The 144,179-nt window shown below is 38.5% G+C and overlaps 7 protein-coding genes across 14 annotated transcripts in view; 4 read left to right on the top strand and 3 right to left on the bottom strand.

Moving 5' to 3' along the window:
• The window catches only part of adamtsl5 (ADAMTS like 5), an 82,470-nt gene extending 80,223 nt beyond the window's left edge, over positions 1-2,247 (top strand). For both annotated transcript variants that reach the window (XM_057836721.1, XM_057836713.1), the window contains exon 13: positions 1-2,247. This exon is cut by the window's left edge and continues 969 nt beyond it. The gene's annotated coding sequence lies outside the window, so the exon portion shown is untranslated.
• Positions 2,248-5,643: 3,396 nt separating this feature from the next.
• serinc4 (serine incorporator 4) lies at positions 5,644-60,476 on the bottom strand. Of its 3 annotated transcripts, none has more exons than XM_057836742.1 (11): positions 60,325-60,476; positions 33,803-33,970; positions 31,394-31,572; positions 23,570-23,649; positions 23,320-23,413; positions 16,670-16,881; positions 16,256-16,351; positions 12,886-13,012; positions 12,669-12,781; positions 12,292-12,445; positions 5,644-8,758 (listed from the first exon to the last, which is right to left on the bottom strand). In XM_057836742.1, the coding sequence occupies exons 1-11, from the start codon at positions 60,349-60,351 to the stop codon at positions 8,551-8,553; spliced, it is 1,458 nt and encodes a 485-aa protein (XP_057692725.1). In that variant the 5' UTR covers positions 60,352-60,476; the 3' UTR covers positions 5,644-8,550. The 3 variants fall into 3 exon arrangements, with proteins under 3 accessions (XP_057692725.1, XP_057692733.1, XP_057692717.1); XM_057836750.1 differs by lacking the exon at positions 60,325-60,476 and adding an exon at positions 41,397-41,507; XM_057836734.1 differs by lacking the exon at positions 60,325-60,476 and adding an exon at positions 41,024-41,501.
• Positions 60,477-66,362: 5,886 nt separating this feature from the next.
• hypk (huntingtin interacting protein K) lies at positions 66,363-73,128 on the top strand. Its single transcript, XM_057851342.1, has 4 exons — positions 66,363-66,551; positions 67,219-67,274; positions 72,105-72,156; positions 72,913-73,128. Exons 1-4 carry the CDS (start codon positions 66,390-66,392, stop codon positions 73,006-73,008), a joined length of 366 nt encoding a protein of 121 aa, XP_057707325.1. The 5' UTR covers positions 66,363-66,389; the 3' UTR covers positions 73,009-73,128.
• Positions 72,460-87,327, bottom strand: mfap1 (microfibril associated protein 1). The gene is made up of 8 exons (XM_057851341.1): positions 87,097-87,327; positions 80,407-80,623; positions 80,176-80,314; positions 77,849-78,036; positions 77,369-77,638; positions 77,100-77,259; positions 73,759-73,848; positions 72,460-73,655 (listed from the first exon to the last, which is right to left on the bottom strand). Exons 1-8 carry the CDS (start codon positions 87,176-87,178, stop codon positions 73,476-73,478), a joined length of 1,326 nt encoding a protein of 441 aa, XP_057707324.1. The 5' UTR covers positions 87,179-87,327; the 3' UTR covers positions 72,460-73,475.
• A 6,359-nt stretch (positions 87,328-93,686) lies between these two features.
• On the bottom strand, positions 93,687-100,606 carry hddc3 (HD domain containing 3). Its single transcript, XM_057846160.1, has 4 exons — positions 100,340-100,606; positions 96,209-96,264; positions 95,859-96,099; positions 93,687-93,886 (listed from the first exon to the last, which is right to left on the bottom strand). Exons 1-4 carry the CDS (start codon positions 100,449-100,451, stop codon positions 93,756-93,758), a joined length of 540 nt encoding a protein of 179 aa, XP_057702143.1. The 5' UTR covers positions 100,452-100,606; the 3' UTR covers positions 93,687-93,755.
• A 694-nt stretch (positions 100,607-101,300) lies between these two features.
• On the top strand, positions 101,301-114,462 carry vps33b (VPS33B late endosome and lysosome associated). Of its 3 annotated transcripts, XM_057839784.1 has the most exons (24): positions 101,301-101,546; positions 101,637-101,747; positions 103,752-103,832; positions 103,898-103,959; positions 104,040-104,089; positions 104,311-104,378; positions 104,456-104,501; positions 104,607-104,701; positions 107,138-107,242; positions 107,358-107,448; positions 107,518-107,595; positions 108,333-108,406; positions 108,477-108,563; positions 108,634-108,724; positions 108,818-108,892; positions 110,494-110,558; positions 110,633-110,687; positions 110,789-110,835; positions 112,836-112,968; positions 113,075-113,148; positions 113,242-113,343; positions 113,415-113,490; positions 113,638-113,745; positions 114,318-114,462. In XM_057839784.1, exons 2-24 carry the CDS (start codon positions 101,652-101,654, stop codon positions 114,395-114,397), a joined length of 1,839 nt encoding a protein of 612 aa, XP_057695767.1. In that variant the 5' UTR covers positions 101,301-101,546; positions 101,637-101,651; the 3' UTR covers positions 114,398-114,462. The 3 variants fall into 3 exon arrangements, with proteins under 3 accessions (XP_057695767.1, XP_057695776.1, XP_057695762.1); XM_057839793.1 differs by lacking the exon at positions 101,637-101,747; XM_057839779.1 differs by having other exon boundaries at positions 101,301-101,747.
• A 9,878-nt stretch (positions 114,463-124,340) lies between these two features.
• Positions 124,341-143,080, top strand: LOC130927548 (protein regulator of cytokinesis 1-like). Of its 3 annotated transcripts, none has more exons than XM_057853472.1 (16): positions 124,341-124,545; positions 125,152-125,284; positions 129,016-129,138; positions 130,088-130,321; positions 130,610-130,780; positions 131,164-131,244; positions 133,014-133,163; positions 133,265-133,412; positions 133,492-133,628; positions 138,417-138,512; positions 138,577-138,723; positions 138,792-138,899; positions 139,003-140,795; positions 141,103-141,332; positions 141,435-141,587; positions 141,786-143,080. In XM_057853472.1, the coding sequence occupies exons 1-13, from the start codon at positions 124,511-124,513 to the stop codon at positions 139,141-139,143; spliced, it is 1,704 nt and encodes a 567-aa protein (XP_057709455.1). In that variant the 5' UTR covers positions 124,341-124,510; the 3' UTR covers positions 139,144-140,795; positions 141,103-141,332; positions 141,435-141,587; positions 141,786-143,080. The 3 variants fall into 3 exon arrangements, with proteins under 3 accessions (XP_057709455.1, XP_057709472.1, XP_057709463.1); XM_057853480.1 differs by lacking the exon at positions 124,341-124,545 and adding an exon at positions 124,556-124,879 and having other exon boundaries at positions 141,786-143,078; XM_057853489.1 differs by lacking the exon at positions 131,164-131,244 and having other exon boundaries at positions 124,342-124,545; positions 141,786-143,072.
• Positions 143,081-144,179: the final 1,099 nt, after the last annotated feature.

Raw genomic sequence — 144,179 nt, 5'->3', positions numbered from 1 at the left:
AATCAATCTGATGTTTGGTGTCTCAAGTACAGTGCAGCTATATAGTAAATGTTCATCTAAACTTGACATATTTATATGAACTGCAATTACAGAAACCAAGTAAAGTATGTTGCAACAGATATCGGCGTGTTAAACAGACTACTCCATTTATGACATTCAAGCAGAACCAATTCGACAAGGTGGGTAGAGTAGCCAAAATTTTTCTTCAAGTAAGAGTAGCGTTACCTCTAATTAATATTACAAGGGTAAAAGTTGTTATCCAAAAATTTACTTAAGCACAAGTAAAAAAGTATTCGTTAAATAAAAATACTCAATGAGTAACATTGTGAGTAAGTGCTTACAATGTTGTTTTTTGTTGTTGTCTTTTTTAAATAATGGCATATTTTTTCTCAGGACAACTTCATGTATATGAACTGTTATTACTATGCTGTATTATAGCAAGCCTATTACATGACCGTATTATGCCAGAAAGATGACACACAAAAATCATCATATTCAGGGCAGAACCCCATGACCCGTTACTGGTCCAAAGTGCATGATTGCATTCTAGTGGAGAAAAAACATTGTTACCGCTGAATGATATGTCTTGTGTTTATTGTAGCGACCTCTACTCGGTTAAACTGGTAGAGCTACTGTCGGCATCTCTGGCAAAAATAAAGTCAATATGCAAAGGTGAGTAGTAACACGTTACATTTATATTTACTTTTTGAGAAAAATTTACTTCTAAGAGTAGTTATACAAAGCCATATTTTTTACTTGAGTAGATTTGTGGAAAAAAAAAAACAACAACAACAACGCTACTCTTACTCTGCTACTTTGGGCTACACAAGAGTTGTTACATTTTCTTCTTTATTCCACATATTGTATATATATATTTATCTGCCAGTGATGCCAAGAGTAGCGCTTCTAATTTCACCAATGAGAAATGGCAACAATAATCACTAGAGTGTATTATACCAATCAGACGCAAGCTTATCGTTCTATGATCACGCCAGCCTGTTCAATCACGTAGCGTCTTTAAAGCGCCGTAAAATATGAAGTATTTGACATAGAGCGCTGCCCTCAACATGAATCAAAAGCACGGATTTAAACCTCTCTCCCAGTTTCTATTTGGCACCAATTGACCACGGAAAGCCGGAGATATGATATTTTTAGTTTCACAGTAGTAACTATTAAGGAACTATTCACTATTCAAACAAGGAACAAGTTTCTCCACTTGAGGGCAAGGGTGGTCTTTGGACGAATAATGCTTTATTTCCGTCTTTTTTTTTCTCTCTCGCCGGAATTCAATGATTTTTTTTTTTTTTCTCCTTGGCTTAATGTGGTTATGTAATGGGATATTGTACAGTATCATCATCATAACAACAGTTACAAGTTTGTGCTGAGAGAAAAATTGTTTAAAAAAAAAAAAATCACACAAAAATATGCAGTAATGAGTATTCTTTTCACTGGATACTTTTTGACTTGTACTTGAGTAAATTTTTTGGATTACTACTTTTACTTTGACTTGTGTAATATTATTTTGATGGAATGCCACTCTTACATGGGAAAAAAAGTTTCTCAAGTAAATGAAACGGAGTAAATTACTACCCACCTCTGAAGAAATGTACATTTGCAGCTATGATTACAACATGACAATTGGAGGTTTGTGAGGTGGATTTTTCTTTGAAACGTTGCACAATATTTTGTGACATCGTTCCATAATGCCTGTATTTATCTATGGTTATAAGCATCAACCAAAATACGCTTTGTGGTGCCTTGTGTGCAGTTCATCAGTGTCATGGCTGTTCGCCTGCTATGTGGTAAATTAAATTGGTGTTATTATGCCAAAAAATTTGCTGTATTTTATTGTGTGGCAGTGACATGCAGCACATGCTTCAAAAGACCAATATTGTATATGTATCAGTGAACTACACTTACAATTTTAAAATGAACTGTATGCTCCATGCATTTCAAATAGCTTGTTTTTTTCAGTCTCATATTTATGTGCCAAAACAATGCATACAGTATTTTAAATTTAAGTGTATTTCAAATAGCCTAAGAGTGATACTGATGCTCAAGCAGATTGAATGGGAATCCAATATTGTTGGTCATTTGTGAGCTTTTAGACTGTATGCCACATTATTTAAAACAATTTTTACATGACCTGCTTCATTTCAATCCTTAACTGATTTAAAAACCTGCTTTAAAACGAACACACAAAATTAAACATTGTAGTCAATCGTTTTGTGTCCCCTCACATCATTGAGTACATTATTTTCTTTCTTTCTTTCTTTCTTCTAATAATAAAATTACGATGGTTACACCTGTGTGACATGACAGAATTGATCTAATTGATCTCCACGAAGCTGAGGGGAGGGTTGCCAAAAAGATGATAGGAGAATTGTGTAAAGTATAATGAAGATTGAATACTGTATCAACATGTATGGTAAGCAATATATTATTATTTTCCTATTTTATTTTATAACAATGAATGAATGAACAACTTTACAATTTACTTTTTTCAAAATATCTTCTGCTTGTATTTTTATTAGCTCTAATACAAAATATTTAAAATATCGAATATGGCTTTCTTTCAAACGACTGGACGACGTGGCTTTTTTTTTTTTCCCAATGAAACCGCTCTTTCTGAGAATGTCAAGTTCCCTGATACTCATTAATGACACAGTGTAACAAATCAGACAGAACACCATCATTATAAACAAGACAACATTGTATTAAAAAAAGAAAAAATAGCATCAAATATACAAATGTGAATACCTGCTACAGAACTACAGATAACTGGACCACTGCTTACCAACTGTAAGCAAGTCATCACAGATGGGCTTGGAGCTCCCCTCAGTAGCACTGTGACATATGTCACACCAATCCACTTCAACAGGAATGTTTGTTCAGGGTAATCCTTATTTCGATTCGCAACACACTTAAGTACTTAACTGGCAATTTGTTCCCACTAGACTTCAATAGCATATCACTGAAAAAGAAGCGCATTGCTACATTCAAACTTGACTACTAATGTGTGTTGTACTGTAGTACTGCATTGCCCAAACATACAGCTATTAACTGTGCTTCTGACAACATTTTCACAAATGGAATGACAAACTTTTGCTGTTTTTCACAGATATCACTAAATTCTGAACAGACTGCTTTTGAAGGCAAGAGGCAGAAAGCTTCTATCCTTTCTGAGACATAATTTCATTCAATAATGGCTTGTGATTTGTGTAATGATGGTAGCAAATGCACAATTACCAATATGTAAACAGAAAACACAATTTAATCTGTTTGAGAAATATTCATCTTCTGTCATTTATGCTGTTCTGCGTCTAAAAGATGAGTAGCTAATACACATTCTCAACTGATCAGCAGTCATTCACAGGATGTTGGAAATATCCTATTTGCAGGAAATACTAGTACAAACAAATTCTTCTTGATTGCATTTAATCATTTTTTCCAACGTGCATTCCTTTTGCTGTCTTGTGATTCAGTAAGACTTCAGTAAGAGAGATCTATACCGTAGTTTAGAATCCTATCCAGAAATATTTCTTTGGCTTTTAGCCAGACAAAAAGTAATTAAGTAATTTTTGCTCCAAAATTAATTTCTACAATAATTGAAATATTTCTTAATATTATTTTAGACTCATTTGCTATAATAATGCACATTTTCTGTGCTATAGACAAGTTTCCTGGGCGAAAAATGGGCGGCGCCATCTTGGAAAATTTCTGCTTCGAACTTCCGGTTTAGAAAAAACTTCATGAGTTGCGGTTGAAGTTAGCAGTGTGTTGACAAAGTCAAAATCATATCAAAGGAACCCACTGACTCTCCAAAAATGGATCGTATACAAGGGTCCGGGACTTACTGCGCTGTGCATGGCTGTGCGAACTCCTGGAAGCGCCTAAAGAAATTGTTTGAAGGGGAATGTTTATATCACCGACCAGCTACAAAGCACCACTGTGGATGTACCCTGCCATTCGCCTTACATTGGAAACCAGTAGCAGACAATATTTCAAGAATGTGGATAGCTGCTCTAAAATTAAAGTCTCCACTTAAAAGATTATGTTTGTTCTTATTTTTAAGAAGGTAGTTTTACTTGCCTAGTAGTTAGCGTGTGTTGTTGTTGTAGCTACAGCAGCAGCAGTAGTTCTAGTAAAAATTATTACATTTCATAATTACAATAATCATCTTAATATCAATAGCAAAGGCAACAAGTCGTTTCATGCGCCAGATTTTAGGTTTCGTATTTTTGGTGCACAGACCTTCCATAACACATCTGCAGCATGACCACACGAACTCCCGGGACCTGCGCTACAGCTGTAGCCTGCAGTTTCGATGTCTCCCTCCTTTGTTACAAGCACCCATGCTCTGTGGTACGGAGCATTGAGGCACTGGGTTGGTGCTGCATCCGCTTTCATGAAGAAAAAAATCCCATGTTCGTGTATGAGGACACATCCAACTTTGTGGCTATGCAGGTACTGGAATGCCTTGGAGCTTTTCAAGTGCCTGATCAATGTCCCCTCTAAACTGCGCGCGTGCGCAATCCCGCATTTCTTGAACATACCTTGCGCACAAAAAAATCTATGCAGCACACAAAATAAAAATCACCATAAACGTATTTTAGCGTCGCTACGCCTGTCAGCTCAGCAGTAGCGTGTCAGTGGGACACTCCTATTGGCGTGTTCGATACAGCAATGCGACGCTCCTATTGGTGCGTTCGATACGGCAACGCAACTTGGACAACTGTCGGCGCCACTGTAATGTGTCAGCGCAACACTCCTATAGACCCTACTCAGATGACGTCACAACCACGCCCCCGCGCCATATGGTCAATCAACTCGTTGTGTTGACGCATTACCGCTACGTAAATTCCTCCTATTATGGCGTGTTTTTCTGCTCGTTAACATTAATAATCAAAATGGTGAAGGCGTGTGTGGCGGTCGGTTGCAATAACAGAGAAGACAGACGGAGAGACTTGAAGTTCTACCGGATTCCGAGAGACCCGGAGAGGAGAGCGAGATGGACTGCTGCAATTCGACGAGAAAACTGGGCTCCAAACGATTACCACAGATTATGTAGTAGTCATTTTATATCTGGTAAGATGCATTTAATATATATTTAGAGGGTTTTGGGCTGACAACCACAATTAAGATCATTGCTAGGCTAATCGCCGACAACATACACTCAGACGTTGTGAAGCAACTACCTGAAAATATATAATTATAAGGGGATAATAAGACAGTTGTCATACAATTAATTTACAATTTCACTATTGAAGTCAAAAGCCAAAAAATAAATTCAACTAGGGACAATCTGGAGTAGTGCTATCGCACTTCATATTTATTACATATTATATATGTATGTAGTGAGAGTGCTATCGCTAAACCATATAAACATTAAAAGCCCTAGCTTCATTGACAAATGACATGAAATACATTAGACTTGACAGTGGATGTTAGCAAGAACAAAAGATTTTGAATTGAAAATTTCGTAACTCACCTTCCCGAGCACAAGATAGATTCCTGATGAATTTTCGTGGACGAGGACCTGTTTCACCCAACCAGCAACGAAGTATTTATAAGCCTCCAAGCTCTTAAAGTTTTTCAAACTTTCGTGAGAATAGGCTGATTTTGTGTGGACAAGATAGGGTAGCAGATGTCAGGCAGAGACGGCGAAGACAGCGGGTCGAAAAACATCGATTTAGGCATCAAATATGGATCTGGTGAATGGATAAACTGAAGCTTTTCCACATAACGCCTTTTATGCAACGCATCCAATGAGTTTACAGCGTCAGATAACACCGGGGCTTCCATGAATTGCTCTATAAATTGCACGACTAATTGAAACCATTGAGAATAGGGCTTAAAAATGACGGACAATATGGCGGATACAGCGACACGTCATTTTGTGACGTAGGTGAGTAGGGTCTATTGGTGCGTGCCCATTGGTGTTGAAAAGAAAGCTAGACTCCTGTGCTGATTTACTGAAGCAACATTCCGCAAGCGCTACAGTATTAATTAATATCTAATTTTAGAACTCATATAATCTAGTTAATTAGACCAACAAAATTGTTTTCTGTACCATTCTGCAACGTAAAACAATGAGCAACAGGTGTTTAGGCAATGATAAGATTCCAGTCAATTCACGTATGCTACACAGCCAATCATTGCATTGACAGTGTTGTGCATACAGTATGTGTCCTGTGCATACGCACCGTGCAGGTTAGTTAGTTAACAACAGTGCAGCTGAGACGCAAATGCATACCCTTTATCGTAGCAAAAGGAACAGGCAGCATTACTGCACTCATCAAGCCAATGTAAAAAAGAAATACAGTTCTTCTAAGATGTAAAGGCTGTCTGAATTTGTGTAATCAGAAGAACAAGCGGTGAAACTGAGAGATTTTTTTCTGTTTTTTGTTTATTATTATTATTATTATTATTTTTAAACCTGCCCTGTATTCCACTTACTTAAATATTACTATTTGTTCTTATTAAGCTCATACATCTAAAAGTTAGTAATATTTCACATAAATCAAGAAAAATATGCTTTCAAATAATGTTTAAAGTAAAAATTGTAAAGTAAAATAGTATGATTTGGCTGATAATTTAATGTATTTCTAATAGATTTACACTGAAAACAAGGGAATTGAACTAGTTTTAAGGAGATGTGTTTTTGCAGTGTAGCTGCTCAAACACTGAGAATATGAATTTTGATTGTCCTTATTGTCTGAACAGCTTTAATGTGTGAGTTTGTTATTCTGTACTCCCATTGTGGTTGTTCATTATGCTTTATTTATTAACTCATCTATGCCAGAACTGGACCTTCCCCAGGCCAAAGCAGCATTCTTCCTATGGTTAAAGCAGGATTCTCAAATATAACATAGTACAAATCTCATGAACAATGAGATTTTTATCTTTTTCTTTTTATGTGGGCCAAATCAATGATATTAAAAGTAAAGTACCGGTAATAAAAATTGCTGCTGTCGTTTCATTCTTTTAATAAGCCACGTAATTGCTATGACCCAGGGTTTTGAACAGGCGTGATACTGATGTGTGGCCCAAGGTCTGATGTTGCTCACCGTGGTCCGCAGTGTGCTCAGGGAGCTTTTGTGTCTGCTCAGACACATGAAAAATTAGAGGGAACATTGTTCCTGATGGCATTTCCATCCATTGCCTTCGTCAATAAAATATGATAATATTTTACTTGTGGTCACCCTCGGCTATTTCTTAATGTTGTATTCCCATGTCGAGGTGGCAGAAGGATGTGGTATCTCCAAATCCTGTTTTTTCAGGGTTTTTAATGAGTGATGCCACTCCAGCGCTATTGAAATCAATGATAAAAAATTTGAAAACGGAAGTCGCTTGCAGAAATGCGGAAGTACTTCGGAAACTTGTCTATAGTCTAATTTAGGTTTTTGTTTTTTGGGATGATAACATTATCTTGACAGAATACTAATGACAAAATCTGAGAAAACAAGCAAAGGATGCTACCTGTTATATGAACTGACTTGGCATCTAGAGCCTTTGACCTAAGTAAACAGGTTTTGTTGACTGCAACTTTCAGGGGAGCCACGATGGGGCATGCATTTCCCCCACGTTTTCTTTAAAAAGCTTTCACCACTTCATTTTGAACTTAACATGTTAGTCTGTAGAAAGGCAGATATTTACACATAAAAGCTCAACTGATTATACTGAGTGATCTCATTAGAAGGTTTTCAATGACGGTGGCTAAAGTGAAGAGTCAGCCATGAGCTGAGAGAGAGCTAATGTGTGGATGAACATTATGACAGTTGTTGGTGACCCCACAGATAGCTTTTAACACGTACAAGCATAGGAAATGTTACTCCCAGCAAGACAGACTTACATTTGATTATAAGCATAAATACTTGTGAAGAAACTTAATTAACATTTGTGTATTATTCTTTTTTTCTACTTAGATTGTTAGTTTAAACTATTAACTCTTATTAACTGTTTTAAAAATAAAAATTGATTGGAATCTTTCTTGATTTGCAGCAGTGTATATAATTGAGCGGATTTAGAGTGTCATTTGACAATGTTAAAAATAAAAATGTAAAAGTGTATAAAACCTTTGACCTCAAATAGTCTTAAAAGATAAAAGCAATCGTAAACAGCTGTACATTCCATGCGGTATGTGACAGCAAGTTATCACCAATATCATCCAAGGCCAGACCTAAAATGGCAAGTTTCTGGCTTGAAATAAAAATGCAATAAAACTGTCTCCTAAAAAAATACAAAAGACTGGTAATTCCATCGCGGTCAAGTTTAGAATGTTTTTCAGTCATTGAAAAATTCTCTTGAAGTGACCAAATTCCCTGTATTTTCCATTCAGAGACGTCTTCTGTTCACTTTGGCAATTCACAGTCAAGTCTTCCTCAACTTCATGACATTGAATTCTCCACGATTCATATGGCCCTCCGTCTCACAGCAATGTGTGTCTTAGACCTTTGAACCATATAACCTCCATCCTTGACACCCCTCGATAAGGTGTCCCTGAAGAGGAATGAACTCAGGTGACCTCCCGGGCCTTCATGCTGTACGTCAAACGCTTACAGTGACGTGACGGGAGGACGGCGAGCGTCGTTTGATGCGGGAGCGGCGGGGTCTGGAATCATTTTGACAGCTACACAAGGGGGCCAGCAGCAGCCAAAGGTAGAGGATCACACAGGCCCAGCATGATGACATCTTCACCCAGAATGTCGACCAGCTTCCGTGAGTGAAGGTGGTCTCCAGCACTGCCGACTCATAACTGCAGAAGGGAGCAGACAGTAAAAATTTACTGCAAAACAAACTCATAAGCCATAAAACAAGCCAAAATGGAAACAAGCGTTCACCCTCTTAATAAGAGCTATCCAATAAGTCCATTGTAATCGACTGGTAGATCTTAAAGAGTGTCAGTAGATCACAGCCTTGTTTGGAAAAAAAAAAAAAAAAAAAGGATGAACCATCTGCCCTCACCTTTTTTTGCTATTGGATTTGTCTTATGACTGACATCAAGGTAAAACTGTCCTTTTTTTTAGCAGAGGAACCAATGCCCCTTTAGTCTACTGTATAACCAACCTGGCATTTGGCCTTGGATTGACATACATTACAGCAAATCAAAATATCGTTTTCGCACGACTCACATTCAGCGTTTGGCCTTGGATTGACATACATTACAGCAAATCAGAATCTCGTTTTTTTTGCACGACTCACAACCAGTGTTGGAATGTAACAAAAAAAAAGTACTTCAAAGTAAAAGTACTTCGTTACTGCATTTAAGTACATTTTTGTGTATCTGTTGTTTACTTGAGTACAAATATGGAGTGGTACTCTTTACTTTTACTTCACGACATTTTACAGCAGGTAGCTATACTTTTCATGCCACTGCTTTTCAAGTTGTCACCTGCATTACGCATTATTTTTGTTTGTTTTCTATTTTTCTCATTGTGAATTACCGGTAATTGTTTTTTTTTTCATGCCTCCGGCGTAATCGATAAGCCCAGTGCAACAATACTGTAACTGAGCACTAGAGGCAGCAACATGAGTTCAAGCAAGATTAGGCAGGGGAACAGGATATTGTCCAATAAAAAAAGCACCACTGTCTTGTACAGTAGGTGATGGTATGCACCTGATAGTTGCTGGCAATCTGCCATTAAGCTAAGTTTTTGAGTTTGTTAATGAAGCTTCTGTTTACAGTACAGTCAATTTTATTGCTTGAGTTGTCCATTTAGCAGGTTTTTTAAAATAAAACGGAACATTCAATGAATTTTCTGGTTCTTTCTTTAAATATTGACTCAGAAATAGAAATATATATATATTTATATAAAATAAAAACAAAACAACAACAACAACAACTAAAAAACAAACAGGACGGAGGGTAAATACAACAGTCCAACATTGCCAAATGCTTCATTTCACTTTGCCAAACGAAAAGGTGGCAGCATGCAGGTTGGAGACAGGCGTTCAAGTCTACAAAAGCCTCGTCACATTTTCTGCCCAAATGTTTCATGTTTCATGATTAAAACACTGCCAGCTGAAAAACGAGAGCAAAGAAAGGCAACAGGGGGGATAAGTCGCCCATTTCGATAATGAAATGGTTCCAATTTGCCCAAGCCAAAATCTGAAACTGTCTGTCTGTAGAAGAAGAAAAGCAACCCCAGAACACTTATGGTAACTTTGAGTGTACAGTCATGTGAAAAAATTTGGATATCCCATTAAATATTCAGTTCTTTATTAAGAAATGTTCTCATATCAATGTCTGATCTTGTTTTTCTTTACAAAAATTAATATTGGTTTAATCATTAAACCAAATATATTAACAAAAATGTATATTCTAACCACGGAAAAAATTAGGGCACCCTACCACCTAATAGCTAGTGTTACCCGCTTTGGCTGAATTGACTTCAGTAAGACGCTTTTGGTAGCCATCTACCAGTCTTTGACATCGGTCTGAAGAAAGCTGCCCCACTCCTCAACACAGAATACTTTCAGCTGTGAGATTGAGTGGTTTCTTGCATGTACAGCCCATTTCAAGTCACCCCACATCATCTTAGTGGGACTAAGATCTAGGCTTTGACTCGGCCATTCCAGGACTCTATGTCAGCCAGTCCTTGGTGGATTTACTGGTATGTTTTTGGTCATTGTCATGTTGCAGGGTCCAGTTTCGCTTCAGCTTTAATTTTTTCACAAATGATCTTACATGATCCTCAAGCACCCTCTGATACACGATAGAATTCATGGCGGAATCTATGATGGTGAGCTGGCCAGGTCCTGCTGCAGCAAAGCATCCCCAAACCATGATACTTCCACCTCCATGCTTAACAGTTGGTATGTGGTTCTTTTCCTGGAATGCTGTATTGGGTTTACGCCAAACATGTCCTCTGTTCTGGTGTCCAAATAATTCAATATTAGATTCATCTGTTCAAAGATCATTATTCCAGAGGTCCTGGTCTTTGTCTATATTCACTCAGGCAAACTTTAGTCTGGCGTTCGTGTTCTTCTTGGAGAGCAAAGGTTTCCTTCTTGCACACCTCCCATGAAGGTTAAACTTGTGAAGTCTCTATCTGATTGTAGAGGCATGCACTTTCACATCAACAGCACCAAGAGCCTCCTGTAGGTCCTGTGATGATATTTTAGGGTTTTTAAAGACTTCTTATAGCATCTTGCGGTCTGCTCTTGGAGTGAACTTGCTTGGACGGCCTGACCTGGCCATGTGTTGCCAGTTGTTTTGAATATCCTGCATTTGTAGACTATTTTCCGGACATTGGAATGGCGGATTTTATATTCTTTTGAGATCTTTTGAAATTCCTTACCAGACTCATAAACGTCTACAATCTTCTTCCTCAAGGCCTATGACAGCTCCTTTGATCTCACCATGGTGTTTTCTCTCACTTCAACAGTCAGTCACTGTTTAAAGTATTTTGCGTTGAGGAGTGGGGCAAAGTTTCTTCAGACGGATGTCAAAGACTGTTAGATGGCTACAAAAAGTGTCTCACTGAAGTTATTTCAGCCAAAGGGGGTAACACTTTTTCCTAAGTTAGAAAATGCATTTTTTATGATATATTTGGTTTAATGAATAAAACAATGTTAATTTGTGTTGTTTACATGAAATTAAATCACTTTCTTTTCCAGAGATAAAGAAAAACAAGATCAGACATTGATTGATATGTGAACATTTTTTAATAAAGAACTGAATATTTAATGGGGTGTCTTATTTTTTTCAGATGACTGTGCGGCTATATTATCTTTGCTTCTTTATAACTGTTTTTGACATTTATCAGTGTTTATGTGGTGTGCACTAACAGCGCCTGCTGATATTTTTCATTGATGTAACGTGTAATATAAGCACGTAGGTAATAAGTTACCTCCAGCACAAAGGAGTGTGGGTATAACTGATGTCACATTCATCCCAAAAGGGCAGCTCCTACTTTCGGTGTTTAAGCATTTTCTCCCTTATCATAATTTTGGGAATTTTGTGATTTTCATATTTAGATTTTTGGTGTCAATTTGGGCACTGTTGGACTTTTCATAACATTATGACATTAGGTATCCATAAAAATAATGCTGAGACAGAAGAAGATGAATGAGTGATATCTCTCATATACAGACAGTAAACTTTAAAAGCATAGACTTAATTCCAAGTGTGATCCTATAGAGGGCAAATCATCAGAGGAAGGTAATGATTAAAAATTAAAGGGTCCAGTGTGCCAAAATACAGTGTATTTTTGTGCATATAAGAAAATCTGTTGTATCTGTATTTTGTTGTATCCATACTCTGCTGTATTGTATCTTTAAACGAACCTGAACCAGTTGGTGAGGGTCATCATAACATAAAGTGAGGCCAAGAAGAAGACAAAATGGAAGAAAAAGTAGCTATATGCCACTCTCTGCGTCTCATTATGGATGACCTTCTGACAGCCCTTGTTGTCATCATCGATCACAAACTCTTCCTCGACTGAAAAAGAACCAAAAGAAGTCAATGGGTAAATGGCCCAAGTCACAGAGCAGGAAACAGTAAAATAGAAAGGTTTGATCAATATTTTGTCATGGAACGTAGGACTGATTCCACTGGCTGCACAACATCACCTTCCCTAAATGTACTTGACATGATTGTGCTGTAATGATGCAGGAAGTGTAAGCTAATGAATGTAAAGCATGATTACTGCCCTAGTACAAACCTTCCTCCTCCTCGGGGCAGCAGAAACAGCATGTGGCTTTCTGGAACTCATAGCGGTAAACTTTGATCATCCAAAATGGACCAAATACCTCTGCAAGGTAGGAAGCTTCATTGCTGTGGAAACATAGAACACATTCATTCCACAATGTGCATTCTTAAATAATTGTTCTCAATGGTAAGAGTTTTTGAATGTGTCACCAGCAACTTGAGAATCTTACCATGCAAAAAGAACACAGCAGTACATGATTGCAGCTCCAATGATGGCCACAGCATTGCCCTCATTTTGGATCCCATCTTGCCCCACGCTGGGGTAACATACTGTCATGTTCATGCCCTGATAAACAACTAACAGATAAGAACACAGAAGGTATAAATGTTCCAGATTTGTCGTTCGGTTACTTTTTCAGACTCTCTTGCCTGTGACCTTTTCGCATTTAACAGAAGGATCTCCTGAGGTCCTTTACGCCATCATTGTTGGTCAAAATTTCTAAACTATACTGTATAATGGGTTTGTACAATTTGATAGGAACCTACTTTGTCATGTATACTCTTCTGTTGACAAAGTTATACCTTTACATGTACTGTATTGCAGAAAATTTGCGTCTTACTTTTTAAATTGGCTTTTACATTGCACTTTTAGATGCCTTCATAGAAATGTTTATCTGTTTCAGTGGCAGGGGCGGGGTGGTCTATGTGCATTCGTGTGTGTCAGTGCTGAGTGTATGTGTGTGTCAGGTATCCACATGGCAACATAAATATTTGGTACATTGTGGTTACTCCTTTCTTTTGAGGGGACAAATAACAAGTCCATATAAGGTCATTGCAGAATGGTTAGGGTTTGGTGTGTGTCTGTGTGTGTATCCAGATGCAGACAGGCAAATACTTGAGGCCCTCACACTAATGGACCACTTTTGTTCATGTATACTGTGCAACACACACTTGCAAACACGCACACACTTGAAAGCCAGTAAATATCAGGAAGTTATTGAACATTAAGGATGAAGCTAAATATGATTACTAAAAAAGTCAGATACAATTTTACCCTAAACTCGTGTTGAGAAGCTTTCCTCACCTGTATGAAGCCAACTAATTACAGTTTTTAAACAGCATGTAATGAGTTTTATGCCTCTGTTATTATGTTGTCAATGGAGTCAAGTGGAATGCGAAACAAATATCCGTCAGTCTTGTCTCGCCACAGGCCACTGGCCCAGCATGCATGTCAGAGCACATCTCATCTCAGATGATCTGCATGTGTGTAAAGATGTGTGTCGTGTGTGGGCGTGTGGGTGTGTGTGAACACTGAGGTGAATGCCACCTTGAAAAGTAGGTCTCTGACAAGAAGTCTCACATATATGGAAAGAATGAGAACCACAAGCCAAGTCATTCTATAAACCAGTGTTTTTCAACCGGTGTGCCGCAGCACAATAGTGTGCCGCAAGAGATTATCAGGTATGCCACGAGAAATTATTCAATATCACATTTTTGTTTTTTCGTCGTCGGGCGGAAGAAGTAGGAACAAAAGAGTAGATAGAAGGTTTCGGTCATGTGCAGATGAGCGAGGTATTGCTCGTGTTGCGTTCAAGGACTGCTCGGATTTTGCGATGTGGAACACAGCACGTCTACTGTACATCATTTGATTAGACTCGTCAAGTGTCGATATACACGAAAGTGTCCTTTCCATATTATCCATATTTGACAAACGTCAATCCTCCCCTTGTGTTTTATTCTAACACAATGTCGAGGACAATAAGGTGTTCTCAAAGCCAGTTACCTTGTTGCTGAACTTGTTGCTTAATGCAGTCCCACATTGTGGCAGAGACATTAATACTACCTGCCTGCAAAGCCATTGTCAGCAAGATGCTCCGCCCTGATGCGGTTAAAGACATAGCTAAAGTCCCCCTGTCTGATAATTCTGAGCTTTTTAAGCCCAACTGCTATAAAACAATAAAACCTGAGAGCTGTAGAAGAAGAGCTTTGTGTGTATCTTGAATTCCTGCCAGGATATCGGCTTTGTGTTCATTTGAACCGGTTTAATTTTTCAAACTGAGTAAGTATAAATATTGAGAAAATATTTTATAATTGAATATACTGTACAGAAAGTAATTTTGGAACATTTTTGAGTCGGGGTGTGTCGCGAGATTTTTTTCCAATGTAAAAACGTGCGGTGACTCAGAAAAGGTTGAAAAACACTGCTATAAATCACAAATTGTGAAAATATGCAATCGAAATATAATGTAAAAATTAATGTATAAAATATACTATAGTGTTGAATATATTAAATAAATACATAAAAAGTTACATTCACAGTAAAATACATTCACTGTTAGAAAAAAAAACTGAAAAAATGCCAAATACACATAAAAATTGTATAGTGCTTCGGTCATCGTATATTTTTGTAGATTGTTTTTTTTGTTTTGTTTTGTTTTTTTCTGAAAATCATGGGAGCTAAATTTTGTTATGCTTTATATTTTATTATTATTATTATGTTATGTTATGTTTTATTCAATTATGTTCTTGAGTGTGGTGACATGTCACAGTTTTTACAGTGCCCTTACTTTTGAGTGCAGATTTGAATCAACGCCGCCATCTTGGCAGTCTACGCGCGAACTACTGCGCTACTTTAAACTAGTTTCAAGTTGCTTCAATTTCTCGCTACGCATCTTCCCTGTAATCTTGTCGTTCATGTCAGCGTGTCTTGTTTGGTAAAATCGCCATACATTGAACTCTTTAAAAACAGCGACTGTCTCTTTGCAAATGAGGCAGACACAGTTGTTGCGTATTTTAGTGAAGAAATAGTCCAATTTCCACCTATTCTTGAAGCATCGGCCGTCACAGTCAACTTTCTTTTTTTTGTTGATTGTCGCCATTTTAGAAAATTAGGAGTAAAAGGTCACACGGGGTAATGTTGCTTAGAGTAATGTAGCTTTTTAGTGGGTAAATGAGGAGCAGCATTTAGTGTGTAAGCTACCTCATATGCTGGTAGCAGTACTGCTGACCAATTTATTAAGTCTGTGTGCGGGCCAGATGTTATTGATTTTATGACAGATGCTGGGGGCCGGATGAAATTTGACCATGGGCCGCATTTGGCCCCCGGGCCAGACTTTGAACATGTCTGTGCTAAACTGTAGAATGTAGACTGTAGAATGTAACTGCATTTGTTTGAACTCAAGGTGGAAAAAAAGAAAGGGAGCACTGGGATGTCACAACCATTAGATTACACATACGTACATTTTAGTTTTTTGATGTAAAACAACATTTATATAAGAGCATATAAAAAGTATAAATTAAACACAAACATAATAGTCATAAAATAGTTCTTTTTATGGTAGTTTGTTGTTAATGTGACAATGAACGATGCACTGTTTTCCAGGTTTTTTGACAGTATAATTAAGGCAACCACAGCTGCCAGCATTTTTTTTAATCCGTTTTTTTTTTTTTCTTTTTTTTTTTTTTGTTGCATGGTACCTACAGTCAATATATATTGCAATACTGTTTTTGTTGCATTTAATCCTATCATTTTGATGAAGATTTTGTGACCATAAAAAGGTTGTTTAAATTCTTATCTCTTTTTAATTCATTTGAGCTCACCTTTTTCAGGAGGGCGACTAGACAATGCAGAAAAGGTGAGATACATGACATAACAGCTGATGATGGAGGCCTGAAGAAGCCCTGATCGAGGTTGCTCTGTGAAGACAATCATCCAGTCAGAACAGAGACATTTCAAAGGAAAACAAAACCCAAAAAAAAAGAATTATGAAATGTAATAAGATGATGCCCCCAAAATGAGAGAAGTTAGAATATTGTAGGCAGATGTTAAAATCAGGCACAACAGACCAGTCAGACCTGCTGTGTTTTTCACCAGAGAACACTACATTTAATTATTATTATCTACAGCGGCAGTAGTTTCAGTGGGGGGTATGTTCACATTGCTGGAGATGGCTTAAGTGTTATTTAGCAACTGTGAGTTGATGACAGGCATACGAGCGTGTTTGATTAACTCACTCTGCTTGACACATGGCGTGATTGCAATGAAAGACATGAGGCAGCAGAGTCCCAAGTTGATCCACAGCAGGGCCTTATTGAATTGGCAGGCAATGGGGTGCGTGTAATATTTGTACATGAAAGTGAAGGCCATGGTGGCAATGGTGTAAAAGAAAAGCGTGGCGCACATCACCGCCAAGTACCAACGTTTATTTTCTGCTGCTCCTGTAAGCCTAAAAGCAGGACAGAGTAAAGGAAAGGACAAATTAATGCTTTACGATACATCCCTGTGTTCACTTAACATAGCTAAGTATCCATAATTCTGAGATTTTGTCACAAATCTTTGCACATACGACTACTACAACCCCTAGCAAAAAGTATGGAATCACTAGCCTCAGACGAGCACTCACTCAGACATTTTATCATGTAGAACAAACTCAGATAAAAAGCTTGAAAAAATAATGAATTAGTTCAAAATTGCAACTCTTTAGCATTCAGAAACATTAAAAAAATTAATAAAAAAACATTATGATGGTCAGTAAATGTTACTTTTATAGAGCAAGTCCAAGAAAATACATATGGAATCACTTCATTCTGAGGGGGAAAAAATGTAATCATGAGAAACAAACAAAGAAATAACATTCAGAACACATCTCTAGTATTGAGTAGCACCACCTCTGGCTTTTATGACAGCTTGCAGTCTCTGAGGCATGGACTTAATGAGTATTCTTTATTAATTTAGTGCCAATTTAGTGCTTTTTGATTGCAGTTGCCAGATCATCCTTGCAGGTCGGAGCCTTGCTGTGGACCTTTTTTTTTTTTTTTTTTTTAAATTTCCAACACAGGTTTTCAATAGGGTTGAGATCTTGGCTATTTGCAGGCCATGACATTGACTGGATGAGTCTTTCTCCAAGGAATGCTTTAACAGTTTTAGCTCTGTGGCATGATGCATTGTCATTTTGGAAAATGACAAACATATTTTCAATTGAAGGGATAGGAAAGCTGTCTAAAATTTCAATGTAAACTTGCGCACTTATTGAAGATTTAACCACAGCCATCTTCCCTTTGCCTTTGCCTGACATCCGGCCCCATATCATCAAGGACTGAGGGAATTTTGATGTTTTCTTCAGGCAGTCATCTTTGTAAATCTCACTGGAACAGCACCAAACAAAAGTTCCAGCATCATCACCTTGTCAAGAGTCAAGAGACATAAAAGCCAGAGGTGGTGCTACTCAATACTAGAGATGTGTTCTGATTGTTATTTCTTGGTTTGTTTCTCATGATTCCATATTTTTCCCTCCATTCCATATATACAGTATACAATCCTGCACTTGCTCTATAAAAGTAACATTTATTGACCACCACAATGTTTTTTATTCATTTCTTTTAGTGTTTCTGAATGCTAAAGATTTGCACTTTTGAACTAATTCATTATTTTTTAAGCTTTTTATCTGAGTTTGTTCTACATGATAAAATGTCTGAGTGAATACTCGTCCGAGACTGGTGATTCCTTACTTGTTGCTAGGGGTTGTAGATGTGATAATTTTCCTCCACAATAGATTCACAGAACCCTCACTTTGAATGAAAATAACATTTGAGTTGTTGTTTTCATCAGCGCAGATTGGCAGAACTAATAAGTAAGTACAGTATTTGAGGATTTGCCGTGGGAAAAGTGAATGAATTCTCTAAGCTGTTGTAGATACATCGCCATGTCAGAGCAGATGTGTCTCAGGTGAAGGGCAGCAAAAGAGCTTGTGTGTGCTACAATAAATAACATCAGGGACAATGGCTTTCATCTGAATGAAGAACAAAAAGGACACAGCCTTCCAGAGAAAAGATTAGCTAACTATTTTGTTGTTGCTTATTTAATGGCCATTAAATGTTGCCATATTTGTGAGCAATGTGCAGCTAAGTAGGCTTGTTGAAACTATTGCTTAGATATTAAATAGAATATTCTGCTGTTTTCATTGATGAGCATTGTCATCTTTGAGAAGAGAATTTTGTCCCAAGCTGAATGTGGATGTTGCCAAATCCGTCCCAATTGAGAATGGACTCTAGTGATGAGATAGGTAGGTAGGGGTGTGACAATATATCAATATGGTGATGTATCGCGATACTTTGTATCTCAATAGGTTATCGATATGCTCCCGCCAAGAATGGATAAATATCATTTTTAAAAGGTGTAACCAACAGGTCCAAGCAGTTTTCTCACAGCAAATGTCAAAAACTGTCCATGTTAACTTATTGACGTCATTGACAGCGATAGACATCCAGTCCTTTCTCTGCCACCCTCATTGTTCGAATGAATTGGACATCTACTAGTGATCTTCTTCTTTTCCCTTAAGGGGTCGCCATAGCGAATCACTTGTCTCCATCTAACCCTGTCATCTGCATCCTCTGCTCTCACATCAACTACCTTCATGTCCAAAATAGCTGTTTTTCTATTTATTAGTTGTATCATAGGATATCATAGATTGAGCTCGTGACCCATGTGTCGATAATTGTTGTATCGCCATATCACGATATAATAGTTATTGTGTGTCTTGAATTGCAAATCGTATTGTATCGTGAGGTACGCAGTGATTACCGCCCCTAATTATCAGTGCTGTGATCAGAAGAGTGGCAGGATCTGAACTTAACACAAGTCCATAAATTCAGGTTCCAGCACATCTGCAACAAGACGCAATGGCATCTATTAATTCAAACATTTGGCAATTTTCCACACCCAGCAATGTTTCTGGGCCCACAAACATGTTTCTTACAATTGTGGCACTATTTACAAGAAAAACAACAGGCTTTCTAAATGTGTCTAGAAGTAATGTTACTATAGATCACGAGTGCTCTTTACATTGATTGTGTGGGTAGATCGTGGCATTAAAATATTATTTTACTATCATTATTTTTTTTAATTGTACATAGTTAATTATGTTGTCGCTGTTAAGGTAGATCGTGGGAGATTGTCTATTAGAAGAGTAGATCTCGGAACAAAAACAATTACCGTAGCACCCCTTCTATAGATAATCAACCAAATACAAATGTAAAATTTTCCTGATTTAATTTTCAATTGATAGGTGATCATATTCAAAATTCCATGTCACAGTTTCATGGAAACATCACTGCCTGCTACATTCAATCATTTGTCCCAAATAAAGTTGGTTTTGAGGTCAACACAATGTAGTAGTGGTTAGTGTGGCTCACTAGGAGAATGCTAGTGGCGCTAGCCAATCAGGCGGCTGGGAGTGGTGGATGCAGGTCTTTTTTGTTTCACAGTTTTTCTCAATTGCTTTCTTACCTTTCTCAGATCAGAATTGAAATTCTTAAAATTACTTGTCCAATCCTCACAACATGTCATGCAAGGAGCAAAACAACATGGATTACCTGCAAAAGCCAGTTTTCTGTGCAAAATACTTCGTCTATCACTCAAAATTTAATTTCTGTGTCAGTGAACATGCCGATGCTGTCAGAATGACAAGTCCTTGTTTTATTGTGTACAGACAAGAGAGTCAAATTGCAAAGTAATGCTCTCAATTAAACAGTTACTCTGGTGGAAGGCTCTGATGCTGAAGATGGTGTACCAGTATACTGGACTGTCTCAGAAAATTAGAATACACAATATTCTAATTTTCTGAGACAGTCCTGTATATTGTTCTATGTAAAGGACGTCAGCAAAGGTCGGCCCCCCACATTTTTACCACGCCAAATCTGGTCCCCTTTGCAAAAAGTTTGGACACCCCTGCTTTAAATGGTGGATTAATGTACAGGACTGTCTCAGAAAATTAGAATATTGTGTATTCTAATTTTCTGAGACAGTCCAGTATATGTTTTGATGAAAATTGCAAGTTACACCTTTGTGTGTGGGAGATTGTTTGCCAGAGAATGGACAAGATTCAGTTTACACTTTCACTGTTTTCACAATGTCTTTTCACAATGTCAGACCATGTCATTGCAATACAGAAAGCAAAAAACAGCACTGAGTATCACAAAGAAATATAACATAGAAGCAAAATTATAAATGTAAATATAAGACAATCGACACAACTAAACTTCAGATTCAGTCAGGATTATTCACCCATTCTTTCTACACATCTTGACGTTCTTCTCTGTTTGGCAACAAATTTTCATCCACATCAGAAGGGATGTTCTCTCTACAGCGTGGAGAGAATCTTCTGGAATGCCTTACCCAGCATCTGCAGACATCTGCTGTGATGTCACAGCATGCTGCATTCATGGCATCCAGGAGAGTCGTCTGAATGTGAGGCTGGCGATCATACACTTGCCATCTCCATGTGGAAAAAAAATGGGATTGAGGAATGGGGAGTATAGTGGTGGGAACTTCATTACCATTCTGTTGTCGGTTGCAAACCATTCCCTGATTATGTTGGCGTGGTGGAAACTCACATTGTCCAAAACTATTACAAATTTTGGCAGGTTAAAATAAGTAAATACGTAAAATAAGTAAAGAAAATGCTCAGAAACTATAACACACGTCGACATATACTGACAACATATTCATCCCTTTTGCGTGTAAAGGCTTATGCAATGACGTAATGACTAGATGTTGTGGGTGGTGAGACTATTCAATTGAGACCCATGATAATCCATTTTGACCATCATGGTGATGCAACTGATAATGTATGAAAGAGCAGAGAATTGTAAAAAATCATTTGCATGGATGCACAAAAACATCTGCAACTTGCTCAAAGCAATGAAAAACTGCTTTCTAGTTGTGCACTAGTGATGCGATGTTGTGAGGATTGAGCAAGTAGTTTTGAGGACTGCAAGTCTGATCTGAGAAACATACCAAAGCAATTGAGAAAAACTGTAAACTACCTATTACAGGGGTCTCCAAACTTTTTCTTACTGGGTCCGTTTTCAGAAACATCGAAGGATCCAAGTGCCAAACAACTTTTTGATAAATTGGTAATGATAAAAAAAAAAAAAAAATAGGAATAGGTTAAAACAAAAGTTACATGTGTAACTACGGTTCTATGAATCCCGAATGACCGCCAAAGCATTTTGTCACTCAGAATCCAGGTGCTCACGCAACAAGGTTCTGTCGGGACTGGAACTCGGTTATCACCAGAACTTACTTTTGCTGGGGGTCAACCTGGTGACTTGTTTGGTATTATTACTTACGCAGCACATTCATGAAGGGATCATTCTGTGCTTACAGCATCGCCTCTGGCGGTCATTCGGGATTCATAGTACTCCTTTTCAACACAAAAGGTCACCTTAAATATCAAGCCTTATTTGTATCTTTGTATTTACTGACAATGATGATGATAGATGATGTGGCTCTTAAAAACTAAATTAAAACCATTTAAATGAATTGATCACTGATTGATGTCCAATTCTTTTGAACTGGGAGTGTCCCATTCCTCCCACTTCAAAATGAATTGGACATCTAAAAGGATGGGCAGAAAAAGGTGCATTTTCATCCGTTTTAAACTCCTTAATCTATATGGTGGAAAACACAGACAACACTGAAAAAGCAGTCTCTGCTCTTGCACCACTCTTTAAAATAAACTGCTGTATTCTGAGCCAAAAGAACTGTTGTGTTTGATAGAACAATATGTCTATATGTTGCCATAGCAGATTCATGGTGCACTAAGCCCCCAAACTATTTTTAATTTTCCTGTTTTACCCTGGAAACCCCCGTTTACAGATGTCGCGCAACGGCTTTTGTTTGAACCCACCCATAAAAAGAAGTTAAGTAATTATATTTATTCTCCAAAATGTCTGTCATTTTTAGCTTTGAATCATTAATTGGTGTCTAATATTTAGTTGTAAAAAAAAAACTACTTTAAAAAATTCTTCACTCGCATATTTTAAACTTTTAAACAAATTTTGTCACAATGAAAAATATGGTGTCTGTAAAATCACAGATATCTACCTCATAACTACCCAATATGATAAATTAATGATCCAAACAAAGAAAAAAAAAACACATTTAAAAGGGTAAATATATGAAAAAGAAAATCTCAACCACTCCTTGATGTCTGTGATTTCTGCATCGCGACCCTTGTTATATTACCATGTTTCACCCATAGAATCCCCCCAAAATCCGGCTGTGGCCATTCACAGCTGTGTCTTGACACTCCGTGAGGAAGTTTTTGGATCGAAAAGAGGTAAGTACGCGATAATATCTCGTTAAAATTGTGGCGTCTTTAATTATGCTCTCTCATGCTCTCGCCTCCTGTTAGGGTTTTGCTGTTTTAAAATGTTTTTTTCAAAATGCCCTCCTGTTAAAATTTTTTCTTCCCCCAGAAAATTGAGATTTTAAGCTTTCCAATGATGTATCACACATGCATATCGGACAATTTTGAAAATTGGCCAAATTGGGGTCTCAGAGCTGAAGTTCAAGTCACTTGAGTGTCTTCTGCCATATATATATGTATATAATTCCACATCCCAAAAACAGGCATGTTAGTCTGATTGAATGATTGATTGATTCAATCAGATTGTATTGAGAGTAGTTGTTTGTCCATGTGGGCCCTGCAATTGGCTGGCAACCTCTTCAGTTTATACCATGCCTCCTGCCCATTGTTAGCTGGGATAGGCTCCAACAGCCCCGCAACCCTCGTGAGGATAAGCGGTAGAAAATATTAATTAAATGAATTAAGTGGTTTATTCATTCACAGCTAATACTTTCACAATCTATCCGCACTCACCAGTTTTTGTTCCAGGTGTGTGCAAAAGCAGTGATGAGGATAAGCTGAATGAGGATGAAGGCAAATCCTCCCACCACACCAACGTAATGCCAAGCTGTGTAACAGGGAAACAGAGCGAGCCATCCATGAGTGACTTTCTAGTTGAAATAATAGAGGTTACACTTCAAAGTACATGCACTTGTAAAAACTACTAAAGCTATCCTTTGCTGTCCCCTAGCAGGATTAAAAAAGAAGTACATTGAGTTCTCACCATGGAGGAATGACTCCGTTGGAATGAAGAAGGCAGCAGCACACATCCCGAGCAAGGTTATAAGTTTCAGGAACCAGAAACTGGGTAGAAATGTTGAGAAGATTGAGTTACAGCATTACAAGGGCGTAGGTTTGGTCTCAACATTTGTAGGGACGATATAACAGCATAACCTGCATGTACACTTTCTGCTGGGGACCGGACAGTAATAGGACCGAACAGCAGAGGTGGGTAGAGTATGCAAAAATTTACTCAAGTCAGAGAAACGTTACTTCAAAATAATATTACTCAAGTAAAAGTAGTCGTCCAAAAAATGTACTCGAGTATAAGTTAAAAAAAGTATTTGGTGAAAAGAATACTCACGTAATGAATAACATTGTGAGTAACTGCTTATTTTTTTGCTGGATTTTTTTTCAAACAATTGTATTTTTTATGGATTATTGTTAAAATGATATTGTACAATAACCCATTGCATAACCACATTAAGCCAAACAAATGCAAAAAAAAAAAAAAAAAAAAAAAAAAATCATTGAATTCCGACAAGAGGGAAAAAATTTACTCAAATGAAGCATTATTCATCCAAAGAGCATGACTGCCCTCTAGTTTGAATAGTGTTTAGTTTAGTTTTTATAACTTTAGTTTGAATAGTGAAGAGTTCCTTCATAATTACTTCCTTCATAATTACTATTTTGAAATTAAAAGGATCATACTGTATTAAAGATGTCGTGATGACGTGATCGGACCCGATCGATCGGCATCCGATCACGTCATTTTCAAAGTATCGGAATCGGCAAAAAAAATATCGGACATGCCTTTTTTTACATATATATTTTAATTAAATCGTTTTCTAGTTGTATTTAACGTTACAGACAAAATCTCTTACACTCATCCAGAGTCTTTAGTTTTGGCTTAAAGTAGGGCTATCAAATTTATCGCGTTAATGGCGGTAATTAACTTTTTTAAAATTAATCACGTTAAAATATTTAACGCATGCGCTGCACGACCCACTCACACATTGTCGCGTTCAATCTATAATGGCGCCGTTTTACCTATATATAGAGCTAAAAGGCAGCGTAAAATGAGTGGAGCGAATTACGGCAGTATTTGGAGCCTTTTTTCTGTTGGTTAAAGCCTTTAAATCCCTCTCTCAACAAATAAAAATATCGTGGGAAAGCATTGTGTGGAAGCAAGATAGTAGTTGTTCTTTTTCTTAACACCCTATGTTATTTCCCAACGCAGAGAACATATATCAATTGGTACCACTACGCACAGTCATAGTTGCACTTCCCATCATGCATTTGGGCAGAACAGTTAAATGGCTACAGTATCATTTACTGAAAGCTCAACAAATACACTAGATGGCAATATTTAGTCACAATATACAAAGTCACATTTATCCTTTAATAATTACAAGTCTTTCTATCCGTGGATCCCTCTTACAGAAAGAATGTTAATAATGTAAATGCCATCTTGAGGATTTATTGTCATAATAAACAAATACAGTACTTATGTACTGTATGTTGAATGTATATATTCGTCCGAGTTTTATTCATTTTTTTCTTAATGCATTGCCAAAATGTATATCATCGGGAAAAATTATCGGGAATGATTGGAATTGAATTAGGAGCAAAAAAAAAACAATCGGATCGGGAAATATCGGGATCGGCAGATACTCAAACTAAAATGATCGGGAACAAAAAAACATGATCGGAACAACCCTATACTGTATCTCCTGCTTTCTGTGGTCAATCAGTGCTAAATAAAAACTCTGAGCGAGTTTAAAATCCACGGCTTCGAGCCACGTTGAGGGCAGCGTTCTATATTAAATACTTACTACCCCGGTAATGCACAAGGCACGTCTCTACTTTTGGCATCGCTGGCAAAAAAAAAAAAAATAAAACTAATATGTAGAATAAAGAGGAAAAATGTAACGACTCTTGTGTAGCCCAAAGCAGTGGAGTAAGAGTAGCGTTTTTTCTTCACAAATCTACTCAAGTAAAATTAAAAAGTATAGCTTAGTAAAACTAGTACATTTTTCTCAAAAAGTTACTCAAAATGTAACGGAGTACATGTAACGTTTACTACCCACCTCTGCCAAACAGATTGGGTAAACGGGGGTCAGGGCTACATTTCTCACAAATATGAATCTAATTAATTGATAGGCTAAATGCGGCATGGAAAATGAATGAATGAATGAATAAATCGGTATTGACTTATACTAACTTTCACACTGCAAATTTAAAACGTCGTAATCTGATAATTAAAACATTTGTCTTAAGAAGGGGGTAAACCTCGATTCACTACATTTCTCATAGTTTAACTAATGTTAACTGTAGAAAACACATACAGGAGGATATATCTCTCAAAGCAGCTTCCTACTCGAGTTCGGGAAATTCACACAGATTAATGTTATGCTAATTCTGATGGAGGTCGGACTTTCAGTCGCAAAATTTGTGGTGTGTTTCCCCCACCTCCACAACATTGACGTCTTATTACAGTACGTACAAGGGCTGCTGCTGGCAGGAAGCAAAACTTCTAATAATCCTTGTCTTCGATGGGTGCGGAGGAGGCGGCATGTTGTACTTGTGTCGGGGCTGTAATGGCGTATGTGTGTGGGGGAGGGGGGCAGGGGGGTTTCAAGTCATTAGCCAATCAAATGTGCGTTTTAGGAAAAAAATGGACTGGCACATTCAGCAAGTGAAAAGGGGTCAGTGTAAGTCTGAGCATGATGAAATTCACTTAATAATGGTAGGTTCAATTATATCCTTACATTATATGGGAAGACAATATATATGACCTATATAACTGAAGTCATTAAGTAATGCAAATAAGGTTGCTTAAAAGTTGGTGGGGAAAATTTGAGCTTCCTGAAAAGTTGGTAGTGTTATATCCCCACAACCCCTATGCAGACCTACAGTATGTCCTTGCAGCAGTAAAATTATTAGCAAAAAAGAAACCTATGCTTTACTTTGACGAGGTTAGGCTCAATAAAGCCTTTATTGTTTTTCTAATGATGTTGTTGTAAAAATTCTGATTGGTGAATAATGAGTCATGTCGTGCCGTCACGGGCACATTTTTCAACTCTGTTAAGTTCTTAACAAAACAAAACTATTGCCAAGCCTGTTAGTACCAAATTACAAGCATTTTTTAAAAATATGCAATTTAAACTCTTTGCAAACTGTAAATGTGTGAAAATCAGATGTAGTTTTTTAATACATTTATTCATTCATTCATTCATTCATTCATTTTCCATGCCGCTTTTCCTCACGAGGGTCACGGAAATACATTTAATGTAACAGATATTATAAAGTGAATCACTCATAACCCAATTGTGAGTCAGAATAGGCTTTATGGAGAATGCACTCTGTTGAACACCTGCTATTGCTGTTAAAAAGTTACCGTCAGGGCACTAGGTCATTACCCCCCCGTAGACCACTAAGGCCTCCATAACCTTTGCCAAAGAACCTGAAATCTTTCATCACGGCCCAGATAAGACTACTACTCTGAGCAGATTAACGCCAGAGACGGCCTGCAATCCAGCATGTCAAAACCTAATCCGAAGCACGTCACAGCTCTAATCGACCAGGCCGGCGCAGAAAGTGTGGCAACAAAGAGCTTAAAATAGACCAGTTGGAGGTCAGGTGAGCAGCAGGGACAAACACTTTCCCCTTATAGTAGTGAAGCATACCTTTTAAGGCTGACGAGCTAATGTGCTGACATGCAGCATGTAGTAACTGCAGAGTAACTGCATTCTACTGTTGCTATCTATCAAAATATTAGAATTTTAAGAGCATTTACTCTGTAACATTACATATTGTTTTGTTTTATTAATAAAGATTGGCATGCCGAGCCAAAAGTCGGCTTTTTAAAACAAAAGAAAGCCGTCGTATCATCCATTTTGATATGATAAATATTGTTATCAACTTGTACCGTACACTACACATGAAGTTAGAGTTAACTTGCTTTAATTTTTGGTTCTTCTGGACATTTAATCTAAAAGCTAAATATCCCGAATGTTTGTGATAATAGCAAGGGCATAGGTTTGCTAGGGACCGAAGGGGCATAACACTACCAACTTTTCAGGATGCTCACACTGTCCCCACCAACTTTTAAGCAACCTTATTTGCATTATATAATGACTTCAGTTATATAAGTCATTTAGCTCATCTTCCTATATGTTGTAAGGATAGAATTCACCCTGCTATCATGAAGTGAATTACAGTACTTTCATTATGTTCTTACATTGACCCCTTTTCACTTGCTGAATGTGCTAGTGTAACCGATGTGTAAAATAGTTAAAAGTAATTTCCACCAAAGTTCGTTTTTTTTTGTTTTTTTTTTCCAATTCATAGTAATCCAATGTGTTCACATTTTTGAGTGTATTTATGGGAAGTATTTTTATTTACTTCATCTTATGGCTGTCAAAATTATCGCGTTAAAGGGCGGTAATTAATTTTTAAAATTAATCACGTTAAAATATTTGGCGCAATTAACGCACATGCCCCGCTCAAACAGATTAAAATGACAGCACAGTGTAATGTCCGCTTGTTACTTGTTTTTTGGTGTTTGGCGCCCTCTGCTGGCGCTTGGGTCCAATGGATTTTATGGGTTTCAGCACAATGAGTGAGCATGGCGTAATTATTGACGTCAACAATGGTTGACAAGTTTTAATAAAACAAAAACATTAAGAGGGGTTTTAATATAAAATTTGTGTAACTTGTACTAACATTTATCTTTTAAGAACTACAAGCCTTTCTATCCATGGATCGCTTTAAGAGAATGTTAATAATGTTAATGCCATCTTGTTGATTTATTGTTATAATAAACAAATACAGTACTTATGTACCATATGTTGAATGTATACTGTATATCCGTCTTGTGTCTTATCTTTCCATTTCAACAATAATTTACAGATAATTATGGCATGTTTTATAGTTTGAATTGCGATTAATTACAATTAATTAATTTTTAAGCTGTAATTAACTCGATTAAAAATTTTAACCGTTTGACAGCCCTACTTTATCTACATGACCTTTGACTTCGTCCGGATGTCACTTCCTCGCGTTCTCGCGCTCTCTTCAGTTGTTACCGAGACTGCTGAGAGACAGGTGTGCATGAGGGCTTCAGCCAGAGAGGTTGCTGTACTCATTTACTGTATATTTTTTCATCAGATGGCTGTGAGTAAATTAAACTCCTTCCGACTGGGAACAGAGCAGCCTCCTCGTGTCATCATTTGTCCACACAAGGAAACACAGCACGGTAGTCTTATATAGCCAGAGGTCAGCATGAGACCGGCTACTCCAGTCCATTTTTTCACTCAAATGCACGTTTGATTGGCTGATGACTTGAGTTCCCCCCCACACACACACACACACATTCACAGCCCGACAGAAATACAACATGCCGCTTCCTCTGCCGCCTTTGAAGATGAGGGATATTAGAAGTTTTTTTTCCACCAGCAGCAGCCACAGTAAGTAATGTAAAGAGACATCAATGTTGTGGAGGTGGGGAACACACCACTTATTTTTCTACTGAAAGTCCGACCTGCATGAGAGTTAGCATAACATTAATCTGTGAGAATTTCTCGAACTCGAGGAGGAAGCTTTTTTGAAAGAAATATCCTCCTGTATGTTTTCTACTGTTAAAAAAACTTAAATTCCCTTGTTTTCAGTGTAAATCTACAAGAAATAAGTGAAATTATCTGCCTGTGCTTCAAGTAAATTTTACTCAGATTTCTTGAAATAGGAATAACGGCTAGCTGAAAATAAGGTTAACTGACTTAATCTATGCAAAAAGTTTGTATATTTAATTATTCTAAAAACTTGTTTGTCAGAAATGTTCTTTAATTCAAGGATTAGGGATGGGAATTGATAAGATGTTTATGATTCTGATTCCATTATCGCTATTGCTTAACAATTCGATTCTTTATCGATTCTGTTATCGATTCTAATTTGGACTAATGGACTGTATGAGGTTCTGGGTTCAATATGTTTTTATGGTTCATTCGCTTCGGGGTGTCGTTTAAAACAGAAGGAGCGGAGAGTGGAGTTGGTCTTTGGCACTTTTAATCCAATTTGGCAACAGGCACAAGTATATACAGGCAATGGCACTTGGTATGAAAATCACTCAATGAGCAGATGAGAGCATGCGTGGAAACATGTTGATGTATTTGTATGTGTGTGGAAGAAGACTGGAATGTGTGGGTATACGTGTGGTTCTTAAAGGAAAGAAAATTACATCATATACTGAAAGTGCTGATGCAATAAACAATGCAAATTGACTGTAAAGCAGTCAATAACACACATACATGACTCGCACAGTATAATGAACACATAAAGTGGGGTGGTGCGAGTGCGCGCGCACAACCCGGAAGCACGCTGCGTGCACATACGGTCATCTTGGCCATAAAAATGGCGAAAACTAAGCACTTTACACTCATATGGATGTACAACATCATCTTAAGATGCTAAACTAACACATTCCCTCTTAACACAAATGTGCAACGCAAATATAATGTAAACAACGCTCTCCTCGACGCAGCGAGGATGAGCAGGAGACGCAGCGAGGACGGGCAGGAGCAACCAGCAAACGTAACAGTAAGAACACGAAACACTCGCGTTGATAACGGCTCGAACCTATCATAAGAACATTATGAGATGAAGAGGAAATACTTACAATTATTCATGGACGCACACAGATTAACACTTCTTCGCACACATCTTAACAGGTGGCCACACTCTGCTTAAAATGCGCACTTTACGCCTATTCTCGGTCCCAGAATAGGCAGTGTGTGTGTCGTAGGACAAGTAAGTAACTGACTGGTTGCTATGGGAACGAACGCATACCCAAGGAACCTTTCTAACAGGAATATTAAAATTGCTACTAAAATTATTTAGGATTATTTTAGATGCATATACAGTATGTTGTATTTTTCTTATAGAGTATTCGACGAGGAATACGATAGACCCATTAATAGACTTTTTGGGAAAAATCACCATTTCTTGAAGTAGTCTCATGAATAATGACGTGGCCTGTGAAAATCAATGCAAAATTGCTCGTCGACGACTCTTCAGATTATACTTGGTGAGTGGTCCCTCTTTGTTTAATCATGTAGTCTTACTTGCTGAATCGGATGTGTATGTGAGTAACATGAGTGAGTTACGTGACGTAAATCGTGCTGGTTGGAATCTATAAGAGAATCGTTAGATAAACTGCCAAACAATTCTATGGAATTGAAACACACGGAACCGGTTCTCGATTCCCATCCCTATCAAGGATACATATTGTTCATAACATTATTTGAAAGCATTTTTTCTTTATTTAGGTGAAAAATGACCAACTTTTAGATATATGGTCGTAACAAGAACAAATAATAATATTTAAGTGGAAGAATCTGACACATTTGTCTGTTTACTTTCCTTTAACACTCAAAACAAGATGGAGAAAATTATTTGACTAGATTTAAGAAAAAAAACAGATTAAGACCTTATAATTTTGGTGTGTGAAAGTTAGAACAAGTAAATACAGATTGATTTTTGCATTAATCATTTAGCCTATCTATTAATTGGGTTCATATTGGTGAGAAATGTAGCCCTGACCCCCATTCACCCAATCTGTTTGGTCTTATTAATGTCCAGTCCCCAGCAAAAAGTGTACATGCAGATTATGCTGTTGTATCGTCTCCACCAATAATGAGACCAAACCTAGGCCCTTGGATTATAATATAATTAAATATATGTGGAGACAACTTGTCTATTGTGATTTTACATTTTACCTGCAATACATCATATTTATAGAAAAAAAGATTAGATGAACAGCAGCACTGACCCATTGTGTATGAGTGCTCTAAAGTCCTGACTAGACTTGACGTCCACGAGGAAGATTGCCATCATTAGGTAGAAACAGGAAGTGCCAAAGCAGACTCTGTAGACTGCTGAGTAGCCTACAAGCATCTCACAGTGACCACCGCCATGTGCCTGATCGCACATTACGTTGAAGAAAGGCACCTGAAACAAACACAAACAGTGCCCTCTACGTAAGTATTTCTCTACAGTCTTGCATGATGTGGATGCTAATTCAAATAAAAGCCAGTCCTTTTCCTTTTTTTTACTTGCAGTTCTGTTGCTCAAAGGCTCAACTGCAATTAACATTCTGTACCACCTTCTGTTTCTTGCCCTCCTTTCTCTTTAGGCTGACGTCAATCAGACAACAAACACACAAGTAAGGATTTCCCAAAACACTGTCTTTTAAACATGTTTCACAAACACATCATTCCAAATGTCCTTACCAGAAAAGACTTGATCAGTGGTTATTTATAATATCAAACTCATTATGTGACCTATTAATTTAATTCTATACACTGTTAATCTAGTTTCTGTAGTTGCTTTATATGGAGATTTGAAGCCAATCCCTGACCACCATTGAAGTTATAGTCATGGGAAATTGCAGTGTTTAAGTACTTCCGCCCAATTGTTGCTCTTAACAAGCATTACACAGCTATTTAAAAATGCACTGGCTAAAAAAATGGTCATCAAAATATTTGCTCGCAAATTAGAAACACATTAAATAATATCTCTCCACCTATAAAGTCCGAGTTACGGCAATAAAATTTTACAAATTCGATTCACATTTTCTTCAAATCAAGCTTCTGGGCAAAATAACGAATAAGCTATGATTAATAGGTTTATTGTGTGTAAAAATTATTTCAACCAAATCATGTTTGAACATTTACCTAAATGTAACTGTTTATTGTACACAAATCATATGCAAATATATCTGTAGATTGTATTGGGTGGTCACTAATTGCTTCAGTCTGAGGGATGAGCGACAAAATGGAATGTATCTATTGTGATGCTCTAAATTCAGTATTTTTTCTGAATGTGTTATTAAAATGTTAAATGTCAATATTTACTTTTCTATTGGGAGGAATTAGCAAATTTTTTAATTATCTCAACAGATCCTGGGTCACTCAAAAAAATATGGCCATGGCGAAGTTTTTGATGTCTAGTCACATTTTCGCTGTAAATTGAAAAAGCAATTTCTGGAGAAATTACTTGGGGATGCTTTGATCTTTCTCCCATAGGTCACTTCCAGTAGATTTTTGGTCACTTCCAGTTAATTGTGAAACATTTTCGGGTCACTTCCTTGTTAATTTATTTTTTTGCCATCGAAGGCGAGAGACATCCAATCCATTTTGATTGAGAAAGGCAAATGAATGTTCATTGTAAAGCATCCTCACAAATAGATTACCGTAATTTTTGCACCAAAAGACGCACCTGACTATAAGCCACCACCAGAAAAATTTGACACGAAAACGACATTTGTTCATAGTTAAGCCGCACTGGACTATAAGCCGCAGCTGTCCTCACTGTATTAAGGGATGTTTACATCAAAAGATATTAACCAGTAACACCTTATTTGACAGTGGCATTATATGACTGTCAGAAGACCAAATGAACCACCATGAAGCTTTGAACCAATTGGCTGCAAAGCTTCATTGCTTCAAAAAGCTTCATTTGACAATCACTGCTCACTTGGGGGAGACAGTCAACCTCTGTTGCCACCTGCTGTCAACACTGTTGTTGTCCAACATGCCTCCGAGCATGCATTGCAGCGTTACAGATGTAAATAACAATCAACATTCATGTTCTGTGCTAATTATTTCTTCAGTTACTGTTCCAGTTGTTTCATTAATTGCTAGTTTTAGTATTTGGTAACACTTTATTTGACAGTGATGCCATAGGACTGTCATTAAACAATCATAATTATGGCATGACACTGTCATGGGAGGAAAAAAAAATAACTAAAATATTACATATTAACCCAAATGAATAAGCAAATAAGCCGCACTGGACAATAAGGCTCCGGGGAATTCTGAATGAAGGAAAAAAGTAGCGGTTTATAGTCCAAAAATTACGATGATACTCTCAGCATTGGTTTTTTTCCCCCCTAAGAGGTTTTTTTTTATAGCAACTCTTGCATCTGAACTTTGATCAGTGTTTATACAATTTCAAAACTGCACTTTCTATGGCCTCTATATAATTTTCTGATAGTTTTAAGTGATCACTCGTAGTGAAAATTATGTTTTTATTTTTATTTCATTTTTTTTTTTTTTTTTATCACTGGAAATTGAACCTCATCAGTTTTGTCTGGGCATCACTCATGTGTGGTTGAACGTAGTAAGAGGACACATTGATTTGAAAGACATACACATACAAAGGAAAGTACTCTACTCACATTTTCTCTGACAAGCTCAGAGACGGTGCGCGACAGCATGAGGCAGGAGACAGCGCAGCTCATAATGTGAAAGAGGGTATACATGACTCGAGTGCTAGTGGATGATTTGACTGGAGGACAGAAGGCACAGCATAGCGAGCAAGGAGCAGGCCCACAGCAGCAGCATATCTGCCGAGGAGAGAATAAGTACAAATACTCAATTAATCTAAAACTCACCAAAATATGAACTTCAATAAATCTAAAATAAAAATGTGATTCGAAAAACAAATGTATTTTAATTACTTCCGGGTAGATATGCACCATTCCGCATATTTTTACCCCAATCAGATCCCGATTCTGAATCAGAATATCTGTGTCGATACCGACACAAGACTGCCTTCTATTGGCAAATTCGGAACCTAAAGAAGGCTGCCCTCCAGACCCATCGACAATTGTCCTGAATATGTTAAGTAGAGCAATTCACTTTTCTAAATTTGGCAAATACCGTGCCATACTCATCTGTATGATAATAATGTACACCGGATTCAGTATTAGCAAATAATTTCGTTTGCCAAAAATCAGTAATTTCGGATTATCTGATAATCTGTATTCCATAGAAGAAACTGGTCAGAAAAATTCTTATAGATTTGTGGCCTTTTTTCTTGTTAATGCTCTAAAAATACTGTAACAATGCAAACTTGTTTTTTGTTGTACTGTATTTAAAATGAATAAATAAATAAAAAATGAATAATAATGAATCATTTCTCAGTCTTGTTTAGATATTTGTTAAAATTTGTGGTTGTGCGCAATATTCGCTCATATCCTGCGGCTCACCCAGGTGCTATGCCCCCTTGTTCTTAGTGATGCCCCTGAGCAGTTGTCCCTAAGCATGATTCAAAAGCAGAAAAATGGGGCACTTTTAGGTAGCTCAACGGGCATTTGGTCATTTGGTGCGACCCATGAGAATCATTTGTTGTCATTTTTGGAAGAAAGATCCAGGGCCAAATTCAGCCTTGCTCCATGACAAATCCTGGTTCTTTGCCAAAACTTATTTTTGAGCCAGAAATGCCTACAATGGTTCCCTTCAAGGCAGATTGACTGGTGCCAGCCCTCCGTGCTGTGACCTTTTGCAGTGTTTATGGGCATTTTTGGAAATTTCGAGATTTCCACCAATATCACTTGCTTGTGGTTGACAAAGTCGCCCTACTTTGGACTTAGCTCACGCGAAGTGTCAGTGTAATTTAGCCAAAAAGCCGCAAAATGGATTGACTGCTGCTTGCCCCGATGGCAGGTGACTGTGTATCAGATCCGGCATCAGCTTGCCAGGTTCACATAGCAATCACGTCTGCTGAAAACCTCAGTGCGCCAGATGCGGCCAGGATAATCAATTTGACAGTCCAAATGATAGGTTACGCACTGGTCCGGGGCGGACCGTGCAGACCAGACGCGCTAAAAATCTGAAATTTAACGGTCGACGTGTGACGTCACAACAGCGCACACCGTGAATTCGCGCTGCGACACTGAACAGGAGAACACACAGGATTCAGGACACGTCATCTCGGCGTACGGAAATGTTTATGGTAAGTGTTTTATTCATCGTCATAGTCATAATTTCATTTTGAAGTCACGTCTTGACTATTAAACAAGTTATTCATTCAAGCGTTAATAAAATGGCCGGTGTATTCAAGTGATCTGCCACGTCTGAAAGTTAAGTAATTCAAAATTTGTTGCATGACAACATATTGAGGGAGAAAGCATTTACTCTGTGTTGCTGTAAATGTTTCAATGTTTGAATACTATTATACAAATTGAGCCCGTCCTCCTTGTGTTTGTTTATTATGTTTGTGTCACTGCCTTGATTGCACAGATGGGTGAGCCTGGGACCAGGTGCCGCTGATCATCATCATCAGCTTACTTAAACCGGTCCTTAGCCTCACATCATCGCTAGATCAACAATTCACCTACGTGACCTTCAGCTAACAAAGAATCTTGTAATCCTGATACTGAGTTCATTTTTGTCCCACTCTCCCCCCCTCCTATACTGCTTTCTTGCCAGAATGCCTGTCGCCCGTTCACTTGTTCTATCACCAAACTGCCCACCGGATTCTTCGGACACTATCTGCCATACCCTTTCCTCATCAATGAACTCTTGTTACCACTGCCAGTTTGCCTTTGTTTCTCCGCTTAGGTGCCCCGTTACCCCAGAACCTAAACAAATACAATATTTGTTAATAGTATAGAAATGGGTCATCTTTAATGTGGAGTTGCCTGTTCCAGTTATGATATTTTGTGAAAAAACAATGTTGTATTGTTATGGTGCATTAATATGTTAGCATTGATACTGGAATGAAAAAGAATTGCTGTAATTATTACTTTTAATAGACAAATTTAATTTGCAATATAAATGCATTACAGTATGATAAATTGAACAAAATGGACCCCAAATTTAATACTGAAAAAAGTTTTGAAAAAAATCAAATAAGGCCCAGATTGGGTAACGTGTGCCACACCCAGGTCATACGTTATTGTATTGTCTGCTGCAGTGGACCAGTTCTGGCCAAAGACTGGTTGCTGATCCGCCAAGTGACTCCGTACTGTGTTTGCGCTATTGTTCAAAAAGACACTGAGGCGGATCCATTTTACGAAATTGGGCCAAAATTTGTAGTACATCTTGCCCATGTCTTCTAGTTATATTTTGCTATCTGGTAAATGTTCAATTCTTTAACACTATAGCATGTATGTTGAACGGACCTGTGCTGCTCACAAAAGTGACCCGAAATCAAACATTAGCATTTCGTATCTGTGGACGAAATGAAATAAAACTGGAGTACTGTAAAGGTGCTCCCCAAATGACATTTTGTCCACATTAAATGACAAAACCTGAGATATGGCTCATGGATTGGAAAAAAAAAATCACAGGTTTGGTCAATTCCATACGATCTGTGAACGAAACATTTATTGGGATCCGATACTGATACTGGATGGGATCGGCCCCATCTCTACTTCCGAGTAATTCAATTCCTGTTTGTTTGCCTTTTGGTTCCTTTTACTTTTCATGTGTGAGATGATCTCACATGCATGCATTTGGTTCTGAAAGTTTTCAACTGGCCGTCAAGTGTTATAATAATAATTGTCATTCGTAATAAATAATCATATATGGAATGTATATTGTTTAATTAAAGCCATTTTTACTTAAAATTTGACAAATGCTTCTATTATATTTACAAAGTACAATAACCATATATATTTTAAAATAATATTTCACTTTGCAGTATGAAGGGTTTAAATGAAAATCATACAAACAAAAACCTCAGACAAGGGCATAGCTGCACAACAGTGTATGATCAATAAAGGGATGTTAGTGCAGTAGGTCCAAACACACACATCACGTGTCAGTTATAATCTAATGGATAAGGCAGAGAAGATTATCCTCTATCTTATCACGGAGAGGAAAATTGGTTAAGAAAGAGTTCTGATTGAGTTCGGAAGTGTAAAATTATTTGCTATTACTACTAATTGTGGTAGGTGTGAATAATTTAGGGGATATGTTGTATTACACCAGACAGTGTTTGCTTGTATCTTGCCAAGCAAAGATGAACCCATTTATCTTTGATGCACCATTTTGTCTCTATTTAACAAATCAACAATTCACCAAATTCAAATGCAGTATTTCTGATACTGTAATAACTGTACCATTAACGAACAGTATTCTGTGTTTTCAATCCTCAACATTGTTATTTTGGCAGTTTTAAATATCAAAGAATTTAAAAATATTACAATGCTGGTAATCATAAATAATTTTTTGTTTATCGTGTCTTGTGATTGGACAGCTACCAGTTGAGGTTCCTAAGTCGTTTGAAACTAATCTCCAGCACACATTGTATAGGTATTTGCCAGTAGGCCTGTCATTATAACAATTTTTAGGGCAATAAACTTTTCCCAGACACAATTGTGATAAATGATCGTATTGTTAACCCTTAGATGCACAAGTTAATGGACCCTACACTCTTCCATAAGTGGGTCATAAATGACCCATGTTACAACCAATGTGTTTTAATGCCATTTTGGTGAAGAACAATCACTTGTATATTAATTACTATGATATTTAGGGCCACACAAGAATGATTTCATGCTTGAAATATCTTTATGATTCAATTAACATTTTGAAGAGCTCCCATGCATCTTTTTGGTGAGACAGCGGTGCTCAGCCCTTGTGATGGCACTGACCGATTTCTAAGGATATTGTGGCTCTGTGTTCTGCCCTGGGTGAGTGGTAATTCCCCTAAAAGCCCCTATGGTAAAAGCCCTACCAACTCATTCTGTTGGCCATGATTTGGAAACTTTCTTCTTCAAAGGACACATAAGTGGAATCTTATGAGTCAGATTGATCCTGTTCAGTTGGATTTCCAGGTGGACAACTGCCCCTGCCACCTGGACAATAGTCTGGGTCCTCATCATCAGAAATTTCGGACACTTGAGTCCAACCCTGTCATTGCCTCTCCATCATCCAACATCTGTAGGACCATTTCACCTGTAAATCTAGCACAAATCCGATTTTTTCGTGTTTTTCCGACTCGACTGAACGGAAGAAGTCGCACAAAAGTGGACCATTTTCAAATTCGATCCAGATCACTTTCGTATGTGGTTAAAATCCCATCCGTGCCACATTTTTTCCAGAATGTGGCTGCGGTCCGAACTGTCATGTCCCCCGAATTGGAATTCATGCGACAATTAACATCAGCAAAGGGCGAGAGAGACAGGGTGCTACGGTAGCGGTGCAGCTGTGCATTAGCATTAGCGCTTAGCTTGAACGGGGCTTTTGGGGAAGGAGCAGGCTTGACAACAGTCATAAAAAAATAATATGGGTTGAGAATAAGCCTGACAACGCTCGGTTTTCTCCAGCCAGTTTGCTCAGCGCATCTCGGACTGCGAATTAGAGCGCATGTGTGATACTTGAACAGGCTCAAAGGACAAAGGCAGTCTGAACGGGTACGCCAATAAAACAGACATGACAAAAAAATCGTAGTTGTGGTAAATGGTAAATGGTGTTATACTTGTATAGTGCTTTTCCACCTTTCAAGGTGGTCAAAGCGCTTTATACTACATTGCCATCAACCTACTGGTGACGCAGCACCAGGAATTGTGCATTAGGACCTGCGGTATGAACCTAGACTTAGTTAGCTAGCTGGTTATGAAGTAGGTTAATTTGTTCATAAAGAATAATAAAGAGTCATGAAAGACACACACACAAAATACTATATGGACATAACACTTACACTACACGTATCAGATCTTGCTGTGTAAAATAATCTTCTTATAGGTTGTCACTTTTTACATACCTAGTCTGTGTGGTCCACAGTAAATTTATTCCTGGCAGCCAAAGTTCATAAGAATGAAAGATTCCCATTGGATTCCATAGAAAATGCATGTGGGTCATTTTTGACCCACTTGCAGAAGCTTAGGGTAGTAATACAAAAATGACAATTTCTTCAAATGTATAAAAAGTTCATCAAAAATTTGAATGGCATCATATCAAAAAACATGTTTTTTGAGGAATACCTGGAATATGAATTGATAACAATTTTTCATTCCGAAGATATTTCAAGAAAACAACCTCACCGGGTAATTTTTTACCCACGTATGCATCTATGGGTTCATTCTTATCCCTTGCTGGCATGATATTACAACATATAAATCATAAAGGTATAAATCCCCAATGTCAACGATATCGATTCTTTGGATGATACGTTGCCACTATTTGATTTGGCGATTCATGGACCTTGAATCGATTTAATATGATATTTATACATTTTTACACAATCAGTCACATATTACCAAACGTAAAAAAATACAAAGCAATTTGAATTATTTTGACCATTTTGTGGCTGATTTTTTTTTTAACTATAGTATCCTTTTAATCCAAATTGCATATCTAAAAACAGCACATTGATAGAGTGGTTAGCATCTCTGCCTCACAGTTCTGGGATCAATGGTTCAATTCTGGTCTCCGGCCTTCCTTTTTAGAGTTTTATGTTCGCCTTGTTCCTGTGTGGGTTTTCTCCAAATACTTTGGCTTCCTCCCACATCCCAGAAACACAAATGTTTGGCTGACTGAACAGTCTGAATTAACCATAGGTGTCATTGTGCGTGTGAAAGCTTGTTTTCTATATGTGCCCTGCCCCGTGCTGGCAACCAATTCAAGGTTTGCCTCGCCTCCATATATAGCTGGGAGAGACTGTAGCACCCCCGCGACCCTCACGAAGATAAGTGGTACAGAAGATGAATGAATGGAGAAACACTTAAAGGTCGTAAAAAATTAAATGAGCCATCTTCCTTCAATATTGAATGATATCTATATCGCATCTGTATGGGCAATACTGGCCGCATATTGACCTAATATATACTAATAATAGAGATGGTTCGCAGTCCATCTTTTGCTTTCAAAGCAGCTGGAGGTCAAGAGGCTTAATATGTGGGTGCCACTAACCTCTGCAATTCTACAAAAAGTTAATTGTGAACGTCAAAACATATTTAACAGCCCTTTCATGATCCCCGATTATATCTGACCAACTGAACATATCTGGTGCCTACACCTGTAAGCTACGGTACAAGAAAATTTTGGTTTCAAATCAAATGCGCAAAGTGATTGTTTTCCTCCCAACCATAAACATTCACTGCCTCATGAAGTGTTTTGGCCAACATTGTAAATACAAACAGAACATTGCACCAACAGAAGATGAAGGTCTCAAACTCGCAAACAAAATTCCACAAACGAGCACAAATAAATAGCCAGCATTTCAAAAAATGATGCAAAAAATGTATCTAAGTCACAATTTTTTCAAACCAAATATTAAACAGTACTTTACGAATCAGTATTTCAAATATAGGTTGAATGTTGATTGGTATGTTGATAACGGGCTAATAAAAATACTTTTTTTTCTTTGACACAAGACACATTAATCAATGACTGATACAATACAAATGTTTAGAATGGTACTTCAAACGAAATACTATCACAAACAGACTGGCTCTAGCAGTTTACATTGAATAACAAAGAAAATAACTTTTAAAATGATGTGTTACTAACAGTATTGGTTTCATCTATTGACTTTAGGAAAGGTTTTTCCTTAATAAAATTCAAATTCAAATTATTTAAAAATTTTAGCTGCATCTGACCTAAATCAAATTTATAAAAAAAAAATATAATAATACATCCGGTGCTTGCTTCTCGCCAGTGCTCACCTGATAGGCCACCATGTTGAGGAAATAATTGTAGACACTGCGACGGCTCATGCCCTGGTTGGCAGACATTGTGCCTCCTAAATGTTTTTGGTAAGCCACTACGACTCTGCATTTGGCCATGAATTTCCACCAAATTTTCTCTGACTCCCTCCAAAATTTGCACTTTCACATCCTTAAAAAGGCCAGAAGTTATACCAGGCCTCAAACTGTTAATAGGAAAACATCCAAATAAAATTTGACCAAAAAAAGAACATGCAGCTCAGTCCTGCAGCAGGTTGTGCCTGCGCTCTCCTTATGATGGATTAGCAATAAATCTAGTTGGGCTGCAATCTCTACAATTGAAAACCTCAGCATGAGTGCCACTTCAGCTCACGTCAGCTCCGTTGGGCAATCCTCACTGGGGAAGAAGTCCCCTTTTTTTCCCGGCATCCTGCGTGCTTTGGCTCTGCTGCTCTGCTGGGTGCTGCCAAAAAAGAGAGAGAGCTGGTGGCGAATGCCCAGTGCCCTCCCTCATCCTCTCACCCGATTCTACCCGCTCAGATTAGACAGTCTGTGAGGGGAGGGGGGACAGAATATGAGGCTGACAGTGACCATGTGTCACTCCCATCTGTCCCTTTCCTCCCTTCCCCCAGTGTCCACCTCCTTTAAATGATGCGCAAATGCAACAAAGGGAACCGGAATACGTCACCTTTTGTCACAGTGAAATGACCTAGCCTCATTTTAAGATGATAATGAGTGGCAGCCTACAGACACTACCAACCCACCCCATATGACAGAATGTCACTCAGATAAAGAGGACACACCCATAATCCTAAAAATGATCCGCTGCATTACAATGCAGACAGCATGCAGGGTTCTGCGTAATGGAATGAAGAGTGAGTGAAGGCATGCATTCGTCAAAGTGCTTGCAAAATAGTCCAATGATAAAGATCTGGGATTATTTTATTGGTTAATAACTTGTTTATTGCCATCCTTTGGTAGGATAATTAATATGATGGAACTCAAATTTTTGTCAGAACATTTTTATATCATTCAAATTAAACATGATTGGCCATTATGAGCTCTATTCCCATAGGCAGCCCTTGTACACTCAAGCATAAAAAATAGCATACCTGCATTTTTATCTCAGTGCCAAACTCACTGTATGTGTTTTGGAATTTGGTAGACCGCTCATTGTGTCTTTGCATACACACATGGCAGATTGTCAGTTTGGTCTAAACCATTGGTCGGGAACCTTTTTTGGCTGAAAGAGCCATGAACACCACTTTTTTTTTTTAATGTAATTCCGTGAGAGCCATACAATATGTTTACAACTAAAATTACAAATAATGTGTGCATTTTATGTAATTTCAACACTTTTAAAGTACAAGGGGTTTGGGTTAGTCTCTGAATTCTTTTTCATAACATTGTTATGCTGTTGCTAATCAGTGATGAGTATTTCTTACCATTAATGCGACTTCTGGTGCTGCATGGTTTTCCTGATAGTTTTGTAGTCTGGTTGATACTTGGTGGGGTTAAGCTTCATGCAGGTGTTGAGAAACTTAAGATGCGTCTCTTTCCTTGTTCACGAAGCGCTACGAATCCTGTTTTTCCCCACCACGCACGGAGCACCATCAGTGCACACCGAAACAAGTTTATCCATCGATAGATTTTTTTCATAAGTGAACTCAGTGAAAGACTTGAATAAACCCTCCGCTCTTGTTGTCCCTTTCATAGTCCAAACCTTGCAATCACGCTGAATTGGGATAAATTGCTTACGTCTGTTGACTCATCCAAAGCGAGAGAAAAAACGATGCCGCATTTATGTCCTTCACTTGCTTTGCCTCAATTTGATTTGACATCATGACGGTCTTTATCCGAAAAGTCGTCAAAAACGATCCACAAAGGCAAATTCCTCTGTCCATTCCTGCTGGAAAGTACGATACACCTTGTCTGTTTTTGTTTTTGCCATCTTCTCAAAAGGGTTCCTAATATTATCTGACAAACACGGAAAACGAAACGAAAAAACGAGGGAAGTTTACTTCACACAAATGTGCACAGCGGCCGCTATTTTCGACAGCAAAATACGGTGACCCCACTTGAACAGTGTCTCTGCCTCATCTGCGTTGCCAATGCGATTGATAGACAAATAAAAATATTGACACGGCATGTATGTTTGCCACTTTCCCACTAAAATTACTACAAACCGGCTTTCTAGTCATCGGTTGTAGTATACGGACTATGTGTTCAATGATCACTAGTGTTGTATCGGTCGCGAACGATTCGTTCTTTTTGAACGAATTGTTTGGGTGAACGAGACCGAACTAATCACCATCTGCACTGATTCGTTCTATGAAGTTGGTGCTTGTTCACTGCGTTGAGCAAGCGGCAGCGTCTTCTGACATCGCACACGACCAATCAGACGCCAGCCTCATCGCGGGCAGGGGAGGGACCGGAAACAGAATCAGGGCGTATGTCATTCACTTCCACGTGTGGCCAATGAGCAGCCAGCGTGCAGGCAGGGGGGCAAGACTGAGTTTTGTCACTTCCCGTTCAGTGACTCGGTCCTCCGGTTCCTGACCTAGCTTGCTGCTAACTTGACTTTCCAGAAATGAATATGCGGTGAACGAATCAAAAAATGAAAGGAAAGGACTTTGTCACATATTTGTTAACGTGGAGCCTATCAAATGCAGCTCAAAAAGACAAAAACACCACACAAATCTAGCGAGCATGGTTTAGTGTACTACTTTTCTCAACAGACTCGCGACTACCTATTACCACATACTATCAAATTTACAGTAATTTAAAACACGGGTAGCTACGAGGCAAGCAAAAGCTGAGCTGCGGTCGCGTGACGGCAATGAAGGGGGCAAAGAACTGTCACTATAAGGAGGCTTCATGGCAGCGATATTTACCTCATATGTGCACAGAAAAAAATATTTAGTATGATTACCATAATACTGATTTGCAATGAAACGGTATATACATGTCCATTTTTTCCAAGTGTTTTATTTTTTTTCCTGTCAGGTGTTGGTTGGTTTGACAAATCATGTCAATCCGTCCATCATGTGCTACTCAAGCGCCCCAAAACAACGCACATGGACACGGGAGATGTCGCAATATGTCTACATTTTTCTCAACAGACTAATGAGAGTAGAAAGGCGATATCGTAAAGAGCAAACAATTATTTCTTGTCAGCATTTGACGATCTGAGATGCGGGGACGACAGGGGAGCTGACCTGATTATTTTATTCATTAATACCAGTGCAAAAATTCAATACGATCACCATAATACTGATTTGCAATGAAACTGTATATACATGTCAATTTTTTCCGAGTGTTTTTTTTTTTTTTTTTTCGTGTCAGAGCGTGTCGGTTGATTTGACAAATTATGTCAATCCGTCCATCATGCGCTACTCAAGCGCCCCAAAACAACGCACGCAGACACAGGAGATGTCGCAATATGTCTACATTTTTCTTAACAGACTAATGAAGGTAGAAAGGCGACATCGTAAAGAGCAAGCAATCATTTCTCGTCAGCATTTGACAATCTGAGATGCGGGGACGACAGGGGAGTTGACCGGATTATTTTATTTATTAATACCACTGCAAAAATTCAATACGATCATCTTAATACTGATTTGCAATTAAACTGTCAAATATCAAAATGTAGTATTGTCTTTATTTCAGAGCAGCACATTCGACAACTAGCTATTTACATTTATAGTTTTAACAATAGTAACTAAAAGTAATAGTGATTGGCATAAAAACAAAAATACAACAGAGCGAGAGGTAAATATGATGTGTTGGTCGTTCCATATTTTGAAATTAAACTTTCGATTTATTTTTATTTTCGTGACAGCAAGCATTGTAAATGTGATCAAGAACATGCTAAAGAAAGTCCGTGCGCCCCCGACCCCAACCCCAACCCCCCGCTCCCCCCACAAAAGGAAAATGTTTAACCGTGTCCTCAATCGAAATGCAAGCACGAGCCATGACTTTGAGCCCATAGAACTAGGACAGACGACGCGGAAGTTCTCCCTCGCTTTTGCAGCAGCGGGAGGGAGACGAGGCTGTCTGTGAAAGGAGAATGATATTGCCTGTCACTCATTACTGAAACTACGACGAGCGGTCAATGAGGAGCCTGTGTGCAAGAGAGAGGGAGGGACCAAGGATGTCACTTCCCGTTCAGTTATACTGCGAAGCGGTCTTTGGTGATTCGTTCGGCAACGTCACTTCCCGTTCACTAACCGAACGATTCATTTGGGCGGGGAGGGAGATGAGGGGGGCGAACGATTCGTTGAACGATTCGTTTGAACGAATCTTTCTACTGAACGATCCGGAATGGATTCGTTTACTCAAGTGAACGACAGATCCCGTCACTAATGATCACCCTGGACTCACGCAGCCAATGGCATGGGACTTGGGGGGATCAAACATAGCACATCTAGGTTGCTATTTGATGATATCTAGTCTAGTGCAAATTGCGCTAGTGTTGTCGGAGCATTAAAAAAGTTAACATACGCTGCAAAAGTCACGTCTGCTCATTACTGCAACACACCAACATATGACTGGTGACCGTCGCCGTTTCGCGCAATGTGCAAAAGAGTATAATGAAACGTATTTTTTTCTTTTTAAATAATTAAAGATTTGTCTGCGAGCCAGATGCAGCCATCAAAAGAGCCAGATCTGGCTCAAGAGCCATAAGTTTCTGCGCCTGGTCTAAACAGTATGTTCAGACCAATTTACAGTGCAGGGTCTGTTGACCCCCCATAGGGACATTAGTGGGCAGTGGAAGAAGTACTCTGAGGACCTTCTCAATCTGATCATCACATCTTCTAATGGAGGAAGCAGACACTGGGGTCTCTGAGCTGGCCCCTGTTGATGTCACCGAGGAGGTTCACAAGCTCCTCGGTATTGCTCCTGGGGTGGAATACACCCGTACATCAAGTCTACGGATATTGTAGGACTGTTTTGGTTTTTACATCTTTACAACATTGCATTGCGGTCAGGTACTGTGCCTCTGGAATGGGAGACTAGGGTGGTAGTCCCTCTTTAAATGGCAAATGGTGTACTTGTGTAGTACTTTTCCACCTTTCAAGGCCCTCAAAGCGCTTTACACTACATCGCCATCCACCTACTGGTGAGAAGGGGTATCGGGGGGTGCATTCCAACTACCGTATTTTTCGGACTATAAGTCGCAGTTTTTTTCATAGTTTGGCTGGGGGTGCTATTTATACTCTGGAGCGACTTATGTGTGAAATTAACACATTCTATCATTTCACATGTCATTTTGGTGTTTCTTTCTTTCTTTCTTCTTTCTTTATTCATTTATTTTCCCTTCAGGCATGACAAATCCAAACAAACATATAGTATTTATATGTGTTTACAATTAATTCAACCAGAAAAGAAAAGGGCAGACGGGAGAAGCCGAAGCTTCTACTCCGGTGCGACTTATATACTGTATGTTTTTTTCCTCTTCGTTGTGCATTTTATGGCTGGTGCGACTTATACTCAGGTGCGACTTATAGCCTGAAAAATACGGTATACAAAAAGGGTATCACACTCCTTAGCCTGTAAGGTCTAAGGTCTATTTCAGGGTACTGGAGAGTACGACCGGTAGTCAAACTGTTCTTGTTCCAATCATGGCACACTGGACCAGCGGCGCACTGTCCATTGGGTGTTTTAGGGTTCATTAGCAGTTTACCAAGCTAGGTCACATGTCTTTGTAGACGTACAGAAGGCTTTTGACCGTGTCCCATATATAGCGTCCTTGGGGGGTGCTGTAGGAGTATTGGGTCAGGGGACATTTGTTGATGGCTGTCCGTTTCCTGTATTACTGCAGCAGGAGCATAGTTCGAATTGACAGTAGTAAGTCGGACATATTCCCCCTGTGCACAATGACCTCTGCCAAGGCTGCCATTTCTTACCAGTTCTGTTCATTAGTTTTATGGACAGAATTTCTAGGCGCAGCCATTGTTGGGAGGGCATCTGGTTTGGGGACCATCGTAAATCATTTCTGCTTTTTGCAGTCTTTCAACTCGAACTTTCAGTGTGCACTGGGACAGTCGAGTGTGACGAGAGTGGGATAAAGATCAGCACCTCTAAATCTTCTCGATCAGCAAAATGTGCCTTGCTCTCTTCAGGTCGGCAGAATGTCCTTGCCTAAAGCGGAGGAATTTAGCTATAGTTTCTCGGAATCTTGTTCACGAGTTATGCAAGGAAAATGAGATTGACAGACATATTAGTGCAGTGTTTGCTGTGATGTGGTCACTGTATTAGACTGTTGTGGTGAAGAAGGAATTGAGTCAAAAGGCAAATCTCATGATTTAGTGTTTTTTTCTTTTTTTTAATTCACTATGTTACCACCCTCACCTATGAACGAAACGACAAGGTCCTGCATACAAGCCGACGCAGGGTGTATGGGCACTCCCTTAGAGATAGCTGCTCCTCCCCATTGATAGAACTTCACTGAGGTGGCTGGGGCATCTGGTTTGGATGTCTCCTGGATTCCTCGTTGGTGTGGTGTTCTGGACATATCCCACTGGCCCCAAGGAAGAGCTTGGACACGCTGTAATGTTCGAGTCAATCAACAATAGCTTTCAGGATTCAGCACGACCCGAGTAAATAGTCTATCATTACCAGACTTCATCGTATGTCTAAAAGTGGCAAACACAAACAGCAAACTCCTCTGCCACTTTTACCGCGTCTGCTTATGAGGTCACGTTGCAGTTCGCTATACCAAGTGTGCAACAATCTTCCTGACTTGAGCAAACCATTTTTTTCTTCTCCTGTTAAAGACAAGCAGTGTGCCATAAACGAAAATCTAACTTTTTACTGAAGGTTCTTCACCATCCCACACCACCCAAAACAGCCAATAACTCTCCTTTGAGTGGGTACCGCTCCCTCACCACATAAACAATGAAAGGATTTGTCGGTGGCACATTATGCATTGCTTGCGTTCGTGTTGACGAGGCCATAAGTCTTACCACTGTAAGCTTTAATACACGCAAACCATGCTGATTGCAATATTTACTGTACAAACATTCATCCGAGCATTTGATTGGCTTTTTAAAAATATTTTAAAAGTAGAAATACAGGTGTCACTTTGATTTCTGTGTTGATGATGACATGTAAATAAAAAACAGTGTGTCTGCTAGCTATTATGAAGCACTCAGTGCAAGAAGAGAGAGTCAGATTAGATTTGGGTTAGTGTGTAGTGCCGAGCGCCTGGATAATCCTGTCGCTATTCAGTCCAGTGAGGATAACCTTCACCATCGCAGACAGGACTATTGGTACACTGTTACACTTTTTGAAGCCTCAAATCACCAGATTATTTTTTATAGCCACATACATTAGGTCAAAGAGTTGAATGTACTGCATACATACACTAACATGCTATAACAATACAATATTGGCACTTGCATACAATGGTATGAAAAAGTATCTGAACCTTTTGGAATTTCTCACATTTCTGCATAAAATCACCATCAAATGTGATTGATCTTTGTCAAAATCACACAGATGAAAATGCAGTGTCTGCTTGAACTAAAACCACCCAAAGATTTATAGGCTTTCATATTTTATTGAGGATAGCATGCAAACAATGACAGAAGGGGAAAAAATAAGTAAGTTTAAGGAGGCTTAAAGAGCAATTGAAACCAATTTTTACCAAACATTTTAAGTCAGGTGTGTGCCCAATCACTCATGAGTGGTTTAAAGCTGCCCTGCCCATTATAAAACACACACCTGGTAAGAAATATCTTGATGAGAAGCATTGTCGGATGTGCATCATGGCTCGGTCAAAAGAGCTGTCTGAAGACCTGTGATCAAGGATTGTTTATTTGTATAAAGTTGGGAAAGCATACAAAACCATCTCTAAAAGTCTGGATGTTCATCAATCGACAGTGAGAGAAGCTGTCTACAAATGGAGACATTTTGGCACTGTTGCTCCTCTCCCAAGGAGTGGCAATCCATCAAAGATGACGCCAAGAGTTCAATGCAGTATACTCAGAGAGCTAAAAAAGCTATAGCTATTGATGTGCGGTGGAGTTGTAAAAAAGGTAAATCACGAGATCGTGAAAAGTTTGAGGAAAAAATTATTTGAATTCTTCTTGAAGGAAAGTTACTTGTTAGCCTAGGCGTTTGATTGTGTCATGCATCTACAGAATCTCGCGAGGGTAACGACGTCACAGCATGCTCGCCTCCCTCCTCGGTGACAATCCTGACTACAAATGGAGAGAGTTTGGCACTGTTGCTTCTCTCCAAAGGAGTGGCCATCCACCAAAGATGACGCCAAGAGTTTAGCGCAGAATACCCAGAGAGGTAAAAAAGAACCCTTGAGTATCTGCTCAAGACGTACACAAATCACTGGCACAGTCCAATATTTCTGTGCACACATCAACTATATGTAAAACTATGGCCAAGAATCGTGTTCATGGGAGGACTCCATGGAGGAAGCCACTGGGGTCTAAAAAAAACCCATTGTTGCTCGTTAAATGTTCACAAAAAGGACATTGAACACTCCAAAGAAGCTTTGGCAAAATATTTTGTGGACTGATGAAACCAAAGTTGAATTGTGGTCATGTGTGGAGGAAAAATGGAACAGTTCACCAACATCAACACCGTGAAGCATGGTGGAGGGAGCATCATGATTTTGGACTGTTTTGCTGCCTGAGGGTCTGGACAACTTGCAGTCATTAATGGAAGAATGAATTCAAAAGTTCATCAAGATGTTTTGCAGGAAAACCTGAGGCTGTCTGTCAGAGATTTGAAGCAAAAAAGAGAATGGATGCTGCAACAAGACAATGATCCAAATCACAGAAGTTTAAATCAACTTCAGGATGGTTTCAGAAGAACAAAATACACGTTCTGGAGTGGCCAAGCCACAGTCCAGATTTGAACTCCATTGAGATGCTGTGGCATGACCTAAAAACAGCGATTCATTCCAGACATCCCAAGAATCTGACTGAACTACAGCAGTACTGTCTAGAAGAATGGGCCAAAATTAGTCCTGATCGATGTGCCAGACTGATCTGATCTACATCTGGTTGAAGTTATTGCTGCCAAATGGGGGGGCACAAAATATTAAATGTGATGGTTCACGTACTTATTTTCCCCCTTCTGTCATTGTTTGCATTTTATCCTCATTAAAATATGAAAACCTATAAATGTTTGTATGGTAATGTTTAGGTAAAGCAGACAGTTTTTTCATCTGTGTTATTTTGACAAAGATCAGATCACATTTGATGGGGATTTTATGCAGAAATGTGAGAAATTCCAAAAGGTTCAGATACTTTTTCAAATCACTGTAATATTGTATAATACAGTGTGTAAAACATTATTGTTTATAAACATAAAAACACTAACTTTTCATTGACACAAAAAGCTGTGAGGTTTGCAGTTTTGAGCCTTACTCCACCAAATGGTGTGAAAAGTCATTTATACGCAAACTAGTTCAGAGATCATTTCAAAAGTTTCAAAATAAACTACTTCAGTTCATACCGATTCATGCTGTTCCAAAAATGAACTAGTTAAGTGATTTATTTCTTTAATCCCTGATGTGTTTTTGCACAATCCATTACACTACAATTTGCTGTCAATTTTATTATTTCCTGACCAAAAGTATCACAAAACATTTAGGACTTGGGTCATGACAGTGCAATATTTGTATGTAAAACTAAGTGTAATAGTAATTAAAAACATAAATAAACAACAACTTGATATAACTCAGAGTCTAAGGCAATTGACATAATGGTACAACTTTATCTGAAGTAAGTAAGATGTCCAAACGTGTGCTTGAAATTGATGAATATAATCATAAAATGGGGCCTTTCTCATTTCATGAGAAAGTTGGAATGACATTAAGGAAATGTTTGTTTAAATACAAATAAAGGTAAATTGGTTGATAAAGTTCATGGTTAATGAATGACTGAGAAAAGAATCCTGAATGACTTAACTCATTCACTGCCAGCAGTTCCAGTTAAAAAATATTTGACATCCATCCCCGTCAATGGCATCGAATCAGTTATGCAGGTGGGTGCTTTGCAAGTGTTTGCGATATTTATATATTTGGCATTTCATTTATTTATTTTAATGTTTATTTTGAGATTGATCTATGTCTATTCACTTCAAATGTTAGATAATTATTCTCGTATTTAGTGATTTTTTAAAAATATATTTATTGATTTATTTCAGTATTTATTATTTCATTTTGACATTCCTGTTCCACGGCTTCTATTACCAATCACTGATCCTCAAAATCCAAACGGCTCATGTAAACCAATACATTTATAAAACAACAAAATAATCTAGCACGGTATGGCTGTTGAATAACCATCATTATTAGCATGGTACCTTTTTAAGCATTTCAAAAGGGTACAGAATCAGTGTTCAGTGTCTGCCAACATTCACTTTCTAGGAATTGTGGAACAGAGGAGAAGTTAAACTCAGCTAAGAAGATTAGGCTATCACACCCGCAAGGTAAAAACAACTGCTCTTTTCACTGAATTGGCAGCAGTATCAGTCTGAAAATAAAGTTTTGGAGGGAATCAATCCAGGAAAAAGAAAATCCACTTTTGTCAAAGTACAAATCAATTGGCAAATACATTGTTTGATGGAGAGACAGGGATCCGTTATTTTCTGACTATGGAGTTGCATAATATTATAGTTTTATTTGTCTGCAAGTGCCATTTTAAAAAATCCTGGACTCCCATTTTTTTAAAAAAGGAATTAAACCTTTCATGCAATAATTATGTTGTTTTTTTTCTCTCTCTCTCTTCCACAAATCCTTACAGGGCACTCATTTAACTCATAGGCTGCCATTGACGGCGCTAGATGTCCAATCCATTTTGACTGGGAGGTGCAAATGACATACGGAATATAAAGGTAAATACAGTATATATTCAGCTGAAGCAGATACTATTACTACTACTATCTGCCAAATATTTTTGGGGTATGTTATAAACCAATTCAGCAATTTTAGCAATTTTTTAGGGATATGAATAAATTATCTTTGACAATAAATATCAGAGCCGTGCACTGTCACTTTGGCTGCCACACAATATATCACCCAATATCTAGCAGGGTGGTTGTAAATGGTAAACTATTTTGTCCAAGTGACTAACACATGTTGCTCAGAAAGATCCAATCACCCGCTCATGGTCCAGCATTCCTGGGGGCCCTGTTCACTGTCAGATAATTACTGCTGCCTTGTGGGAGAGGGGAAAGTGCCAGAGAGAACAAACAAAAGCAAATTAGAGGCAGCAAATTGTGCCTTCAATGTTCGATCTATAGTTTCAATAGAATTGGGTGATAACAATTGGCTCAAATCCAAACTTTGGCCAGAGAAACAAACCATTCATTCACCATCTGTCATCAGAGTACAACTATAACCTTTATATATTTACTACTGTCATAGTCCTTTCTGCACTTCCCGTTTCATTTGAGATGAGAGGAGAAAACAGGTGGATTGGCATAGAATCCAAATGTACCCGGCGTCATGTTTTAATGTAAAGGATTTACATTGATATCAGATTATTTAGTAGTTATTATTTAAGGGTATGGACAATAGTGGTGTGCGATACTACATTTTTTGGGGCATTCATGTGGTCCAAGTAACAAACAGGGCCTGTATTGCCAATACAGGCAAAATGCAGATACTATTTAATGTACTGTATATATATATATGTATACTGTATTTAAGATGGCTCATCAAATTACTAAATCATTTTTTTCATGACCCTCAAGTGTTTTTGTAAAGATACATTTATGAGTTGTAATGTAATATCATACCAGCAGTATAATAATAATAGTTTTTAAATATCAACAATACTTTTGTTTACACAATCATTTCTAAGGAAATTATATCGTCCCAAAAACACTGTTATCACGACAGGCCAAAACTGGCCCATACCAGAACAACACATTTTACAACAACAAAAAGAACAACAATCTTGGAGCATAAGCACCACTCCAACTTTTTGAACATCAGTGACATATTCTAGCCTTCTGGTATGCAAATCACATTCACATTCGCATCGCATTCACATTAATTGGGGTAGCACGGTTTCTTCTCGTTTAAAAGTAAGTAATTGTGTGAGACAGGGAGGAATACTCTCACCATATAGGTTCAATAGATGTACAATAGATGTACAATAGATGTAATACTGGCTGTGTTGTAGGAAGCACTATCATTAACCATCTTATGTACACGGATGATGTGGTGGTGCTCTCTCAATACTGTGCTGGCTTACAGGAGTTACTCTCATTATGTTCTCACTTTGGTGACCAATTTGACATCAAGTACAATGCAGAAAAAAGTAACATTATGATTATACGATCTAAAGGAGATAGGGGGGCTGTATTCCCTCGCTTCTTTGTGCTTAAAAAAGCGCTCAATGTCTGCAATGAGGCTCAATATCTCGGCCACTTTATAACTGCTTATTTGTAAGATGACAGGCACATTCACCGTCAATGCAGTAAGCTTTATGCAGAGGCAAACATGCATAAGAGAACATTTTTTATGTGTTCCTTCCACGTGAAAACATCACTGTTCAGGTCATATTGCACACCCTTTTACACCGCTCACCTGTGGACCAGGTACTTAGCTAAGTCCATGCAGAGGCTAAATGCAGCCTATAATAATGCCTTGAGGCTGTTATTGCGTGTGCCTGGATGTTACAATGCCAGCAAATTATTTGTCAGTTCTGGGCTACCCACCTTTAAAGCGCTATTAAGAAATCTGATTATTGTGTGTCAATCAAATGAGTCTGAAGATAGTATTTTCATGAAAATAATAGGCCCTACAAATAGTTATAGATGTAAGTCAAGCATGTGGCACCATTGGCGTAAAAGCCTGTCTGTTGTGCACAGATAGTTTGTGCCTTTTTAATGTTCTTTCTTTTCTAATGTCTGTTTCTGTGTTTTCTTATGTCATTATTTTTCTGTTGTTTTGTGTGCTATGGACACCCTGGGTGACTCCTGAATAAATATATATACAGTGGGGCAAATAAGTATTTAGTCAACCACTAATTGTGCAAGTTCTCCCACTTGAAAATATTAGAGAGGCCTGGAATTGTCAACATGGGTAAACCTCAACCATGAGAGACAGAATGTGGGAAAAAAAACAGAAAATCACATTGTTTGATTTTTAAAGAATTTATTTGCATATCATGGTGGAAAATAAGTATTTGGTCAATACCAAAAGTTCATCTCAATACTTTGTTATGTACCCGTTGTTGGAAATAACGCAGGCCAAACGGTTTCCGTAACTCTTCACAAGCTTTTCACACACTGTTGCTGGTATTTTGGCCCATTCCCCCATGCAGATCTCCTCTAGAGCAGTGATGTTTTGGGGCTGTCGTTGGGCAACACGGACTTTCAACTCCCTCCACAGATTTTCTATGGGGTTGAGATCTGGACACTGGCTCAGCCACTCCAGGACCTTGAAATGCTTCTTACGAAGCCACTCCTTTGTTGCCCTGGCTGTGTGTTTGGGATCATTGTCATGCTGCAAGACCCAGCCATGTCTCATCTTCAATGCCCTTGCTGATCGAAGGAGATTTTCACTCAAAATCTCTCGATACATGGCCCCATTCATTCTTTCCTTTACACCAGGGGTCCCCAAACTTTTTCCTGTGAGGGCCACATAACCCTTCTCTTCTCTGATGAGGGGCCGGGGTCAGTTTGTAACAGAAAAAGTGTGACGATTGCAGGAGTGCCTAAATGTAAAAATGTATTGTTTTTCAGAAAGCCACAATCAAATAACCCTTTCTGGATTCTTCACGGAACCAAAGTAAATAAAATAAAAATGATATAATATAATATAGTATAATATAATATAATTAGGGCTGTCAAACGATTAAAATTTTTAAGCGAGTTAATCACAGCTTAAAAATTAATCGTAATTAATCGCAATTCAAACATCTCTAAAATATGCCTTATTTTTCTGTAAATTATTGTTGGAATGGAAAGATAAGACACAAGACGGATATATACATTCAACATACTGTACATAAGTACTGTATTTGTTTATTATAACAATAAATCAACAAGATGGCATTAACATTAATATTCTGTCAAAGCAATCCCTGGATAGAACGACTTGTAGTTCTTAAAAGATAGATTTTAGTACAAATTATAGAAATTTTATGTTAAAACCCCTCTTAATGTTTTCGTTTTAATAAAATTGGTAAAATTTTCAATCAAAAAAATTAACTAGTAGCTCACCATTGTTGATGTCAAGAATTACACAATGCTCATGGTGCATAAAATCAGTCGCACCCAAGCGCCAGCAGAGGGAGACAAAAAACACAAGTAACAAGTGGACATGACACTGCTGTCATTTTAATCTGTTTGAGCGGGGCATATGCGTTAATTGCGTCAAATATTTTAACGTGATTAATGAAAAAAATTAATTACCGCCCGTTAACGCGATAACTTTGACAGCCCTTAATATAATATAATATAATATAATATAATATAATATAATATAATATAATATAATATAATATAATATAATATAATATAATATAATATAATATAATCAGGGGTGCACATAATTTTTTTGCCCAGGTTCTCAGAGGAGGACCTGGAGATGTGACTTGGTCCTCATTGAGCTTGAGAGCCGACCCACCTGACGCGATAAATTTATGACAAGCTTTACTTAGAGCCAATTAACTTTGATTAATTATATTAACAGTTAATCCTTGATTAACATCAACTGGCACAACAAAATTGCCATTACTTTGAAGTGAAATGTAAAGAAATAAACATAAAAGCACCAATTCAAAATAAAGGGCATTATGCGGCTCCCACATTAACTCCAAGCCTTTTTAAAAGTGGGATGTCCTCCTCATAAGACCTCATTGAACGTGTATGTTTAGCTTTGTAAAATGCGAGCAAAAACACGTTTGTCAGTGCATGTCGCTGTTCATTACCTTTATTCCGCCCTATTCCGCCACATGTCCATAGGGCGAGTGGGGTCCTGTTTGACATCGATAGTTTGCTTAATTGCCACATGCTCTCTGTTTTTTTCGTGCTTTTCAAAGTTTGGATGGCTGAAATTCTTTGACCCTACATAAAATGCGTTGCTCTAATCGGCGACATTGGGATTCTCACGGCACATTTTGTACCGCATTTCCGTGCGAGCATCATTCACTTCTAGCCATGGTACCTCCTGTAGCCACTTTTCAGCAAAAGTCCTTTTTTTCGGTAGCTCCAGTGACGTCTCTGTCGTCTGTCTCTCTTTTGACGGGGGTGGGGGAACACGGAAGTAATTACTCAGTGTGGCCTGCCTCATCGACATTTTGAGAAGTTATTTTCTCGTGTCCGCCGCAAATAGTGGTCAGCCATCGGTACGCAAAAGCGTATGGAAGCCGTTGATGGCCAGCGCGTTTGTCTACGTCCAGTACGCATGTGCGGACCACTTATGTGCACCCCTGAATATAATATAATATAATATAATATCATGTAATGTAATATAATATAATAATAATGTATTAATTAAATAGATAATAACCAAATAATCATTGCTCAGTTCTTCACAGAAAAAAGCCAGGACATGAATAACTCTATTGGGGAAAAAAAAAAAAAATTTTTTTTTTTTTTTTTTTTTTACAATTTTTTTTTTTTTTTTTTTTTTTGTTCAGGGGGCCGGACCAAATGTGGCTGCGGGCCGTATCCGGCCCGCGGGCCGTAGTTTGGGGACCCCTGCTTTACACAGATCAGTCGTCCTGCTCCCTTTGCAGAAAAAGTCCCAAAGCATGATGTTTCCACCCCCATCCTTCATAGTGGGTATGGTGTTCTTCGGATGCAATTCAGTATTCTTTCTCCTCCAAACACGAGAACCTGTGTTTCAACCAAAAAGTTTTATTTTGGTTTCATCTGACCATAACACATTCTGCCAGTCCTCTTCTGGATCATTCAAATGCTCTCTAGCGAACCGCAGACGGGCCTGGACATGTACTGGCTTCAGCAGGGGGACACGTCTGGCAGTGCAGGATTTGAGTCCCTGGCGGCGCATTGTGTTACTGAAAGTAGCCTTTGTTACTGTGATCCCAGCTCTCTGTAGGTCATTCATTATGTCCCCCAGTGTGGTTCTGGGATTTTTGCTCACCGTTCTTGTTATCATTTTGACGCCACGGAGTAAGATCTTGCATGGAGCCCCAGGTCGAGGGAGATTATCAGTGGTCTTCCATTTTCTAATAATTGCTCCCAATTGATTTCTTTACACCAAGCATTTTACCTATTGCAGATTCAGTCTTCTCAGCCTGGTGCGGGTCTACAATTTTGTCTCTGGTGTCCTTCGACAGCTCTTTGGTCTTGGCCATAGCGGAGTTTGGAGTATGACTGACTGAGGTTGTGGACAGGTGTCTTTTATACCGATAATGAGGTAAAACAGGTGCCATTAATACATGTAACAAGTGGAGCCTCGTTAGACCTTGTTGGACCTCGTTAGAAGAAGGTAGACCTCTTTGACAGCCAGAAATCTTGCTTGTTTGTAGGTGACCAAATACTTATTTTCCACTCTAATTTGGAAATAAATTCTTTAAAAATCAAACAATGTGATTTTCAGTTTTTTTTGCCACATTCTGTCTCTCATGGTTGAGGTTTACCCATGTTGACAATTACAGGCCTTTCTAATCTTTTCAAGTAGGAGAACTTGCACAATTCACAATTCATATAACGGATTACACAACATTATAGTGATGTACTATATGCTTCCTAATTTTTTTTCCCGTACCACACAATTTAGCTCTAAAATATTAAGCCTAGTTCAATTAAAGTGGCATGAATATTAACAGAGCTTGAAATTTTACAGTTCAATCAACTACATAACGACATTTGACTGTCAAAAACCTTCATCGTTCTGAGCTATTTCAACTGCTTGGGATTACAGTGTACAAAGCAGTACACAGTAGAGTATACGCATCACGCAGATGATCACTGACTTGGGTTGTTTGTATTCAAGGTGCGTTACAACTACCCATGTGCTACAACCCACTATTTGTTAAGTTTAACATATTTAATTATTTTAAATTCAAAATTCAAATTTATTTATGTAGCCCTTTTACAAACCCTGAGACGTCCTCAAAGCGCTTTACAAAAAAAGTAAAATATAGTACATAATAAATAAAAGGCAGGAGAGTACTTTACAATAAAATCGACGAGGGAAAAAAAAAACACTGCATCATTCTAAAACTCATTAGAGCAAATCAAACAAAATCAAACAGGTATTCCAAATCCAATCCAAACACATTAAAACCCTAAATACCAGGCTACCCTAGTTCGGAGGAAAAGCTGTTCTAAGAAAGTAGATCTTTAATCTAGATTTTAAAAGGCTTAAATCAGTGATGGTGTGGATGTCAGGGGAGGGACTATTTTACAACCTGGGGGCAGAAAACGTGAAAGACTGATCACCCCACAGATCAAGGGCGTAGGCGTATTAAATGGACCATTTTCATTATGTTCAGACTTACATGTACCTCTTTTCACTTGCGGGATGTGCCAGTCCATTTTTTTTCTCCTAAGCGCTCATTTGATTGGCTATTGACTTGGAACACCCCCCCACACACACACACCCACACAAACACACACAGACACCCACACATTAGATATTAAAGCTATTAGAGATATTCGAAGTTTTTATTCAGCCAGCAGCAGCCACTGTAAGAAATGTAAAAATATGTCAATTTTGTGGAACTGGGGAACACACCACTAATTTAGCTACTGAACATCTGACCTGCATCAGATTAGCATAACATTAAACTGTGTCAATTTTCTAACCTGCAAAACTCGAGCAGGAAGCTGCTTAAAGAGTCCTCCTTTATGTTTTTTCTACTGTTAACATTAATTAAACTGTGAGAAATGTAGTGAACTGAGTTTTACTCCTTTCTTCCCAATTTTGCGTTTAATTTTATTCATGCGATCTTAAAGCAGTCCACTGGAGCTTTCTTTTTTTTTTCTTTGAGTTTGGTAGTGCTTGTGGAAAAAAGCAGTAGTTGACCTGAAAAACGGCTCAATTTTTATTTATTTGTTTTTTTATTTCCTGACAAAGATTTTCAGTTGTAATTAATTTCTTTATTTAGACAATGTTGAGTGGTACTAAGACAAATGTTTTTTTTGTTTGGGTTTTTTTTTTTTTTTTTTTGCATTCCTGGATAGTAAAGAGATGATTAACAAGTTTGTATTTATTGTGAATGTTAATATAATTTATGTTCAAGTAATGCAAGTTAAATTTCCGAAAAATCCGGAAAAAAATTCTGGAAGATTTCAAAATACTTCTTAAGTAATTTTTTAAAAACAAAGCTTTGAATTGAACGGTGTAGGCTAAATCAATACACATAAAAGTTAGAATGAGTCAATACAAATTTATTTTGCATTGATCATTGAGAATGTCCCGTCCCCAGCAAAAAGTGTACATGCAGGTTATTTATGCCATATCGTCCCTACCAATGTTGAGACCAAACCTACGCCCTTGCCACAGATTAAGCCTTGATCTAGGAACTTGAAAGAGAAGCTGGCTGGAAGAACGAAGAGCTCTGCCAGGATTGACAAGGGAAGGAGCCCTGCCATTAATAGAATTAAAAACAAACAGTAAACGATTAAAATCAATCCTGAAGTGAACTGGAAACCAGTGGAGTGACGATGACATATGTGATATCATATCTGGATGTTAAAAATCGAGCAGCAACATTCTGGACAAGTTGCAGACACAAAATAGAGGCCTTGGAAAGACCAACATAAAGTGCACTGTAGAAATCGAGCCATGAATTGCTTTTTCAAGATCATGGCGGCTAAGAAAAAGGTTCACTTTGGCCAAGAGGCGGAGCTGGGAAAGAAATTTGAATCAATTTCTTTTTCAAAGTTGAGCCTGTCATCAAATATTCCTTACAAGTTTTTTTTTACTTGTGACTAACAAAATGGAGCCAGAGTAACAAAATTGGGTGCAAGAGCATTCATCATGAATGGCGTACCAAAAGTTATACATTCAGTTTTGTAAACTTTAAGGAGCAAAAAGTTACATTTTAAGTTGTGTGTCTACTAAATACATAGTGATATTGCATATAACAGGGGTATGATACTGTATATAAAAGGTCAGGTCTCATTCGTTCACGGCTTTTGGAATGCAAACACATTAGAAATGTTGCTTTGTTTTCACAATTACTGGTGGAAACCACAAACAAAACCAACCAATAACTTTTTACGTCCCATAATTTTGTGTTTAGTCCCACTGAGCTATATTGTATGTTTAGGTTATTGTGAATAAGGCTCCACGTTTTGCCCTAGGTTTAACAGAAGGACCACAAAACAAGTCTTACCTGTGCCCTGGCGATGTGACCTGACATTGCGTCCCTGACAACTGATGTGAGAGGCCCCTAAAATCCAGTTTTGACTCAGTCATATAGAAGTATAAAAGGGTTGTTGTGATCGAGCCATCGTTTTACTGGCAACAGTTCCATTCCGACAACATTCCTTCAAGGATGAAGCATTGAATCCCGAGAGAAGCGACGTGACTTTTAGCCTTCCTCGGAAGCCGTTTTATTCTTTCTTAATCTGATTTAGATGGGTACACTGAAAAGTGTGCACTCACAAATGGGCAGGAAATGTCTGGAGATAGCTTATGTGCCACAGCAGTTTAAGGGTCATTTCTATACAAAGTCTAGTAAACCTCTTATAATGGACAGAAAAAGAACAGCCATGAAGTGAATGGATAATCCGGACTATTGAAAATCTACATAATCCAATTGTTGCTTAACACGAAACAACTTTTAGTCTATAACAATTTATATTTTGCTGCTGCAGAGCTGAAGCAATACAAAAATGAAACTATTTCTATATAGCACAGTGGCAGTGGTTCTTTACCCAGGTTAGATTGAAGCACAGGCTAAATATAACGGGTTCGGCGAAGGTTAATGACACAGTGTGTAATGCAAGGGCATGACAATGGAATGAAAATGGTAGACAAAGACAAAGGAAATGAAGAGTCTTGAGTGTGAAAATGTTAGGAGTGGAACTTAACAAGGTAACACTGGGAAAACCACAACCTTTTACAGTAAATATTGTATTCATATTTCATGTTGTTTTCATCGTTTGTGTGTGAATTCATGTTTTGTTAGGGTTCTCCTTTGAACTCAGTAATTTTATGTGCAAATGGCCCGTACAGTAGTTTTTGTGCATTTATGAGATAATACATACCTGTTATGAATGTGAAAATAAAGCATTATTTAAGTAGATTAAGTTACAGTATGTACCACTGTCTTGAGAATAGATGGACTTACAGAAAGATATTAAGTTATTAATTATTATATTAATTGTCCTGTCACTGCACGGTGATAAATAGTTAGCACGTTCGCCTCACAGTTTTGATATCAAGGGTTCAAGGCTCCGGCCGTCCAGTGTGGAGTTTGCATGTTCTTCCCGTACCTTCGTGGGTTTTCATCAGGTGCTCCGGTGTCCTCCCACATCCCCCATAACATGCATGGTAGGCTAAATGAAAACTCAATATTGTCTCTGGGTATAAATATGTCCGCGAATGGTTGTTTGTCTCCTCCTGCCTTGCGATTGGGTGACAACCAATTCAGGGTGTATGTACCTTGCCCACTGCCCATAGTTACACAATATACATACATATAAAATAATGATTACTGTAATTTTCAGACTATAAGCCGCTGCTTTTTTCCTTCATTTTGAATCCTGCAGTTTATAATCCAGTGCGGCTTATTTGTTGATTTATTGGGGTTAATAGGTAACGCTTTATTTGACAGTGGCATCATAAGACCGTTATAAGGCCGTCATAATTATGTCATGACACTATCCTGAGCATTACTGAAATGATGTCACTAACGAATGTCCAGCTTGGATACAGCTCGGTTTCATTCAAAAGTGAGATAATTAGCCTTATGACACTAAATGACATCTGTTATAAGCATTCATTAATTCTCATGACAGTGTCATGTCATAATTATGACTGTCTTATGACAGTCCTATGGCGCCACTGTCAAATAAAGTGTTACCAAATACCATAACAAGCAATTAATGAAACAACTAGAACAGTAACTGAAGAAATTAATAGCACAAAACATGAATTTTTGATTGTTATTTACATCTGTAGTTCTGCAATACATGGTAGGAGGTATGTTGGATGACAACAGTGTTGACAGCAGATGGTAGCAGAGGTTGACTGTGTCCTCCAAGGAAGCAGTGATGGCCAAATGAAGCTTGAAACAATGAAGCTTTGCAGCCAATTGGTTCAAAGATTCATGGTGGGTCATTTGGTCGTGTGACAGTCTTATAATGCCGCTGTCAAATAAAATGTTACCAGTTAATATATTTCGGTGTAAATATCCCATAATACAGTGAAGACAGCTGCGGCTTATATACCAGTGCGGCTTATTTGTGAACAAATGTCGGTTTTGTGTCAAATTTTGTGGGTGGCGCCTTATAGTCAAGCGCACCTTATAGTCCGAAAACTACGGTGATTATTTTTTACAATATTAATTGCTAGTGTGTAAGGTTATTTTTTATGACCAAAAATGGTAACTTCCTCTTTGAAGAGTTAAGACGTTTAAGTGTCAACTTTTGAATAGTTGTCCGCTGTTGTGTCCACTCTGCCTCCCTAAAATGGTTAAATTGTTTTAATCAGTTGAGTAATTTTATTTCAATGGATTTTTTTGTCATTGTATGAACTAAAGGTGGATTGTGAGCTTCCCCAGAATATGTGCATGGCACAGTTGCCGTACAATTTGTTAAATAATAATGGTTTTAATAATTTGTACGTGATAGTGACGGTATTAACTCATCAGTTGCAAATGACGCGATGAAGTGAAAGGGCTGGCGGTGAATGAGCGAGTTTCAGTGCCATAGACTGCGATTCACAACCAATCAGTTTTGACTGTGAGGCCTAACAGTCTCTCCCAGTTCAAATAAGTCTGTCAATGACAGCAAATGAATTAAGACTGGGGGTGGCAACCCAAAATGTTGAAAAAACATATTGGGGAAAAAAAAAAATGTCTGGAGCTGCAAAAAATTAAAAGCCTTACATAAGCCTTATAATGAAGGCAACACATGCTGTATGTATCTGCATTAGCTATAATAGCCTACAGTCAAAATGACTAAGTTAGCTACAAATACATAACCTTCATGATGAAATGTTTTTTCCCCTGCAGTGCATCCTGTAGAGAATGACGCACCACGTGACTATACTGTTGTACGATGCTGCCTCAAGTTTAAAGCTGTAATGTGAAGTAATTTCATAACATGCCAAATAGGGTCACAATTAAAGTAATTAAACATTGTCCAACAAATAAAGCATGAAAAAATAATTTATATGTTCTATATTTGACAAAATAATCACGTTTCCGAAGTTCGAGCCTGAAAGGGGACGAACCCGGAAGTGATACGTCACACCGAGAACAGCGATGGCAGCGCTCCATACGGCCGCCATACAAAGCCCTTCAAACAAGGATTCAAACAGCGATATAAGCGATAGATCGAGCGCAAGGGAGGAGATCCAAGTTTTTGAAGAGTTGGAGGAAGAAGAGGAGGTTGGAATTTTATGTTGGACCTAACATGTATTAGCCAGACGCTAATCAGGATGCAAACAATGTGCCTAGACTACCTGACATGGAATGGAGACAAGACCCATCGAGATTACAAGATTGGTAAGATATAGGCTGTTATTATTTTCATGATTTGAAGATGCAGGCATTTGCACATAAATTTATGTTTTTGTCTATCTGATGACATTGTTTAAAAAAATAATAATCAGACTGCATGTTCATTTTGGCAGATCCGGCAGCGCTCATGCATATAAAATAATAATATAAAAACGTTGGGGGGGGGGGGGGGTGGTAGGAGATGAGTCGTTGATGGCTTTCTCCACTTTATTGTGGCAACAATAAGAAAACAAAATAATAGCGGACTGCCGCCACATTCGACCGCGAAGTTTTGCTTCTCGCTCATCTCCGCCTCGCCTCGTACTACCAGCTACTACTACTTCCAGTCCCAGCGTCTCTTAAACGGATCATGCATAGTGTCTCTTTATGAGCGTTTTGTTGACAAAGGTATCGAACACACAACGTGCTTACAACTTTGTTTCTTTAGTAACACATGGAGCTAACAGTAGCTGGGGCTGTCGGCAGTAAGTGGCATCTAATGGCCTGAGGAAATGTAGTTTTTTCACACAAGCGAACGGATTAAAAAGCACCACTTCAGTGTTGTCCCGAGACTACATTTCCCATGATTCACTGTGTGACTTGAGCCGCTCGCTGATTCGCTGCGAGATTGACTAAATGCCAACACGCTCGCTGTCACCTGTCAGCGGCTCTCGCGAAACAAAAACTAAAAGGCTATCAAGCGATCACCGTGAAAGAAACACAGCTACAAATGCAATGCAATGCTTGAAGCATGAAGGTGGAAATACATAATACAAATACAAATAAATGTGCACAAACTCACCGGCGGTGTAAACCTGCCGCTGTCAACGCTCTGGGAGGTCGCATTTCACAGCATTCTGCCGCGCTCCTCCTCGCCAGCTGTTTGTTCGCCATTCATGCTCGTTTGCATTTGATCACTAGTCTAATACACTCCTGCTTTTTCGGTGAGGTTTTTTGTGTTTATTCGTTATTGGATCGTTTTTGTTCACCACTGTAAATAATAGCACTGAAGCAAGAAGGGGTAAGTCGCCATTTCTGTTCAACCCGTTTTCTCCTGTTTTGTTTAGCGTAAGAAGCTAGGTTAGTGGCTGTCTTTTCTTTGTTCTTTTTCATGATCAGGGTTAAGTTAGCGGGTGGGGTTCAAGTGTAGATTCCTTTTGTTTGTTGTTTTGGCCTGGGCTTACCCTGAAGCCGCGCTTCATCCACATTTTGTACATACTCATTGCGAGTTTGATTGTTGTGTAAATAAATTTGTGCCACTTGTGAAATTATGTGGCTCATTTTATGTTACGCCCTTCGCGAGCCGTCCTTGGGACGTAACACTAGCGAACACAACAACAACTATGGCACGACTATTGCCACGAGTTGGTTTTCGGCTAACGTCGCTAGCTTCTACTGTACATTCCACAACAGTTTGCAGCTCTGCTTTGACAAAGTCATCAGTCATCTATTCAAAAATCACACTTACTTTTTGGCAAATACTTGATCATAAGCAGACCGGTTAAGGAAGCAGGCATCTTCGAAGTGTTTGCAGCAGAGAACACTACTCGATGATGGCGTGAAATTCATTCGCTTCGTGCGAACGAAAGATGTCCATTTACGTGCCCTGTTATCCTTTGGCCACTCATTCAACTTTTCGTTTGAGTGAGAACAAAACATCGCCACACACCGCCGTGGCATCTTACCGAGAAGCAATGCAACAAACAATACTGTTCTATGGCGGACTTCCCTCACACTTCCCGGTGTGACGTAATTTCCGAAGATTTCCGAAGATTACAGAAGAAAAGCATTTTCGTTGTCAAGGGCGTTGCTATGGGTTAAACAAAGAATCTGGAAGGGTTGCGTTTAAAAAAATAATGAAAATATGCTTATAATTGTTTAGCCATTGATATTATTCAAAAACGTGGTTGGCCAACCTTAGTTCACATTTCCCCTTTAACTTCTTTACAATATTAATGAATTGGAAGAATGTTTGTGTAATGTTTGTCCTCCTACAGAAGCCATTTTAAAACCAAAAACATATTTCCCTGCCTCATCTTTTTCAATTTTCAAACATTTTTGAAAAATAGCGCTAAAGAGCCGCATGTTGCTAACCCCCGAGTTAGAGCCTAGAGGTGGATACACTCAGGATGGATGTAAGTAGTGACATGAAAGGATGTCACGACGCAGAATGACTGATAGAGGGCAGTAATGCTCCAAATAGCAGTGTACTTCTCTACTACTTTGCCAGAAAAGAAGAGCTTCCCCAAACCCTGATTCCCCGCCAGTGTTGCCAGATTGAGGGGAGCTCCCGTCCATTTGAGCTATTTTCAATCGTTTGGATTATTTTAAAATTAAACTTGTATGTCTACATCTTGAAGTTTAGCAACATTCCTTTAGAGTTGTATTTTCTTTGCTCTAATTATAGCTGGCATTTAAACGTTTTTCAACCGTTTCTTGGTAGAACTACATCTCCCATGATGCTTATCGGAGAAACAGCAATGTTTCCGCTACAATGTGTCCAAAACTGTACTTTTTTAAGTAATAATAATAATAATACGAAAATATATATACGGTTGTCTTATATTGAATGAGAGGTTGTAATTTGGGCTGTTTTTTTTAATTATTATTATTATTATTATTATTATTATTATTGAACTGGGGGGTTGTACTGTGTGATTGAACTGAATAGTGTCTTTCCCATCTGGCAACCCTGCCGGCGGCCGTCGTATCGTATCACACTTACAAACATGGCGACGGAGGGTGATGTCGATTTGGACCTGGAAGCTGACGAAAACTGTACTGGGAAGCCAGCAGAGAAGCCTCGTAAACATGACAGTGGTGCCGCCGACTTGGAGAGGGTCACCGACTATGCCGAGGAGAAAGAAATATCCAGTTCGGACTTACAAACGGTAAGAGAATCCGCTTCTCTTCAGAAGCGCATGCGGCCAATGCTGATTTTTGTCGTGGTGCGGAAAACAAAATGCACAATTGCATAACATTTTACTTTAGTATCGTGTACTGGTTTGCTAGTAGTATTGTTATTGTTGACTCTGAGTTAAACGCGCCACGACTGTGAACAAGATAACGTTGTAGCTTTTAGGTAGTGCAGTTTTTCCCCTACGACATCTCATCCATAAACCTGAACTGCACGTTGAAATTTGTTCAAAATAAAATTGTCTCCATAGAAATATGCTGTGTTTATAGTGGTGTCGACATAGTTGTTCAATAATTCACTCCCAACGCGAAGAGATCAACCCAATCTCTTGCACACACACACACACTGCTGGATCTGTATTTGTTTTGTCATAGCGCCTACATTCACTTCACGTTAGACTCCACTTTTACTTATTTTAGTTGTATATTCCTTTTAATTAGTTTTTTATTTTTTTTATTTTTTTTTAGTGTCTATATTTTATACTTTTGATTGTTTATTGCTGCTGCAATATCTTAACTTCCCCTATCAAGGATCAATGAAGTATTATCTTATATTATTATCTTTCTAAGAGTCGTGCTCCCCCCAATTTTTTTTTTTCTCTCCCGAAAAAATATTATACTATTCCTTTTTCCTCCCCACAGGCCATGTCAGTAATTGGAGATCGAAGATCGCGAGAACAGAAAGCCAAACAAGAGAGGTGAGTTTAATATCAGGGCCATGCACAGACCGGTGGAGGGGCAGGTCCTCATAGATCAAAACAGGCACATGAACAAGTATTAAATACACCTTACAACAACATAACTTCCATTTTAACCAGCTTTACAGTATAATTGGCTGTGACTGTGACATACTTTAATTGGGAGGGGGAATAGTGAATAGAAATCAACACTGTCATTAGAGCTAAAACGAATACTCGAGTAACTCGTGTTTAAAAACTGATCCGAGTAATTTTATTCACCTCGAAGAATCGTTTAATTTTGCCAGCTCAAAGCATCACGTTTTGCCCGGACTACTTTTAATGCGGGACAACGCGCTGACGTCACGTGCGTAGAGGAAGAAGCAATAAAAAAATACCTTACTGCAGCCGACAGCCGTTACAAACTGCGTCGACGTTGCTTAAAACTATGCCCGCATGTTGCTACGGTGGTAGCAGTCTAGCAGGTAGCGTCTGATGCGTGTCATAGATATCACATGTACGTAGAACTAGATGCAAAATGACCAACTCGGCGGCGTTAATGAAACAGCCGCCACACTTCTGAGCGCTCATAAATAAGAATAACGTTACTGTCACTCGCTCACTAACGTTATCCCTGCGGAGGGCTAGGTTTTTTATTCATTATGACCACTGTCGATGCGTGACTAACTCTTACACACAGGCTTTATTTAATCTGTGAAAACAGCGCTGTAGAGTGGTTAGGGTGTAAAATAAAAACATAATAATGCTAACTGTCAATTTTAGCTCAGTAGTCATTGCTGGATAAAACAGCAAGTAGCACTGGTGCCTAATGTGCTACAATACAGCACAGCATTTATTTTGAACACTGTAAAAACTCAAATCCTATAAAGACTAACAGTTTAGACTAACTTAAAACTTAACTAAGACTTAGAGCTTGACACAAGTGGAAATTCAATTGAAACACGTAGGAAAAACACCTAACTTTTAAGTTGTGTGTTATCAAGCGTCATGACATTTTTAGGTAAGAAATATATATATTTTTTTATATGATCTAAAAGTATTTGGAGTGAAAGCAGTGAACTAATCTTTTTTTAGTCACATTTGAAATGCAATTGTTGGCTGTTTTCAACAATTTACATTGAAAATAAAGACATTGATTGACTGAAAATGGTTCAATATTACATGAAATGTCTTGTTTTCTCATCTATATGTATAATTGCTCTTTACCTTAAAAAAAATGTTTTATCCGATTACTCGATTAATCGATAGAATTTTCAGTCGATTATTCGATTACTAAAATATTCGATAGCTACAGCCCTGTCATCAACACTTTCTGGCTGTGACTCAGTCAGTCTTTGCCTCTTTTGTTCCTTCAACCTCGACATCCAAACTTCCTTCCTCAACTTGTTGTTCATCTGAGAACAAACCACATCAGATGGTCACTAAGGATGCAACAATACTTGGTTTTATATTGAACCGTTCGATACACCCTCTTTGATTCAATATGCAAAAACATTCAATCCAAATGAAAAGCTCCCAAAATGTATTTTCCGAATTTATTTATGTCGTTGCTCTCGCTAAAATGTCCGGCGCAGCTTTGGCTTGAAAAAACAAACTCTGCCGCTAGCAGCCCCTCTCCCAAACTGCCTGAAAGGTGAGAGGTGTGGCACACGAGGATCATTGCTAATGAAAAAAGACAGAAACTTCAACTTTCAATGTCGTACAGATCCGTTGTTTGGCAGCATTTTGGGTGAGCTGAGATGATATCCCCACTTGTACATATTTAACAAAGACTGTCTTTACAGATACGTACGACAAAGTCCGCCAATATATTGTTGCCGACTGGCTGCTACGAACAACCTCGCTGAGAGCTATCTCACGGTTACATGATGAACAATGAGTGGCAAATTAAGAGCACTGTACTTCAAACTCGTCCTGTTTATTAAAGTCGATTGTCAAATGCTGGTGTTGTGCAGTAATGAGCAGACGTGACTTCTGTGGCGTTTGTTAACTTTTTTAATGCCAGACAACACTCTCGCGCACACACTTGATATTAGAGGTAGGAAACTTTGGGCACCTAATGGTTCAATTACGATTGTGATTTAGAGGCTCCGATTCGATTATAAATCAATTATTGATGCAATTTTAGTATCAAGTTAACAGTTAAGAACAGTAAATAAAATACTCAAGTCCCCATTCTGTATCAGGAGCTTTAAACTACGTTCAATTAATTTAATTTTGTGAATCAACCGTTAAAGTTGTTAAAATTGCTCCCGTTTCCCTTTTGTCTACTTTAGACATGTGAAAGTTTTAAAATTGTTTCATTATTTAAAGATAGATTCAAGTCAAGATTTTGCCGATTTAGGCATGTAGGTGATGTATTTTAGATAAAAAGTAAGTAGGTTCCATACAACAGAGCCTTCTAGAGCAGGGGTCCCCAACCTTTTTTGCACCACGGACCGGTGTTATTTGGGTCTTTTTTTCACAGACCGGTGTTCTGACAAATTTTGCAACCCATCAAAAATTGCAACGATGCGGTTCTGCGTATGCGCATAACGTTAACCATAGCCGCAAAATGCGCAAATGCAGCCATTTCAATGTAAACACAACAAACTTTCTTGAAAGAAAAGAATATTAACTTACGTTTGATCATGGAAGGACTTGTTGAAAAGTTCTCCTCAGATACATCCTGCCATGTAAGCTGCACCCCACCCCTCCCAAGTCCCATACCATTGGCTGCGTGAGCCCAGAGTGATCATGGGACGCGTAGTCCATTACAACATCGATGGATTAAAATCTGCCATGACTGAATGGAAATTAAGCAGGCCAAATCAATCCATACCAGTGACTATAGATAATGCTGCAACTATTGTTAATTCAATATGTAACACAGATGGACTCGGACCACTAATAGGATGTTTTGCTCATGTGGTAAACGTTAGAGGTGTGCAATTGAAATATGCCAAGTAAAGCGGAAGTACAACACACTTAGCGCGCCGCGCGGTCTTCGGGACGCAATGAGGAACGGAGCAAGAGTAGCTAAACATCATGCATCTCATTACCCGGCCCCTCGGGTAATGCCAATGCTCAACTCACGGCTCTAGCTCAACTCATGACACGAGATAAAAAAAACACAACAACATACCTGACTGCTGCCGAAAAGCTGCTACAAAGTACATCCACATAAAGTTACGGTAGATATCATTTATATATGACTAGATGCAGTATAGATTCGGTAGCGTTAGCAGCACATCTACAAAAAGCTAGATGCGGGCGTTAGTAAACGGCCGCCATCTTAAAGCAGTACACACGAACCTTCCAAACGAACCTAATTAACTATTTATCTAAAATACTCCAAAATCGGTAAAATATTGACTTGAATCCATCTTTAAAGTAGTTTTAAAACTTTCACATGTCGAAAGTAGACAAAGGGGAAATTATGGAATAACGGGAGCAATTATAACAACTTTAAAGGTTGATTCGCAAAACTGAATGAATTGAATGTAGTTTAAAGCTGCTGATGAAGAATGGGGACTTGAGTATTTGATTTACTGTTATTTTTGTATATTTGTTTACTGTTATATGTTAACTTCATACTGAAATAGTAGTTTGGTTTAGCCTGAGAGTAATTTTGAACACTTTTGGAACTAATCTACAAAACATTTAAAAAAAAAAAAAAAAAAAAAAAAAAAGGGGGGGGGGGGGGGGTGCATCAATAATCGTTTTATAATCGAATCGGAGCCTCTGAATCGTAATCGAATCGTTAGGTGTCCAAAGATTCCCAGCTCTAGTAAACATACCTGCTAAGAGAGCAGTAGCATTCAACAGTGTTCCCCGCCTTACTTTATAAACAGTAAATATTGTTCTCAGCACTTTAATACAAAATTTCTTTAGATCAGTATGAAGTAAGCACATAAATATTATGCATTATAATGCATGTTTATATGATGGCATTGCTATTTTTGTTTGTTAGCAAAATAAAGAAAAAACACATGTATTTTTGTTTTAGAGCATTAAATATATTGAATTGAATCATAAATCGTGTCCCTCATATCGAAAATCCTACCAAACCGTGACTTAACTGTATTGTTGCATCCCTAATTGTCACTGAGCCACCGTCACCAGTTTTTTCAAAACGATTAAATAATTGTTATCCATATTTGACAACTCTAGCACCTAATACTGACATTTGCCGGGCCAGCAAGCAAGTGAGCGTGCAAGGGGAAGGTGCGGGCAGGGGTTATGCGCCGGCTTAGCGGCATACAAACGGCTTTATTCTTTTTTTTTTTTTTTTTACAAGGTGTTTTCGGTGTTCAAGTAAGGTACTCAATGGCGTACACACTCACCAAAAAAAAAAAAGCACAGTCAAAAGGGGCACTTCAGGCATGTAGGGACAGGTGCTCAAGCACCCTCTGCCCCTCCTCTGCATGTGCCTTCTTTATAGTCATATTGCTTTAAACATAATAATTTTTAGGTGCACAAAAAAAAAAAATGGGATGAAACTATGTACGTGTTTAGATTGCTATATAAAATTACTTGCTCCCTTTGGCAGTGATAGGTGACAGTGATATCCCAGTTCAAATGGATTAGACGTCTATTGCTGTCAATGACATTGAAACATAATTATTCCCTTTTTTTGTACAAAAAAAAAATATGATCATTCATTGCCAGCCCTCAACTTTCAAATGGATTTGAAATCGATCGGCGTTAATGGCAAAAAAATAAAATCTCTGGCAATAATTACGTAATGCATGTTGATTATCCATTTACACCAATAGAAATGTTGCAGTGTTTTTTTTTGTTTTGTTTTTTTGAGTAGACCTGACGCTTGCTTCTTGTTTGATCTTTCAGAGAAAAAGAGTTGGCCAAAGTAACCATCAAGAAAGAGGACGTAGAGTTAATCGTAAGTTTGTCAATATTTCTGGTATCTTAAAAATCTTTGACGTTTCAATGCCTTATTTAATGTACACAGTGCCATGTATTTCGGAAAGGCCGTGATTTGTCAGGATTTAACGCTCTTGTCCCCCAAACTAAACTTCAAGACCTTTTTTTCTGTCTGTACTCATGTATTACACCCCATTTTGATGGTGTCAATCCTTAAAAATTTATGTAGGGCAGCATAGTCATTTGTATTTTTTTTTTCTTTTAAGTATTAATTTTATTTTTTTACTCATTTTTCATGCTGCTATGTTTCTAAATGCGTCATTTTGTTCAGTCATTTCAGAAGCAAAAGTTTAGTACGTTCACAAAATCCCAAATTTTAAGGCAATCATTTAGATATGTTCGGGGTTGAAGTTGGCATGTCCCCAAAAATTGGATTGTTTACATTTTAGGGCATTAAATTACAAGCTGGTATACTTGGGGAAATAATGGCAACCAAGTTTAAGAATAGGATTCAATCCGATATAAGCAGTTGACTGAGATTTTAAGATTGGCAGCATGTTCTCTTTTTAGGTAGAAAGTCCTTCTAAGCTATGTTAAGAATATACAGTATACACTTCCAATCAAATATAAGGCATTGACACAAAAGAGCATTTTATTGCTGTAAAATTATCTGGTTAACTTGTAATTGTTAACCCCCTATGTACGGTATGTAACATCTCAAATTTCAGCATTTCAAAAAAATGTTTGGTGATCAGATGGTCATTTTGTGCTTCAGATGTCCGAGATGGAGATTTCCAGGTTTGCAGCAGAGCGCAGTCTGAGAGAACACATGGGCAATGTGGTGGAAGCTCTGGTGGCTCTGACTAGCTGAACAAACACAGGACTCAGTCACCAGTTTTGTCCAACTTCATTAACATTGAACTATTCAAATTAGATATGCTGTGTTGTTTTTCATTTTGGGGGGTAGGGGTTTCACAATAAAGATAAATAAAAATACATCGTCTTTGTGTGTTTGGTTACATTAAGCTCACACCTTAAAACTATGAAAATACATTTTATTTTATGTTTTTATAAAAAAAAAAAAAACTTTTCACAAATATGCATGAGCAATGAAAAAAAGAACAATTATTTAATTCAAACTCATTACTTGGTGACTATGTACAAAATTAATGTACATCTTGACCCATCAACTTCCCTTTGGACAATGAACAATGGTTATTGGTCAAACAGTGAAAACTAAACACACCAGTTTTCAGTTTTTTAAGATGGATCAAAAGAATCCAAACAATCTGTGTTCTATACAAAACTAAGTCCTGGCAAAGGCAGGGAGCACAAATTTTAAGTCTTCTTCCTCTTCACAGTAGGTCTGTCAAACACGTCTCTTACTCCCGCTGCCTTCTGCTTAAAGAACTTGTTGTTCTGAGCACTTTCCTGAGCCCACGCAGACTCAAACGATGTGGTATCCTGATCCACCAAGTGGGTATACTTGGTACGTCCTGACCGCCCAAAGTTTTTAACCTTAGAGGGATCAAAGATGAAAACAGAATTTGAGAATGCATTGGAACACAGGTTCCAAAATCTGAACAATATAGTTGTTACATATAATATAGTTGTTGTATACCTGCATGACTTTGGGCAAAATGGTTTTGTTGAAGTGATCCTCCAGAGTGGGTGCGCTGAAGTCTCTCTTGTAAACTTCGTCCTCCTCATCCTGCGACACAAATCACATTTGTAGAAAAAAAAAAAAAACTTGCACAATTCACCGTAAGGGCATGACAATATAGCAATAGGGTTGTTATATATTGCAATACTTAGTCTCCCAATAGGTTATTGATATGCTCTCACTAAGAATCGATATATCGGTTTGAAAAGATGTCATTGTTTAATAGAGGAGCCAACACTAGATCAAAAGTTTCCACTTGACTAGTGTCTAAGTTAACTCTTTCATTCGCCCCTCAAAGTCAAAATTGGACGTCTATCCTTGTCAATGGCAGGCAATAAGCTGCGAAAGACACTCAACTAAATTGTTTACAAGAATTGCAATAACATAGTCTCTGCATTTACAGAAATGTTGCACTGAAACGAGTGCGCAAACCAGTCCTCGAGGGCCGCAGTGGGTCCTGGTCTTTGTTCCAACTGATTCAAAACAGTTTAACCAATGAGGTTTCAGTGGAAACAAGAAGCACCTGACTGCAATCAACTTATTGCACTTGTAAGAAACCAGATTGGTGAAAGGCTGTCCTCATGATGGGTATGAACAAATACCTGCACCCACTGCGGCCCTTTGTGGAATAGTTTGCCCACCCCTGCACTGAAATATTTGCCTTGTCTATGAGGAAGACAAGGCATGTTCCACAATGCACCTCAGTATCAACTCTAGACGTCGGCCGAAATGGGATTAAAAAGCTAATGGCAATTTAAAAGAAAAAATTGAGCTGATTGCCGATGTCTAAAGCCAATTTTGTAAGCCAATACGTATTTTTAAAAGCATGTTGATTATGATAAGAAATTGAAAACATTAAATAAATGTATATATTAGAAGTTACTTTTTTTTCTGCTACTTTCTTTTGTAACACAGATCACTAGACGGTGAAAAATAACAATTATCATCACTCAGAAAGAAAAACAACATTCTTATCCTATTATATCGACCATATATTGGCGGATATCGGCAAACCTGAAAAAGTCCATACATCAGCATGATACAGGCATGAAAATGGGTCAGGGGTTAAAAAGGTGAGAAAGGTGTGGAGGAAATATGTTCCGGCGTTCTGCCAAAATGTCCGCCGTCGGCAAAACGTCCTACATGTGGCGAGTTTGACCATTTTAAGTTTTCACATAAGGCTTAATATTCGAGTTAACGGGGGTTTAATTAGTTGAAGGAGTTGATTTCAACCACCATTGACTCGCGCTAGCTTAGCCACTCCGGGGCCCTGAAACTAACAAATAACTGTCAAACTGCACAGAATTTGTTCAAATCATTTCCAACGACTAATTAAACCCCGGCTAACTCAAAGATTAAGCCCAATGTAAAAAATTCTGAACTTCCCCTTTAAAATAAAGACCATTGAATATGGCCCTTAAAATGTTGTCTATAAAAGTTTTAGAGCAATAAAACAAACAACACAAATGAATAAAATGAACAGGAATCCTTCAAAGTATTTCATAATGGGTCCAAATTATTTTTCGAACAGATCATGTGACTATTGAACCTTAGAGACAGCCGTTTGCATTGCTTAGCCAAAACTACAGCTGAGGAGGCAAGATGGATATTTAGAATTTCTTTAAACCTAAGCTTTCAAAACCCTCAACAACAACTGAGCTTGAACCGAGGATTGAGCACGAGCAGTGTCAAAAAGTCCTGGCTGTCGTGTTACCTGTTGTGCTGTAATTCCAAGTGGTGCTTGAATTGGATGCTTATAGCGGTGGACAGTATTTTTGAGCCAGCGCAAAGTTTGCAGCGCACGGAGATATTTTTGTTATCTTTACTGGACAAAAATGTGAAGTAATGGCTGTGTTTCCAGTGTGCAAATGCAGCCGTTTGTAGTATATCTCCTGCCTATTTCATTGCATCCTGGTGAGGTAGCAAGGCTATGTTGTTTTGGCCGCAAACTCCCAGCGCTCACGCATCATGGTAATACACGTGACCCTTTTTGTTCCATCCCCGATTAAAAAATGTGACATGTGATGTCACTCCCATGACTACAGTATTCTTCATTCTACACACATTATGGGGCAATAACAAAATAGTAACGCACAGGCATCAAGGAAAGTAATTTTACTCAGATTACTGATTTAGAAAAATGAACGCGTTAGATTGTTCTTTACTGAAAGAAAGTAATCAGATTAGTTACGCATTACGATACCGCGTTATTGACAACACTGCTTTTATATTACCGTTAAATACACAAGCTTGACGCTACCTTAACGGGAGCTATTTTTTCACCGGACGCTCCGGCAGTGTTCAACGCAAGCTGCAACGAACGGCAGTAACTTTGTCATACCACAAAATATGAAAACGAAAACCATTACTCACTAAATTCAATATGCTGGCAAATGCATTCATCTAAAAACAATTGGGAGTGATACTTTACCTCCTCCAGCGAATGTGAATTTGTGCTTAGTACAAGACCATCTGTCGCAATTAGCGATCTTTGACGCTCTTTTTTTTTTTCCTCCCCGCATACAAACTTGTTTCTCTCTCAGCGGCTGTGATTAACCTCAATGAAGTTGCTGTCCTAGCTAAGCCTTGCCTATCATTCGTCTTTGTAAGTTTTTAGTAACTTTGTGTATTGAATTTGAAAGGAAAATGTGTGTTTTGTTTTTGACGAACTTTTTCATGAAGCTAAACTGTTGAAGCTACTCACATGTGGAAAAATACGAGTGTACAACGTTTTAAATGTATTCATTTGGTATATTTCAGTTACCACGATTTGAGAGATCAATAAATTGAAGAATTTACGCCTTGCGATTGGAGTGCCTGTTTTGGGGTTTGCTGGAATAGCGTCACTGACACACGCAGCATCAAACAGGGGAAGGGGTAAGCGCTGCCGCGCCAAGCTAATTCTGGCTGCATTTTCGACACATGAAAAATAACGAATACGTACTACTGTATGACGGAAAATTTTAGTGGTTTTGTAACCGCGACGTTTTCATAGCATGGTAATCCGTGAAGGTAACTGGCACATGCCTACAAACGACCCCCCCCCCCCTTAAAAAATTTTTCTCCTCGGATCTACACGATTCACGTAGGTCATCCTTTTTGACTTCAAAACGGCGAATTTCGCCGAAAGGTGAGAGATTTTCATGCCTGATGATATGTTGGCCGACCTTCATAAGAAAGCTCATCACCCAAACAGTAAACATAACAGCGATATTGATTATATGTCAGCCGATGGGCAATTTTGTAAAATGTCCGTATATCGGCTAGCCAATATATCAGTTAACCTTTAATCAACTCACCAAAAAGAAGGCTCCTCTGTGGTAGTACTTCTGAAGGAACTTGTATTTGCCTTTGGACGCTTTGTTGGTGATGACTTTACCGTTGTTGCGGAGCTCAGCCCTGCGCTCCTCGTCTTTCATATTACGGAATCGCTCAATTTCTGCCTTTTCTTTCTCCATCCTGCCAACACAAACAAATCATAAACCAAATTGATTAAATTTTGTGTGATTGTTAAATAGGCAGTATTTCAAAATGGAATCATTTTACGAATACGTCAGTTTCTACTCACGCTTCTCTAGCTTCTCGGTCTTTCTTAATTCGTTTCAGTTCACGAATTTTCCAGGCTTCGTACTCCTCTTCCTCGTTCTCACCATCCGTGTCGAGAGCATCCAGAGCGGCCAGACTGCGCCTATTCTCCTCAAATTCTTTCTTTGCCTCCTCTTCTACTATCTTCAGTGTGTAGCGTCGCCGCTCTTCCTGTTGCCTCTTGGCCTCTGCCTCCAGCTCTCGTTGCTTTTGCTGCTCTGCTTCCCGCTCTGCTACCGTCACTCTGTCCTTTCTAGGAAGCAAAAACACTGAATTAATTTTGTGAAGTAAACCTTGAACTCACTGTTTAGATGACACAGGACTAGACCTATAAACTATCAATGTTAAAAACAATATATTAAAAAATACATTTCTCGCTTGGTAATAAGCTGGGAATGCATTTTAAATAACAATATAATGAACATGGCACAGAGCTGTCCCACATTATAAAAGCAGCTCTCACTTGCGGATGAAGACTGGTTTAAGTCTGGGCTCCGCTTCATCTTCACTATCTGTATATTCTTCATATTCAGACTCTGATTCAGATTCCTCCGCGGATTTGCCTTCCTCCTCCACCTCCATGACTTCCATCTCTTCTGTCTTGCGTTCCAAAGCTCGTTGCCGCATCATTGCTCGACGCCTCTCAATTTCCTGCAAAAAGATTGTTTTTTTATTTTGACCCAGTTTTCCCTCTAGGCTAGTATTGTAATTTTTGTACTGTAAGGTGCACCTGACTATAAGTTGCAACCATCAAAATTGACAAGAAAAACCGTATTAATTTCTAAGCTCCAGGGATATTCACACCTAAAAACTACAGTTGTCATGATACGGAAATCTTCAACTCTATCTCGATTAAACAAATACTCGATACCATTTTCGAAACGACATATACTTATAATATAGTCATATATATGTATTAAGGGAGTGCCATAAAATCAATTATTAGATGCATCGCGATACAACATGTGACGATTCGATTACGATTCATAAATGTTCAAAAACGATGATTTTCCCTAATAACTTTATGACAGCCGCTCGTAGCGGAATGAAATTTAAGACACGTCTGCTGCCCGGACACCTTTAACAGACGCACACACAATGTTATGATAGATGCTGCCGGTTACTGAGATTTACTTTATTTTGATTTTGATTTACTACCTTTCAAAAGACTGGAAAATAAATTTTGTGTATGAGACAGGCAGGGACTCGGCCGTGGCGCTTCTATGCGCAAGTTATTTTTTAGAGAGAGAGGGGAAGAGAGATAATTCGTTGCTCTTTGTCTTTCAGTTGTCCGGCAGTAGGTTCAAGTCGTGTTGACTGGAAAAAGTCCCTAGTGTTTTGCTAAGTCCCGTGTCCATCTATCAGAGGTGAGTACACGAACCCTCTTGTACTGTTTAGCCATTATTGTTTTTGAGCTGTAACTAGTAAGCGCCGAGCACTATGCTAATTAGCGACTTGGCTTGGTCGTGCGTTGTTAGGTAGTGTACATAAGTTACTCCAGATGCAGAACATTTAAAACCAGGATTAAGTAGAGCAGTAACATTACAGATATGCGAAATAGTACACAAATCTGAAAACAAGGTATATTGGTTAAAAGAAGTCTTATTTCCAAAGAAACTTTGTTTCCAGAAAATGTGGAATTCATTCCACCAGTGTAAATTTTATTGGCTTGTTGAGAGAAATAAATACTGCCTTTGAAACCGATAATGTTTTTGCACCGTCTTGTAAAAAAACGAGTATCTCAAGGTCAGCTGTGTGTTGTATGGGCATGTTGAGAAATAAGTACTGCACTTAAAATGGTTAATGTTTTTGCACTTTCGTGTATTAAAAAAAAAAAGAAAAAAAAAAGCAGTTTAAGGGCAGCTTTTTGTTGTATGGGCATGTTTCCATTGTCCCTGTTGAATCATTAGGATATTTCAAATAAATAATGGACATAAATTTGTTTGGCTACTTTATTACTTAGTAATGTACGATGCATCGATAATCGTGATAACTGTGATCATCGTCAATACCTTCATAATAGTTCGATAATCGAATCGTAGCACCCTGAATCGTAATCTAATCGAATCGTGGGATGCCTAAGATGGCACACCCATAATATGTATATATTTTTATGTACTCTTTCAGTGCCCATTGACAATAATAGATGCCCAATGATGTGACTCTTAAAAACTAAATTTAAAAAGTCTTCAAATGCCAAATCTCCCACTTCAAATTGATTGGACGTCAAGTACTATAAATGGCAGCCAATGAGTTAACAAGAAAATGCAAAAATATCTTTTATAACTATGAAGACTAGCACAAAATCCAATTTATCCAAATGACACCAAATTTATAGACCTTTGCAATCCAATATTGTATCTGGACATATTTTAGTATTGATACTTAGATATTTTTTGAGAACCTTACTAAAGACATACAGCTCATTTGCCTGTAAAAATCCATATACATAAGCTGCAGGATTCAAATCAGAGGAAAAAAGCAGCATACAGTCCGAAAATTACGGTAATTTTTTCCTGCTTCTGTCACTAAATGCTTTTTCATGTGGCTTTAAGGTTGTTTCCCCTCTATTTTTTCTGACTTGCTCATATTGTGAATTGGCACTGTAGAAATCGAGATATCTGTATAAAACATGCCTATGGGTTGTAAATTAAAAGCTATCAAATAAAAAATAGTACGCATTTTTACCCGGTGTGGAAGGGATATTACCAACCAATGCTGAGTAATGAATGCGTAATTATAGCAAAAATGGATAAAAACAAACACTTCAAGGCCATAATTGAAAGGAACCTCATCGTCAACTTCTTCCTCTTCCTCTTCTTCATCCTCGCTGCTCTCCTCCCGTTGTGGATGCCACGTGCCTTCATCAGAGTCTTCGCTGCTCTCTGCGACGACTTCAGGCTCCACTATCTGTCGATGTCTCGCAAGCCTGAGCAAAGATGCGGATGAAAGTTATGAAAGTCATGTGCAAACTTCATTTAGAAAAGCTTATGACTTCAAGATTCAGAAGATGTGCAAGACCTCTCCTCCACGTCCTCAGAGACACGGTTGAGCAAACGCTTTAGACGGGGGTCTGATACATCCTCTTCCTCCTGTTCCAACTCGGGCTCCATTTCCTTTCCCTTTTTGACAAACTGGAAATCCTCCTCTTCCTCATCTGATGACTCCATCGGTGCGTAGTCTGGACGCTTGCCCGACACGTATCTCTTTACCTTCACCTTCTCCATTGAGATCTCGCCTATGAAACAACAAACACGTATTACAAACAATGTCGACAATTTTTAAGCTCTTCATCTCAGTAATACATACTAAGTGTTGAAGGTTTGAGATGTGGATAAATTCTCCTTTGGACCTAAACCTCATTTACATTTTTGGATTGATTCACAATTGAAACACATTTTATAGTCAGTCCTTCACAATTGCAGCTTTTCAGGATTAGGGATATGTGCAAGATGTATTTTAACACATTTTAACTGTCTGATATTGAAAATATGCCAGCACAATGATGATAAGCTTTTAGAAATTAACGTATATAAAAAAAAGTAAATAAACTTCTATAAATATAAATGCAGGGTCCACAACTCTCATGCAATGAGCATGTCTCTCACACCCTGTGAAAATGAACACTGCCTTGAATATTAAACATTTGTGACATGACTAATAACAAGCACTAATGTGCTAATACAGGCTGAAGGCCGTGACAGAAAAGCACACGTCCTCTACTAGCCATCACCGAAGCGACATGCGATAATAAGTCCACAATTAATCAATCAGCCCTGAAGACACACACAAAAAAAATTAATAGGGCTATTAGGATCGATGCGTATCCATCAGAGAATATTATAGGGCTGCAGCTATCGAATATTTAATCGAGTAATCGACTGAAAATTCTATCGATTAATCGAGTAATCGGATAAAACATTTTTTTCCCCGGTAAAGAGCAATTATAAATATAAATGAGAAAAAAAAGACATTTAATCCAATATTGAACCATTTTCAGTCACTCAATGTCTTTATTTTTGATGTACATTGTTGAAAACAGCCAATAGTTGCATCTCAGATGTGACTAGAAAACAAATTCACTGCTTTCACTCAAAAAACTTCTAGATCTTATTAAAAAAAAAACCATATTTCTTACCTAAAAATGTAATTACGCTTGATAACACACATCACTTGAAAGCTACGTGTTTTTCCAACGTGTTTCAATCGAATTTCCATTTGTGTCAAGCTATTTTTAAATTCTAGTTAAGTTTTAAGTTAGTCTAAACTGTAAGTGCTGATAGGATTTTGAGTTTTTGCAGTGTTTAAAATAAATGTATGATACCTGCTGTATTGGAGCACATTAGGGACCAGTGCTACTTGGGGTTTTATTCAGCAATGACTACTGAGCTAAAACTGACAGTTAGCTTTATTATTAGGGCTGTCAAAATTATCGCGTTAACGCGCTGTAATTAATTTTTTAAATTAATCACGTTAAAATATTTGACGCAATTAACGCACATGTCCCGCTCAGACAGTATTCTGCCTTTGGTAAGTTTTACAGCAAGGCTTTTTGTGCTGCAGCACAACAGCGAACTCTTGTGGTCGCTTTGCGACATGGTTTAGTTTTTTCTTGCCAGTTCATATGGCTGCACGTCTCGGGCTGACGCCTACGTTGTAATGTTGTGCTTGTATGATCCTTGGACAAGATTTGTCCGTAAGTATGGTTGTTGTAAAGAATGTACATATTATGTTAATAAGCGAAATGTTCTATTTTTTGTATGAGACGCTTTTTGTTTATGTTTAGTGAACCTGTATAGTGTGCTAAGCTAACGTTGTTGCTAATGCAATGCTTGTGTACTTTTTTTTTGTAGTTTCACTACGGTCTAAAGAGGACAGTGGTTTGAGGCCATTTTATTAATAAATCAGATGAAAAAGGAAGAAGTCTGATTATTAAGGCGTTGTTCACTAGCTGTCTAGCTTTGGAAAAAGTAGACGCTTCGGAGTGAGGACAGCATAGACAGATTTAAATGACAGTAGAGTGAAATGCCCACTACAGTCCTTATGTACCGTATGTTGAATGTACAGTGGGGAGAACAAGTATTTGATACACTGCCAATGGATTTTCCCATTGGCAGTGTATCAAATACTTGTTCTCACTGTATATATCCATCTTGTCTTATCTTTCCATTCCAACAATTTATTTTACAGAATATATATAATTTACAGAAAAATATGGCATATTTTATGGTGGTTTGAATTGCGATTAATTGCGATTAATTACGATTAATTAATTTTTAAGCTGTAATTAACTCGATTAAAAATTTTAATCGTTTGACAGCCCTAGTTATTATGTTTTAAATTTACACCCTCATCGCGCTACAGCGCTGTGTTTTTACGGATCAAATAAAGCCTGTATGTAAGACACGTTAGCCATGCATCTACAGTGGTCATAATCAATAGAAACCTAGCCCTCCGAATGGCTAACGTTACGTGAGCGAGTGACAGTAACCTTACATTTATTAGCGCTGAGAAGTCTACAGCTTAAAGATGGCGGCTGTTTACTAACCCTGCCCAGACGCGGCCGAGTCTGTCATTTCACATCTAGTCCTAAATGCATGCGATATCTATGAGACGCATTGGACACTACCTGCTACCACACTAGCAGCATGCGGGCGTAGTTTTTAGCAACGTAGGCGTAGTTTGTAGCGGTTGTCGGCTGCAGTAAGTTTTTTTTTTTTTTTTTAATAGCTTCTTCCTCTACGCATGTGACGTCAGCGCGTTGTCCCGTATTAAAAGTAGTCCGGGCAAAACGTGATGCTTAGAGCTGGCAAAATTAAACGATTCCTTGAGGTGAATAAAATTACTCTGATCAGTTTTTAAACTCGAGTTACTCGAGTTGCTCGAGTATTCGTTTCAGCTCTAGAATATTCCTATAAAAGTTAATTGTGATCCCTCCACGAATGAGAGGAATAGATCAAAATAATAGTGTACACACATCCAAAAAAGATACAGTGTGATCTATGGATCTACTTACTAAAAACTACTTTAAATCGTTTATAACAAAAGAGGGGAAAAGAGACGTATTGCAAAATACAGGTGCAAGCGTTAAATATGTTCATTTAATCAATGCAGTGAAGGATTGTATCTGGAAATGTGTACGCATATTATATACCAGTACACTGGTCCTTCTCAAAAAATTAGCATATTGTGTAGAGGTGTGAATCGGCACTTCCCTCACGATTCGATTCGATTACGATTCGGAGGGCCACGATTCGATTCGATTACGATTCGGAGGGCCACGATTCGATTCGATTCAGAGGGTCACGATTCGATTCGGTTCGATTTGGCAATGCATCACGATGCATTAAAGCCTGGGATGCATTAAAATTCTAAAGCAAAGCATATTTTGCGTGAATCATGAGGCAACACAAGCGGTCAGACATTAAACAACTTTTTATTGGCTCTTGTGTCACTCCTGGTTGAAGTAAAATGAAAATACTTTCAGATATATATATATATGTTTTTTAAAAAAAAAAACAGATCACAGCATTTAATTAGTGCTTTGAATGAGACCAGGGCTATCTCTTTTACACACAGTAGCAGCCTTTCACACAGTGCAACATCTGAACTCCTGTGCAAAATCAGTAATAACAGTCACTGTATTTTAGTCACAACGACCCATCAATAAAAATATTCAAGTAAATATTTAAGAAAACTACAAAGAAAATATTGTAGTGCAGCAGCATCTTTATCGCAATATCAATCCAGGGATCAGTTCAGTTGCAAACAAAACATCAACTAAATTGCAATGTAGAACAAAAGTAAAATGTAGTCCTAGCCCACTATATATGTGCAATAGAGGTTAGATCGGGCCTAAAAAAATCCAGCCCGACCAGACACGGCCCGCTGGTATTGAAGCCCGACCCTGCCCGAGCCCAATCAATTAACTAGATTTGCAGGCCCCGCCCGAAAAACCCGATTTTTTTTTTTTTTTTTTTTGAGTGACACGAAGAAAAAAAAACGCAGCAGCAGCAATTTATTTTCATTTCTTCAAGTTGGCAGAAAAAACGCAAGTTTTCTAAATGTTTAAATAGTCTACATATTTTTATGATCATTATAAAAGCATTTACACAACGAAATAACGCTGGGAAAGTTTAATATGAAAAAAAAAAACTTGGGTTTTGCAGACACACAGAGGAGAAGATTCAAAAGGATCACATTTCTGTTGCCTTTGTGTGCATAAGTAACAGTGTCCTTCGTAACGAATTCTAAGTTGGCAGAAAAAAAAACCCCGCAAGTTTTCTTAATGTTTAAATAGTCTACATATTTTCATGATTATTATAAAAGCATTTACACAACGAAATAACGCTGGGAAAGTTTAATATAAAAAAAAAACATGCGGGCCACGGCGTTCATGTGCGTGCACAAGCAAATGCACAATACAGAGAGCCTGCGCTCGGTTTTATCCCCCCCCCCCCCCTTTTTTTTTTTTTTTTTTAAATAATTTATTTGTCCGACGCGGCGGACCGACCCGACCCGAACGTGAATGCTTAACATTTTGGGCCCGACCCGACCCGACCTGAATTTCCCAAAATGTTAATTGGATTCGGGCAAAAGATCTAACCTCTAAGAGATAGGACATAACATAACAATGGCTGAAGCGGCGAAAGAGGGAGCGAGAAAGATTATTGATGCACCCAAGACATTGAAAGCAGACATCTGGAGACATTTTGGCTTCTACGAGGTTGGTGGAAAACTTGGCCAGAGTTATGCGGTGTTTAAAAAATGAAACACGAGAATAATAATACAAATGGGGAAACCAAATCCGTTGCATCACTGGAATTTCGCAGGGAAGATTTTTTAACGTACTTATATATTTTAAAATGTGCTGAATCGATTCGGCTTGTTGCCCGCATCGAATCGAATCGTCCATGCCCCGCATCGGGATGCATCGCCGCATCGATTATTGTTGACACCAGTAATATTGTGATAAAGTTAATTATTTTCTGTAATGTACTGATAAACATGACACTTTCATATATTTTAGATTCATTACACAACTGAAGTAGTTCAAGCCTTTTATTGTTTACATATTGATGATTTTGGCAAAAAAGTCAAGAAAAACCAAAAATCCCTAGCTCAAAAAATTAGCATATCATGAAAAGGTACTCTAAAGAAGCTACTAACCTAATCATCTGAATCAGCGAATTAACTCAAAACCCCTGCGAAAGATTCCTGAAGCTTTTAAAAACTCCCAGACTGGTTCATTACTCAAAACCGCAATCATGGGCAAGACTGCCGACCTGACTGCTGTCCAGAAGGCCATCATTGACACCCTCAAGCAAGAGGCTAAGACACAGAAAGAAATTTCTGAACAAATAGGCTATTCCCAGAGTGCTGTATCAAGGCACCTCAGTGGGGAAGTCTGTGGGAAGGCAAACGTGTGGCAGGAAACGCTGCACAACTACAAGAGGTGACCGCACCCTGAGAAAGATTGTGGAGAAGGGCCGATTCCAGACCTTAGGGGACCTGCAGAAACAGTGGACTGAGTCTGAAGTAGAAACATCCAGAGCCACCGTGCACAGGAGTGTGCTGGGTTAATGGGCTACAGGTGCCGCATTCCCCAGGTCAAGCCACTTTTGAACCTGAAACAGCGGCAGAAGCGCCTGACCTGGGCTACAGAGAAGCAGCACTGGACTGTTGCTCAGTGGTCCAAAGTACTTTTTTCAGATGAAGGCAAATTTTGCATATCATTTGGAAATCAAGGTGCCAGAGTTTGCAGGAAGACTGGGGAGAAGGAAATGCCAAAAAGCCTGAAGTCCAGTGTCAAGTACCCACAGTAAGTGATGGTCTGGGGTGCCATGTCAGCTGCTGGTGTTGGTCTACTGTTTTTGTTTTTTTTTTTTTAAATCAAGGGCAGGGTCAATGCAGCTCACTATCAGTAGATTTTGGAGCACTTCATGCTTTATGAAGATGAAGATTTCATTTTTCAGCACGACCTGGCACCTGCTCACAGTGCCAAAACCACTGGTTAACTGACCATGGCATTACTGTGCTCAATTGGCCTGCCAACTCTCCTGACCTGAACCCTATAGAGAATCTGTGGGATATTGTGAAGAGGAAGTTGAGAGACACCAGACCCAACACTGTGGATGAGCTTAAGGCCGCTATCGAAGCATCCTGGGCCTCCATAACACCTCAGCAATGCCACAGGCTGATTGCCTCCATGCCACACCACAGTGAATCAGTCATTTCTGCAAAAGGATTTTCGACCAAGTATTGAGTGCATATCTGATATACTTAATTGAAGGTTGACTTTTTTTGTATTACAAAAACACTTTTTTGTATTGGTCGGATGAAAATGCTAATTTTTTTAGATAGGGATTTTTTGTTTTTCTTGACTTTTTTTTTGCCAAAATCATCAATATAAAAACAATAAAAGGCTTGAACTACTTCGGATGTGTGTAATGAATCTAAAATATATGAAGGTCTAATATTTATCAGTACATTACAGAAAATATTGAACTTTGTCACAATATACTAATTTTTTTAGGACTAGTGTATGACAATGCATATGATACCCTTATACTACCGACCACCTGGACAATATAGTTTTACCTAAATCGACAAGAAGTAGAAACTGCGTTATCATCGCGAACGAGACTGATGTTTAGGGTTAGCGTTAGCCTGGTATGCTAGTAGGCTTTTAGCTAACCGTGTGCGTCTCACCTTTCTCATTCCGGACGGGCACGGCTCCAGCCGTGGATTGTATAGCTGGAAGCTTCATGTTGACGGAGTCGTGGTTAGACATGGCTGCGTGCTGGAAAAACCAAATTTAGTAGTATTTTACTGGCAAAAGAACGAGCCAGTGTTTCAAATAATGAAAAGCTATGCGTGTACTACCACTACACTACAGTGTACACAGTGGGCGGAACCATGGTCTTCTTCGGATGTTCATTGCTCTTCTTCTCCACCAACTGGTCTGGAGTCTGGATTTAATTCATTCAAATATTAAAACACATCTTTAAGGGATTCATTTTATTTCTAGACTTTCATAAGGCATTTGATTCTGTTGAACACCCCTTTATTTTGAGGACATTAAGGTATTTTGGATTTGGAGATAAATTTAATGATTTTATTGGTATACTATACAAGGATATTAATAGTAGTGATGGGATCTGTCGTTCACTTGAGTAAACGAATCCATTCCGGTTCGTTCAGTAAAAAGATTCGTTCAAACAAATCGTTCAACGAATCGTTCGCCCCCCTCATCTCCCTCCCCGCCCAAACAAATCGTTTGGTTACTGAACGGGAAGTGACGTTGCCGAACGAATCACCAAAGACCGCTTGGCAGTATAACTGAACGGGAAGTGACATTGCTTGGTCCCTCCCTCTCTTGCACACAGGCTCCTCATTGACCGCTCGTCGTAGTTTCAGAAATGAGTGACAGGCGGTATTATTCAGCTTTCACAGACAGCCTCGTCTCCCTCCCGCGTCGTCTGTCCTAGTTCTATGGGCTCAAAGTCATGGCTCGTGCTTGCATTTCGATTTAGGACACGGTTAAACATTTTCCTTTTGTGGGGGGAGTGGCGGTTTGGGGTCGGGGGCGCACGGACTTTCTTTAGCATGTTCTTGATCACTTATACAATGCCGCTGCTACCAGCCAACGCAGCATGCTTGCTGTGACGAAAATAAAAATAAATCGAAAGTTTAATTTCTAAATATGGAACGACCAACACATCATATTTACCTCTCGCTCTGTTGTATTTTTGTTTTTATGCTCATCACTATTATTTTAGTTCACTATTGTTAAAACTGAAGTGTAAATAGCTAGTTGTCAAATGTGCTGCTCTGAAATAAAAACAATACTACATTTTTATATTCGACAGTTTAATTGCAAATCAGTATTAAGATGATCGTATTGAATTTTTGCACTGGTATTAACAAATAAAATAATCCAGTCAGCTCCCGTCGCCCCCTCATCTCAGCTCGTCAAATGCTGACGAGAAATAATTGTTTGCTCTTTACGATGTTGCCTTTCTACTCTCATTAGTCTGTTAAGAAAAATGTAGACATATTGCGACATCTCCCGTGTCCGCGTGCGTTGGTTTTGAGTAGCACATGATGGACGGATAGACATAATTTGTCAAATCAACCAACACCCGACACGCTCTGACACGAAAAAAAATAAAATAAAACAGTCGGAAAAAATTGACATGTATATACAGTTTCATTGCAAATCAGTATTATGGTGATAATACTAAATATTTTTTCTGTGCGCATATGAGGTAAATATCGCTGCCACGAAGCCTCCATATAGTGACAGTCCTCTGCCCCCTTCACTGCCGTGAGTGCCGTCACGCGACCGCAGCTCACTTTTGCTTGCCTCGTAGCTACCCGTGTTTTTTTTTTTTTTTTTTTTTTTTTTTTTTTTTTAGCTACCAGTGTTTTAACTACTGTAAATTTGATAGTATGTTGTCAGTCATAGGTAGTCCCGAGTCTGTTGAGAAAAGTAGTACACTAAACCATGCTCGCTAGATTTGTGTGGTGTTTTGTCTGTTTGAGCAGCATTTGATAGGCTCCACATTAACAAATATGTGACAAAGTCATTTCCTTCCATTTTTTGACTCGTTCACCGCATTACTGGAAAGTCAGGTTAGCAGCAAGCTAGGTCAGGAACCGGAGGACCGAGTCACTGAACGGGAAGTGACATAACTCAGTCTTGCCCCCTTGCATGCACGCTGGCTGCTTATTGGCTACACGTGGAAGTGAGTGACAGACGCCCTGATTCTGTTTCCGCTCCCTCCCCTGCCCGCGATGAGGCTGGCGTCTGATTGGTCGTGTGTGATGTCAGAAGACGCTGCCGCTTGCTCAACGCCCTCCCACGCAGCGAACAAGCCCTAACTTCATAGAACGAATCAGTGCAGATGGTGATTAGTTCGGTCTCGTTCACCCAAACAATTCGTTCAAAAAGACCGAATCGTTCGCGACCGATACAACACTAATTAATAGTTCTGTAGCGCTGGGTAAAGGCACCTCAGCTAGATTTGAGGTCAAAAGAGGATTACGACAAGGTTGCAGTTGCTCACCTTTTTTATTTATAACGGCAGCTGAGATGTTGGCTATTTTGCTCAAATCTAGTCTGGTTAAAGGATTGGAAGTTGGGGATAAACAAACAGTGATCAGTCAGTTGGCGGATGATACAACGCTGTTTTTGAAAAATGAAAGTCAAATTCTATTCGCGTTACAGGTTATTAAATTGTTCTCAATGGCTTTGGGATTAAAATTAAATATGAACAAATGTGGATTACTGACTTTACATGATTGCCCTCTACTAACGATTAATAAAATTGCTGTCAAAACTGAGGTTACATACTCGGGTCTAGTTGTCACGAAGGATAAAAAGATAATGGATAGCCAAAATATGTTTAATAACATTGATAAATGAAAACTTTTGTTTAATAGATAGCTTCAGAGAGAGATTTCAATTTTTGGTCGAGTGCTTTTGTAAAAAAACGAAGGTCTGTCTAGGCTGATTTATCCAGCTTTTTCCTTGTCCATTTCACCCAAACTGATTAAACAAATTAATAGTGTTAATTTTAAATTCATATGCCGCAATAGGTGCCAGTATATTCGGAAAGCAGACATGGTGAAAAATGTTGAAGAGGGAGGGGTGAATGCTATTGATTTTGAGGTAATGTAAGGTAATTAAGGTCGTGAAATTAAAATGGTTGATCAACTTTATCAAATATGGACAGTCCTTTTGGTATATGATTCCTAATACGATTTTTCAGAAATTGGGGGGAATACATTTTTTTTGTCACGCTGTTTGCCGATAGAATTGTCAAATTTTCATCAACAGGTGCTCCTCTATTGTAAGATTATTTTGAAACATAATTTTTCTCCACATAACACGGCTATATGGAATAACTGATATATTCAGTGGAAGAGGAAATCAATTTATTTAGAAGAGTGGAAATCAAAAGGTGTCTGGGCAATTGTTTATTTTTTGGACAAAGATGTGAGTATACTACGGTATGAGGAGTTTTGCGCAAAATTTAAGGTTGAATGTTCAATTAGTCAATTTAATAGGATGATAAAAGCCATTCCTTCATCTTTGATTTCAATGATCAGAGAAAGTATTTTGCACTGTCTCCCCTGGATTAAGACAGCTCCTCATACAAGGTGTTGATTTAAGTGATGTTAAATGCAATACGTTTATAAGGAGGCTCTTGAGTCAGGAAATGTTTCCCGGTCCACCAAAGACTATTTTCTGAGGGACTTTAACAAGGTGTAGATTAAGGACTTCAGGACAAAATATCTTTCACTTTCGATACCGCCCAAATGTAAGGAAGTACACGATTTGAGATCGTAAATGCAATCTATCCTACTAACGACTTTTTGAGACTCAAATCTAATTTTCAGACAAATTGTTGTGTTTTGTGAAAATGACATTAAGGATATTGATCATTTGTTTTTTCAATGTGACCCAGTGCAATTGTTCTTGAAGGATATGCGGAGCTGGCTACAGTCCAAACAAATTGATCTTTCAACATTTACAGTAGTCTATTTAGGTTGGTGTGTCAGGCAAAAATAAAGATTTGGTTTATGTTATTAATATGATTGCACTACTTGGAAAATTCTTCATTCTCAAATGCAGGTACTTTAAAACAAAACCTTGTTTTAAACATTGGATGAGTTTCTTCTGTAGTATAGATCTCTGAAGTTGATCAGTCAGCAAAAAGCTCTCAATTTGGTATCATTGTTTGAGAAAGTTAATATTTTTTTTATAAAGCCCCGTAATAGAGTGTGTGTGTATGTTGCGTGGTGTCGTGTGGGTGTATGAATACAAACATGTAGGAATTTGTTTATTATGATGTAAAGTGTTATTTGTGGTTTTCTTGTTAGAATGTTGCAAATGTGCAAGCCCGTTTTTGTTTGTAAAATTGTATAAAAGTTTTGATTTTTTTTTTAAAATGGCGTTAGGAGCTATCATGGATGGACAAGTCCCTGCATGGTGTGTACCACTGACAAATTGAGGAGGTAGCTGACATGGGAAAAACATACCAGTGGCTGGAAAAGGCCGGACTGAAAGACAACACGGAGGCACTGATCATGGCAGCACAAGAACAGGCCCTTAACACAAGAGCAATAGAGGCTGGGGTCTATCACACCAGACAGGACCCCAGGTGCAGGCTATGCAAAGAGGCCCCTGAGACAGTCCAGCACATCACAGCAGGGTGTAAGATGCTAGCAGGCAAGGCATACATGGAACGACATAACCAGGTAGCAGGCATAGTGTACAGGAACATCTGTGCCGAGTACAGACTGGAGACCCCAGAGTCAAGGTGGGCGACACCTCCGAAGGTGGTTGAGAACAACCGAGCCAAGATCCTGTGGGACTTCCAGATCCAGACAAACTGGTGATGGCCAACCAGCCTGACATAGTGGTGGTGGATAAACATCAAAAGACAGCAGTAGTGATAGATGTAGCAATCCCGAGCGATAGCAACATCAGGAAAAAAGAACATGAAAAGCTGGAAAAATATCAAGGGTTGAAGGAAGAGTTACAATAAATCATAATCATTTTACACAAAATTCCAAAAATGGGCCGAACAAAAGTATTGGCACCCTCAGCCTAGTACTTGGTAGCACAACCTTTAGACAAAATAACTGCGAACAACCGCTTCCGGTATCCATCAATAAGTTTCTTACAATGCTCTGCTGGAATTTTAGACCATTTTTCTTTGGCCAACTGCTCCAGGTCTCTGAGATTTGAAGGGTGCCTTTTCAAACTGCCATTTTAAGATGTGGTTTATGGGATTCAGGTCTGGACTTCTTGCTGGCCACTTTAGAGGTCTACAGTGCTTTCTCTCAAACCATTTTCTTGTGCTTTTTGAAGTGTGTTTTGGGTCATTTTCCGGCTGAAAGACCCATGACCTCTGAGGGAGGCCCAGCTTTCTCACACTGGGCCCTATATTATGCTGCAAAATTTGTTGGTAGTCTTCAGACTTCATAATGCCATGCACACGGTCAAGCCGTCCAGTGCCAGAGGCAGCAAGCAACCCCAAAACATCAGGGAACCGCCGCCATGTTTGACTGTCGGGACCATGTTCTTTTCTTTGAAGGTCTCGTTTTTTTCCCTCTAAACTCTATGTTGATGCATTTGACCAAAAAGCTCTATTTTTGTCTCATCTGACGAGTGAACATTCTTCCAAAACATTTTTGGCTTTCTCAGGTAAGTTTTGGCAAACTCGAGCCTGGCTTTTTTATGTCTCTGGGTCGGTAGTGGGGTCATCCTGGGTGTCCTACCATGGTCCCTTTTCATTCAGACGCCGACGGATAGTACGGGTTGACACTGTTGTACCTTCGAACTGCAGGACAGCTTGAACTTGTCTGGATGTTAGTCGAGGTTCTTCATCCACCATCCGCACAACCTTTCATTGAAATCTCTCGTCAATTTTTCTTTTCTGTCCACATTTGGGGAGGTTAGCCACAGTGCCATGGGATTTACACTTATTGATGACACTGCGCACGGTAGACACAGGAACATTGAGGTCTTGAGATGGACTTGTAGCCTTGAGATTGTCAATGCTTCCTCACACTTTTGCTTCTCAAGTCCTAAGACAGTTCTTTGGTCTTCTTTCTTTTTTCCATGCTCAATGTGGTACGCACAAGGACACAGGGCAGAGGTTGAGTCAAATTTAATCCATTTTAACTGGCTGCAAGTGTGATTGTTACTGCCACCACCTGTTATGTGCCACCGGTAAGTAACAAGTACTGTTCATTACACAAATTAAAGAATAATGCCAATACTTGTGTCCGGCCCAGTTTTGGAGTTTTGTGTAAAATGATATTTTTGTTTCCATTCTTTTGTGTTTTTTCATTGCAAGCAGAATAAATGAAGATATCACTAAACAAAGCATTTGCAATTGAAATCATTTTCTGTGAGAAATTGAGCATTATCTGACTGAATTGCAGGGGTGCCAATACCTTTGGCCAGCAGTGTATATGTGATTAAAACAGAGGGAAATGGCCTCAAATGAATTAAAATCAGTAAAAATATGACGCCTTAGCAGGTAAAATCAACAGAATAAATATGTAGTGCATTAAAGCAACCCTTTCAGCGCAAATCGTGTCATTTCTTTTCAGACATGCACACCAGGCTCATGTTCTAATTCACATGTATCTGGGCTGTAAACATTATTTGACTGTGTCGTGGGTAGGTGTGCTAGTTTGAGTATTATTCAGTTGATCGATGCATGACAGAATATACTTGCGCACAAAATGTAAGATATTTAGAAATTAAAATACAAACAAAGTGTACAAAAAAATTTATTGGGAAATCTACAATTGGAAATTATGATTTCCTTTGGATCTCTACCATGTTACAGCTGTACTCCTCTCTGTCTGAACAACTCTTCCAGTTTCTTTTCCAGAGCTGAGTTGGTACCTTTCAAGCCTTTTACAACATTAGAGGCCCACACAAAATATTGCTGGACTCGCTCAGCCTCCCAGCCTGAAAAAAAATACACAAAAGTGGATCAACTTTATAAAATATTAATTGAATCTGTCATTTCTGTGATAAATACATTTTAATGTGCGTAAAAGCAAGCAAACCCTCATTACTTTGTGGTTTCGTTTTTAAAGTCCAGGAATTTGTTTGTATTTTTTTTCAAGTGTTAGGACAGTTGTCACTTCTTTATACAAAGTCTTTTCATATTACCGTATTTTTCGGAGTATAAATTGCAGTTTTTGTTTGTTTTTTTTGGTTTTCCCCCTCATAGTTTGGCTGGGGGTGCGACTCATACTCTGGAGCGATTTACACTCTGGAGCGACTTATGTGTGAAATTATTAACACATTATCATATCATTTCACATGTTATTTTGGTGTTTTGGAGTGACACTGATGGTTAGGTAAACTTGTTAGCATGTTCTTTATGCTATAGTTATCTGAATAACTCTTAATAGCTATGTTACGTTAACATAACGGCCACGTTCACATTTCGTTGTTCATGCATCATATAACATTATCATACTGTAGCCTACACTTATTCAGCATGTTGTTCTCTATTGTATTTTTTTATGTAAAACGTCCCTTTAAGATGACATCTGTTCTATTGGTTGGATTTTATCAAGTAAATTTCCCCCCAAAATGCGACTTATACTCCAATGCGATTTATAGTCCGAAAAATACGGTATTTGTACAAAATTTATCCACATGAGAGTTGCAGGGGTGCTGGAGCCTGTTCCAGCAAACTACTGACAGGAGGAAGGGTACACCCTGAACTCGTTGCCAGTCAATCGCAGAGCACACACAGGCAAATAACCTCGTACACTCACAATCACACCTATGGAGAATTTGAAGTTTTCAGTCAACCTAGCATGCATGTTTTTGGGGTGTGGGAGGAAACCAGAGTACCTGGAGAAAACCAACGCAGGCATGGGAAGACCATGAAAACTCCACACAGCGAGCTGAACCCAGGATTTAAAATTTGATCTCAGAAATGTTATCTGTCGTGCTAACCAGTCAAATGGTTACACCGCTACTGTGACAATAAAACTTACATAAATAAAACATACCTTCCATGTATTTAAATAGGATTTTTTAAAATTTTGCAGATTTTTTCTAATCTCGTGGGTGTCTGCAACACAACACCCGTGATGCAGGGCGGTTTACGGTACAGTGCAACTTTTTCTACCCAGGTCAGGAATTACCATGAGTGACTACTAAATTTCATTCAGTGTAAAGAAACTAGAAAATCTATTAAAAATAAAAAAATATATATTTTGTAGCTGATTTTTGTTGTTGTTGCTGTTGTGTTCCTACCATTATGAAGCACAACAATCTGCCAAACGTGTTAATGAGGGGAAACCACTAATTGCCATTTGCCTGGTATACCAGACTCACCGCTGTTCCAGTGATTGAGTCTGGCGACCGTCCGGCAGATCAAATTCCGAGGGCGGAGCAAGCCACAGCACACAGACAGCGGAGAGGACCAATCAGCGACGGGCAGACGTGACTTTGTTAAAGCGACAAGTAATTAGCGTGAGCAGAGAATGGAGAAGTTTATTCAACATGGCTAGCGCGAGCCATGTTCACTGTTGTCAATGACTTTCGATGTGTTTTTGGTAATTTAAAACTGGTTTAACCGCGGATTGGAACATATTCTCGGCTCTCCGTTCGCCATCTGTGTTGTTGTAGAGACGAATTTCGGCGCGCAAGAGTGACGTTACTCGTTAAGAATACGTCACGCAAATAAACGAATCTGATTGGACGACTGATTTTGTACTTTGCTCGAGAGGCCGTTAATGGGCTGGGTCCCAGACTATTTCTCACAGTGTTTGAAAAATACAGGGAGAATAGTCTGGCTGTGCCAGGCAAAATTGCCATAGCTATTTAAAGGATATTCACTTCTGAAATCAGTTTTTAATTTAAATTTATGCGATAATACATTTTTAGATAAACAGACAGACAGTAGGATAATTACCGACAGGCGTGCACCGGTTCAAATCCCTGAGGTTGTAGAGTTTGTCCGCCAGTTTGACCAGTTTGGCCTGGTGGCTGCAGTGAGGCGCGTGTTCCACCTGTAAGCGCTTCCTCTCCTGTTTGGGCAGACTCTTATCATCTGTCACCTCCTGAACAATGCGAGCAACAACCTGTCCAAACTTTGTTTCCAACTCTTTGGCCTTTGTGTCTGTGTCCTCTAAAGTATCATGAAGAAGAGCGGCCTGCCAGGAAAAGAGCATACAAGCAAACACGCACACACACAGAATAAAGTGATTAGTGGATGCAACAGAGGACTAATGACATTAAAATATGGACATAAAATATACATACTTGCAATACCACGATATCAGTGATGCCGGCTTCATGGCTGAGAATCCTTGCTACTCCTTTGCAAGAGAGACACAGCACATAGCATTAGAAGAGCCAAGTTTCATGCTGAAATATTTTATTAACATCTTGCATGACACTTAAAACCAGTTCTTAGTTATAATACACTAATGGCTGTTTACATTATTCATCAGTGAGATCGAGGAAAATAAGTGTCACTTAATACCTAGTGAGCCAGTAAATCTTCTCCTGCACCCATAAAACTTCAGGTTAGAGGCCCCTATACTTTTGTGTGTGTGTGTGTAGTGGGGGGGGTTTGGGATACAGTGGTCCCTTTACATACAGAATTTCCTGGTTAAGACACGCCTCAACTGGAAAATATTGCCTCTTGTTATGAAAGTAATTTCAGGATACGAAAGGCAAAAATACAGTATGGCTGGTACTCGCAGCTCCCAGAGTTTACTGAATGTAACATACTATATAGCTTAGGAGTGGGAACCTCTTGGTACCTCACGATACGATACAAAGCTCACGATAATGATGATCTGACGATACGGCGATACAACGATTATCGCTACATTGGTCGAAAAATCATTCAAGGATATTCTAAAACCAACTATTAAACAGAAGAAACAAGCTTCTGCTGTGAATTGGAATGATTTTATCACTGGTAGACGTCCAATCCATTTGAACTGGGAAGGTGGCAGCGAATAAACGAATTTGCTGCCATCCCTCTCACTTCAAACTGATTCAACGTCTATGGCCGGTAGTGGCAGCCAATGCCAGGCAATGAGGTAGCTTTGGGCCATTTAAGGACATTTACCTGTTGATTTGCAGCTACTTCCTGTTGATTTTGGGGTATTTTATGGGTCACGTCCTGTTTATTTTGAGTTACAGAACAGGAAGTGATCTGGGAATCACCCAAATGAATACGCAGTGACTCAAACTCAACAGGAAATGACCTGTAAATGCCCTAAAATGAACAACAAGTGACCTGTGAATGCCCTGAAAATCGGACAGAATGACTGTGAATGCTCTGGTTTCGAAAGAACGAACGTTCCCAGTCTAAATGGATTGGGCGTCGAGCTCCGTCAATGCAGCCCTAGTGTTAACTGAGACACTATTATCGTGGAAGATTTTGGTAGCAACTTGTTGGTTAAATTTTATTTATTTTTTTAGACATTGACATCTTTTTAAAACAATATCTCGATTCTTGGCAGGAGCATATCAATAACCTTTTGGGATACAAAGTGTCACGCAGGGGTCGCGTTAACTGAATATTTTCCGTCGTTGACCGGTTTTTTAAAACGGCGACGGAAAAAACTGAAGTCCATCTGTCATTTTGACAGGTTGCAATTCACACCCCAGACCACAGGGTGGCGAGTGAGCATATTAATTAGCTATTGTCTCTCTTGATGCATCACGTCGTTGGCCTTACTCGGAAAAATGTCAAGGCAACTGACTGTCCGAAGTTTCTTCAAAAAGCCCCAAAACGACGATGGTGTTGATAAAAGAGGTGAAAAAAAAAGAGTGTGGCCGCAGAGCGCGGATTCAGCCTCCAGAACTACATCAAAACGGCCATGAGAAGTCGTTTGTCCGAGGCAAAAGTCCAAAACCTCATGACAATAGCCTCTGCAGCAATCCCACTTGAGACATTTGATTTGCACAAGCGGGCGCGCAATTCAAGTCCATGCGCACCAGGAGGAAGGTGTGAGACAAAGTTTAGGCAACAGCAGGTGAACTGTTAATTTCATTATTCCTTATGTAGCCTACCTACTGGGGCCAAAGTCAGCTGTTTTTGTCACTGCGGAGAAAAAGTTACATATTCATCTGCTTGATGTGTGATGGCACGGTGTGGATTCTCTGTTAAGCTTGTTCGGACAGAATATTAATTAAAAATGAATGAAAATGAAATACTATTGAATATGTCATTGTTATCATTTTAAAAATTTAAGTGACGGGTAAAAATAGATTAGGACCGGATTTTTATGACCCTGTCAGTCAAAATGACAGACAACGAAAAAGTCTAGCGCAACCTCTGGTGTCACGATATATGACCTTTTCGATATTTTGTCACACCCCTAATAGCTGCTCTGCTATAGACCCTACCCACCGACGTCATAAAACCACGTGCTCGCTGTATGGTTCCGCCCACTTGTCTGTCATTTTGTCTCTGTATTAGCATTGGTTTCAATTGATCGAGGAATTTAAAATGCATTTCATGGAAGACCCGGTGCTTTCTGATGCCGTAAACTCACTGGATGTGTTGCATAAAAGGCGTTATGTGGAAAAGCTTCGTTCTATACAGTCGCCAGATCCATATTTGATGCCTAAATCGATGATTTTTGACCGGCTGCCTTCGCCGTCTCTGCCTGACCCTGATATTTACAACTATCTTGTCCACACAAAATCAGCCTATTCTCACGAAAGTTTGAAAAACTTTAAGAGCTTGGAGGCTTATAAATGCTACGTTGCTGGTTGGGTGAAACAGGTCCTCGTACACGAAAATTCGGCAGGAATCTTGTGCTCGGAAGGTGAGTTACGAAATTTTCAATTCAAAATCTTTTGTTCTTGCTAACATCCACTGTCAAGTCTAATGTATTTCATGTCATTTGTCAATGGAGCTAGGGCTTTTAATGTTTATATGGTTTAGCGATAGCACTCTCACGACATACATACGTGTATGTTGTCGGCGATTAGCCTAGCAATGATCTTAATTGTGGTTGTCAGCCCAAAACCCTCTAAATATATATTAAATGCATCTTACCAGATATAAAATGACTACTACATAATCTGTGGTAATCGTTTGGAGCCCAGTTTTCTCGTCGAATTGCAGCAGCCCATCTCGCTCTCTCCTCTCCGTGTCTCTCGGAATCCGGTAGAACTTCAAGTCTCTCCGTCTATCTTCTCTGTTATTGCAACCGACCACCACACACGCCTTCACCATTTTGATTATTAATGTTAACGAGCAGAAAAACACGCCGTAAATAGGAGGAATGTACGTAGCCGTAACAGGTCAATACGATGTGTTGACGGACAAGTGGGCGGCACCAGTCAGGAGAGCGGAGTTGTGACGTCACGTGGGTAGGGTCTATTGGCTATTGCCTTACGTTCCTGGTATCCAATTGGCTAAGAGGGACCTCTACTGTATGTGCATGTATGTATCCCAGCGTCCTCTTCATTCGCCCCTCACATTCGGACAGCTTTACATGAGTATATTAACCTTTATTCTGTATACTTATTTTTTAACATTATGCACAACTGATTGTTTTGTTTGTTGTGCAATAATCTAATTGTTACATGTTTTGATGCATTTTAATGCATTATAAAAGATTTATGTCTGAATTTTGGGGGGCTTGGAATGGATTAGGGCATTTACAAGTAAAACTAGTCTCTACTCATAGAATTTTCAGGTTACGAAAATACTTTCAGAACCAATTATATCGTAAGTAGACGTACCACTGTACTGTAAAAATTAATTTTGAGACCTGTCAGTTCGTGTCAACTACTTTTATTGCAATTTAACGTTAGATGTAGAGTATGAAGAAACAGATGTTAATTACAGTGTATTTTCTCATGAAATGTGGAATTCTCCTTACTCGTTTACAGGACACATATTCTTTATTTTTAAATACATATTTCCAATGGTGTTTTTGAGTGAATGTTTAGTTTCACATGCACAATTTTGAATCAGAACACATTATAACAAATGTCATTTTTTTCTCAACATTATATACGTGCAGTTGGCCTCTCCTTTTTAAATATTTATTCACAAACCGCATTCAAAAATGTACTGACACTATACAAATTGTGACTAAACCGAATGCAATGCAGTCTAGGTGCCAAATTACATTATTTTATTCAAAAAAGAAACAGATGACAGCTGAAAAACTAAACATATTTCCCTTATAAAATAAGACATTTTTTTCCAGTGTAAACTTTTTATCTCAACTTTTGAGGAATCCGGTTTGTATTTATTTATTTAACATTTTTTCTTAGGCTACAAAATGCACAAACATTTTATATGCTTACTGCTAAACACTACGCTCTTCTATTTGAGATTTTACATGAAGGTACGATCACATTAAAATGCTATTATATATCATTAAATATAATACTTAAAATGCAACTCACCGATCGGGTGGTTGATATATGGCGTTTTCTCTGGATCTTTTCGACGCTGGTTTCGATGCTTTTCAGCGGCGAAATTCGCCGTCTCTAACAACAACACGGCGTCTGTATTCATAATTCAGATGTAACAACTGAACTGACGGCTCTCCAAAGCTAGCGAACAACTCGATGTGTCACGAATAGTATGTTCAAATAGTTTGAGCATTACAAAACTCAGCTGAGCTGTTCATATGCAGTGGTATCCGGTAAGAAACACCCGGTGTTGAGATTTGTTCCTTCAGGTTGGTACTTGTCATCCTTATAACAACAACATTGCATACCTTTGGACTGGGGTGGGGGGGGATTAAAAATTCAGTTAAAAAAGGCTACAAAATATTCCTTCCGACAGTCCCAAAGGTGTATTATTATTATTATCATTATTATTATTATTATTAATATTATTATCATTATCATTGATTAATATTTTATCGATGATAATAATAATAATAATAATAATAATTATCAGCTGGTCAACATGCATGACATCGACACTCTCACCTGTGTACAATTTATAATCTTCAATTAAACAACCACTATAAATATGTTTTGAAACTTGGAGGGAGGGTCAAACCGGAGGAGAACGAGTAAATTCCGCAAAAATGGCCAAGGTTGAGATTCCATAAACTCAGAACTGCGAGAAACATTGCATAGTTGTTCACTGTCCAAAAAAAAAAAAAAAAAAGTATTTTACAGGCGTGTCCCATGCAGAGAAATGCAATTACCTTATTCTTTCTTACATAGTTCAGGCAGGAGTCACTGCAATCTGCAAGCACTGATACTTGTCCTGTGCTACTGCTGAGTTGCTATCAACTAGTTTTTTCTCTTTAAAATTAGAAGTTGAAAATAAATAAATAAAAATATTGTTGGAGAATTTAAATACTTTAGTCCTGTAGATGGCGGTATACACCGCCTTTGCTATCAGCAACAAACTGGGAAGAGGAACTGAGGAAGAGGCTCTTCTTGGCGGTGTCAATGCTGTCAATATTCCACAATTGATCAATTTTATCATCACCGATACACGCGGATTGAGTGTTTTAAAAATAATCACAAGTAATGGAATAGATCCGCGTTGGTATAACTATACCATGATCTTACTGTCTCGTCAGTTTGTTTTTAGCATAAAACGGATTTAGCTAGCAAGAGGTGGGGAAGGAAAGCCTCTGTTCTAAAGGTGAGCCCACTCCGGGTCTTTATTCATATCAAAGCACGTGAATGATTTGAACAATTACAATAACTTGGTAATTGGTGGATCCGGGTGGAGATTTGGACCGTCAGTATGGCTTCTAGTGCCAGGAAAGACTCCCCGGAACTCCCTGACTTCTCTATGCTTAAGAGACTGGCAAGGGACCAGCTCATCTACCTTCTCGAACAGGTCAGAATGGTCAAATTGGTTAGACGCAAGGGCGTAGGTTTGCATAGGGACGGTAGGGACATGACACTAGCAACTTTTCAGGATGCTCAAATTGTCCCCACCAACTTTTAAACAACCTTATATGCATTATATAATGGGTTTAGTTATATTAGGGTGACCAAACGTCCTCTTTTGCCCGGACAAGTCCTACTTTCACGTTGTATCCTCGTCGTCCGGGCGGGTTTTATAAATTCATAAAAATGTCCGGCCGCTGGGTGGCAGCAGTTGACATGGCTCCTAATAGAAGGGAGGGAAGGAGTAGTTGTTCTTGTTTTTGTTGGCAGTTTACCCCTATCTTGAGGCATTACCGCCATCTAATGGGTTGACGATTTGGCCACAACGCCTGCCCAGTTGCTAAGTTTTTTTTATGATAAATATGTATATAATGGCAACTGTTGACTTCTGTCGGAGCTTTGACTGTAAATTCCGGTTTGATGTCGCATCATTGCGCTGCCGATGATTGTAAACTTTTGTAGCAAAGTTTGATTTTTGCCTCAGCTAACTATCAGTAAGCTAAACCACGCTAGGCCTTATGGGAAACATAATTCTGAACTGCTACGTTTGGAAACATGCTGGTTGAATAGTTTGTCAGTTTTTTCGGTTATTGTTTGTGTGCAATCTAGAGCATTGAATGAGAATATCAGTTGAATGGGAATAATAATTTGTCAAGGACAATTGTCGCTATAGTAATTTCTAAAATGTTTAGTTGGCACATAACCTACTGTGTATATGTTTATTGACTGGACTACATTTCCATGGGTCTGCATTTATATATATATATATATATATATATATTAGTCATTATTATTATTTATTTTTTTTTTTTCCAAAATGCATTTTTCCATCCAGAGTGAGGGGGCACACTTTAAATATATTAAAGTGATATAGGCATCTTTGAGTGAACTTCGAGTAAAATTCAAGTATCTTGAGGCCGGGCTGAGTGTCCTCTTTTTTTGGAAATCAAAATATGGTCACCCTAAGTTATATAGGTCGTTTAGAATGTCTTCCCATATGCTGTAAGGATAGAATTGACCCTACCATTATTAAGTGAATTATTTTTATTATGTTCAAACTTACATTTACCCCATTTCACTTGCTGAATGTGCCGGTCCATTTTTTCCCCCCTCAAACGCACATTTGATAGCCTGATGACTTGGCCCACTCCCGACACACACACATCACAGCCTCAACAGAAATACATGTCGACAACATTCTGCCGCCTTCACCTCTTTCGAAGACAGGGATGTGAGAAGTTTTCTTCGGCCAGCAGCAGCCACTGTTAGTAATATACAAATACGTCAATGTTGTAGAGGTGAGAAAAACACCACTAATTTTGCTACTGAAAGGTCTACTTGCATTTGTTAGCATAACATTAAACTGTGCGAACTTGCTAACCTGCAAAAGCCGAGTAGGAAGCTGCTTAGAGAGCAGTGTCCTTCTGTTTGTGTTTTCTACTGTTAACATGAATTAAACTGTGAGAAATGTAGCAAACTCTTTTGGAAACTATAGAACTAGAAAAACGTGAGCAAAAGCTGTTTAGAGAGAGAGGGGGTGCTGCATAACCTCATATGTTGCTCACACAACACAATCATTATTAACTATGTACATTTTTTTTTTTTAAATTTCGGGGAGGGGGGGTGCCGCAAGCTACCCACACTAGCGTTGTGATCGACTGGTCGATCGTGATCGATGTAAGGAGCACCTTTGATTCATCGTATCAATTAATTAGGTTCATGTTTGTGAGAAATGTAGCCCTGACCCTCGTTCACCCAATCTGTTGGGTCTTATTAATATCCCATCCCCAGCAAAAAGTGTACATGCAGGTTATTCTGTTACCGTATATTGTCCCTACCAATGTTGAGACCAAACCTACGCCCCTTGGTTAGACGTCTAGCGCCGTCACTGGCAGCCATTGAGTTAAAAGCTACTTTTCATCACTAATTAATCCGATTTTTTTCCATGTAGCTTCCAGGAAAAAAGGACCTTTTTATTGAAGCAGACTTGATGAGCCCTTTGGATCGTATTGCCAATGTTTCCATTCTAAAGGTGAGACCTCAGTTTTACATCCCTGCAGTGAATAGTATTTAAAACATTCTCTGTTCTTTCAACAGCAACATGATGTAGACAAATTATACAAAGTAGAATATAAACCCATAATCAGCACATCAGATCAGTGAGTACTCATGCACACGCATGCAAGCATACGTATACTTCAACAGTCAAATGTCAGACAATATGGATTACTTTCTTTAGGGTTTGTTTTCTGGTCCGACCAAGAATAAAAACTGTGAAGTGGATATGTGGTAAGTTTGTACTCATATTTAATGTTTATTAATTGTTTAAAGGGATCTTAATGAATCAGCCATTCACAATTTACGGAACGAACATCTAAGGTTTTCTGAATCTGAATCTGTTTTTTTTTTTGTTTTTTTTAATACAGTATATACGTAATCTTCATTGCGATGACTCGCTATTGCTGCTATTACAATGTTGAAAAGCTAATATACATACATTTTATGTACAGATGTGGCCAATGCAGACAAATCATCCGGGAAATTTAGAAGATACAAAATTATATTTACCCCTCAGAAGGTATTTTCACGTTGTGATGTTTAAACTGATTTATTTGCATTGAAGCTATTGATGATGTGCTGTCCATCGTCTTCTAGTTTTATGCATGTGAAACAGTGCTTGAAGAGCAGGGGGTCTTTGGAGGTAAAGTTTCTTGACTACCTACTGTATATTTTATGCTGCCCATCTGTGATTTTAAAAGTGGTATAATTGTTATTGTTTTTTTTTTTGTTTTTTGGGGGGGGACAGATGTGACAATGGATGAATGGTCCTTTTATCTACTTCCTTTGGATGATGACATCATCAGTCTTGAACTCCCAGAGTTTTTTGGGGACAGCTATGTGGTAAAAAAAAAAAAAAAAAAAAAATCCATCTTTTGATTGAAAATATACATTTTTATAAATGTAAATGACAAAGCAATATATGGCAGAAAACACCCAGGTGACTTGAAGTTCCGTTCTGAGAGTCCAATTCGGGTGAATTTCAAAATTGTCAAATATGCATGTGTGATACATCATTGGAAAGCTTAAAATATCAATTTTGTGGGGGAAGAAAATTTTTGAAGAGGAAGGCATTTAAAAAAAAACAACAACAAAAAACAGTAAAACTCTAACTGGAGGTGAGAGCATGTGAGAGCATAATTAAAGACGCCATGATTTTAACGAGATATTATCGCGTACTTACCTGTTTTCCATCCAAAAACTCCATGTAGCATCCATCACCGAGTTTCAAGACACAGTTGTGAATGGCCACAGCCGGATTTTGGGGGGATTTTATGGGTAAAACATGGTAATATAACAAGGGCCGCGATGCAGAAATTGCAGACATCAAGGAGTGGTCAAGATTTTCTTTTTTTTTACATATTTACCATTTTAAACTTTTTTTTTTTTCAATTTTTTTTGTTTGGATTGATTATTTATCATCTAAAATATTGGGGAAAATGCGACAGTTACAAAAAAAAAAACAAGTGATAGTTATGAGGTAACTATCTGTGACTTATTTACAGACAGTATTTTTTTCATTGTGATGTAATTTGTTTAAAAGTCTAAAATATGCGAATGAATAATTTTTTAAAGTGTTTTTTTTTTTTTTTACTGAATATTAGACATCAATTAAAAATTCTAAGCTAAAAAAAGACATTTCGAATAATAAATACAATTACTTACCTTCTTTTTATGGCTTGGTTGAAACAAAAGTGGTTGCGCAACGTCTGTAAACGGGTCTCCAGCAAGGGCGTAGGTTTGCATCGGGACGGTAGGGACATAACACTACCAACTTTTCAGGATGCTCAAATTATCTCCACCAACTTTTAAGCAACCTTATTTGCATTATATAATGAGTTTAGTTGTATAGGTCATTTAGATTGTCTTCCTGTATGTTGTAAGGATAGAATTGATCCTACTATTAATAAGTGAATTATAGTACTTTCATTATGTTCAGACTTACACTGACCCCTTTTCACTTGCTGAATGTGCCAGTCCATTTTTCTCCTGAAACGCACGTTTGATTGGCTGATGACTCGACCCCCCCCCCCCACACACACACACACATACATTCACAGCCCGAAAGAAATACAACATGCCGCCTCCCCCGCCCCCTTCAAAGACGAGGGATATTAGAAGTTTTTTTCCGCCAGCAGTTGCCACTATAAATAATGTAAAAAGACGTCAATGTTGTGGAGGTGGGGAACACTCCACTAAATTTGCTACTGCTACAATGCTTCAAGTCGATTTTACTCACTGAGATTTCTTGAAATAAGAAAAACAGCTAGCTGAAAATAAGCTTAAGACTTATTTAAAGCAAAAAGTTCGTGTATTTGATCTTAAATGAGAAACTTGTTTGTCAGAAATGTTCTTAGTTCAAGAATATTGTTCAGAATATTATTTGAAAGATTTTTTTTCTTGATTCAGGTGAAAGATGACCAAATTTTAGATTTATTGGCTCAATACAAACAAATAGTAATATTTACTTAAAGTAAGTGTAAGAATCTGACGCATTCATCTTTTAACTAGCCTTTAACACTCAAAAAAAAAAAGATGGAGAAAATTATTTGACTAGATTAAAAAAAAAAAATCTGATTAAGACGTGAATTTGCAGTGTGAATGTTAGTATTGGTCAAAACAGATTTATTTTGCATTAATCATTTAGCCTATCAATTAATTAGGTTCATATTGGTGACAAATGTAGCCCTGACCCCTATTCACCAAATATGTTTGGTCTTATTAATGTCTCGTCCCCAGCAAAAAGTGTACATGCAGGTTATGCTGTTATGTCGTCCCTACCAATATTAAGACCAAACCTACGCCCTTTGGTCTCCAGGGTAAAACGGACAAATTAAAAATAGTTCAGGGCTTAATGCCCCATGTATCTGCTATGGCAGCATTTCGACGTATTGTTCTATCAAACACAATTGTTCTTTTGGCTTGATATACAGCAGTTTATTTTAAAGAGGGGTGCAAGAGCAGAAACTGCTTTTTCAGTGTTTTTTTGTGTTTCCACCATATATATATTTTATTTTTTAAATGACCAAAATTAGTTCTTTGTAACCCATGCCAGTGTAGCCATAGCTGGATTCCAATGTTTAAAGGCCCACCAGACACTTGACAAAGGCAAAACCTGCAGGTGTAGGTAATAATTTCAACTAATGGTAAATTAGTATAATATTTTTTTTTTCCAACTGTACAATACATTTTTTTCTAAAGAATATTTGTCATATGTGAGTATTTGTCACTGCTCATTCTAAGATTAGCACTGCATTTTCCTTTATTTTATTCCCCAAGGCTGGAGACCTGAGATGGGTGAGGACAGTTGGCAGCGCGCTACATCTTCTTCACTCCATTTACGGACCATTTTCGAAGGTTTACGGTATTGGAAGATGCTCAAAGGTATAGTAGTTTCTTAACCAATATAAGAGAAGTTGAGGACTTGAGATGTATGCCATCATCTATTGTTTTGGAAACTTGGTCACTGACATTTTTTTTGTTCTTTTCCCTTTATTAGATGGCATATGAATCTTGGAGAGAACAAGCAGAAGAGGGAGACCAAAAGGCTCGGAACTCTGAAATCGGAAATGTTTTCTTAATCGACAGGGGTGAGTAGTCTTTTACTCATTCGGAGTTACGCCGACTTTGCTCAATTATTTTTTCTACTGTCGTTACAGATGTGGACTTTATCACCCCTATGTGCTCACAAGTGGTTTATGAAGGACTTGTGGATGATATTTTTAAAATCAAATGTGGTGAGTAGAAAGTTTCTCCGTGAACATAGAGGAACTATACTGTATCTACCTCTTGAAAAATATAACTAATAATAGTAGAATATGAAACTATTGCTAATGCTTCACTAGGCTCTGTACAATACCTTGTAGTGAGAACACTGTGTCTGTTATTGATTGCCACAGCTACACTATATTGTTTGACATATACTATCTCGTCAACATACTGCTGCTTGTTACCATTGCGGGCAGATCCTGTGTAATTATTATTAAAAATTGCTCTTTGTTAATGAAACATCAGAAAATAAATATTCACAAATTTTTATAGTTTACATTTGATCAAGACTGAAGTTATTTATATATTCAACAGATAACAAATTCTAAACTAACCATACCATTTTTAAAGGAGAAAAAAAATAATGGAAACAACTACATGATTGTGCCCTTTGTGTTTTTACACGTCAGAAAATGGTTTGAAAGTATACAGGGTATATTTTTGTGTGGTCTTCAGTTGATATGTTTAGTGTTAGAGAGCAGGGAAAACATAATTTCGTGGCAGACTCATGTCTTGCAACCTTACACATTTCCTCCACAGCCGCAGTGTAAAGATCCTCTGCAATCAGCGCTTGTTTCATTTGAGCGAATTATTTTTTAGATGTGAATTCTGGAGCGTGTATTTCTGATTTGTCAGGCGGTAGATATTTTTATTGTTTGTCAGCAAATAGTGTAATAATCACAGAGGGATTTTTTTCCCTTTACAGGATGTGCTGAATTTGGGCCTGATGTTTCCTCTTCAGACAAAAGCATCAAAGTCATGCTGAACTCTCAAGATAAGGTAAGTCTGAATTTACAAGTGCAGAGTTGCTTCACTCAAACATTTTTTTTTAAAGTTGATTGTCTCTTAGGTCTTCAATGAAATCAGAAATGAACATTTCTCTAACGTCTTCAGCTTCCTTAGTCAGAAAGCCAGGAATCTCCAGACTGCGTATGATGTAAGTCAATATAATAAGTATTCATTTGACATAATGTGACTGACACCATTGTCTTTTTTTATTTCCATAGAAGCGTCAAGGGATGGACATAAAGCAGATGAAAACGTTTGTGTCAGAAGAACTTAAGGGGTTAAAACAAGAACATCGTCTCTTGAGCCTCCGTGAGTGTTGACGCAAAGTATTCTACATCAACAGGAATTTATGCGCTTGATTTTGAACAAAATGTGTGGTTGACTATGGCTGATTTTCCATAGACATCAGTGCAAGTGAATCAATGATGAAGAAGAAAACCAAACAGGATTTCCAGGAGCTATTGAAGACAGAGCATTGTAGGTCCCTTAGTGTAATTTTTTTTTTTTTTTTTCCATTTAGATGATGCTTTAGACTAGTAACATCTAGGGCTGCAGCTATCGATTATTTTAGTAGTGGATTAATCGATTAACTTGTTAGTTCGAATAAACGAGTAATCGGATAAGGAACATAAAAAATTAAAATACGCCTCAAACGGCATAAACAAATGAATAAATGAGGATTTATGTACAGCAAAAGAACAATTGGCTAACTTACATAGCAGAAGTCCGCTGCTTAAATGCTATAAAATTCTAACATTTTTTTATAATGCTCTTTACAAATGGTTCGGACACATATTCCTTAAAAAAAACCGGCTAAATATACCTATAAACAGGGGTGCACATAAGTGGTCCGCATGCGCGCATGCGTACTGGACGAAGACAAACGCGCGGGCACTCAACGGATTCCATACGCTTTTGCGTACCGATGGCTGACCACTGTATTTGCGGCGGACAGGAGAAAATCACTTCTCAAAATGTCAAAGAGGCAGGCCCCACTGAGTACCGGTAATTATTTCCGTGTTCCCCCACCCCCGTCAAAAGAGACAGACGAGAGAGACGTCACCGGAGCTACCGAAAAAAAGGACATTTGCTGAAAAGTGGCTGCAGGAGGTAGGTACCATGGCTGGAAGCCAATGATGCTTGCACGGAAATGTGGTACAAAATTTGCCGTGAGAATTCCAATGTCGCTAATAAAAGCAGCGCATTTTATGTAGTAGAGTCAAAGAATTTCAACCATCCAAACTTTGAAAAGCACGAAAAAAACAGACCATGTGGCACTTAAGCAAACTATCGATGTCAGACAGCACCCCACTCGCCCTGCACAGCGCTATGCACTGACAAACGTGTTTTTGCTCGCATTTCACAAAGCTAAACATGTACGTTCAATGAGCTCTTATGAGGAGGAGGGCATCCCACTTTTACAAAGGCTTGGAGTTAATGTGGGAGCCGCATAATGCCCTTTATTTTGAATTGGTGCTTTTATGTTTATTTCTTTACATTTCACTTCGAAGTAATGGCAATTTTGTTGTGCCAGTTGATGTTAATCGAGCATTAATTGTTAATATAATTAATTAAAAGTAATTGGCTCTAAGTAAAGCTTGTCATAATTTTATCGCATCAGGCGGGTCGGCTCTCAAGCTCAATGAGGACCAAGTCAGGTCTTCCTCTGAGAACCTGTGCAAAAAAATTATGTGCACCCCTGCCTATAAATTACTTGAACAATGCTACAAAAAAAAACATTAGCTAAAAAAAAAACTTAGCTTATGTTGATCTTAACAGGGAGCATTTGGATTCAGCCATGTGAAATGAGGCAGACTAGAGGGCAGTGTATCCACCCAAATCAATAAAACTAAATGCAAACATTTTCAACGCAAACCATAACAAGGCCACTTTAATTAAACAAATACTCGAAGCAGCAAAATTTAATTTGAATCCTTTTTTCTAATCCAATACTCGAGTTAATCGATTAATCATTGCAGCACTAGCAACATCATTATTGTTTGTATGTTTTTTTTTTTTTTGTGGGGGGGACCAATTTGTTAATCACATTGTCATATTGTTCTCCTAATATCTCACAGCTTTACTGGAAGGTTTTGATATCCGTGATTGTATATCTTTCATTGAGGAACATATCAACATGCAGGTGAGTAGGTCATTATTGTTTTTCAGCATTTTGCATGTTGGTAAAAATTTACCTGATGTGGTCCTTTTCTTGAGGTGTCCATGATAGAAAGTCTTCGACTGCTTTGTCTTCTGTCCTTAACGGAAAATGGTAGGTTTGCGTTCATAGTATGTAGGTATGCTCAACATGCATTTAAAGACAAAAGTATGTCCGTCTTCTTCTTAATTCTCTTACATCAATGTATCCTGCAGGTCTGCTGCCAAAAGACTACCGGTCTTTAAAAACACAGTATTTACAGGTGAGATTTCACATCTGCTACTGTTTCTGGCTTTTTATTTTTGTCATGGCATAGAATAGTAGTACCATGAAATACATTTCTTTGAAATTGTTGACTATTGTTTTTGTCAGTCAAGAAAATTATGAGTTGCGTTTATTGATTAAAACTTTTAAAATAAATCAAAACTCCCACGATATTTTAAATGTATTGTGATACACAGTTACTACTGTACCATAGACGTCATAATATACAATAATGAAGTCTATCACTGTACGTAGTAAAGATAATAGTAAGTGATTTTGTGATACAGATTGTTTCACCCCTAGGACAAAATAATTTTTTGTTCCCTCTTTTAGTCCTTATTAGACTCAACAAAAGGAAACAATATATTGAAATGTATGAAAACCATTCTGCCAGTTCAGTTCAGTTAAAATTTAGTTTTACATTTAGTTTTTTTTTTTTTTTTTAAACAATGTTTTACAATTTTGTGCCTGTTTCAGTGCCATTGACAGCCATTTTTACTTGGACAATTGCTGCCAACCTCTCCCAATCAACATTGATTGGACATCATTGCTGTCTACTGCAGTGATTTAGTTAATTTGACCAATAACAATAAAGCGTTACAGCAGTAGGAAGTTTTTGATCTGTTCAGTGTTGTATTTGGTAATATGCCAAAGTTTAATCAATGTAAAAAAAAAAAAAAAATCTTCAGAGCACCTCGGGTTCAGCAATCGCTGTCAATGGCAGCCAGTGAGTTAATTAAAGCAGTATTTTGAGTGGATTTTGATCACATTTAATTTGTTTTTAAAAACATGGATCCTCATCATATATTTTTTCCCCACGGATAATTAGGATTGGATCATTTATTAATTCAATTCACCTCTAATTCAATTCACCTCTAATGTTAATGTTGTAATTCCAACTGCAGTTGTGTGAAAAAGTATCTGCACCTTTTGGAATTTCTCACATTTTTGCATAAAATCACCATCAAATGTGATCTGATCTTTGTAAAAATCACACAGATGAAAAAACACTGTCTGCTTTAACTAAAACCACCCACACATTTATAGGTTTTCATATTTTAATGTAATCACATTTAATAATTTGTCCCCTCCCCCTCCACATATGACGTTGTGTGTAACTCCCAAACAATTCCACTTTGGTTTCATCAGTCCAAAGAATATTTTGTCAAAACTTCTTTGGAATGTCCAAGTGGCTTTTTGCGACCATTAAACGAGCAAGAATGTTTTTTTAGACAGCAGTGGCTTCCTCTGTGGAGTCCTCCCATCAAAACCATTCTAGGCCATAGTTTTACATATAGTTGATGTGTGCACAGAGATATTGGACTTTGCTAGTGATTTCTGTAAGTCTTTGGCAGTCATTCAAAGGTTATTTTTTACCCCTCTGAGTATTCTGCGCTGAACTCTTGGCATCATCTTTGGTGGATGGCCAATCCTTGACAGAGAAGCAACTGCGCCAAACTCCCTCCATTTGTAGCTAACTTCTCTGACTGTCGATTGACGAACATCCAAACTTTTAGAGATGGTTTTGTATCCTTTCCCAGCTTTATACAAATCAACAATCCTTGATCGCAGGTCTTCAGACAGCTCTTATGACCGAGCCATGATGCACATTGACAATGTTTCCCATCAAGACAATTCTTACCAGATGTGTGTTCTATAGTGGGCAGGGCAGGGCAGCTTTAAACCACTCATCAGTGATTGGACACACACCTGACTTAAATAGTTAAAAATGGTTTCAATTGCTCTTTAGGCAGAGGGTTCACTTATTTGTTTTTCCCCCTTCTGTCATTGTTTGCATGCTATCCTCATTAAAATATGAAAATCTATAAACGTTTGGGTGGTTGTATTCAAAGCACTTTTTTTCATCTGTGTGATTTTGACTAAGATCAGATCACATTCGATGGTGATTTCATGCAGAAATGTGAGCAATTCCAAAAGGTTCAGATACTTTTTCATACCACTTTATCTTGTTAATGGCCAATTTGTGTCGTTTTCTAGAGCTATGGGGTGGATCACTTGCTCACATTTGCCAACCTCAAGCAGTCTGGGCTGCTTGTGGAGCAACAGCAGGGTGAAACTCTGACAGTAATGGAGAGCAAAATGGGTAAACTGGTCAATGATAAGACGGCAGGTAAACACGGGCTTTAAATTTTATTTTGCTACATTTAATATAACATGATGAGACATACAGGTATTTTATTTCTGTTACTATTATTCATTTTTTATTGTTTTACCAGGGAAGCTGACCGATGCATTTTCGTCTTTGGCAAGGAAAAGCAATTTCAGGGCCCTAAGCAGAAAACTCAATCTGGTAATATGTTAAAATTCTTCTTTAAATCATGTTACATCAAATTTGATTGTATCGTTCTGGTTGTCATTTGCTTGGTTCTCGTTTAACGCCAAGGTGCCCAAGTCAGATGACGAATATGACCTGCGTGTCCCAAAGGACATGGCTTATGTTTTCAGTGGCGCCTATGTTCCACTGAGTTGCAAACTCATTGAGCAGGTAAATAGACAGGATTCATTTTATTTATTTAAAACTAAGATGATTAAGTCCATTCTGTGTCCGATACACAGGTGTTAGAGCGAGATGGTTGGACTGGGCTTGAAGAAGTTACCAAATTACTAAATGGAAATGAGTTTGCTGTCACAGGTAAGATGTTGAATGAATTTGTGCCTTAACGCCCCTCAAAGGGATTAATAAAGATCTAAATCTAAGCAGGAGGAGCCACTGTTATGACAATGTAAATGCATAGTAGTTTTGAATGGACATGTTCCAAAAGTCTTCTTTTTATGTCAGGCAAAAATGGAGCAAAAAATGAGGCTCAACGTATTGTCATCGTCATGTTCCTTGGAGGATGCACCTACTCTGAGATTTCAGCTTTACGTTTTCTTGGTAGAGAAAGAGGTAAATATGTTTTTAAAAGTGTGGCTGTATGTCACACTTTGTCATATCCCTCCACCTTTTAATATCAACTTGATGTTTGATTTGTTCTGGCTGAGTTAAACAGTGAACCTGAATGTATTATTCGAGGAGTGTACAATATATTTACACTGAATTTAGAGTTGTTTTCTCCCCACAATATTTTTAATGATTTTCAAACTAATAATTCACACCATCAAAACAATTAACATAAAAAGACCACACCAGGAATACACACACACACACACACACACACACACACACACACACACAAAAGAAAACAACCAAAAGAAAGTTGTTTTCTAATACTATATCGGTTTTTGTTGTCTTGAAAATGGATTATTTAAAATACTAACTTCAAATTTGATCCTGCTTTGTATTGATAAATTGGGGGTTTTCTGCTATACAACTACTATTTAAACATACAATTATTACGCATGAGCTGGATTTTTTTTTTTTATGAATAAAGTTAATGGAAATAGCTCAGCTGATTTCTTTCACAATAGGCCTATGTCGAAGCACAATGTAACACTATTTTGTTTTTGTTTTTTACACAGGATATAAATTTATTGTGGTAACCACTGCTATAACAAGCAGTGCAAGACTGTTGGAAGCTTTGCTGGGTAACCATGTATGATGCATGTCAGATCATCGTGAAGGACATCAGACATTGATGTTAAATAAAGATGTGCAATGTCAATAAATGTTTTATTTTACAATGGTAGTTTGGGCATTCTTAAACGTAGTACTGTACTTGGAGTCACCGAGGTGCGTATGTTTGAGCTCGTTCTGACACGTGGATTGGCTACTTCGATCAATGAATTTAATGTTCTTTTGCTCCAAGATACTTTGCGGTGTGACATTCGTCACCACTATTTATTTGTTCAAATGTTTCCAGTTTACTTTGCAGTTCATTGAGGTCCACAAATGTTCCACACACGAAAGCTTTAAGCCAGTGGTCCCCAACCTTTTTTGCACCACGGACCAGTGCGGTGTGGGCCTTTTTTTCACGAGTCGGCAATGTGTGGCAGAAAATGACAGTCAATATTAAATAACACGTCAGGGCTAAGAATGAAAATTAAGTGAAGGGAAAATGTCGCTCACCTTATGCTGAATCAACCTTTTTTTTAAACAGCAGCCTCTCCTAAAACTTGACGGCAAATATCCGTGGTCACAAGCATAATGAGGTTTCTTGGCTTTCGCAAACGGTTCGCCATGAGGTATGATGCATTCAGTGCTTTCGCTTTTGTTGCTTCGTTTTCTAGCTTTTAGCGGCATATTACGAAAAATGGACTTGGTTGTAGGCTCATCTTCTGGCTCACCAGGTGGCCTTTTCACCATAAAAAAGCTGTCCAAAGACGTCTCCACTGGAGACACACAGTCAACAGCAGCTAAAGTTACTGTTTACATTAAAGATACACGATAATATCGGTCACCGATAATTATCGGCCGATAATGGCAATTATGACGTCACACAGATAATCCAGATAATTAAAAAAATTCAACTGGTAATGCAATCCGATAAATATACAGGTATACTTGATTTTGCCTCCAAATGTGCGCAACCGAAGAATTCAGCACGCCGCCTCCTCAACCCCTCCCCTCTCTGAAGCCCCTGAGGGAGGAGGGGTTGAGGAGGCGGAGTTACACAACAAGAAGTAGTTGAATATTATGGCGGCTGTTTCTAAAAAAAACGACGCTCTCGCCATCTGCAAAACATGTACCGTAGAAGTTCCACGAGGCAGAAAGAAAGCGTCCTCATTCAAAACCACTAACCCAGCAGCCATTTAAAACTGCATCACAAAGATTTTTGGAACAAATACGAGGCTGCTGCTAGCGGGAATGCTAGAGCTATTGTAAACACTAAGTTAAACTACGGTGGCCTATACTACGAACCGAGTTCAACCTCCCCAGAAGTAATCCAGTTTACCATCGGGTAACCGGAGTTGACTAAACCTGGTTGTCTAGTTTGTGGTCAATCGGTGCTACGACGCTGATTATGAGGTTGATTAGTCGAACCTGTGTCAACCCAGTCAGAGTTACTGCGCGTTCACATAAAAGGGGGCGGTGACCAGAGTCAAACACTACTTGTGACGACGGCACGGGCACCTTACTTCACGGAGGAGGAATGCGCGATGATCATGCGGAATTATGAGGGATTAAAATCCACCCTCACCGCGAAATCCAACACCGCTTCGACGAGTAGAGCGCAACGGGTCTGTTGACAGCGAATTTACAGATCGTGTGATTTGTGAATGCGTCAATATGCCAGTTTACTTATGTCCATGAAAAGAAATAAAGCCTGCTGTCAGGACAATAAAATAAGATTTGGGACATTAACAGTAAGAAATAATTGTCACGCATCACCACACGAAACAGGATGATTGTACAGGTATGTTTAGTCCCCTTGACTGTACGAATACGTATGTTCTTTTTTTTAGTTTGGACCTAAAAAATCCAGCCCGACCCGAGCCGAGTCCAATCAATAAACTTGATTTGCAGGCCCGAGCCCGACAATCCCCCCCCCCCCCCCCCCCCCCAAAAAAAAAAAATTATGTCATATTTGTGAGGACTCAGGAGAAGAAGGAAATGCGGGGATGCCATGCGTTGTTGCGTAAATAAAAGCCCGTCTTTTGTAACGATTTTTCACAGTTAAACAAGACTGTAAGATGCATATTCAATAAACATTTATATCTTTTATATTTGTGCGTCTGTCCTATCAGTGGATTTGACATTTAATTTAATCTCCTCGAGTTGGCAGAAAATAACGCAAGTTTTCTCAATGTTTAAATAGTCTACATATTTCTATGATTATTATAAATGCATCAATTTGAAGCGTTTCCATACCCCACTCCGAATCGCACGGCATACAGTGTTCTTACGCAGATATTCAGCATCACCGATGGAATACATATAGTGTCCCTGGCGAAAGAGCGCACAGACAGGCACACACAATCTGCGCGGTTGTGAGGGCCTGACTCGGCGGGTTACATTAGTGACGTCTGCCTAGATCAGTTGGCACAGGTAAAGAATTCCCTCAGCTGAAAATCTATATCTTTCATGGAGAACATCTTCCGGGTACGCCAGCGGATTCTGGCGGTCCCGAAATACCCGTGCCCTCCGGAGAGAGCCCCTCACAATCCGCGCGCCAATGTCGTATGGGTCGTCCAAGTACGCTGTCATTGTCAGGAGGACACGTCCGCGGAGGAGTGCTGTTTAAATAGAGCGTGGTTAATTGGAATCATGATGTTAAGCAAGATCTAACTCTGACACGACCAGGTTTGGCGTGTGGCGTGTGTTGCCATGGCAACACTTCTCGGTTCCAACATATCCACCTTTCGTAGTCTCGCATAGCCGCGAACTTACGTCGCACGTGATAAAGTTACTCTCGAAGTTACCCTGCTAAGCCAGAAAACCGGCTTCGTAGTATAGGCCACAGGGCTTGTGACGATACAGTCTGGCTGTTTGGGAATGCAGCCCAAGGCGGGTGGTAAATTCGCATCTAAGGCTAAACACCGGCACGACTGGAGACCGATATTGGCCACCGCAAGTAGCCGTCTTCCGACGGAGCCCGCCGCTTTGGCCGGTCCGGCGAGGCGGGGCCGAGCCCGGTTCCCCGGCTTCGGGACTTCCGGCGAACACCCCGGTTTCTCGAGTGTTCCCCCACGGCGTGCGAGCAGAGCCAGGACCCGAATACGCCGCGGCGAACCGGCTGGAGCGGGCGGATTATCCGGTACGAACATACCTGCTGCCGAGACAAGACATGTTTTTTTTTTTGTTTTTTTTACCTAAATGACCCGAGAACCAAAGCCCTGGATTAAAAAAAATAATGTAGTTTATACGACCACCATTCTTCATGAAAAAGTGATGTCCAGTAAGCAAGCTTATCATGACGGCACAGTGGTTAGATGATAATTTAAACATGGAGAAAACGAAGTCAGCCAGTCAATAATGCATTCAGTATGTAAAATGACGCGCGGTCAGATGACTTTGTAACGCTGCCTTTATTTTCGGCTTAACAAAACTCAGGCACAAAACAACACGCACGCGGATGCGAGCTCCAACTCCGTCCAAATAGTACTGCCGTGTATCAGTTTAGCTGCTGTAAAGCAAATGTCGTGAAATCCGCAAATGTAAACAAAGCGCTGCAGAATGGGTACATGACATCTCGCTCTTTTGAGTTAATCATTTTCACAGTGTGCAACAAAGCATATAACATTAGCAATCACTTTTCAAATTATTTAACTTATTTCTCTTATCAATTACAGTCACAGTAGATAATCAAATTCTTAAATCAATATTCTGTAGCCACAAATATTATTCAAAATCTTTCCTTCTTCCAAGTTTTTGTTTTTTTAGGATTAAGTATAATAATGTATTGCTTAAAACAAGGCTGTTAAGATTATTTTCAGCTAGCTGTTTTTCTTCCAAGAAATCAGAGAAATACACTTGAAGCGATGGCAGATAATTTCACTTATTGCCAATAGATTTACACTTAAAACTGACTAGTTTTAAGGAGGTGTGTTTTGCAGTGTATTAATGTTATATATGTTAGGAATGGCTTACTTTTAAAGGCATTTCGTGCAACTTAGGTATTTACTCTTTAAGTAATTGTCGCGAAAAGTTTACCATTACACAATGTCAGACAATCTGTCATTATTTAGATGTTTGAATTGACAACTTGTTCATATTTTATGTTGAAAAAAAGAGCAATAAATTATATTTTTTGCACAGTAATATTTTCTTTTGTGTATACTTTAAAATTTTACATAAATCTTTTAATAGAATTATCGGCTTGACATTATCGGTTATCGGTTGGAATGAGGAAATTATCGGTTATCGGTATCGGTTGAAAAATGTATTATCGTGCATCACTAGTTTACATTGACTGGCGCTAGGCTGCTATAGACCCTACTCACCTACGTCACAAAATGGGCGTGTCGCTGTTTCCGGCCGCCATATTGTACCTCTTTTTCAGACCTATTCTCATTGTTTTCTATTAGTCGAGCAAGTTATAGAGCAATTCATGGAAGCCCCGGTGTTATCTGACGCTGTAAACTCATTGGATCCGTTGCATAAAAGGCGTTACGTGGAAAAGCTTCAGTTTATCCATTCGCCAGATCCGTATTTGATGCCTAAATCGATGTTTTTCGACCCGCTGGCTTCGCCTGACATCTGATACCCACACAAAATCAGCCTATTCTCACGAAAGTTTGAAAAACTTTAAGAGCTTGGAGGCTTATAAATGCTACGTTGCTGGTTAGGTGAAACACGTCCTCGTACACGAAAATTCGGCAGGAATCTTGTGCTCGGAAGGTGAGTTACGAAATTTTCAATTGAAAATCTTTTGTTCTTGCTAACATCCACTGTCAAGTCTAATGTATTTCATGTCATTTGTCAATGGAGCTAGGGCTTTTAATGTTTATATGGTTTAGCGATAGCACTAACTACATACATACGTGTATGTTGTCGGCGATTAGCCTAGCAATGATCTTAATTGTGGTTGTCAGCCCGAAACCCTCTAAATATATATTAAATGCATCTTACCAGATATAAAATGACTACTACATAATCTGTGGTAGTCGTTTGGAGCCCAGTTGTCTCGTCGAATTGCAGCAGTCAATCGCGGCCTCCTCTTCGTGTCTCTCGGAATACGGTAAAAATTCAAGTCTCTCCGTCTATCTTCTCTGTTTTTGCAACCGACCGCCACACACGACTTCACCATTTTGAGTATTAATGTTGACGAGCAGTAAAACGTGCAATAATAGGAAGAATTTACGAAGCGCTAATGCATTTCTATGGCGAGTATGCGGACATCATGGCGCGGGGGCGTGGCTGTGACGTCACGTGAGTAGGGTCTATAGGTGTGCAAACACACCAGTAATTGCGGCAAACCACTAGATGGCGACCTAAACAAAGCTTTACGCCGATTAGTCTATAGAGTAGACAGGGATATTGATGTATCAAGGCCACAGTCACAGGCCAGATTGCGGTCGTTAACAAATGATTTATTATTTCTCTGCGGCCCGGTAGCAAATGCGCCACAGACCGGTGCCGGTCCTCGGCCCCGTTGTTAGGGATCACTGCTTTAAGCAATAGCACACTGTCATAGGACTGTTTGATTTCCCTATATGATAAGGATGGGCGGATCGATAACAAAATATCGATATTTCGATCCAGCGCGTTAAGTTTTAGGTATCGATCCCCAAGCAAAAGAATCGATATTTGGAATAAATATATTATATTTTCTTTGTCTGTTTTTTGGGTATATTTTTGTGCACTTTTTGTACGACTTTTGCCTTTCGCGTTCTACACGCACGTAAGCAGTGCACGCACATAAGCAGAGCACCGGTGTCTGCTCCCGCCCCCATTTACGTCCCTATCATATGTCGATCAGCATGCTTTTCCTCCGCCCCTCTCACGAGGCACCAACACAGTCACAACAAACAAACATTTGGAAGCTAGTGATAGCATGGCTGCGGCATCGACGACTGATCGTAAAAGAAGTCTGGTTTGGATATATTTCATTTTAATAAATAGCAACGAGGCTAAGTGCACAGTTTGTGCCGAAACTGTCAGATATTCTGGTTATACCAAAAGCCTCACGAAACACTTAAGAAACATGCATCCCGAAGCACACGACAAATTAAATGAAAAACATGTCGCTCAAGCCGAGGAGGACACGAGAAAAGACAAGAGCACGCCGCCGAAGCAAAGCAAAGTACTTTAGAAGGGGCGATTGCGAAAGGCAGGACTTATCCAGGTAACGTAGGTGCTAATAGATAATCAGAGACGATGTAAGCATTAGTGGCTGATGTGCAATATGAAACGATAAATATGGCGTTTTTGTCATCTCACATAAAAAGAACTTTGCAGCACTATTGAATATGCTTTGTAATTGCAAGTTATAGCTACATCTTGTTTGTGAAAAGCAAAGTTCATACCACATTATATAAAAAAAGTAAAATGACCATAGTGACATATTCAACAGTGAAGTATTACTGTAACCTAAATGTGAGTCTCCATTTTATTAGTTTTTGATACAATGAGGACAAATCAGCCCACATCATATTCCATAGGATAGTCAAGTGAACTACAAGCAAGCAAGTTGGGTATAAAAAAATATATGAATTATTACTTAACATTTTAAATACACACATCTCTCCTTACTGTATTTCTAACATTAGCTATTATTCCTTTTTTTTTTTTTTTATTGCAAGTGACTATTGTTTATTGGATTTGTTTTTAATGATCTATCATTAGAGGGCGGTAACATGCTACTATTAATTCCTTCTTTGATTCAAAATATTTAATTTAGGTAGATTAAAATTTGATCAAATACAACGTGTAGTAGGGAAATGTTCTGTGCATATGAATTTAAGGGTCATGTTTAAAGAGTGAGACTGACTAATCAGATTTTGTTGTTGATGGATTGGTTTGTGAGTTTGTAGGGAATCTGCTTTGCTAGTTATTAAAAGCAGCAGTTTTTCCGTTGCATTGCATATTTGACACAAAGAGACTTATTAGTTTTTGAGTGCTTGCTGTTGTTGTTCATTAGAAAGAGACTTTTATTAGTTTTTGAGTGCTTGCTGTTGTTGTTCATTAGATATCATCAGAATGGCTGAGAACTCTGCAGGGTTGTATATATATAGATATATATATATACAGTGCCTCGCAAAAGTATTCGGCCCCCTTGAATCATGCAACATTTCGCCACATTTCAAGCTTCAAACATAAAGATATGAAATTCTATTTTTTTTTTGTCAAGAATCAACAAGTGGGACACAATCGTGAAGTGGAACAACATTTATTGGATAATTTAAACTTTTTTAACAAATAAAAAACTGAAAAGTGGGGCGTGCAATATTATTCGGCCCCTTTACTTTCAGTGCAGCAAACTCACTCCAGAAGTTCAGTGAGGATCTCTGAATGATCCAATGTTGTCCTAAATGACCGATGATGATCAATAGAATCCACCTGTGTGTAATCAAGTCTCCGTATAAATGCACCTGCTCTGTGATAGTCTCAGGTTTCTGTTTAAAGTGCAGAGAGCATTATGAAAACCAAGGAGCACACCAGGCAGGTCCGAGATACTGTTGTGGAGAACTTTAAAGCCGGATTTGGATACAAAAAGATTTCCCAAGCTTTAAACATCTCAAGGAGCACTGTGCAAGCCATCATATTGAAATGGAAGGAGCATCAGACAACTGCAAATCTACCAAGACCCGGCCGTCCTTCCAAACTTTCTTCTCAAACAAGGAGAAAACTGATCAGAGATGCAGCTAAGAGGCCCATGATCACTCTGGATGAACTGCAGAGATCTACAGCTGAGGTGGGAGAGTCTGTCCATAGGACAACAATCAGTCGTACACTGCACAAATCTGGCCTTTATGGAAGAGTGGCAAGAAGAAAGCCATTTCTCAAAGATATCCATAAAAAGTCTCGTTTAAAGTTTGCCACAAGCCACCTGGGAGACACACCAAACATGTGGAAGAAGATGCTCTGGTCAGATGAAACCAAAATTGAACTTTTTGGCCACAATGCAAAACGATATGTTTGGCGTAAAAGCAACACAGCTCATCACCCTGAACACACCATCCCCACTGTCAAACGTGGTGGCAGCATCATGGTTTGGGCCTGCTTTTCTTCAGCAGGGACAGGGAAGATGGTTAAAATTGACGGGAAGATGGATGCAGCCAAATACAGGAACATTCTGGAAGAAAACCTGTTGGTATCTGCACAAGACCTGAGACTGGGACGGAGATTTATCTTCCAACAGGACAATGATCCAAAACATAAAGCCATATCTACAATGGAATGGTTCAAAAATAAATGTATCCAGGTGTTAGAATGGCCAAGTCAAAGTCCAGACCTGAATCCAATCGAGAATCTGTGGAAACAGCTGAAGACTGCTGTTCACAAACACTCTCCATCCAACCTCACTGAGCTCAAGCTGTTTTGCAAGGAAGAATGGGCAAGAATGTCAGTCTCTCGATGTGCAAAACTGATAGAAACATACCCCAAGCGACTTGCAGCTGTAATTGGAGCAAAAGGTGGCACTACAAAGTTTTAATGCAAGGGGGCCGAATAATATTGCACGCCCCACTTTTCAGTTTTTTATTTGTTAAAAAGGTTTAAATTATCCAATAAATTTTGTTCCACTTCACGATTGTGTCCCACTTGTTGTTGATTCTTGACAAAAAATTAAATTTTTATATCTTTATGTTTGAAGCCTGAAATGTGGCGAAAGGTTGCAAGGTTCAAGGGGGCCGAATACTTTTGCAAGGCACTGTATATATCTATATCTACTGTATATATCTATATCTAGATATTTTTTGCATCCAGGAATTTTTTGCATCCAGGAATGCAAAAAATAAAAATTTGTCTTATCACTACTCAACATTCTCTCAATAAAGAAATTAAATATAACCGAAAATCTTCTTTGTTGGGAAATAACAAAATAAATAAATAAATAAAAATTGAGCCATTTTCCAGGTAAACTACTGCCTTTGTCCACAAGCACAACCAAACTCAAAAAAAAAAAAAAAAAAAGAAAGCTCATGTGGGCTGCTTGAAGACCACATAAATAGCATTAAAGTAAAATTGGGGAGAAAGGGGAAAAACTCAGTTCACTACATTTCTCACAGTTTAATTAACGTTAACAGTAGAAAACACATAAAGGAGGACTCTTTAAGCAGCGACCTACTCGAGTTTTCCAGGTTAGCAAGTTCACACAGTGTAATGTTATGCTAACTCTGATGCAGGTCAGACTCTCAGTAACAAAATTAGTGGTGTGTTCCCCACTTCCACAACATCGACATATGTTTACATTTCTTACAGTGGCTGCTGCTGGCTGCAAAAAAAACTTCAAATATCTCTAATATCTTTAATATCTAATGTGTGGGTGTCTGTGTGTGTGTGTGTGTGTGTGTGTGTGTGTGTGTGTGTGTGTGTGTGTGTGTGTGTGCGTGCGTGCGTGCGTGTGTGAGGGAGGGGGTCAAAGTCATTAGCCAATCAAATGTGCGTTTTGGGGTGAAAAAATGGACTGGCACATTCAGCAAGTAAAAGAGGTACATGTAAGTCTGAACACATTACATAATGAAAATAAATCACTTAATAATGATGGGTTCAATTACAAAAATTAAAACATATGGGAAGTTGGTGGGGACAATTTGAGCATCCTGAAAAGTTGCTAGTGTTTTGTCCCTGTCGCAACTAAGAAACCGAGGCTTTCCGAAAAAATGAACCACTTTTGAGACAATTTCCCTAAACTGAATCACTGCTCCGAGGCATTTAACACACTGCAAGAGCTTCATCTGCCGGATAAACAGTGTGCACGTTTCTTTTTAAAACTAACATTCTCAAATTGCTACAGAATTACATATCTTCAATAGAATTGAGTGGATGTTGTCCATATATTATATATATGTACATAATTATTAGTATTATAGTGGATGTCGTCTATCTCTTTCAACCGTGGGATTGTGTCGTCATTAAGTGTGATTTACACAATTAAAGTTGACCTTTTGAAGCCTTTGTCGTTGCTTTGTCTGTGAAGATGTGTTCAAAGCAGTATAATCCACGGCAGTGACAGTGCTAGTCTTGCAAGTGGCTCGTCCTAGATGTTGGGGAGTAACTGTATTGTTTGAATTTTTTTTATATATATATAAATATTACGGTACAGTAAACACAGTGCTTGGGAACAGGTATATTATTTATTACATAGTATAAGGATTTCCAAAATCATAAAATGGAAATAATTGTGCCGAATGAAAGGAAGGAAAGGTTTGTAAAATATATTTTTTTTAAGTATAATTTCTTGGGGGCGTGGTTGTGTCGTATGTATGTATTTGTATGTATAGTTTTCGGAATACTGCTTTGACTACTTCATTTGCTCAAATCGGATTCGAGCAGGAAGGCTCGAGGCTCGAGCGTATCTGTAGTCGCAACTCTTTTTCCACGGCTCTGCGTCGCGTGTTTTGAACGACGGAGATAAACGGACCACTGAACAGTTAACTGACCACGAACCGTGACGAGCTGTAGTTTTAAGTTTTGATTCTTTTTCAATTATTTTTTTTCTTCGAACTTTGACAGTCGCAAAAGCATTAACGATGAGAAGGTAAGATTTGAAGGTTCCCTTTCATCTAACCCTAAACCCCACCAACCTAGTCATGCTTTTTACTTCCATACACAAATTTTTGTTTTATGTTTGTGTGAAATTTTTTTTTAGTGTCGTGTGAAAATGTATGTAATTTTGTATAGAAGTAGAAAGCATGACGCGAGTGGTAGGGTTTAGCGTTGGATGAAAGGGAATGCATGTGGGACCACTAAAAATAAGCTTTACCTATAATTGTACTATAACTATTTATTTAATAAATGTTATTTTTACAGTGAGGTACTCGCAGCTGAGTCTGTGTCATGCCTAAGCAAAACTCTTTGCCACCTGAAGGACATTTGGGAGGAGATCGGAATACCAGAGGATCAGAGACTACAAAGAACTAATGTTGTGAAGAATCACATAAAGGTGGGGAGAATATTTATATTGTTGTGCTAAATTGATCAAAACCACACGTGTTTTTTATTAAAGATATGTGCAATACCTAACACTTGGCTGCAACGTAATATGCAGATGGAACAACCCAAACGGGATGAGGAAAATTTAAACTTCTGATTAATTTATTTAGTGTTTCAATATATAAGTCAATATCGTGCGGTGAGGTTCATGGTTGGTGAGGCACTGACTCCTTTAGTGTCAGATTTCCAAATATATAAACCAAAAAGGGTAGCTGATTCAATTGGCTACTGGTTATTTCATATCTCATTAGCATTCTTCACAAAACACGCACACACGGTACATATTATCGATACGTAAAAGTAAGAAAATAACATGCATTTGCTCTACACACTGAATGTGTTGGCCGTCGCAATTCTATAATTCATGCAACATAAATGAGAGTAAAGAGTGGTGTACAAAACCACAGAATTCAATTCTGACCTTTAGTGAAATATTCAGTTGTTTTTAAAACTTTTAATTCTGATACTTTAATCAATTTATTACAGATTGCTAAACAAAAAGTGTGAAAAGAAAAACAAAGAATATTTTATTTAAGGCCAAAATTTAGTTTTTAATTATTCTATTGTATTTTTCTTAGTCTAAGATTGAAATTAAAACTGTTTGTGGTCTTGCGCCTGTCCTTCACCACAAAAACCGGCGTTACTTTGGAAAGGCATAGGTTTGGTCTCAACATTCGTAGGGACGATATAACAGCATAACCTGCCTATAGGTGCACTTTTTGCTGGGGACGGGACATTAATAAGACCACACAGATTGGATGAAGGGGGCAAAGGGCCACATTTTTCATGTATATGAACTTAATTAATAGGCAAAATGATCAATGCAAAATAAATCTTTATCAACTGATAATAACTTTTACGTGCATTGGTTCAGATGATAAACTGTTCGATTCAAACCTTTGTTCTCAAAAAATACTAAAGAAACATTTTGAAAACTTCCTGAATAAATGTCTGGTTTTTATTAGCAAACATAAACATAATGAAAATAATTCACTTAATAATGGTAGGGTCAATTCTATCCTTACAACATATGGAACTACTGAAAGATCTAAATTCTCTATATAACTGAACATTATATCATGCAAAAAAGGTAAGGTTGCTTAAAAGTTGGTGGGGACAATTTTAGCATCCTGAAAAGTTGGTAGTGTTATGTCCCTACCGTCCCTATGCAAACCTACGCCCTTTTTGTAAAAGTCTTCCTTATTTTCCTTTACTTTTAAAAAATCTCTCCGCCTCAATGGAGAGGATTGCTTCAATTAGATCGTTCTGTGTTCTATTTGACAAGCCAGAAAACACAGTGGATGTGTCCAAATGTCTAGCTAACCTTTCATCTTTCTCAGCAAAACCATGTAATCGTTCTACATATATGCCACGTTTAGAAGAGCTTACACGCTCATCATTACCACGAAATGTTAACTCCTGTTTAGCTAGGATACAGGTTGCATTAATGAGGTCTTTCAAACTCTTTCGGTTTTCCTTTACCTTGGGCGTTGTGGCTGCTACCGTTGAGCTTCCGCTGTTCGTCAAAGCCAAATCGATCCTTAAGCTTCCAAAAGTTTTTAAAGCAATCAGGCTTTGAATGTGAGTGGTCGAGCTCTCATGTTTGCTGAGGCTTCGTGGTAGTTTTTTAATGTCACAATATCTCGTGTTAGTCCAGACATTGGCACAAGTTGAGAAGAAAAGGCAGGGAAAGCAGCAAAGGCGATTTTTCGAAGGACAGCCACATAGCCAGTCTTTTCGGGTGTACCACTCAGTTTGAAAAGCGCGAGTTATCTTCTGTCCCGCAGTTTGAAGCAAACCTTTTAGCTCCGGTGTGGTGTTAATCGCGTCCACTTTTGACGGAAAGTCCAGTTTCACGTACGCCCCCTTTCAGTGCGGCAGAGTACTATCTGCCGCAACCTGTGCCTTTTCACTGCGGTTTTATTTCCCATCAGCAAAACTAAATATGTCGCTAACAAACATAAACTTTAAGGGTTAAAGACATTAGCCAGACTGTGGAAAATCAGGTCAAAGAAACGTATCTGGAAACATTATAATGGCGACATGCAGATGTACGGCAACCAGCATGCTCCAATTCCATGTATCAACCCAGTTTGTTATGGATTGCGCAATCAGAGGTGAGGCTTTACTCATTGCTGCCGCACCTCTCGTTTCATTTCTTTATTTGAACAGGAAATTGGCAAATTCAGCGATTTTGACGATAAAAATGTTTGAAATGAGTCATACATAAAGAGCAATGGACAAATATTAATATAAATTTGATGCTATAATTATTTTTTTGTCATGATGACAGGTGAGGCTCTGCCTCACCTGCCTCCCCTGACCACACGTCACTGGTCAATATATAAGTGTACCGTGCATCAAGGGCGTAGGTTTACATAGGGACGGTAAGGACATAACTCTACCAACTTTTTAGGATGATCATATTGTCCCCACCAACTTCTAAGCAACCTTATTTGCATTATATAATGACTTCAGTTATATTAGATTGTCTTCCCATATGCCGTAAGGATATAAGGATTAGGATAAGGATTGTATCATTGTTAAGTGAATTATTTGTCAGACTTACATACATTTACCCCTTTTCACTTGCTGAATGTGCCAGTCCATTTTTCCCCTCAAAATGCATGTTTGATTGGTTTATTACTTAAAGAACATGTTGACAACATCAAAGAGGAGGATATTGTAATTTTTTTTTTTCCAGCAGGCAGCACCAGCAGCCACTGTAAGTAATGTAAAAAGATGCCAATGTTGTGGAGGTGGGGGACACACCAGAAATTTCGCTACTGGAAATACGACCTGCATCACAGTTAGTTTAACATCAAACAGTGTGAATTTGCTAACCTGAAAAACTCGAGTAAGAAGCTACTTAGAGAGAAGTGTCCTCCTGTATGTGTTTTCTCCTTAAACTGAGAAATTTTGTGAACTGAATTTTACTTCCTTCTCCCCAATTGTCATTTTTGTTCTAGTTATGTTGCCTTCAAGCATCCAAAAGGAGCTTTCATTTTCTGTTGTTTGGCTGTGCTTGTGGACAAAAGCACTAGTGCGTTATCTGAAGGAAGGCTCCATTTTTATTTTTTTGTTATTCCCTGACTAAAACGTTTTTTTTTTTCCAGTTATATTTAATTAGACAATTTTGAGTGGTCTTAAGACAAATGTTTATTTTTTTTTTTTTTGCATTCCTGGATAGTTAACAGATTATTGACAAGTTTGTATTTATTGTGTATCTTAGTATTGACATTTAAATTTGCTAATAAAATCCATACATTTATGTTCTCAAAATGTTTTTTTTGTTGTTGTTTTTTTTGTTTTTTTTTTGTTTTTTTTAAACAAAGGTTTGAATCGAACGGTTTATCACCTGAACCAATACATATGAAAGTTAGCATAAGTCAATACAGACTTATTTTGCATTGATCATTTAGCCTATCAATTAATTAGGTTGATATTCGTAAGAAATGTAGCCCTGACCCCCATGCAACAAATATGTTTGGTCTTATTAATGTCTCGTCCCCAGCAAAAAGTGTACATGCAGGTTATGCTGTTATATCGTCCCTACCAATATTGAGACCAAACCTACACCCTTGCTTTGACAATACATTATTTTGCAAGTACTTCTTATAGCACAAATGCTTGGTTAATTGTCACTAGATGAATGGCATTAAGGATGATTCTGTTCACTAGGGTTTACGAGATATGATGATCAAAGAAGAGGAATCCCTGAGGAATAGAATTATGAGCAGTATTCAGGACAGCAAAAATCAACTGGAGGAGCTCTGTCTTGACCTTCAGATTCCTATACATCAGGTAACTGTAAAGTTCGAAGGTATTTAGTAAAATTGAATATGATACATATAGGGTTTCCGAGAGGTTGTGTACTATTTGTTACTTTGTATCAGATGTTGTACACAGTAATGCTTGACCCAAGCAATTTGTTAAACAATGTCCATTTCAAGTAGCTGGACTTGTGATTTTGAAATTTCTAATAAAAGGTCTTCCAACAAGTACAAAGGGTGAAATCCAGTTGGTGATGCTTAATCTGAGCAGTGCGTCATATGACTTTTATTTCCGTTAGAGGCATTGTATTGTGTAAACCGTCAATGTAAAAAAAATAACATTGAATCGAAAGTTAATACATTGCATACTTATAGGTCCTATTTTCGTCTTCACATTCCCTTTTCAACTCCTCTGTTGTGACATGACACATGTTGGCGTTGGCTCTCGGCCTCGTACCCACAACGGCGCGCATTCGTTTTCTGTTCTGGAGGCTTTAATAAAAGCGGCGTTGACACACAAATACTGAGAGTCTCACGGTGCAGTCAAACAATAAACACAAGTTTTAATGAATGAGGCACACACATTTCAGAATCTTACTCTAATATATACCTCATATTTTACAATCTAGGGCGCATTTACTTTGATCATTCAAACCATTGGTCAACAGTTCTGGGAGAAATCTGTGACTTCCCCTTATTTGATTTGCAAAGACTTGCTTAGACTGAGGGGGACCATGTTACTTATTTTGTGTTCTTGAAAGGAGTAAGATGACTGGGCTCACTTTTATGGCACCAAAAGCTTTATGTTAAAAATAACCAGAATGTATGAATGCATGATTGCTTTGATTGAGAATTAAAGGGTACATAATGCATATAAGTGAACATACAGTATAAATATGAGTACATAACACACAAAAAAGTTAAAACCCCATATTCTGGAGGAGTGAACTTGTTGTTTGGATTCATCTTTGTTGATTCAGGACGAGGTAGGTCTTACAATGCTCCAGCAAGAGAATAGCCTCCGCACCCAAGTCGATGGTCTCTTAACTGAGAAGACAAGTCGCATGCAGCAGCTGAAGGCTCTGCGGGAGCAGGACCAGGAGCTGTGTGACATCCTCTGCTCCATTCCATTCTGCATCTCCCCTGATTCTGTTCCCTCAAAGGACCAACTGAATAGCTTTGAGCAACATATAGCTAACCAGAATGCTGAGAAGGTTGGTTCGCTCTGCAGTTTGCCTAACTAGGAAAAAATCGTTTCTTTTTCAAGCCATTTTTTTATTTTTCTACTTGTAAACATTCCTTTTGACAAGCACTTCTTGTGCCTGTTTATGCACACACTATTGATACTGCTTGCTAAGTCATGTTACCTCACCCATTCGAATTTTTGCTGGTTTTAGATCATTATTATGTAGTCATATCTAGGTTTGATGGGAAGCATTATTGGTACTGATGTGTCCAAATCTACCAGGATATAAATGAGATCATCATCTCTCCATGGACAGGCAAATCGCTATGCTCAATTAATGGGCCTCAAGAAGCAGATCATCTTGTGCATGAAGGACCTGGATTACATCCCAGAGACCAGCTTTGAGAAGGACGTTGTCTGTAAGCAAGAAGACCTTTTCTGCCTCTCTCGAGATAATATTACTTCACTCAAACTGCTTCTTTGTAAGGTGAGATGGATTTTAGTCTGATTTATAAATGTTGTGTATGCTTGAAATTAAGCTAAGTAAGAAATGAAGTGCAAATGTAACCTTAAAATACTTACTTAGAGCAGGTGTCGGGAACCTTTTTGGCTGAGAGAGCCACGAACACCACATTTTTAAAATGTAATTCCGTGAGAGCCATACAATATGTTTGAAACTAAAAAAAAAACGTAATAGTAATGTGTGCATTTTATGTAATTTCAACACTTTTAAAGTGCAATAAGTCGCTGAATTCTTTATAATATTGTTATGCTGTTGCTAATCAATGATGAGTATTTCTTAACATTTATGCGACTTCTGGTGTTACATGGTTTTGCTGATGGCTTTGTACTCTGGTTGATACTTGACAGGCATTGAGAAACTTCGGATGCGTCTCTTTTGATGTTCACAAAGCGCCACGATTCCTCACACCGAAACAAGTTTATCCATGGGTAAATTTTTTTGTTTAGCGAACTCAGTGAAGGACATGCATAAACCCTCCCCTCTTGTTGTCCGTTTCATAGTCAAAACCTTGCAATCACACTGAACTGAGATAAATTACTTAGGTCTGTTGACTCATCCAAAGCAAGAGATGAAACGATGCCGCATTTATTTACGTCGTTCACTTGGGTTGCCTCAATTTGACATCATGATGGTACGATCGTGAAGTCTTTATCCATTTTAATCATCTTGTCTTTATCAAAAACTCCACACAGGCAAATTCCTCTGTTCATTCCTGCTGAAAAGTACGATACCCCTCGTATTTTTTTCTTTTACCATCTTCTCAAAAGGGTTTCTAAAATAAGCTGAGAAACTGGAAAACGAAACTAAAAACAAGTTTGGTTCACGCACATGCGCACATCGGCCGCTATTTTCAACAGCAAAATACAGCGACCTCACTTGAACAGTGCCTCTGCCTCATGTGCGTTGCCAATGCGATTGCTAGATAAATAGACACAACGACATGAATGTTTGCCACTATCCCACTAAAATTACTTGAACCGGCTTTCTAGTTACAGGTTGTAGTATATGGACTACGTGTCCCATGATCACCCTGTGCTCACGCAGCCAATGGCATGGGAATTGGGGGGATCTAACGTAGCAAATATAGGTTGCTATTTGATATCTAGTGCGAACTGCGCGAGTGTTGTCGGAGCATTAAAATTTAACATACGCTGCAAAAGTCAGGTCTGGTCATTACTCCACAACACCAGCATATGACCGGTGACCTTCGCCGTTTCCCACAATGCGCAAAAGAGTACAACGAAACTTTTTTTTTTTGATAGTTAAAAGATTTATCTGCGAGCCAGATGCAGCTGTCAAAAGAGCCAGATCTGGCTCGCGAGCCGTAGGTTCCCGACCCCTGGTCTAGAGCATATTCCTTTTCTGATTGCTAAAACAAGGCGTTTTTATTTTTTGGAGGTTGTTATTTAATCTCTTATAGCTGTGAGAACATTTCTTTTAATTGACATATTATTTCAAATTATTATCATTTGTGGATCTTGTGTCCCACAATATGCTTGCAACATTTACCATAACCTTTTTATCATGGTAAAAGACAGATGCAGTGAATCACATGATATGCTTGGTTTTCCAAAAGAATGGCTACAGCAGATTTTGACCTCTCCTCTAGTTTTTGATTTTTTATAATATAGAACATGCATATGCTAAGAATGCACTTTTTCTTCATTATAAAGGTAAACCTGTCCTCTTGGTCAATAATAAGTAGCTAAACAATTGTCCTTGTACCGGTAATCTTGAGAAAAAGCTAACATTTGCAACCCTGTTACATTCAAACATGTTCTTATGCTTATAGCCATGATGGATGTTACCCTCAAGCATTTGATAGTTTCTTATGTTCCAGAAAAATGAAGGAGAGTTTTTCAAGAATTTTGATGTCCAATTCTGGAATAACCTTAACAATTGATGACTTTTGGATTATTCAGTGGCCATTTCAGGCAGAACTCACCAAAGCAAGACTTTGCCATTTCCAAAGTGTCTATTTACTCAGACGTTGGTGACATCATCACTTTCAAAGCCTCTGGACAAATCAAAGAGCTTGCTGTTCAACTATTAGCGTCTACTTTACACACAGGACAGCGAAATAGGGAAATCAGTGGAAACGCCTGCTTCAGATGGACATCGTATGAATAAACTTATTTAGGCTTATATCAAAACGATGAATCAGTAAGTGTTATCTGCCACAACTGTTGGGTTACAGCTAGAGAAAGACAAGGCAGAGAACGAGGCAGCATGTGAGGCCCTTCGGGATAAGATCCAGCAGCTGTGGGACAGACTGCAGGTGTCGCAGGAGGAAAGAGAAGTCTTCAAGGAACACATGGTCATGTGCAAGAAGAGTAATCTGAAGGCGGTGAGATGACTTGACAATGGTCATTCTTATACACTTTGAGTTTGTAACCACGGTTTAGCTATTACTTTTGCTGTTTTTCACACTTGTCTTTTCCTTTTCAGTTGCAAGCAGGGATAGATCGTCTGGAGGAACGAAAACGGAACAATATTTGCCATGTCACTGATGCCATGCGCTCTGAGATCGCTGTGTTTTGGGAAAAGTGCTTCTTCAGCACTGAGCAGCGGCAGGAATTTTCCCCATATTTTAGTCGTGAGTTTTACTTTCACGATCAAAATTTTGGTATTTGGTGCCTGTTTTGATTAATCCATTTTTTGACTTGATAATTTAGAGGATTTCACCGAGGAGCTACTAAGTTTGCATGATGCAGAGATTCAGCGTTTGAGGCAGCATTATGAGAATCACAAAGAGATTTTTGATGGGGTTCATCAGTGGAAAGAAAACTGGAGACTCTTCCTGGAGTTAGACGTGAGTACTGTTGAATGGTGAAAATACAAACAATGCAGCAACCAAACGGCTAAAGCTGCGTTGTCACGCAATGAATAGAACGTTCGCAGATAAACTATACACTACTCCTCAAAGTTTTGGAGTGGGTCACCCAGACAATTTTGTGTTGTCCATGAAAAGTCACACTTTCATTTATCACATGAGCAGCAAAGCGGATAGCAAATATAGTCAAGACTTTGGCAAATTTCTAATTTGTTTAAAGAATCTGGAGAATTTTCACCCCATGCTCCCAAAACCCCCACTCATACATTAAAGTGGCATGATGATGGGGCGCTTCTTGCTTGCCACACAGTCAAGCTGCTCCCAAAAACCGCTCATCTGGTGATTATTCCCTCCAAGATGAATCCAAACAAATGGTTAGTAACCTTTAAGGCTCAAAGAGCCATTTTGACCCAATTTCCACATAAAAGACAACACTAGAAGTAGCAGACACATTTTGACATTTGAAATGATTGTATCAGCTTAACTTTATTATATTTATATTCTTTGGTGCATATTTCTCCCAATAAAGGAGTTAAGCCTCCTTTTGATAAGCAAAATAAGTGCTTACGTTTTACACACTTAAATTCACAGAACACTCACGCGAGTTTTGAATTCACTAACTATGTAAAGTCACGGTTGCAATTCAGAATCTGTACCCACACGTCTTTGCGCCTTATGATGGTGCAAAGACACCTTCAGAATGGCAACCATGACTTTATATCAGGAATGGCCCGATCACATATTTTTGTACCCGAGTCACTAGAGGCGTGCGAAATTTCCGATTCTTAGATTATTCGCGTTTTGGCCGTGGAAGATTCGAGAACTATTCACAAACATCCAAATTCCGATTATTGAAGTATACCAGGTATAGCGGAAATAAAACACAGTCAGCGCGGTCTTCAGGACGCAATGAGGAACGGAGCGAGAGTAAATATGTTCAACTCATGCTGCTAGAAAAAAAAAAAATAATAATAATACCTGACTTCGGCCGTCAGCCGCTACAAACAGCGCCCAGTTGCTAGTTGCTACAAACATACGGCAACATACGGCTATGGTAGATATCACATATATCTAGAACTAGATGTGAAATGACAGATGACGGCCCTGTTAGATCATATACCAAAAACTAGAGGCGAAATGACACTTTCCCGCGCTAGTAAACAGGCAGCATCTTAAAGCAGTAGACTTCTCTAGAAGGCTCTGTTGTAGCAAACCGAATTACTTTTTATCCAAATAAAAAAAAAAAAAAAAACAAATCGGCAAAATCTTGACTTGAATCTGTCTTTAAATGATGAAACAGTTTTAAAACTTTCACGTCGAAATTAGACAGAAGGGAAATTATGGAATAACGGGAGCAATTTTAACAACTTTAACGGTATTTTATTTACTGTTTTTAACGGTTAACTTGATACTGAAATAGTAGTTTGTTTAGCCTGATTGGAACTAGTGTACAAATAAATAAAAGCGGAGGTGGGTGGGTGGGGCGTGGGGTTGTGGTGCATCAATAATCGATTTATAATCGAATCGGAGCCTCTGAATCGTAATCGTAATCGAATCGTTAGGTGCCCAAAGATTCCCACCTCTACGAGTCACCTGTTTTTGAGAATCTGACGATACCTATAGTCCCCAATCACCAACGTCACACAATCACGTGATCGCTGTATTGTGCCGCTATATTGATTGTCCATCATTGTGTGTCGGTATTGTCAATGACCGTAGTTTCTAAAGGTGGATTCACTTGCGAATTATGGAAGCCCCGGTGCTTTCAGACGCTGTAAACTCATTGGATGAGTTGCATAAAAGCCGTTATTTGGAAAAGCTTCGGTCGATCCAGTCGCCAGATCCATATTTGATGCCCAAACCGATGTTTCCTCCCGTCCGGTGTTCTGCCAAAATCTCACCGGTCCCGTCCCGTGCGTCAGAGCTCGTCCTGAGACCACAAAATTTCCAATCATACTCCAGTTTATGTCATGATGAAGAGTCGGTTACCCAAAATCGGCACCGGCCCGAATATAAAGCGACATTTGGTCAGCTGAGCGTCACCGTTGTCATGACTGAAAAATGAAACTTGATCGACAACGGGCCGGAGTGTGCCGAAAAATGGTTGCCCCGCGTGAAATGTCCCCTTGAAGGGAGCGCTTATTTATAACGCTTTATTGACGTGAAAACATCAAATGTTTTCATGGACGCATTACAGTAATGGATTTACAACTGTAAGATCAGTTTTAAATAATTAAATTCCACAAAATATTAGTATTGTACTTTAGTAACAAATCGTGGACTGGGCCACATAACCATCTTTGAACAGAAATGTATTAGTCTACAGGTTTTCACTACCATGTCCCAATGACAATCACACAGGTATGACATTTATTAGTTCAAGCAGAGTAAAATAATACATATTCACGGTACAAGAAAGTCGTTTCGGTGTGGGCCCTCCCGTCAGGGGGGACATTTCACGCAGGGCGGCTATTTTTCGGCACAACACCTGTTGTTGCGCTCACCTTCTTGCTGCGCGACCGTGGCAACGAGCTTCGTGGTCTCCGTCTGATGACGTCTGCGACCGTGTTGGCATCATATTGATGTTTTCGCCGCTGTCTAACGGCTGTCGACACAAACGCATCATGGACCGAGATAAACAAACGGTGCTGCTTAAGAGATTTGCCCTTTTAACAATGGGCACCCAGCAACTACTAAAATGACCGTTTATCTTCTCTGTTACTGCAACCAACCCCCACACGTACCTTCACCATTTTGATTAATCAATGTTAACGATTGTCAGGAAGGTTTTTGGGTTCGTTTACTAGGCGGTGATTCCTTAGACAAGCAGAAAAACACACAGTAATAGGAGGAATGTACGTAGCGGTAATATGTAAACACGATGAGCTGATATGGCGGCACCAGCCAGGGGGGCGGAGTTGTGACGTCACGTGATTGGGGTCTATTACCAATCCGATACGGGAAAAAAATGTTTTTTTGTTTTTTTTTTTAATTTGAGCAAAAGTTCCAAAAATGTTACAGTACTATACTTTTTGCAGTACTACTTCTTCCGCTTTTGTCAACAGTGTTACGGAGTAAAGGTCCCACATTTAGTTCGGTAATACACCAGGCGCGTCAGCATTGTTGGCACGTCAATGCACGGCTGACACTCGCCCCCAATTTCCACAGGATGCATTTTATGAGCAGAGCGTCTGTGGAGCAGTTCGATCGACACGAGGATTGCAAGATCGTGTGAAAGTAGAATTTAAAGATAACAATACAACAACTTAGTGCATTTCAGACCCCGCATGTTGGTCAGCTTTCTTTCTGAAAGGTAGAAAAAAAAAGAAGTCCTGTGCTAAAGAGAAAAACAATTGCCATGACAAGATTTTAACATGTATTTTACAAATGAAATGCCTCAATGATTTTTTTTCTTATGAAGGGTTTTATAAAGCTTTATTGATTAATTTTTTTCAAGTTAAAGCGCCACGTAGAAATTGTTTAAAACGAATTCATAATTTTTTGAAAATTGACCGACTCCTCCTTATTTTTACACGAGTGACTTCCGGTCTGCCCAATCCTACCGAGTTCAATTGACGCAGGAGAATTGCGTTTCGTTACAAATAATGAACTTGTTCGTTTCGGGTGCGATGCGTTAAACCTCTTCTGGAATGCGTCTGAAACACAGCCACTCTGCAACTGGTGTGCACTTGCTGCTTGATTTTAACAGCCGCGTTTCACTATGATGACATGGTGGCAACGCAGACGCAATTGGTGTGTTACAAGCTGCCTTTACTTTTTGCATCGGTTATACCTACCTTTTTTTTTTTTTTTTAATGTCAACAGTTTTTAAACAAGAATAACGCAACAAAATGTTTGTCTTTAGTAAATGCTTCATTGAGTGAGTGCAATTGAATTCACTAGCACTTTGACACGCTGCCGATAACAGCCTCACTTGAATGAGGTGCAACAGACTAGTAAGCACCAGAATTCTGTTTAAATCAGAAATTCAATAATTTAATATAAAAACTGAGACGTATGACTGGATTGCCAATCCCTGGCCCACCTTTGAACAATAGTATATTTCATTTTCAAAACCTTTGAACTAGGGCTGTCAAAATTATCGCGTTAACATTTGTTTTTAATTAATCACGTTAAAATATTTGACGCAATTAACGTACATGCCCCGCTCAAACAGATTAAAATGACAGTACAGTGTAATGCCCGCTTGTTACTTGTTTTTTGGTGTTTGGTGCCCTCTGCTGGCGCTTGGGTCCAACTGATTTTATGGGCTAGTACCATGAGTGAGCATGGTGTAATTATTGACATCAACAATGGCGAGCTACTAAAATTTTACAAATTTTAATAAAACGAAAACAGGGGTTTTAATATAAAATTTCTATAACTTGTACTAGCATTTATCTTTTAATAACTACAAGTCTTTCTATCCATGGATCACTTTAAGAGAATGTTAATAATGTTAATACCATCTTGTTGATTTATTGTTATAATAAACAAATACAGTACTTATGTACTGTATGTTGAATGTATAAATCAGTCTTGTCTTATCTTTCCATTCCAACAATTTACAGAAAAATATCGCATATTTTATAGATGGTTTGAATTGCGATTAATTACGATTAATTAATTTTTAAGCTGTGATTAACTCGATCAAAATTTTTAATCGTTTGACAGCCCTACTTTGAACATGTTTGTTACACTCATGAGTTTCCAAAACATATTATGTTGTTAAAGGTATGAACTAAGATGGCTTCATTTTAATTTCAGAAAAAAGCAACAGATCCATCAAGGTTTAAAAATAGAGGAGGAAATCTTCTCAAAGAGGAGAAGCAACGGGCTGAACTGCGCAAAAATCTGCCAAAGGTAAGACCGCCCCAATGCCCATGTTTTAGACACCAAATAGTAAATGACATTTCTTCTGTTTAAGCTGAAAAAGAAACTAAAAGGCCAAATTGATGCATTTGAAAGTGAGCAAGGAAGTGAGTTTTTGGTTAATGGCCAGAAGTTTCTTCAGTATGTGGCAGAACAGTGGCAAGTGCATCAATCCGAGAAAGACAGAAAAAAACTAGAAAGAGTAAGGCTTTCTGCTGAGTCAATTGCTTTACACATTAGTTGACTTTCCTCTTCCCAATTTCTTAATAGCATCTGAAGAAAAGCAAGCAGACTGAAGAGGAGACTCTGTACGGAACACCACAAACCCCCAAGCGCAGATTGCTGGGAAACAATACCCCAAATAAATCAAAATGGATGGTATGCCAGCGTATGGCTTCTTTCCATGTCTATGTTGTGGTATCCATTTAGTGGCTTTTTTTTATTTTTATTTAATCATTCATTGTATTTTTTTCTCTCTCAGAATGCCTCCTCCAGTGTTTCTGTGGCCACATCCAACAGTACAACACCGTCTGTCTACAGTGGGAATGTCTGTCGTTCACCGGTGCCACGCTCACCAAGGAGACAACCACCTCTTCACATAGTTTTACATTTACATTTTTAAAACCGTCTTACAATTTTGTGCCTGTTCCAGTGCCGTTGACAGCAATAGATGACCAATTCATTTTTACTGGGACAATCACTGCCAACCTCTCCCAATCAACATTGATTGGACGTCTTTCGCCGCCTACTGCAGCGATTATGTTAATTTATTGAATAACAATCAAGCAGTTACAGCAGTAGGAAGGTTTTTGGTCTGTTTCCCATAGACTTTAAAAATCTATATATTAAGAAGTCTATGCTGTTTCCTTAGTTTCAATGTTTCAAGTGGTAATATGCCAAATACTCATATTTTGTTCTTTTTATTATATTGGATTACTGTCACTGATTGTTGGTACTTATATATTGAATATTCAGAATAAACATAATCAGGTTAGTATGTGGTCACTGTAAAAAGTTCCATTTTTAGAGCGGATCTGTTTCATCAATCACAGTCAATGGCAGCCAATGAGTAAATTAAATCAATATTTTTGAGTGGATTTTGATCACATCCCTGAAGGCCATTTAATTGGTTTTAAAAACATTGATCCTCATATTTTTTCCCGCGACGGGTTTATAAAGTTAGGTTCGTACTGCAGGTCTTGTGGTTGGGTTGCAAGGAAGAAAGAGTTGAACAATAAATGGAGACGTGAGGATGTGAAGAGAAGACGCTCGTCTCGTGTGTTCATTCAGCTTTATTCTAGGGATACAATCTAGAATAAAACAGTCTTAATTTGATAATACTTACAGTAATGTTGTATCTTTTTTTTTGGCGTGCCTGTTCAGACTGCCTTTGTCCATTGTAGGCCGTCAGGTCACCTACCTTTTCGTTCAGTTTCGCTCCGCTACCAGGGGCACTAAATAATTTCTTCTTCATAAAACAGATTTATTAGTTCTAAGAATCCGTGGAGTTCACCCTCTGAAAACGTGTCAATTTTTTGTTGACGGTGTTGAAACCCCGGGAGTATTTTTGCGTTGAGGCGCATTGATCTCTGGTGTTCGCGTAGTGCCATTAGGTCGGGAGTGGTGTGATTTTGGTCACATGAGCCAATCAGGTAGCCGCTTTCTCCTCACCATAACAACCAGATATCAAAATGGCGACTGCAACATCGGAGAGCGAAGACGAGCGAATGGAGAAAAAAGTTAAAAAGAGCGCAGAAAGTGGGAAATAAACGATGCTACATGCATCTTTTTTCCGTGAAGAATGAGGACGTCTTGGACGTCACTTTTCAACGGTGGAACACGTACAGAACCTGCTTTAAAAAGTGGCTTTGTCTTCACGGCGCTAACAAGGATCTTTCAGGAATATACAAACATTGCGTGGATATGGATTTTGAAAATATTCCTGGTGACGCTGGATTCCACACTACATGCTACCGGCGTTTTACTGATAAACAGAAAGTGTTAAAGGCTGAGAAAAAATTCGCACGTACTGGGGGAGAGCCATCTGCAGCCGCGAGCCATTCTGACCCCCCTGCGAGTACTAGCGAAGTTGCAGAAGCGTCTGAAACTCCCAGAAAAAAATTCGTTCCCGTTCAGGTTTGCCCATCGCTTCTGCTGGCCCTGTCCTTCCAGCCATCTGCATCATTTGTAAAAAAGTGTCAAAGTATGCTCGTTTGGGATCGGAAGGCAAACGGCAGCGGGATCATCTCGCCAAAGCAGAGGCATTGTCGGCAGGTATGTGCCTCACACACACGCGTCCATTTTTATTTACAATATGACCAATATTTATTGATGGACTGAAAATAATTTGTTAATTTTTAAGGCTATAGTTTAGTAAACACGCGAGCTGCTGAATGATTTATCGAGTGAATCCAGCAGTGGTTACCAAACTCGGGTTAGCTGTGCCCCTCACAATAATAGATCACAGCTACACCCCCCCACTCCCCACCAACCTCAACAAACCCTTTACTTTTAAATCCGTGATGTGCATATACTGTGAAAAGCGGTGATGTGACTTATTATAATTCTTTTTTGTGTAAAGGCCGGTTGCTGCAGGCAGCAGAGATGAAGAAAGACTCTTCAATCCTTCAACATATCAAAGACAAAGACTGTGTTGCAATGGAGGTGCGATACCATAAATCCTGTTACCGAGATTACACCAGGTTCCTAACCAAGTCAACAGCAGCAGAAACTGCAACGAGGGACGAAGAACTATGAGTTATTACATTGCACTATTCCATTGACACTTTGCTAAAATTACACATTTCAAAGGTAAAGCATTGGTCAACAACATGCCACTTGTATTCTGCTTGCCTTTAGCCAAAGCATTGAAAGAGTTACTCTTTGCACATCCAAAGTATGTGTGTGTTTCAGACAACCCTATGCTGAGAGCTACAAACTCTTTTGTGAACAAGTGGTCCGTCAAAGGATTATCGTTGACAAAGAAGTGCTCAGAATGGACAAGCTAAAAAGGTTGTTCGTGAACACCGTGAAGAACCATGAGGATCTTGATGCTTCAGACTACAAGTAATATATAAATCTTCATACTAAAAAATGTTTTATATAAATTTAGTCTCTAATAAAAAAGGCTTTGAGAGAATGTTTAATTTTGTTCTCTTTGGTGTATTTGTGTGAATGAGAAATATAAGTGCAAGAGTGAATGTGGGTGTGTGTGATGTGAATATGTGTGTCTTGTGCTCATCTTTCCCTTTAACTTTGTTTCAGGTAGGTTTTGCTGAAAAGATTGAAGCGCGATTTCCTCCAGTTGGTTTTTCACACCCCTTTCCAGCGCAACATGTCTGAAATGTTTTTTTTTTTTTTTTTTTGAGACATTATCAACAACAGACAAACTTTTAGACAGGATACCTCAGTCATCGGGTACATCAGCTACCGAATCTACTGAGGTAAGCCAAGAAAGTGACACTGAAAAAATGGATAGCACAACATCAGGTTGGAAAACCAGCTCTGGGCCCAAGTGTTTGTTCAGCCCTCTTTGGCATCCATACATTCACAGGTTGTGACTCGACCAGGGCCTTTCATGGCAAGGGCAAAACAAAGACATTTTCTCTTGCTTGTCAGCAAGTAGAATACCTGACTGCGTTTACATATCTAAGTAGTAGTTTTAACCTTGACCAGTCTACATTTGAGGCATTGAGCAAATATATGTGCCATCTATATGGCCAGTCAACTGCCAAAAATGTCAACTATGCAAGATACAAGGCATTCTGTATGGCATCGTCAGCTTTGCCAGAACTGTCCATTCCTCCAACAAGTGATGCTCTCTTCCAACACAGCAAAAGGGCAAACTACCAAGCAGCAGTAATGCAACATTCTCTGACTGGGCTGATGTGTGCCCCTTCACCAATTGGCAATGGATGGGACATTGAGGATGGTGAATTAACAGTAAAATGGATGACTAGAAATCATGCCCCAGATAGTGTGCTACAGGTAGTCCACTGTGGTTGCAAGATAAGCAAGTGTGAGACTGAAAGATGTTCATGCTTGTCTGCAAAAATGTCTTGTACAGATTTATGCCACTGCCAGAACTGTGAAAATATTTCAAAGGAAACAGAAAGAGGCACATGGGATAATGACACTGATGATAGTGATATTGATGAGTAATCACCCACCATGTAAAATCTGTCCTAAGTTTTGGTTCATTATCAAGATGGTACTCTCCATTTTAACCCTTTTAAAACAAAAAAAATGTCTGTATTGCCTTTTCCCAAAACATAGACCTTTGTTCAATTTGACTGCCAAAAAAGATGGATGTTCCAATGAAGTGCCATGGTTTTATTGTGAATGCACATTTGATATATGTAAATATATATATTTTTTGTGTGTGTGTGTGAGGCAGGGGTGGGGGTGTAAATGACATGCTGTGACATAATCTGACACTTTAATAAATACTCTTTGTTACAATTATCTGGGCTCTTAATGCATTTATTTTCATCCAGTCCATTTTGCCTTGTTCCAGTTATGAGGTGCATGGTAGGATTTTCAGCCATTTTTGGCCAATGTGTGCTGCTTCTTGTGTACCTTTCATTACATAGTAGGTTGTGAATTATTTTCATATATAAAACATAAGCTTTTAGATAAATGTAACATATGTGCTTCATGTGCTGGTGTCACCTCTAGTTGAAGTGATTTTTTTTGCACAGATTTGCTACATTTAATGATCTAAATTCACATATGAGTATACTAAACCACCAATACTTGTTTCTGATATTAGGTACATGTATGTATGACATTCGAGAAAGATTTTGTGTTGCCAAATTTAATGTAAGACATTTTACACCCAGAAATGGCAGCACCAGATTTTCGTTTTTTGTTATTTCCCTATGTATATATTCCTGGCTTTTGACAAAATTGGTGAAGGGAAACGTTGGGTGAACTTTTAACCCAAAGTTCAGAAGGGTATTATCTATCAAAAAATGCATTGAACAAGTAGTGCCCAGAAAGTGGAACGAAACTCATTTTCTAGGCACTTTTTCAGGGTCCACCCCAAGGCCTATTGAGCCCCCCGTTAAAGTATTACGCGCACTATTTGCTGTCCGACACACGCTGAACAAACTGATGCGCAGAAGCATCAAAACCAATTCTGGACTGTGCATGTATGGCGCACTCACATAAGTGTTATGTGTGTCAGTTTGCCCCAACTCGGCCATGTAAGAAATGCTGAAATAGTATTGCTCATTTGGCGCACAGTAAGAAACCGAGCATTATTATTATTATTTTTAAACTTCATTCACAACAAATACAAATATACAAACATGGGCTGAACAATTCACATACATCCAGTAAATTTACAACAGAATAATAATATTGTAAAAGTGTCAGGATTATTTTCAACACAAGCTGTATTGTTTGCAGGCTCTTGGTCCTAATTGCCTTGAAGAGAAACCGAAATTGTCCAAATATAAAGAAAACATTTTTCCAAAAACATGACAATTTGGTCTTTGATTTTCTCACTTTACACAGGGAATGTGGAATTTTACATACTTTACACAGGGAATGTGGAATTTTGCCAAAATTAAGTTTTCTAACAAATCTATTACTATTTTTTTCAATGTTGGATAGGCCAAACAAAATATGTTTAAAAACTGCTCAACTTTTGAG

Source organism: Corythoichthys intestinalis, chromosome 1 (genome assembly GCF_030265065.1).
Source record: "Corythoichthys intestinalis isolate RoL2023-P3 chromosome 1, ASM3026506v1, whole genome shotgun sequence".
In the NCBI taxonomy this organism is placed as follows: domain Eukaryota; kingdom Metazoa; phylum Chordata; class Actinopteri; order Syngnathiformes; family Syngnathidae; genus Corythoichthys; species Corythoichthys intestinalis.
This window is presented reverse-complemented; position numbering and strand designations above follow the sequence as displayed.

What these genes read in the sequence shown, in the direction of transcription:
- serinc4 (XM_057836734.1), bottom strand. Translation starts at nt 41,143, where the DNA reads ATGGCCAAATGCAGAGTCGTAGTGGCTTACCAAAAACATTTAGGAGGC. An exon ending in TCAACATGGTGGCCTATCAG is followed by an intron (nt 33,971 to 41,023) that starts GTGAGCACTGGC and finishes TCTCCTCGGCAG; the next exon opens with ATATGCTGCTGCTGTGGGCC. An exon ending in AGAGCACTCATACACAATGG is followed by an intron (nt 23,650 to 31,393) that starts GTCAGTGCTGCT and finishes ATTTCTACCCAG; the next exon opens with TTTCTGGTTCCTGAAACTTA.
- hypk (XM_057851342.1), top strand. Translation starts at nt 66,390, where the DNA reads ATGGCGACGGAGGGTGATGTCGATTTGGACCTGGAAGCTGACGAAAAC. An exon ending in CAGAAAGCCAAACAAGAGAG is followed by an intron (nt 67,275 to 72,104) that starts GTGAGTTTAATA and finishes TTGATCTTTCAG; the next exon opens with AGAAAAAGAGTTGGCCAAAG. An exon ending in AAGAGGACGTAGAGTTAATC is followed by an intron (nt 72,157 to 72,912) that starts GTAAGTTTGTCA and finishes TTTGTGCTTCAG; the next exon opens with ATGTCCGAGATGGAGATTTC.
- mfap1 (XM_057851341.1), bottom strand. Translation starts at nt 87,178, where the DNA reads ATGTCTAACCACGACTCCGTCAACATGAAGCTTCCAGCTATACAATCC. An exon ending in TCTGAGGACGTGGAGGAGAG is followed by an intron (nt 80,315 to 80,406) that starts GTCTTGCACATC and finishes ATCTTTGCTCAG; the next exon opens with GCTTGCGAGACATCGACAGA. An exon ending in AAACCAGTCTTCATCCGCAA is followed by an intron (nt 77,639 to 77,848) that starts GTGAGAGCTGCT and finishes TTTGCTTCCTAG; the next exon opens with AAAGGACAGAGTGACGGTAG.
- hddc3 (XM_057846160.1), bottom strand. Translation starts at nt 100,451, where the DNA reads ATGAATACAGACGCCGTGTTGTTGTTAGAGACGGCGAATTTCGCCGCT. An exon ending in ATATATCAACCACCCGATCG is followed by an intron (nt 96,265 to 100,339) that starts GTGAGTTGCATT and finishes TCTCTTGCAAAG; the next exon opens with GAGTAGCAAGGATTCTCAGC. An exon ending in GAACCGGTGCACGCCTGTCG is followed by an intron (nt 93,887 to 95,858) that starts GTAATTATCCTA and finishes ATTTTTTTTCAG; the next exon opens with GCTGGGAGGCTGAGCGAGTC.
- vps33b (XM_057839784.1), top strand. Translation starts at nt 101,652, where the DNA reads ATGGCTTCTAGTGCCAGGAAAGACTCCCCGGAACTCCCTGACTTCTCT. An exon ending in ATAATCAGCACATCAGATCA is followed by an intron (nt 103,960 to 104,039) that starts GTGAGTACTCAT and finishes TACTTTCTTTAG; the next exon opens with GGTTTGTTTTCTGGTCCGAC. An exon ending in TCTGTCCTTAACGGAAAATG is followed by an intron (nt 110,688 to 110,788) that starts GTAGGTTTGCGT and finishes TGTATCCTGCAG; the next exon opens with GTCTGCTGCCAAAAGACTAC.
- LOC130927548 (XM_057853472.1), top strand. Translation starts at nt 124,511, where the DNA reads ATGGAAATAATTGTGCCGAATGAAAGGAAGGAAAG. An exon ending in ACAGAAAAAAACTAGAAAGA is followed by an intron (nt 138,724 to 138,791) that starts GTAAGGCTTTCT and finishes ATTTCTTAATAG; the next exon opens with CATCTGAAGAAAAGCAAGCA. An exon ending in CAAATAAATCAAAATGGATG is followed by an intron (nt 138,900 to 139,002) that starts GTATGCCAGCGT and finishes TTTCTCTCTCAG; the next exon opens with AATGCCTCCTCCAGTGTTTC.